Source organism: Carassius gibelio, chromosome A17, assembly GCF_023724105.1.
Source record: "Carassius gibelio isolate Cgi1373 ecotype wild population from Czech Republic chromosome A17, carGib1.2-hapl.c, whole genome shotgun sequence".
NCBI lineage: Eukaryota > Metazoa > Chordata > Actinopteri > Cypriniformes > Cyprinidae > Carassius > Carassius gibelio.
Window position 1 is genome coordinate 21,232,035 of NC_068387.1, and position 134,858 is coordinate 21,366,892.

The 134,858-nt window shown below is 34.8% G+C and overlaps 4 protein-coding genes and 3 long non-coding RNA genes across 22 annotated transcripts; 6 read left to right on the forward strand and 1 right to left on the reverse strand.

Moving 5' to 3' along the window:
• Positions 1-8,971: 8,971 nt before the first annotated feature.
• Positions 8,972-13,627, forward strand: LOC128031526 (collagen alpha-1(X) chain-like). Its single transcript, XM_052619819.1, has 3 exons — positions 8,972-9,105; positions 9,384-9,525; positions 11,250-13,627. The coding sequence occupies exons 2-3, from the start codon at positions 9,399-9,401 to the stop codon at positions 13,088-13,090; spliced, it is 1,968 nt and encodes a 655-aa protein (XP_052475779.1). The 5' UTR covers positions 8,972-9,105; positions 9,384-9,398; the 3' UTR covers positions 13,091-13,627.
• A 947-nt stretch (positions 13,628-14,574) lies between these two features.
• LOC127933617 (myristoylated alanine-rich C-kinase substrate-like) lies at positions 14,575-21,831 on the reverse strand. Its single transcript, XM_052530706.1, has 2 exons — positions 21,489-21,831; positions 14,575-16,148 (listed from the first exon to the last, which is right to left on the reverse strand). The coding sequence occupies exons 1-2, from the start codon at positions 21,573-21,575 to the stop codon at positions 15,534-15,536; spliced, it is 702 nt and encodes a 233-aa protein (XP_052386666.1). The 5' UTR covers positions 21,576-21,831; the 3' UTR covers positions 14,575-15,533.
• Positions 21,832-24,395: 2,564 nt separating this feature from the next.
• Positions 24,396-34,841, forward strand: LOC128031367 (tyrosine-protein kinase fyna-like). Its single transcript, XM_052619583.1, has 13 exons — positions 24,396-24,582; positions 25,729-25,816; positions 27,052-27,308; positions 27,836-27,932; positions 28,727-28,825; positions 29,010-29,113; positions 29,676-29,825; positions 29,914-30,078; positions 30,284-30,463; positions 30,801-30,877; positions 30,991-31,144; positions 31,825-31,956; positions 33,630-34,841. Exons 3-13 carry the CDS (start codon positions 27,062-27,064, stop codon positions 33,836-33,838), a joined length of 1,614 nt encoding a protein of 537 aa, XP_052475543.1. The 5' UTR covers positions 24,396-24,582; positions 25,729-25,816; positions 27,052-27,061; the 3' UTR covers positions 33,839-34,841.
• Positions 34,842-36,825: 1,984 nt separating this feature from the next.
• On the forward strand, positions 36,826-58,214 carry LOC128031351 (triadin-like). 16 transcript variants are annotated; one of them, XM_052619547.1, is made up of 54 exons: positions 36,826-37,153; positions 38,116-38,304; positions 38,410-38,514; positions 39,624-39,719; positions 39,823-39,927; positions 40,083-40,199; positions 40,325-40,420; positions 40,660-40,770; positions 41,450-41,569; positions 42,162-42,275; positions 42,366-42,395; positions 42,979-43,005; positions 46,091-46,156; positions 46,268-46,417; positions 46,494-46,577; positions 46,711-46,758; positions 46,893-46,940; positions 47,305-47,352; positions 47,450-47,497; positions 47,683-47,721; positions 48,121-48,168; positions 48,433-48,480; positions 48,630-48,677; positions 49,077-49,124; positions 49,242-49,289; positions 49,386-49,436; positions 49,585-49,623; positions 49,749-49,790; positions 50,013-50,060; positions 50,167-50,211; positions 50,350-50,397; positions 50,475-50,522; positions 50,648-50,689; positions 50,918-50,962; positions 51,056-51,094; positions 51,186-51,233; positions 51,584-51,631; positions 51,868-51,915; positions 52,012-52,071; positions 52,181-52,228; positions 52,322-52,369; positions 52,453-52,509; positions 52,643-52,681; positions 52,779-52,823; positions 53,279-53,443; positions 53,564-53,632; positions 53,776-53,817; positions 54,099-54,146; positions 54,409-54,456; positions 54,582-54,629; positions 55,058-55,081; positions 55,241-55,288; positions 55,629-55,670; positions 55,764-58,214. In XM_052619547.1, exons 1-54 carry the CDS (start codon positions 37,135-37,137, stop codon positions 55,847-55,849), a joined length of 3,408 nt encoding a protein of 1,135 aa, XP_052475507.1. In that variant the 5' UTR covers positions 36,826-37,134; the 3' UTR covers positions 55,850-58,214. The 16 variants fall into 16 exon arrangements, with proteins under 16 accessions (XP_052475507.1, XP_052475509.1, XP_052475512.1 ...); XM_052619549.1 differs by having other exon boundaries at positions 55,632-55,670; XM_052619552.1 differs by having other exon boundaries at positions 52,027-52,071.
• Positions 58,215-66,026: 7,812 nt separating this feature from the next.
• LOC127933365 (uncharacterized) lies at positions 66,027-77,432 on the forward strand. The gene is made up of 2 exons (XR_008147493.1): positions 66,027-67,179; positions 77,064-77,432. It is a non-coding gene; the product is annotated as an uncharacterized LOC127933365 (long non-coding RNA).
• A 9,354-nt stretch (positions 77,433-86,786) lies between these two features.
• On the forward strand, positions 86,787-97,930 carry LOC127933366 (uncharacterized). The gene is made up of 2 exons (XR_008147494.1): positions 86,787-87,004; positions 93,226-97,930. It is a non-coding gene; the product is annotated as an uncharacterized LOC127933366 (long non-coding RNA).
• Positions 97,931-98,568: 638 nt separating this feature from the next.
• Positions 98,569-109,981, forward strand: LOC127933364 (uncharacterized). The gene is made up of 2 exons (XR_008147492.1): positions 98,569-99,895; positions 109,049-109,981. It is a non-coding gene; the product is annotated as an uncharacterized LOC127933364 (long non-coding RNA).
• The last annotated feature ends 24,877 nt before the right edge of the window (positions 109,982-134,858 follow it).

Genomic DNA, 134,858 nt, shown 5'->3' on the forward strand with positions numbered 1-134,858 from the left:
AAGACACCTGTTGCACCCTGGCACAACATATCACATCGTGCACCCTCTATAGCTTTACATCTAAATGTAAAGAATGGCCATTTATTTTATGATATGGCTGATGAGAAAATCACAGGACTTTGCCATTTTAAATGATTTCACAATTCACATAATTTATTTATTTTTTTACTATTAAAAATAACTGCTAAAACTGCTTTTGTGTTTATGCAGAAGAAATTGTATCAATAGCTGTTCATACTGAATATTGTCCAAATCGTGGATCTCTTATAATAATTTTCCTCCTCATCTCAAATACATCAAGCTGGTTTTAAGTAAACACAGTGGGCAAGTGTGTTTAAAAACAACAACAACAACCTGCACTTCATTTTCCAAGCTAAGCATATACATTTTAGAATATGTTTTTGCAAGCATGCAAAGGTTTCAACCATTAGTAACCTGTCACAGTTAAGGAATATCAAAAATAGTTCTTGCATTTTCACAATAATGAGCACTTGGCGTGAAGTTGACTGTAAGCCGCTTATCTCACATTAAGATGGATGGAGATTGAGTAGGCGCTGCTTTAAAAAGCACACAGCTCATAATGTCGGGCTCTGGTGCGTTTCTGTCCTTTAATTTGGGAAGGGCGTTTCAGAAATGTCACGGAACTTAGAAAGATAATGGAGGCTAAATGTATAGATTACAGTGGATTTCCAAGGTCCAACGGTATAATTTGGCTAATTTCAATGGAACAAACCAACAACAGCCGGAAGCCTGTAAATGTAGTTTAACACTGACAAAAATCCTCAATTGACTTTAAATGTTCAAATTTGTGTGAAGAAAAAAAAAAAAAAATGAAAGGTACTTAACTCTGGGTCCAGATGAAAATACTTGGATCTTGGCTGTCCACTCTGGTTTGTGGATGAAGGAGCGGATATTTAAATGGAGAAACATGGGCAAATCTTTAAGGAATAGCTAATCAAACAGAGCAGGTTTGGCTCTAAACCCACATTTCTGGCAGGTTAAGCCTTGTGGTTTTAGCTGTTCTGTTTGTACACCATAAAACCACAAACTGCCCTCTCTGAATTTATTCATATATCACTACAAATAGCTCAGGTGTCCCCTTAAACCAACATGACCCCCTTAAAAGTGCTTCTTTTAAGAATGTGCCACTTCTTGCAAAGTACACTGCATTTCAAAGCTATAAGGAATGTCTTATCACACAAACCCAGGACTATAGCATATGGGAAAAACTTCACAAATAGGAATTTTGCTCATTCTGGAACACTGAACTCCACAGTGTTTGTTCACTTCTGTTTTGAGGACAGAATGAGGAAAAAACGATCATTATGTGAGGCAGAAAGACCATCTTACATGTGGTTCTTGAAAGTCAACAGGTCATCGGTTGTGGTTCCTGAAGAGCAACTTTGGCACATGTTGAAATTACAGAGATCACTGGAGCTCTCACAGTCACACTGAGGTTGTCTCACAGTTTGGTGCCAAGCTCCTATATTAGCCCAGACTGTCTGCTGAGGACCTGTCTACTCATCCGGACTCCAACTGTTTGTGACTGCAGTAGTTTATAAATGCATTAGCCCACAAATATATGTTACTAAAACTGTCTGGCACTGAAGTCTTGCTTCAGCATGATTATTTAAACAGAATCGACTGTTTACTCAAAGAGGAAATGCAAGGTGTAACACTACTCAAAGCACTTTTGTGTCTCAATCTGTAATGATGCTACTATCAAAAAGACAATTCCACATTACTGATGACGTTTGAAAAAATTGGCGCTTCAAATACAGGGTGAGGGGTGGTTGTCACATGAATAGCGGCGGTTTATAAGTGTAAAATATATTGTTTTTTAAAGAATATCATAAAACTAGTTATTCAAACTAACATCAAAATTTTTGCTTCAAGTTCTTTTTTTTTCAGAAACACGTTTATAAAGAATGTTTTGCGATTGATGATCAATCCAATTGATAACGCCATGTCTTTTTTTGTGTGTGCCTAATATATTATTTCACAATGCCTTGACTATTGTATTTCAGAACACTTTTCTAAACTCCAAATTATTCTTTAGGCTTTAAGATGTTTTATTCTAAAACTGCTTACATTTTTTCTTGCAGACAGAAAACCTGCAATTATCTTTGGAAGACACTCTTGGATCAGTTATTATCTTTAAATACAGGATTTAACCACCAAAAGTTATGTTCTGAAAAACCCATTAGGTAGCTTTATTTAACCAATTCCTTTAAGTGATTCTGATTCCCTGAAGTAAAGGATATATTTTTTCTCCTATGCTGTCATAAAAAAGTGAAAGGTGAGACATGTCTGCAAGGTAGAGGATCAGACATACCAACTCCAGAGAAAGAGTTGCCAATGCTTTTAGAAGACCCACCTACAGGCTGAGATGAAATGAGAATGAAGCCAGTAATGTGTTTAACTCAGAGCTGCGCGCTTGACACCTTGAATACACCTTTGACTTTCAAGTTCTTTAAATGTCTTCTGATCTTTACACTTACACTTTACACTCCACTTGGGACAAATAACAATGATGGTATCAGTGTTCCCTTGACGTTTCATGCTTGATGAATAATGTCCCAAAGACCAGTTTCAGAGTGCCTATTTCCAAGACCCTATAATTTCACTAACAATCTATTTGAGTATTTCCCATAAACCCTTTCATTCATAAAACTCTAAGTAGCTTTTAGTGGTTCAGTTAGTTTATTGAAATCTTACATTTGTGTCCTAATCCAGATGGGGTATCTTTAGCTCTCACTCAAAGGCAGATCCCTGTTACATCAACCAATGATTATTATATTGCATTTTCTTGTCCTGGGTGAGGAAGTGCTCTGGTCACTGGGAAGTGAGCCAGAAACATCTGCTCATCTTCAAATATCACATTGCTAAAGCTAATGAAGCTTGGAGGTTCAAACCTGCAATACTACCATTGTAGCCCTCAGTGAAACACTTGACCTCAAGTTGCTAAAACGTGACATCCGAAGTGTACTGTATAGTTCGCAATATCAGTGGTCCTGGCAGTGTTTTTTTTTCTTCTTCTTCTGTTGATTGGCAACGTATAGGCTACTATATTTTAACAAAACATTTGCAATTTATTTATCTTTTTTCAATGCACCTTAATTAGTAAGTAATTAAATATTTGTGATTTGTATTTTTGTAGGTCCTTTTTTCAAAACATCTATGTAATAAAATTCCTCTCTTTTTTTGTGAGAATACGCAGGTGCTTTTAAATGGCAAAACTATGGAGCCCTGCACATGACATGCAGGAAAAAATATTAGGCTAAATCGTGTGCACGATTTACTAATTTGTTCCCTCGATGTACTAAAACGTGCACAAGATTACTATTGCGTTCCCTTGATTTACTATTTTGTACATTCGATTTATAAATTGTGCGCATGATTTTCTAATTAGTTCCCTCAATTTGCTAAATTGCGTTCTCATTGCGATTTTTTAATTGATTTTTTAATTGCGTTTCCTCGATTTAGCAAATCGAGGGAACGCAAGAGTAAATCAAGGGAACGCAATAGCAATCGTGTGCACATTTTAGTACATTGAGGGAACGAATTAGTAAATCATGCGCACAATTTATTTATTTTTTCTTGCATGTCATGTGCGGGGCTCCGTAAAAAACATATATACTGTAATGAAATGTATTATATATATTATGTATTATTATAGATGCTTTGCCATTCAAAAGTATCTGTGTATTTTGATGAAAAAATCTGCATTGCATGATATGATTAGCTACCAATGTGATCTCTATATTATATAGCTACATTTTCAAAATAAGCTAAATTTTTGAATAGCAAAACACTTACTGTATTTAAATATTTGTGATTTCTGCCCTGGAAGCTATTTTTTTCGATCAAAACATATTTTGAATTACCAAATATCTGTAATAATATTATTATTATTTGTAGTTGTAGTAGTAGTAGTATTTTCTTTGATGCTGGCATTTTTTTAATGGTCAAAAAATGTTATGTTTTTGAATATTTTTGCCCCAGGAATGGTGTAGTTACAACATTCACCAGCAGGGACTCCGTGATAGAACAGAATTGTTTCCCCAATTCTTTCACCAATTTTGTTTTTAAACCTGTATTACTTTCTTTTGTGGCACACAAAAAATATATATTTTGAAAAATTATTATTATTTTGTCCAAAATCAATGTTGATTAATTCAACATTGATAATTAAAGAAAAAGTTTCTTGTGTTCTCTAGAAGAAAGTCTAAAATTACATGAGGGTGGTAAAATGGTGACATAAATTAAATTTTTGGGTCAACTGTACCTTTTAGAAATCATTATAGTAGAATGTTAGTGTTAATGGCACTGAATACACATAGTAGATTTCTGTAGGTAGACCATTAATTCAGAAGTACAGTATCTTGTTACTTTTGTGAATGCCTACAATTCAGGCCATAATGGTTATTATAAAGTAAGATGGTAACCACAACAAGAAGGTCAGAGAATGTAATTAATTTAACAGAGGCCTATTTGGCTGAAAGAAAGTTTTTTTTTCTTTCATTCTCCATCTTTTACTCTGTTATACTGCAAAGTGAAGTCACCATAACTTAAGTGCTGTGTCATTTTATGGCCCTATCACACAGCTCATAAAAAGAAAACTAAATCACTCACTTAACAACATGGACTTTTAATTACCTACACAGCAAACACAAGCATGATTTCATCAGGAGGACACATCTTGAGCTCTCTGGTTTTGAGATGAGGAATTAAAAACTCTCCATGCTGCTTGTTTTGACCATTTTTAAATGGAGGACATAAATTATCTGAACCTTGAAAATGTTACAAAAAGACAGAGTCCACCCATATTCGCTCTGTCATTAAACTAAATGTTAGTAGCATTTTGAGTCACTTGCCTCGTTAGTGGGTTGTAAACACAAACAAGGTTTGCAAAAAAAATCTGTTTGCTGGAGATTTCACTGCAGGAGGTGCGATGACACATTTAGAAAGACTATATGTTTTCAGCAGCAGAGCAGAAAGTGTTTATGGCATTAAAAAACATTTTCAGTTCACTCAAAAAAATTTATTTTCTCACTATTTCCTCATCCTCATGTCATTTCTAATCCATGTGAAGTTATTGTTGATCACAGAAAGAGAAATTTCTGATGTTTTTCACAGAGGCAGTGAGTTAAACTGAAGAACCAGATCAGTTCATTTACGAATAATTGTTTTACTTTTTTCATTTATTTATTTTGCTTTTTCCGTTATTTTAATGGACTTTGTCAATTTGTCAGTGACTCAACTCAACTAACACAACTGGTTCAACTCAATTAATTTAGTTCATAACACAAAGCCAGTGGCGTAGCGCAAACTGCGTTGACCCACCCGCAAGAGTGAAGGCGGGGCCCCTCACCGCATAGATGGGGGATTCACCTTTTCATTCAAAATCGTGAATTAGTACTGTGGAATTTAATAGTATGTAATTATTTCGTATTTATTTATTAAGAACTTTTCACACAAAAAAAAGAATAAAAGAAACACCAACAATAAAACAGCAATTACATTAACTTGTTAAAATGCAAGGGAGCACATGACTTCAAAATATTTTTTCTATCTGCAGTATACAACAAAGATTCATGACGATTAACATTCAATAAATGTAATATATATTACCTTTAAAATCCTCCAAGCGCCCCTTTCTCCTAGCATTTTTTTGCGCAAAGTCCTTGACAATGTCTGTTATGTCCATCTGACGCGTGTGCTGGCTTTCAATGCTGAGTATCGCAAGTTCAGAAAGTCTGTCCTGGCTCATTGTGCTTCTCATGCAGGTTTTTATTAGTTTTAGTTTAGAAAAAGATTTCCGTTGGTCCATTTTTGAGCTCCGCTGACATATTTTCTTTTACTCATTTTGCGCTCATAAGCTTCACTTTCTAAACAGTTGCGGAAATTCTTAATCGTGATTGGATAACAAGGACAACAGATATGGTCATAATCGCCAAACACGGTAGGGTGCAATTACTACCAAAATAAAAGTCCTATACGTTCACGTTATAAAAACGCTTTCATTATTTATTCGAGTCAATTTTTGGGGGGCCCTGCGGGCCCGTCCGCTACGCCACTGCACAAAGCTGAGCTATTAAGATTGATTTATACTTTATTTTATTCCGCAAGGATGAATGACATTAAATACTTTTACATTGTCACAAAAAATGTATATTTCAAATACTTGCTTTCTATTCATCAAAGAACCCGGAGAAATATTCATTAAGCAGTACAACCATTTTTAATAGTCATTATAATAGGACATCAGCATATATTGACTTCTGAAGGATTCTGTGTGTGCAACGGGGGTGACAGAGACTTGAGGTGAGTAGATCCACTTGCAAGGCATTATTCAATGACATTGTCAATACCGGCAAAAGTCAAACAATGACAAACAGATATATCAAGGGTGAGACTGAGAAGTAATCCTTGAAACAGGCGTGGGTCCAGAGGGCGAGGCAAACGGTTAATCCAATAACAGGCGATAATCCAGGCATGGCGTAAACAGAGTTTGAATGGTAGAACAAAAGGGGTAAACAAAATAAGAAGGCAAGAATCAAAACATGAGTAAACAAACAAGACAACATAATGAACTAAAAACTAGACAGGCTCCATATAGTAGCGATTGCTTGGAGAAAGATAAATGCATGCAATACTCGGCGACTAGAGCAGGATCAGAGTAAGTGTTATATAGGATGCAGGTGAGTGCACAATCAGTGTATTGGACCATGGGAGATGTAGTCCAGAGTGATGTGTGACGTGTGTAGTGTGAGTGTCGATATGGTGAGAGAGAGCGACCTCTTGTGATAACCGGATGAAAGTCCATGGAACGGATTAGTGACAATGTGATACTGAAGTCTGAAACACTGGCTACTACAAAATCCAGCCTTTTGTCTTTCTTTTTTCTTTTTATAATTGACATTATAAACATAATTCACAACATTATTTACTTTATTTTCGATCAAATAAATGCAGCCTGAGCATGTGACTTCTTTAATGTTTGAGCTGGTGTGCACATGGTCTAAATAATCATTGTAAGAAACCGTTTTCACAAAACAACATACCGGTTTGAAGCAACATGAGAGTGATTAAATTATCAGAATTAAAGGAAGAGGAAAAATCTGTCTTAGAATAAATGAAATAACTGAGTGTAGGTTGTAATTAAACATACTGCATGCTGCCAACAGCTGATATTGTGATCTGTCTTTTAGATGTCATGCCATGTCTATAAAACAGCATGTCTATTTTACCAGGTCAAAGTTGGTTTTCCAGAGCAAAACATGTTAAAACAATGATTGTCAAATGCAATTACTGTTCAAAACTATTTAGTATGTTAAGGCACCACTTTGGAAAATTATACATGATTGAGACTAATTCTGAAAATTGGAAACTAAGTTCATGTTCAAGTAGCACTTAATGATATGCTATGTGGCTAATATCTTCCATCAGGTGTGCAAAGGGATCTTACATTCAATCTAGTCTTTCTGCTTCAGTTAACAGTAGGGCTATATCATATATAAAATCATATATGAGCTAAACCATAGAGTTTCTGTTATTATGTAAAGATTTAGGAGCTGTTGACTGCCGCACATGGCTGATCGTGATAATACCGCAAGACTACTCTTGTGTAGTAGAGGGTATGATAAATTGGGCGTGCACGTTTCACATGCACCCAAAAATAAACTGGGAAAAAATCCAGCAGCAGCCTCGGAAAGTTAGGGATAGCTGTGTGAGAAGACGTAATTTATGGAAATTAAACGTGATGAAAGGACCATAATAGCAAGAAATGCTTAGTGATGAAGACGCTGACAAATCCAAAAACATACACAGACTTGCTCATAAAGGCTACTGTACAAAATGTGCGCCCCCTTCTGGACGCTTGGTGAAATTCTCATCATAACCCCGACACAAGAGGTTAAAAAAGTCAGTCAGATGTATTTTCCAGAACGTCTTTTTATATATTCTTTATTAGCTGTTTCTGGGTGAAGCACTTACAAAAATACACATGTAAAGAACCATAAACTTGGCCTGAAATAGTAGATTTTATGAAAGCCTCACACACTCTCCGAACAGACACTCTGAACAAACAGAGTCAAAGTGGCCTCTGTATGTGGATTTCTCAAGGAAAAGAGTTAAATATGTTCTCTAATGGTCAGGCACTTTTGGATCCATCATGTTTGTTGTTATGGACAGCAGGAGGTTTTTCGTTACCACACCAACCTGCTGAATCTGTCTTCCCCCAATGTTTTTGTATATATTTTTCTGGGAGAAATTCAAATGCACCAGACAGGCCAAAAAAGTGAGGAATTTGTAAAGACAACCAGACAAGGCTGAATTTGGAAGTGATTTTCAATAGTAGTTTTGAAATGATTATATTTAGAAATGTGCAATTAGACACTTTTAATCTGTTAATCTGAAGAAAAAAAATTCACATAGAAGTTAGCTTTTTTTAAAACTTTTTTTTATATTATTATTGTTTTTATCTATCTATCTATCTATCTATCTATCTATCTATCTATCTATCTATCTATCTATCTATCTATCTATCTATCTGTTTTTAATTTTAGATAGATAGATAGATAGATAGACAGATAGATATATAGATATTTAGATATATAGATAGATAGATAGATAGACAGACAGACAGACACTGAGAAACTGCTAAATTCTGTGTGAATTATTGTTTATATCATGTTTCTAAAGATAACGACATTACATAGGGAAGTCCACATCATACAGGCTGTCCGTACCCTAAAATGACATTTTTCCAGCCAAATTTAGGACTAAAATGCATCTTTTGCAGCTTTGAGGGGAGCTTAACAAGATCTAATCATGGGTCTAAACACTCAAAGGAAAAGCCATCCTGAAGTGACATGCCAACAGTAGGCAAATGTGCTTGGTAATTACAGCCTTGCGATGAGAGGGGAGGTACTAGTGTGGTAGGTGCTTTTTTAATGATGCAAGGGCCAGATATGGTATAAAAACCCTCATCATTGTGCTAGGCAGCAGCAGATCCTGTCTGTCTCCTACTACAGGGATATTCAGAAGTGGGAGCTGCGGCTGCGTTACATTTTTTTATTTATTTGGAACCCAAGTATGCCGGTAGGTGTCCATTTTTTTTCTTTGGTTTTGGGGAACTAGGCCCTGATATTAAATGACACCAATCAGCAGGTGCAGATGTCAGGGTGCTCTTATTACTACTTTGATTTATAGTTTATACAGATTAATAATTATTTATTGGAATGAAAGCTGAAATCATAGTTTATGATTGTTTACTTTAAAAATGGCTAAACCAATTGTTCCTTCAGAATGTTTTTCCCACCAACAGTGCTTTTTTTTTTTTTACGTCATCACATCTAACTCTTTTGATTCCATTGCAGATTTGACCTCAGACAATGGAACTAAGAGTAGCAAGCATTCTTCTTCTCCTGGTTGCCTTGACGGCTGCCCATGGTGACAGATATGTTGTCAAGAAGGTGGCGAAGGCCCCCAAGTACCAGCCTTACTCAGTGAAAAGCCATGGTATGTATAAAATTGAAAAATACTTGTTTTTGATTTCTTCAGGGTACTGAAGATCTTTTTCTGTCTGTCATGTTTGACCTAAAGATAAAAAAGATTAGCATGTGAATGCTACACTGAGTTTAAATGCAGGCAAAACAAATCTTAGGGAAATATTTGGTATGCACATAGCAAAGCTGTATGAGTAGAATCCAGCACACTGATTGGTTCCGGATACACTGTGTCCTCCAATAGTATAATGCAACTTGTCTAAGTTTAGAATATTCAAATTGTTGATTCATAGCAGGCAAAAACATGTCATGCCTTTACAGATGCATCATACTATAAAGTCAGTTCTTCTGTCTTTGATTATATATTGGAAGTGATTTTAAAAACTATTTTAGTTTAGGTAGCAAAAAGGGCATTTTACATAAAACAAATGTATGAAAGATTCAATGTGTTAAATCTGTTTTCTTTATATTGTGTTTAACTGCATGGTTTGATGAACTCCCCAAAGGTCAAATATAATCACTGAAGTCATCCTTAGATCGGTATAACTGTACCATGAAATACTGTACAGATTGTATGATTTGTTTGAGTAGAAGCTATTCAGTATTGTTTTGAAAGTATATGCACATAAGAAACAACCAACTTTCAAAGGTTATGAACAGCTATTTAAAATTAGCTTCTAAAGACATGTTGAAAAGTGATTTGTCTGGGTGTGCCACAGCAAATTTAAGACACATCTGTTTTGTTTCATGAAAGCTGTGCCTAGAATAATGACCTATGGTATGATGCAGTTTACAAACCAATAGATTTGACCACATGAAGGCAATCATAAAACTGGAGCCCTAGCCCCATTATATATATTAATGCAATACAGATAAATTATGGTTCTGATATTAGTATGAATGTATATATAAAAAAACTAAATGCAAAAAACAAAACATGAAATACTAAATTACTTTGTCTCGCAAGGTCTTTGGATAAATGTTCTGGTAGGCCTTTGTCCGGTCAAGTTTATTTATCAACAATATAGCAATAAAGCATGCAATTCCAGGAAGTGAAATGTTTTTGAAGATAAAGAACTGAATCACAGATATAAGATTTAACATTTTTACATTTCATTTGAAACAAGGCACTTTTTTCCCCACAATAATTACAAAAAAAGTATAATTATAATTTAACACACAACTGTTTGTGTAACTGTATATGTATAGATTTGTTGTGAATTAACAATATATCAGGTTTGAAATTTTTAAATGTGACACTAAAACTAAACTAAAGTTTTAAAATGTATTATTTCTGATGTACGAACACTGCTTTTATAAAAAGAGCTTGAATAAAAAAGGTATTTATAGTGAATCTGTAGAGCATACTGACTTCCTGCTTCTTAGGAAAACAGCTCTATTTCAAAAAGCCTGTAGTTATAGAATCAATATATAGTCAAACAATTCCCAATGAGGCAGACATGGGTTAAAAGGTACTATATGGTTATAGGACCACTTTTAGTCAGACATTTCTAAAATCTGTCCAAATGTTATCTGTCCAGATCTCTAGCAACACAATATATTATCAATTTTATACTGGTATATTGTACAACGTAGAATTGCATGAAAATAATAAAATTTCATTCATAAATTCAATTAGAATGTGCAATTCTACCAATAACTTGTTATTGCCACTGATACATAATGTACATAATGACTATGAATATTGCCACTGATATACTTCTTGTTTTATTCCAGTGGTATCTGTAGCAGGAGAACCAGGCATCCCTGGAGAGCCAGGCCAACCTGGACCTCCTGGCCCCCCTGGAGAGCGAGGAGAAGATGGTGAAGGACTGCCAGGGCCACAGGGACCCCCTGGACCACCTGGTCCTGCTGGTTACTCTGCACCTGGAAAACCTGGTACTCCAGGTGGACCCGGCAAACCTGGAGTCACAGGTGCACCTGGACATAAAGGAGACTCTGGTGCACCTGGTCCTCAAGGCCCCAGAGGCATGCCTGGTCCTGCTGGTAGCCCTGGACCAGCAGGCATTTCTGCAACTGGCAAAGCTGGACCAGCAGGCCTGCCAGGAGCAATGGGACCCCGCGGTGAGCCAGGTCTTAAAGGATATCCAGGCATTCCTGGTGCACCAGGACAAAAAGGAGAAAGGGGTTATGGGGTTCAGGGGGCACCAGGTGAGAGAGGTCCAGCAGGATCAGTGGGTGCTCCTGGAAAGCCTGGTGAGCCTGGTGTTGGAAGACCTGGCAGATCTGGACTTCCTGGTGAACCAGGTAAATCAGGCTCACCTGGCCGTGATGGGGAACCTGGACGCGTGGGTCCACAAGGTCCAAAAGGTCAAACGGGTGCTCCTGGAATTGGAATGCCCGGCAAGCCAGGCGAGAATGGTGCCCCAGGTATGCATGGCTCTGCTGGCCCCAAAGGATCACAAGGCCCAACTGGTGCTACTGGTGCTCCTGGCGTTCCAGGTTATGGCAAACCAGGTGAACCTGGTGCAAAAGGTGAGAGGGGAGTAGCTGGTAGCCCAGGTACAACAGGTCAGAAAGGTGAGCCAGGTGCTAAAGGGCAAACTGGATACACAGGTGCTACTGGTCCCATGGGTCCAGCTGGTCCTCAAGGGGCAAGAGGTTTCCCAGGTGAAAGGGGAGCAACAGGTGATAAGGGTGGTCAAGGTCCAATGGGACCTCAAGGGCTGAAGGGGCACAAGGGAGAGCAGGGACCCCAAGGCATTGAAGGCAAGCAGGGTTATACAGGGGCAACAGGCCAACCTGGTCCAAGGGGAGCTACAGGTGCTCCTGGTAACAAAGGAGATGCTGGCCAAACAGGCGCTCCTGGTACCCCAGGAACACCTGGACCTGCTGGATCAAAAGGTCTTCCAGGATATCCTGGAGCAGCAGGTGAAAAAGGAGAGGCAGGAGCTCCTGGAGCAAGAGGCCCTGTTGGTCCAGCAGGTCCTTCAGGCCCAAGTGGCCAAAAAGGTCACCCAGGTCTTCCTGGATCACCTGGCCCTGCTGGTTTGTCTGCCAAGGGAATTCCTGGGCCTCAGGGTCCACCTGGACTTCCTGGATCTGATGGACCTGCTGGACTTCCAGGTCCTGTTGGACCTCCTGGCCCTCCTGGTCCTCCTGGTGAGGTCATGTTTGAGAAGGCCCATAGTGAAACTACATTCCCACTTCTTGTCAAAAGTCCTGTGTCTGCATTCACTGTTGCAACTGTGACACCTTATCCCCCGACTGGTACCCCAATTAAGTTTGATCAGATTGTGTACAATGCAGAGCAGCATTATGATTCCGAGACAGGTCTGTTCACCTGCCAGATTCCAGGAATTTATTACTTCACCTATAGCATGCATGTGAATGGTGCTAATGCTTTAGTTGCACTTTATAAAAATGGTGATCCAATCATGTTCACCTATGATGAGTACAACAAGGGATTTGTGGACCAGATGTCTGGTAGTTCAGTCCTTCAGCTCAATGAGCAGGACACTGTTTATATCCAGATCCCTGATGATGAGGCTAATGGTGTTTTTGCCGCTGATAATGTCCATTGCTCTTTCTCTGGGTTCCTGATTGCCTCTACGTGATAAGGTTATTCAACCACATCACTTATGTAACTTCACTACTTCTCAAACAAAATATCCTGTTGTGCAAACCTTTATGCACAACAGACTGTGCTATTGTTCTGAGAAATTCAAGCATCTCAACGTGAAAACTCCAAGAAGTGGTGCCAAAAAGAAGGAAGTGTAACATGTAATCAGGGAAAGAAATACAGTTAAAACCTTTACAATAAATTTTTTGTGTGTGGATTGAGCATGTGAGGTTGTGTCCTGATAATTTCATGTCTTTTCCTTGTTTTTTTGTTTTGTATTTTTGTTTTTTGTTGCTGATGCCAGTGGCTAAATCAAATTCTTATTTTTACTGTTATTGTTGTCCTTATATCCTTGCTGATTAAACGGAAATGATCTTCCTGACATCCTTATATTTGACTTGAATATTGTGATATGGTGAAAATGAAAAACAAACCCACAAGCAAACAAATAAACATCTATAAATGTTATCCCATATGATACATTTTTCTCTGTAAATCATAATGCCTAAAATAAAATATTTCCTAAAGAGTTCCTTTCTGTGTTTTGTTATACAATGCTGAATAATTTCCTTTTTTTTGTTAAACAAGTTTCACTACAAGCTAGTATACAATGCAGCAGAATTACAACAGTACATGTTTGAATAGATATATTTCTTTTTTGTGTTGTCAGTTGCAGAAAAATTATAATGATAATACAACATTCTGTAGTTTCAAGAGTAGTGCCTTTAAAAACAGAAGGAAGTAGAGTATGCTTTGATGACTGTTAAATTCACTGTCAACCAAATGATGTGGGTTAGGTGGAGAACCAAGTAAAACAGGAGACACTGGGTGGAGGCAATCAGAAGCTGGGAGCCTCAAGCCACAGGCAGGCACTGCATTTGGAGGGTTTGAGGGAAGTGGTTGATTTTAAGAAAAGAGCACCTGGAGGGTGAAGTTGTTAGCATCTGTGAGAGCAGAGGTGGGAGCCACAAGTTTAACATTGCCATATACAAGATGAATATCCAGCATTTAAGCTAGGAACAGGAATTTTGGGTGAAAACACACCCATCTTGAGGTTGTTAGATTAGTGGCAGAGTTCATCTTGGAGTGCAGAAAATGCATGGTTCTAAATTATCTTTAGCTCCTGTGGTAGGCTAAAAACATCAGAGTAGTGGCTGTTAACATTCATTTTATACTTAGAAAGTATATGGCTTTTCTTGGAATTTAGAAGAATGGCAATTACCAGTGCTGAGGATAAAGACACAAACATAATAAAAAGTTGTGATTTGAGAACAAGCGCCTACAAACCATAATATAATCACATAATTAAATGTTTATCATGGTGCTGTTGTTCAATATATGTTGCCACAATGGGTTTGATGGTGATGGAAGAATAGACCTCAACCAACATGAAATGTTTCACATTATTCTATTGTAAAATTCTCAAAATCACACACACTATAAAGACATTGTTTCAAAATCAATACTCAAAACATATACTGTCTGTCGAAATCCTTTATTTTTGTTTTGAGTGCCCCTAAAATTAAGGGGTAAAAGAAGCATTGTGAACAATTTACACGCAATTACATTCCATTTAAAAATCAAGTAGAGTGGTGCTGACGTATTTACAGGAAAGGGGGAGAGAAAAAAAAAAATCTACCTGACGATTGCACTGGTAATTTTTCAAACATTTGTGGAACTCTGCTGGAATAAAAACCACTTGGACTGCATTACACAAGACAGGTCAAATGCTCTGATGTTAAACATTTCAAAAAAATCATTCTCATTGAAACAGGATTATAGAAAGAGAGGGAAAAAAAAAACTTCATACTTCAAACTTGATACCATAGATATTAAGAAAGAAAATATGATCAACACTGTAAAATCCAGCAAGACAAAAGCCAATACAAATACGTAATGCTGCAGTATTGCACAATGCATCTGCTGAGGTTTTGAGCACCTGTTTTGGTGATTCATGTAATGATGTCTGTAAAAATCAAATGAGAACTGACCAGTAACATCTGTAAGTTGTTCAATTACGTTTTTTCTGATAGCTCCTTTTTCCACACACTTGATTTACCAAATTGTATGGCACCAGTACCTTCAACTAACATTTCAACTCAATGTCCTTATGACACTAACATAGTTCACCTACAAAAGAAAATGAACAAAAACAGCAACAACAACAACAATTGAAACAAGCAATGCTCTATTAATCTCACTCATCCACACACAGCCACACAACTGCTACAAAAAAAGGGGGGAAATGTGCCTTTCACTTCAAATCATTCCATCCACCTTCCTTCCTTCAAAATGCCATATACAATGTAGTGGATGAAACAGGAATGGATAAAAGTATGGGAGAAAACTGACGGCTTGAAATGTCATTGGTTTTTGTACAAATTCTCCATGTTTGTGCTCCTCTGACGTCACTTAAAATGGGATTTTTACCCTCCATCTTACTCTGTGGCAGTGGCTGGGGCATCTGAGCTCTCTGCGGCTGCTGGTTCCTGAGGAGCAGCCTCGGCTTGCTTCTCCTCAGCTGGCTTCTCTTCGGCTACCTCACTGGATGGTTTTTCTTCTTTGTTTTCAGCTGGCTCCTCAGCTTTCGGTTCCTCAGCTGGAGCCTCCGTCTTGTTCTCGTCGCTGGAGGCCTCAGGCTTGGCCTCCTCAGATTCTGGTTCAGCATCCTTCTTCGGTTCACCATTCTCCACAGCTGCTGCTGCTGCTGCCGCCTCTCCACCTTCAGCATCCTTTTTAGCGCTCTTCTTAAAAGAGAAGCCACTAAGTTTGAATGGTTTCTTAAAGGAGAAGCGCTTTTTGGTTTTGACGGGCTCACTGCTCGCCGAAGCAGAACCGTTTTCTTCTGTTTTGGCTGTGTCTTCACCATTGCCGACGGTGGAACTTTCCACTTGGCCCTCAGGAGCAGCATTCTCTGCACCTCCTTCCTCGGCCTTTGCTTCCTCTGCTTTCACCTCCTCATCAGCAGAGTGCTTTCCATTGGCCTGCACATCCTCCGTGGCTGCTTCTGCACTTGGAGAGGCATTCCCATTGGTTTTAGCATGGCCATTCTCCTGTGGGAATAAGAAAATGCTTCATATAATCCGTTTTTGTGTAACAGGGTTTCTATACCACCTCATATTAAATTTAAGATCTAAACCTGTAATGGAAATACACATTACACACACACACATGTAATATTTAATGAGTTTAACGTAAAAACAAAACAAAATATAAATCACTGTAATAAATTATATTCAAGATATACAGTGAACTTTTCATGACAGAGGATAATATTCCATGCAAAATATCCCCACAAAAGCACAGCATTACTAAGATTTTTGGTGGTGCAAACAATTTATTCTGAAGCAATATTTTCTACCAGCTTTTACATACTGAAATCTGCTTATTTTTATTTACCGAAGGCCTATTTTTACAAATACATAAATAATGTTTTGATATTAATCAAAGCGTTAAATACTGATATTTGAATTTTAAATAAAAAGGTACTTTATATGTGAAATCAAAACCGCCAGTAGGTGGCAGCAAGTCTCTGTTAATAAGTGAGTCATGCCGATTGAACTGAATCATTTAAATTATTGATTCATTCAGGAACGGACCACCATCATGTTGCTCAGGGACACAAAACAGCGGTCAAAATAGTGCACAAACGGGCAATATGGTGTCTAAAACTGGTGTCTCTTAATTAAATTTAAGTTTATTGAACTGTTATCAATATCACTTTTGTAGTTACCGTATTTTTCGTATAAGTCGCATCAGTCCAAAAATACATCATGATGAGGAAAAAAAACATATAAGTCGCACTGGACTATAAATCGCATTTATTTAGAACCAAGAACTAAGAGAAAACATTATCGTTTCCAGCCGCGAGAGACGGTAATGTCTTCTCTTGGTTGATTACTCTTGGTTCATGGCAAATTAATTTGGATAAATAGGTCGCAGGACCAGCCAAACTATGAAAAAAAGTGCGACTTATAGTCCGGAAAATACGGTATGTGAAAACTGACTCTTCATGTGAAATTCATTAACAATATAAAGCGGAATAAATATAAATTTTCTGCCCCCATGTCTTGAATTTCTGATCACTGAATGTATTTTAATGGACTGTACTGCACTTTCGACATGCACAATGGCGCAGAAGTATATATTTAAAAAAAAACTGGCGCATAGATTGATGCGAAATAAAGCCAATAGTTCAAGATTGTTTTAAGTTTATATATAAAGAAATTATTAATTCATTGACTCATTCATCACAAGGAAAATTACTTCTCAAAGGTGATTCACGACAGTTTTAGAGGACAATTACTTCTCGTCGCCCCCTGTTGTTTCAAAGAATCGTACAACATTGAACGTAACAAGTATAAAAGCCTCGTCCATTTGGGAAGGTCCGTATAAAGTCAGTGGAGGCTCGCAAAGTGTAGCCAGGCGAAAGTAAAATCCTGCTTTATGGGGTAACTAGGGTAGCTGGCGTTTACTTTGAATGTAGGCTATTAAATTTAGAAGAATCATTCTCACGTTTCGATCCTTTGCTGGGAACTTTTACTCACTTATGATTTAATCACGCTATTTGTCCGGTCGGGCAAGTAAAAAAAAAAAAAAAAAAAAGAAAGAAAAAAAAGAAAGAAACTAGCTAGACGGTGATCAGCTGTAGCTCGCCCCATATTATTATTATTAGGGATGGGCATTCGATTAAATTGTCTTAGTCGATCGTCGGGAGAATTAACGATCGACTATCGATTAATCATTAATATTTTTATAATATAATTAATTATTTAATTTTTATAATAAAAAAAATGCAATGAATACAAAAATACAGCGTGTTTTTCCTCGGTGAGACCTTTATTACAAGATCAACTTGTGGCAGACAGTTAAACTACGTTCAGGCAAACCGAACATATATCCGCGTGCATATGCAGTGCTCTAAAGCAGCGGAACCTGCAGCTGCTAGCAGGCGTTCTTAACCCTTTCGAGTCGATTAACGCATATATGCGTTTTGAGTCTGAATAAAGTGCTTCATTCTTTTTTCTGAGGAAATCCATTTCTCAAATCATCAACCACATCACATCTTTTTGGGGTGAATTATGTTTTAGTCCTCTTATCGCGAAGCAAACAGTAAAATAAAATAAAAACTTGAAGAACAGTCTCGCTGCCTTTTCTTCTGTGTGGGCGTATTCAAGCCGCGCGTCAGTTTGAATCTGAATAGCGCGTTCAGCGCGGGGGCGTGGTCACATTAAATATAATGAAGGAAGATATGAAAAAAAGACATTGCGTTGTTTTCATATGGATTACTTTATCTCAGAATATTTGTTTTCGCCAACACATTCCAGGCTTTCTATAGATATCTCTCTCATGTCTCTTCGTTGAGTATTCACGGAGTTACGGTTCATTTTAATGAAATGTTTGTACATGACGATCAGCGGAGACAAAGACTGTAGACAGCGCACCTTGTTTGTTATCTTTATTTTATAAGTGCACAAAGGTTTTTTGTTATTATGTCTGTATCCAAAAAAAACTAGACCCTTTACAGATTCGATTGTATTGCTCTCGATTGTATTGATGTATTGCTCTTATCTGTACGATTAAAACTGAGAGTGTAATTTATCAGGGGTTATCAGGAGAAAATGACTCAAAACGCATATATGCGTTAATCGACTCGAAAGGGTTAAAGCCTCATGAAAATTTGCCGGGATGCATAGGTACATCATTTGAGTCGTGGCCGTGTTGTACTTAAACACGGCATCGCAATGTTTGCAGTTAACTAGTTCGCTTTTTAAATCAAAATGGTCCCACGCCACACTTCGCCGTGACATCTTCATGATTATTCTTTGAAATCAAAACGGAAGATCACAGATAACCGAGTAGGGTGTCAAATATTGCCCCATGGTGGTAAAATATTTAATTGCTGCCACACAGTGAAATTCATTTAATTGCTTGAAGACTCGCACTACGCAACGCAACCTGCATTAGATTAAAAAAAATGCTTTAGATTAATCGATAACAAATTAACATGATCGAGGAAAATCTTAACGATCAATTATCGATCGTCGATTAATCATGCCCATCCCTAATTATTATTATTATTATTATTATTATTATTATTGAGATCATTAAGAAGATATTTCAATCTGTATTCTGCTACTGCAATTCTCTCTGAATGCAGTAACTTACTGTGGGGGAGAAAAACAATTAAAAATAGACAATAATAATCTTTGTTCCGTCCAATGATTTTTACAGTCGTGGCCAAAAGCTTTGGAAGTGACACATTTTGTGTTTTGATTGCGAAGTTTGCTGCCTTAGTATTTGTAATTATTTTTCCACATATTTATATGGTATACTGAAAAACATTGATAAGCATATCCTAAGTTTTAAAGGCTTTTATTGGCAAAATAATTTGAGCCACTTCTTTATCATTCTTGTTTAGTGACATGGTGGTCCATCTTGCTGGAAAATGCATGGATCATCACCAGATTGCTCATGGATCATTGGAAGAAGTTGCTCCAACAGGATGTTTTGAAACCATTCTTTATTCATGGCAGTGTTTGGGGCAGAATTATGAGAGAGCCTTCTCCATTGGTTGAAAAGCAACCCCACACATGGATGGTCTCAGGACGCTTCACTGTTGACATGTCACAGGATAAATGGACATGGTAGCATTCAACTTTTCTTCTCTGAACAAATCGATTTCCCAGATGTCCCAAACAGTCAGAAGGGAGCTTCATCAGAGAAAATAACTTTGCACCAGTCTTCTGCTGTCCAGTCCTTGTACTTCCTCCAGAATTTCAGTCTGTCCATGACATTTTTCTTGGAGAGAAGTGGCTTCTTTTCTGCTCTTCTTAACACCAGGCCGTTGTCCAAAAGTCTTGGCCTCTGTGCGTGCAGATGCTCTCACACCAACCTGCTGCCATTCCTGAGCAAGTTCTGCACTGCTGATGACACGATTCAGTAGCTGACCCCTCAGGAGGAGACGGTCCTGGCACTTGCTGGACACTCTGGGATGTCCTGAAGACTTTCTCCTTATAGTTCTTGATGATCCGGTAAATGGTTCTTTCAGCAATTTTCTTTGTAGAAATGTCCTTGCATGTGAGGCCATTTTGATGCAAAGCCATGATGGCTGCAAGTGTTTCTTTGGAGGTAACCATTGCCAACAAGATCACAATTATTGGAAGTGGTTCTTCTCCCTTTTTAATATCAATCCGTCTGCTCTTACAATTAAATTAGTATGATAGTGATTTCACCAGTACTCATTCACATTTTCACATATGCAGCGGATATGATAAGTCAATTAATGTTGGTCATTTTCACTCAAAGCTGGTCATTTTGTGTCAGGATCAAACAGTGAAACTTTTTTTTTTTTGGCCTATGAAGCTTTTAACAATTTTTTAAAATGCATCTTATAACTCTTAAAATGAATCTAAAACAATGTGAAAGAAAACAACAACAGCTTAAGCAGCAAACTTTGCAAAACACAAAATGTATGTCACTGCCAAAACTTTTGGCCATGAAAACAGTCATTTGCTACGTCAGACTTAAAATATTTTAGCGGTAAAGGTAATCTGAATTGAAGACATTTTAAGAATTTTTAAGGCCTTTTATTGGGAAAGCGTTAAGATTTTTTAAGGACCCCCGGAAACCATGTGTAAAGATGATTAAAAACACATTTACAACCTACTAAATACAAAATTCTGTATGAAACACTAAGTTATCTGGAGTCTATAGGTTCGCCACGTGGGTAAGGTCTCATGCACTTTGTCTGGCTGATGCTGTTGCCATTTAAGTGAAAGCGTTGCAAGATGGACGAGTAGATCCAGCCGGTTCTGATCAAACCGAGGAGATCATCGTGTTGACTGCATACAATCTTACAAGCCCACTTCTCATATTAAAGCCATTCCTCATATATTAAATCCACGTAATGCTTCTCATGGCTTATTTGTGGTTCCATTTTATCAACAAGATGTGCGATAGGCATGGTGATTTAACCGAAATGGCTTTGCACGACGGGAAAGCTTGATAAAGCTACGAAGATGTTCCTGTTGAACTCATTTTTAGAAATCTGAATGGAATCACCGAATTTGACTGTAATCGTAATGATACGATTTTAAAAGAAAAAAAACTTGCCGTTTAAAAACACCGATTTCATTGGGAGTCTAACGTTATTCAAATCCATTTAAAAAAATAATAAAAACTGACGTTAAATGTAACAAATGTATGCTCTTCATTCAATTTTATAAAACAATAACGTCGATATTTAATACAAAATACTGGTTTTAAGTGGAAAGTGTAGAGACCCTTTGTTGATCGGCTCATTGTTCATTTGAACCGACTTGGTTTTTGGTAACTGCATACCCCCTCAAAACATCACACGCCTGCACATAGATAATAATTAAAGTTATTACCTGCCCGTTTGATTTATTCGCAGCCTCGGCTGGTTTTTCGGCAGCAGTCTCGTCTTTTGCTCCGTTTTTGGAGATTTGCGCTCCCATGGTTTCACACGCAACAAAGAATCGCAGATCAAATGAATGAACAAAGAGCGCGAGCTTCTCCCTCAGACGCGTCGCGTGCTCACTCTCAAGAGCGTCTGTTTTCAAATAAATCTGCGGAAAGGAGATGAAGAGAGGTGATGCTGTGATCAACTGATTGAGAAAAAATACAAATTACAGCACTCTCTCAAATATATTATTTTGGAATACGAGATGGAGATAATGAAATTGTTCTCTTTTGATAATGAGATGCTGGATACAACGCCCAAAATACCCCTGACGTCACAGAAGAGCGGCGAGAGCCAATCAAAGGCCTGCGTGAAGCCGGGGGGAGGGGTTACACTCACGCACTGGAGGGGAGGAAGGGCTCGCAACCAGCAACTGGTGATTCAGAACCAATGTATCCAGTCGCAAAGGTTTTGATTTTCTTTTTATTTCTGTTTTTATTTATTTATCTCATTTGGTCTTTGTTATTATTGTTTTTTCCTAAACCTGTCTCTTCAAAGATCTTTCTTTTGGTTTATTCAAAATATGAAGGGAGAACGTAAAAACCATAGATTTAAATGGCTGCATCTGCATTATGCCACTTTATCTATATAGACACATAAATATGTAAGCATTTCATTTCCAATGCTCCAAACTTGGGTTACAATTTTCTAATATAAACATTCAGTCACACACTGCATGCATGATGAATTCATTCTGAGGAATCCTGGTGACCTAGATTCAGTCAGTTTATTGTCAACCCAGACAGAGTTGTTTTGAATGCACTGAAATAGTCTAAAGTGCTCTTTCACATCACCATACTAACTCACGTCACCATGGAAACTGCTCAACATCACAGCATGATTGCTCATAAACAATAATAACATTGTAAATGTGCAATGGTGAACTATTTGGTTACATCTGAATGAGTGAATGATCTGCCTGAGTAATCCATAAGGGAAGATTTATATTGCGCACTTAGCTGATATACGTTTTGTTAAACAGAGAATCCCTAAAACATTAAAGCCTATTCACTAAACAAAACAGATTTGTGCAAATTGGATATTTATCTTAAAATAATATATTATAAAATTAAAATAACAGAATTTAAATGAACAGTATTAAAACAGATGTAATATTTTAGGGACATATGTTAATTGTGGCATTTGATCAACAATGATTTGAGGCATCACAAACATATTTTGAAAAGTCAGCTATAGCATAAACTGACTCAACAAAATCTTGATGAGTATATATATAAAAAATCTCACAACTGTTGGCTGGCACTACAGCAACAAATGTTGATTTAGAGTCCACTGCAGAGTTTCATTTTCTAAGATTAAAACATTGAATATGCTTGAAATTCATGCCAAACCTTGATCTGTTTTTGCTGATTACTGATTTATATATATTTACATCAGTAACATTGCACGTCATATACACGCATTGCCATTTTTTGGCAATGTGTATATGCATGTATGGCAGTACCATTGGTTACAATGGTCAAATGAGGGGATGTCAAATCTGCATCACTCCCTTTGGCCATTTTAATAGAAACACTCATACAGAGTGAGCTAGTTTAATTTAAAGAAAACAAAGTATAGTTTTAGAAATGTACATTAACATTTTTTTAAATAAAACTATAAGATTTATTATGTTAATAACCATAGAAACGCATCATCACAGTCTGTGAAAAGAGTCTGTAGTGGTACATATATGATCCTTTAGTAGGATGAAGAGACTCGGGCTAACTATCAAAAGTCAATTTTAGTACAGGCACAATCACATACCCATAAAATCCTAATTTAGTCACTCCCATGTTCTTCTGAACCTTTATGACTTTCTTTGTTCACCCAAAGAGGAGATGCTATGAGATTTTCAGAAGACAAAAGATGTTTGACAGAATGACATTCTGTCAAACATCTTTTGTTTTCCAGAAGAAAAAATGTCATACAGGTTTCAAACAGAATGTTCACAGAATTTAAGACCGAACAATCCTTTTAAGATTTTAATATTTCCAACATTACTGCCAGAGGAAAATATATAAAAAAATAACGTACAATTGAATGAACACACATTGTCCCAATATTTATCAGGGTATGTTATCATGATAGAACCTTTTTTTATTTATTTTTTTGGCCTTTTCAGCTAAAAAATAAAATAAATAAAAAATGTCAAAAAATGTCAAACGTAGGTATTATACCATTGCTTTGGTCACAATATTTAAAGTTATAAGCAAAAATGTGATAAATTACACCAATCTTGCCATCTATGAAAAGTTTCCTTCTTTAAACACAGACTAGTGCTACCTTTCAGTTAAAAGATTTGCGTAAAGGTGCATTTACATTGATGATAAAGAGATTTACTTTTGGCAGGCTAAACAAACTGAAAAGTTTCACACCCAAACCATTTAAAATGAAACGAAATTCTCAGAATTGTCTAAAAAAGCAGGTGTGCCTCACACAACTTGCACGGATTATGAAAATAGCTATATATATATATATATATATATATATATATATATATATATATATATATATATATATATATATATATATATATTATTTATTTATTTATTTTTATTTATTTATTTTTTTTCTAAACTCAGACAACACACTAAATTATTGGTGTCACAGGTTGTCGACTATTACAGAGAGATTTGTGGAGCATGACCAGACAGTCCTTGTTTTTCTATGGTAACCACAGCTGAACCCACGCTGCATAGTAGGAGCAAGAAAGGACCATCGAGGAGGCAAAACATGCGCGCGCACGCAGGCGTCCTCTGCCCCACCCGATTGGCTGAGTGTCCCGTCAATCACATCCTCGGTCCCCAGAGAATCCGCCTCAGCAACGCCATCATCTGTTACACTCGGCGACAGGAGCTGCCTGAGCCGTCAGGGCCAATGTCGTTATTTTCGTAATTCACCAATATTTTATTAATAGAAAAAGCTGTCTCCAAATGACCTATTTTCGATTGTCTCTTTGCGGTGAAATCCAAAACACTTCAGGCGACCCCTCTCTCTTGGTAAGCATTTTCTGATGGTCTGGCGTTTTTTGATACACTTGGTGCAGCCGATTTGTATCCAATGGATATTGTGGTTAATGGAAATGATGGGAGATGGAGGCGTTTATAACGCTAGTACCGACGGACTAACCATAACGCTTTCGCTTTATAAGCCTAATGATGTTTAGGAATATATAACATCGAGAACGAATGTATTTTCTTGTAGGGATGGTGTGATGCTTTTGCTCCTAAGCGCTCGTCTCTGGCAGCGGGATTGATGCGCAGCAGAAAAAGCCTTATATACACAACTGAATGGAAGAATAAGGCCTCTGTCACTGGACAGTAGTCATTGAAATCATACAATACCCTTTATCAGGGTTTACAATCTCAGCACGCAAGTATTTGTGTGACTTGACGGATTTTATGCTTTATTTTATTTATTTTTTAGTATAATCTGTTTATTGATTTATTTTTTGCTTGTTTTATATCTATTCAAATGAAGCCTATATATAGTGGCCCTTAGGCAGAAAAAACATTTTTCCCCTCTTATTGCTTGCTTTATGCATCCAGAATGATAAATGCAGGGTAAGCACGGTCATGGAAAACCTGGAAAAATCAGGGAATTTTTTAATACTCTTGGAAAGTAATAAAACATCAAAAGTCGTGGAAATGTTCCTATGCTTTGAGTCTCAGAAAGTCAAATGCTCCATTTAGCAGCATTCAAATCTTTTTGAGACTCATAAAATTATAGTTTAAATCTCTTAATTCAAAGGACTGGTTCCTGAAAATCTCTTGGCAATCTTTGTAAATATATTTACTCGTTATGAACTAGTTATGAACAAAAAGTCTCATTGATCAAAAGGATTGGTTATTTCGGACTTAATTAAAGGTTCTTATGTTATGATGGATATGAAATTATATACTTTTCATTTTCAGCAATATAGTTAAACAATTTCATATTTGATGTATTGTCTGTGGTTCTTGTACAACAAAAGCATGAATGGCTCTTCTGAATTCTTTGTTTTCTGCAGAATAATTAAAAGATGTTAAAATATGAAATGTTTAACCTATACAGACTTTATGTATTCTTCAACACAGTGTGTTATAGTTCCCCATACATTGTTTGCCAATAAAACAATGTTTCTGGCTTTTGTTTTGCCCACTCAGGCAAAGGAGCAAATTGTAGATGTTTTCACATCATCTTTAATTGAATGGAATGCAAATACTCCACTGTGGTAGCCCAGTGCCTGCCGTGGTATGTTTATTAACTATATGTTTTTGTTTACTTTCTGCATGTGTTACATTTCCATTCTTTTATAAACAGGCCACTTCTATAAACATTTATTAATATTAACATAATGTTCTGCAGAATAGAAAATGTGTTTTGGTTGGATAATAGTCACATTAAAGGAATAGTTCAACCAGATTTTTAAATTTGCTGAAAATGTACTCATTACATCACTTGCTCACCAATGGATGCTCTGCAGTGAATGGGTGCCATCAGAATGAGAGTTTAAAGAGCTGATAAAATCATCACAATAATCCACAAGTAATCCTTACGACTCTTAATGTCTTGTGAAGCGAAAAGCTGCATATTTGTAATAAACAAATCCATCATTAATACGTTTTTAACTTCAAAGCGCTGCTTTCATCTAAAATATGAGTCCCTTATCCATAATATTGCTTCCTCTAGTGAAAAAGTAATTTTGTCTGAATCAGGAGAGAAATATGCACAGATCAAAGCACTGTTTACAAGTGCAAACAGTCCAAAACAGTTGTGTGGATTTTGATTTGAGAGGACAAACGAGGATTCAGTTTTCACTGGAGGAAATGCTATTATGGATTATGTACTGGTATTTTCAGCAAAAAAAAATAAAAAAAATAAAAAAAAATAAAAGGTTTAAAAAAACATGTTTAAAGTTGATGGTTTTAATTCTTACACATAGCTTTTTTGCTGCACAAGACATTAATTTATCACGAGACATTAATTTTAAGTTTTTATCGGCACCCATTCACTGCAGAGCATCCATTGGTGAACAAGTGATGAAATACTAAATTTCTCCTAATGTGTTCAGATGAAAAAACAAACTCATCAAAATCTTGGAGGGCCTGAGGGTGAATATATTTTCAACAAATGTACATTTTTGTGTGAACTATTCCTTTAATTTATTCAATTATATTTATCATAATCCAATTATCATAATCCAAATCATGACATTTGCAATTAAGATTAAATAAATCACATATTTAGTTACACATCCATTTGTTTGCACTGTAATTACAGACTGTGTGCTTAAAGCCAAATGTCTCTCTGAGTCACTTGTTGAATTAATTATTGATTTATGTTTACTTCCAGTCAGTTGTTCTGAATATGAATCTTAAGCTCCTCTTTAATATGTCTAATTTGATTAGATTCAAACCAATAAAATGTCAACGCAGATATAAATATATATTAAGTCATCATCATTTTTTCCTTTCTTCACCCCAAAGAAAATAGATAATGGGCTGTGTGCAATGCAAGGACAAAGAGGCAACCAAACTTACAGACGACAGAGAAACTAGCGTCTCACAGCATGCAGGATATCGATATGGGGCTGATCCAACACCTCAGCACTACCCCAGCTTTGGAGTCACCACTATACCCAACTACAATAACTTCCATGCACCTGTCAGTCAAGGAGTGACAGTGTTTGGGGGAGTGAACTCTTCTTCACACTCAGGAACGCTACGATCCCGGGGTGGAACAGGTAGAACAAATGAGGGACTTTGCTGTTCTAGCACTCAATGAAATGAAATATCTTGAATGGTGAAGTCAGTGTGACATAAAAATCACCTTTATTAACTTCCACGGAAATCTTTCCTGTTTTCACTGAGCCTGATGGATCAGTCCACATAATTCCAAATTAAAAAAAATAATAAAAAAGTTTATTTTCCTTGTTAAATCTCTGAAAAAACTTTCATTTTTGGCTGACATCACCAAGGCCTCATTTTTCAGCCCCTTCCCTACTGGCTTCATTCTGGTATCATGATCTAATGGATAAAATCAAGTCCTGGCCTACATTTCTCTCATTTGATAACCTATTTTATTTGAAAATATTTAATAAAAGCCAAATGAGTTGTAAGTATATCTTTTAATGTCGACCTTTTAAAAAAAAAACATTTTCTCAATCTTTTTAAATAATTTCCACTTTTTATCACATTGCACATTGTTGAGCCATCATAATATTTCTTTTTGTTTTAGTAAGCCGATTTTATTTGTCATTTTCTTTTGCAGGAGTAACACTCTTTGTAGCACTTTATGATTATGAGGCAAGGTCAGAGGATGACCTCAGCTTCAGGAAAGGGGAAAAGTTCCAGATTCTAAATAGCACGTGAGTTCACAGAATATATTTAAAGAGACCATCAAAAACAATGTTTCATAATCCAATCCAAAAATGTTCTTTCTGAATATTTTTTTTTTAAAGTAAACTTTCCAGTAGGATGCTGTCTGAAACATAAAATAATGCTTTTAATATACTTACTTTTTTTTTTTTTTTTTTTACTATAGATTTTTTTTTAAATGTTTTTGAAGGAAGTCTCTAATGCTCAACAAAGCTGCATTTATCTGATCATCAGTAATACAGTAAAATCTGTAATATTGTGATTTCTTTTTTACAATTTTAAGTAACTTTCTTCTACTTTATTATATTGTAAAATATAATTAATTCCTGTGATGCAAAGCTGAATTTTCAGAATTCATTACTCCAGTTTTTAGTGTCACAATATTATTCAGAAATCAGTCTGATATACTAATATGGTGTTCAATAAACATTTATTATTATCAGTGTTGAATAAACCATTATGCTTCGTAAATGCTTTTTTTATTTTTATAATTTGATGAATAGAAAGTTCAAAAGAACAACATTTATTTGAAATATAATTTTTAAATGACATTATAAATTGATAAATTTAATGCATCCTTGCTGAATAAAAATATGAATTTAATTTCTTTAAAAAAAATCTTACTGACCCCAAACAGCAATTATGTATCTGTACTATACTTTTTGAGAGATTTCTATATTCAAATTTTTTTATATGTGCATTATAGTTTCCTTCTTAATAATTGAAACTTGACCCATTGGAAATGTACTCAATGTTAATTTGTTCTCTTGCTCCTGTATTTCAGGGAAGGAGACTGGTGGGAGGCGCGCTCTCTCACTACAGGTGGAACAGGATACATACCCAGTAATTATGTGGCTCCAGTAGACTCCATACAGGCAGAAGAGTAAGTTCTGTTTTAGTTTCGAAAATAGACAAAAGTGAAATAGAAATAGGAAGACTATCCAGAAGAACAGTGTCTGTTATTTGTGTTACTCCTAGTTGTATTTTCATAGGGACAAGGACATTAACATTACTTTGTCATGTGGTCATACTGTTAACCAAAACAAGCACTATGTATCCCTTTGTAGTTGGTATTTTGGAAAACTTGGCCGTAAAGATGCAGAACGGCAGCTGTTGTCAAATGGAAATCCCAGAGGCACTTTCCTTATAAGGGAGAGTGAGACCACCAAAGGTAATTTGCAGTAATGATACAATTCGCAAATATGGGGTGAGTAAATTTTTCCATTGCATTCAAAATAAGTCAAAATAAATGCTCACCAAGGCTGCATTTATTTGATCAAAAATACAGTAAAAACAGGAATACTGGGAAATATTAATACAATTTCAAATTATTTTAAAATAGTTTTATATGTTAATATATTATAAAATGTCACTTATTGCTGAATTTTCAAAATCATTCTAATATGCTGATTTGGTGCTCAAGAAATGTTATATTATCATCAATGTTGAAAACAGTCGTGCCGTTTAATTTTTTTTTGGCACCCGTTATCATTTTTTTCTTGAATAGAAAGTTTAAAATAGCAGCATTTGAAATAGGAATCTCTTGTTACATTGTAAATGTCATTACTGTAATGTTTTATCAATTTAATGCATCCTCGCCAGACAAAAGTAGTCATTTCTTCCAAAAAAAAACAAAAAAACGTTATGACTTAAAGTTCATCTTGGAATTTTTAACTGATATTTGAGAGTCCTGTCCTGTATCTAATTTTCAGTTCTCTCATGTTTTTTTCTAGGAGCATATTCATTGTCCATACAGGACTGGGATGAAAGTAAAGGCGACCATGTGAAACACTACAAGATCCGCAAACTGGACAATGGAGGATATTATATCACCACTAGAGCTCAATTCGAAACACTCCAGCAGCTTGTGCACCATTATTCTGGTAAATCTGCATCAAATGCATTATGCAAAAATGTATTAATCTTAAATGGTAAACTAACAGTATAACCTATTAAAATTTCTACATTCAGCCCGGGCTGCAGGACTTTGTTGCCGTTTAATAGTCCCATGCCATAAGGGCATGCCCCGCCTTGCTGACCTGTCTGTCAAAACCAAAGATGTATGGGAGATCCCACGAGAGTCACTTCAGCTCATCAAACGATTGGGGAATGGACAGTTCGGAGAGGTCTGGATGGGTAAGAGATTAGCTTAACCACATGGCCAATAAAAGAGTTTGATATTCATACATTACTTATAATTCCAGGGGTATAAATCTTGCCCTGTCAGTGAGGCAGAGAACATTTCCTCTCATCAAAAGAAAGCCAGCTGTCATGGAAGGTTTTATGTGGTTTCTTTCAAGGGCTGTGTGACTCACTATGAAATCTCATCTCTGAATGGCAGGCACTTGGAATGGCAATACTAAAGTGGCAGTGAAGACCTTGAAACCAGGCACAATGTCCCCCGAGTCGTTCCTGGAGGAGGCTCAGATAATGAAGAAACTGAGGCACGACAAGCTAGTGCAGCTTTATGCGGTCGTCTCTGAAGAACCCATCTACATTGTGACAGAATATATGAGCAAAGGTAAGAAAGGATTTTGCAAACAGAAGGGCTAGATAATTGCTGCTCTTCTGAACTTTCTGTTCATTAATGAATTCTGAAATAATGTGTCTCGGTTTCCACAAAAATATTAAGCAGCACAACTGTTTTAAACATTGATTTTAAGAAATGTGTCTTGAGCACCAAGTCAATGTATAAGAATGATTTCTGAAGAATCATGTGACACTGAAGACTTGAGTAATGATGCTGGAAATTTTAAATTTAAAAATGTTATTAAAAAAGAAAACAAGATTCCTGTTATACCTCCAAAGAAATCACACAGGTTTGTTCACATGTAACTGTAAATGTAATTGTCTTTCAGGAAGCCTGCTGGATTTCTTGAAGGATGGTGAAGGACGTGGGCTTAAATTGCCAAATTTAGTGGACATGGCCGCTCAGGTTAGTTAAAAATGCTTTGATACCAGTAATAGATCAAGGTATCTGGTTTCAGTAAGCACTTACTTGACCATGGGACATTTAAATATTCCATTGCTTGCACACTTATCTTTTAGGTTGCTGCGGGCATGGCTTACATTGAAAGGATGAACTACATCCACAGAGATCTCCGGTCTGCCAATATACTTGTTGATGACAGCTTAGTCTGCAAGATTGCAGATTTTGGACTGGCCAGACTAATAGAGGACAATGAATACACAGCACGACAAGGTGAGAGTTACACTCCCAAATCAGGCTTAGTAACTCTGTCTTCATAGGGTCAGTCAACCCTCTATTGTACAGTGTGGCCATATGTCAACAGCATTTTTCTTCACTTTACACATTTACACTGACAATTCAGAAAAAAGTACATTGCATTATTGGAGTTTAAAGATCAGAGTTTAAAAAATCCAATAATATGTTGTTTTTAAGTCAAATGATTTAAGTACTGCTAAAATTTCTGTACATTTCCTTTTGTGTCTGGATTTTTTGTTGGAGTATTTATTATTTAAATGTATTATTAAGATCACAGTATAACATAGTTCTACAGTAAATTACAGAAAATACTAATGTTAACATATGGCAATTGTTTACCACATTTGAATTGCAATAATGCATTTGTTCACTAGGCATTAACTTGTTTAAAAAATATCGGAATCACATGTATTACTGTGTTTCTATTTATTTTTTTGTAAGTGTTTATAGAACAATTTTTAGTTGCATATGGAAACTTTTCATGGCAACTTTTCAAATGGGGATGACGTGGCTATACAGGTCACACAACATATGACTGCAACTAATGTTTGTTTCCTTATGCACATATTCAACAGAGCTAAATCTGTAATTTCCCTGGGAACGTTGCCCAATTCACAAGTAGAGATCAGATCCATAAATCCAGTGTTCTGTTGTAGGTGCCAAGTTCCCAATCAAGTGGACGGCTCCAGAGGCAGCACTCTACGGAAGGTTTACCATCAAGTCAGACGTGTGGTCATTTGGAATACTACTCACAGAGCTGGTCACCAAAGGACGCGTGCCCTATCCAGGTGAGATCTGATGGTGGAAGGTACATTTTTAGACCATTAATGCTGACAGCAACTGACAAAAATTTAATCAGTTTAAATGACTGATGAACAAAAAAAAATTCAGAGATCAGAATTCTGTTATTGTTTGCTCACCCACATGTCACTCCAAACCTGTATGAAAAAAATGTCTCTTGTGTTTTTTGTCCCGACTGTGAAAGTCAGTGGGGTCCAGTGCTGTTTTGGACTCCATAGACTTCATTGTATGGACAAAAGCGGAAACATTCAAAATAGAAAGAAAGAAAATTGTGCAGACTTGGAACCTTTTTTGGGGTAAATTATATCTTTATAGGAATAGCTCACCACTAACTCTCTCATGTTGTTCCAAATCTATAAGACTTTGGTTAATCTTCGAAACACAAATTAAGATATTTTAATAAAACCTGAGAGGTTTCTGTTACCATTTAAAGTCCAGGCAACCAAAACGTAGCAGATCCAAAAATGTCATAAAGACATTGTAAAATAAATCCATACAAAAGCAATTTGAGACATTAGTCTTGTGAAGAGATATCTCTTTATATGATAATCATTGCTTTATATGAGGCTTTTATATGATTAACATAATTTTATATGAGGCTTTTATTTCTTTTTAAACAATGATTGGCACACACATCACAAATATGTGTATGTGATGCATAAGAACCAATAAGGTTTGTTGTAGCGTGTAACATATACATTACCAAATGTGATGAGCTCTTTGTATGTCTGTTTATATGTGAATAAAAGTTTACATGAAATCTGTTCATCACAAAAAGTGGTCATACCTTTTCACAAGACTTTAATTCAACCCCTCGATTCATATGAATTTCATTTTACGATGCCTTAATGGCCATTTTGGATCTAAATGTAATGTAAATGTTCCAGGTATTGGTTACATGGACTTTCAGTAGAGGGACAGAAACCTCTCAGGTTTATTAAAGGGGAGGTCTAATGCTATTTCATGCTTTCAGACTTATTTACACTGTTAAAGAGTTGAATTCTCATGCTAAACATGGCTGAAGTTTCAAAAAACAAGTTGGATTTATGACAGAGTATTTCTGTGTCAAATACGCTCCTTCAGGGTTCATAGAAGCAGCGCTGCACAGGACTTGCTTGAGACGGATTTGTCATTGTTTTTTAGACCACAAAATCAACGATGTCACCAAAGAAGTGTGTTTTTGCTACATGTCTTTTATAAATCTGATAAATCTAAAGATTCTTTAGTGATATGAAGAACACAAGGCTACTGTATAGGAACTCAGATTAACATGAGATTGACAGAAACTGTTTGCTATGTCTCCTTGAAAAATAATTAATTGGTGTTTTGAAGATTAGCCAATGTGTTAGGGGTTTGGAATGAGATGAGCATAAGAAACCCATTACAGACTTAAAGGCATAGTTCAGCCCAAACAATTCCAAACCTGTAAGTTTATCTTTCTTTTTATGAACACAAAAGAAGATACTTTGAATGTTGTCCATACAATGAAAGTCTATAGGGTCCAAAACAACACTTGACCACACAAACGTTTCACTTTCACTTTTTGGGTAAACTATGTTTTTACGAGGATGAATAAAGTACAACTCAGCATCATACAGGAATTTGAGGGCCCCACGGCTTTTTTCAGTTAAAGAGCACATGCTTTGCATTTGTCCCTCAGGCATGAACAACCGAGAAGTCTTGGAGCAAGTAGAGCGTGGTTACAGGATGCCCTGTCCCCAGGACTGTCCCAGTTCCCTGCACGAGCTCATGCTCCAATGCTGGAAGCGGGATCCCGAGGAGCGGCCCACCTTTGAGTATCTACAAGCCTTCCTGGAGGATTACTTCACTGCCACTGAACCACAGTACCAACCCGGAGACAACCTCTAAACACGGAGCTCCAGACTACAGAGTATGCCACAACAGACTGCCCTTCAAAAGACTGATCGAAAGAGCATTTGATGAGAAAAGCTTCCAAGTTTTGTGCCATCTCGACCCAATATCTGACACAATTCATCTTCCATTGAAAAAAGGATGTGCAGTCGCATTATATCTGTCAATAAAGCCAAAAATAGAGTTCTGGGGAGAGACATCAGTCACAATTAATAATAAGAATGGCTTGTTTGTATGTAGTGTAAATAGTGTGTTTAGTTTTCCCTTGTATTTGGCTTGTTTTATTACTTTTTATAATGCTGTTTTGCGTTCGTATCCAGGCCGAGAAAGTCGACGCTGTGAGGAAAGCATGATCAACAGAGGCGGCATCAACAGTTTTAAGATTTACAATGATTCTGGAAATCATTCCTAGACACTTCCAGTAGGATGCTGACCAGCCTCTTTTAAATATTAAAGGAAATCTGTCAGCTGTATATTAAATTAACTGTACGTGTCAAAACTGAGACATACAGCAGTGCATAGGTAGCATTTCTGACACATTATTGTGATTTTCACAGAAGGTAATGATGTCTGCACTGGTTTTAGTGATTTTGCTGGGCCTAATTATTTTGCAACTGCTTTTAGCAAGTGCTCAATGTCTATCTTTTGCCTTCTGCTTCTTAGAATGAGTGCATTTTCTATTTAGTCACTTTGGTTTAATGATAGAGCAGTGTATGTATCAGAATAGTACGAGACCAAGTGGGCATTATGCTTTACCATACTCGCATCTTTCCTGCAAATAAGATAAAATGACTGCTAACATCCTCACTGTTGTGAGAGAGAAAAAAACAAGTCCATTAAATATATCTCACAATATCATGCATTATAAAATAACACAACTAAATGCGTAGAGAAATATTATGAAATGGTAGAATTTCACTCAAGATAACTCATTGCTGGTCTGCCTTGTTTTTTAGCCCCTCATTTTGACCATTATGATAAAATGACGTCTGAATATTAATTTTTGGGTCATTCTTTACTTTTTTGTTGCATTTAAGGAGTGACGGACCTCTCTGTGAACATGCATGTGCATATTCTCACATATTCTGAGTGCGACAATCAGAGATGGGCATAAATACATGAAAATGTATTTAAAATACAAATGCAAAATACTTGGTTGAAAAAATGCATTTAAATACAAAATACTGTGTGGAAAAATGTACTTAAATGCAATTTACATTAAATTTTTTTCAAAGGCTTTAAAATACAAAAACTTATTTTGTATTTAAAATACTTATTTTAAATACATGTATCTGAAATACTGCCCATCCCTGGTGACAATATCGGCATGAGCCACATTCCAAGAGCAGTTACTCACTCTTCAAAACTATGATGTTGATTTCAGGCAATATTTTGTGGTTCATCTGAAGGCTTTCTGGGCATATAATTTAAATAATGTGCTGCATTTGTGTTCAAATCCAACCTCACAATTTTCACATTTATTTTTGTACCATCTATATTTGGATTAATTCATAAATGTTATGTTTATTTAATTGCTTTGTTTCATTTATGTATAAACATTTTTAGAATAAAGTGTCATTCAATTCCATTTCTTTCAAACTTTAGGTTTTTCAACTATCATCTAATTATAATTGAGTATCTTTTGTGTTAAGATCATTTTGCAGGTTCTTCAAGGTAAAAAAAAAAAGGATGCTTTCGGCCTCTAAAACATTAGTGGCAATTTTTATGGAATTATTTAATGCAATGGCCATTCAAAAGTTTGGGATTGGTAATATTTTGTAATGTATATTTTTTTTATTAGTCTTTTAAGCTCACTAATTAAGGCTGCATTTATTTAAAAAACAACAACAATGACAACAACAACAACAGTAAAGCAGCAATATTGTGCAATATTATTATATATATTAAAATGTAAATGATTTCATGTGATGGCAAAGCTGAATTTTCAGTATCATTACTCCAGTCTTCAGTATCACATGATCCTTCATAAATCATTCTTATATGCTGATTTGGTGCTCAAAAAGATTTCTTCTTATTATCAATGTTGAAAACAGTTCAGCAGCTTCATATTTAAGTGGACACGCTGATACTTTTTTTTTTTGCATTATATTTAAATAAATATTTTTAAATCTTTGCATATTAAAAATAATTTAATATTTTATATAATTCATTAAATTTTTTATTTTACATATTAATTTGATATTTTAAATATTTAATTTCTTTAAACTGTAAAAGTCTTTATTGTCATTCACGATCAAATTAATGCCTCCTTGCTGAATAAAAATATACAATTATTTAAAAATAAAAATAAATTACTGATCCCAACATTTTGGAATGGCAGTATTTTTGTAACATTTTAATCAATCAAACAATTTGCATGCAGCCAGCAAGGTCTGTGCTCACCCTCCGCTATATTTTTATTCCAGTAGTGCAGTTTTGTAATTCCCTGCATGTCCAGTGGAGGGCCAATGCATTCCAGCCAAAACATCTTGATCCAACCACACTAAAGTCCACATCTCACATCACTCCTCCCTAAGTTAAATATAGGATCCATGATTATATATTTCAGATCTGTTCTATAAAATCCCCAGGGAAGCCATATGCAGTTCGATTTGAGATAAAAAGTGCTAATTAAAAGCATGATTAACTTCAAATTGTGTAATAGACCCTAATGCAAATTATTAAATTAATTGAAATCATCAAAACACTTTATTTTGAAAAGCATGATTACTGTGGTGATGTGATATTACATAATATAATGCAATATCACTGATGGTACATACATTCAATTAACGATATGATCTGAAACATCAAAACCCAAAGACATTTGAGTCTGTGAACATGCAACTGTCTTCTTTTCTTTCGCTTACAGTAAGATCACACCCCCTATCATCTAAAAAGGCAAGAGTGCAACTGGTAAACACTACACTGTCTAAGAATAAACCAGGCTTGCAGTGGCTAAGATTACTTTGAAGCACCCCAGCATTTCTCCCCTGTCTCACGCCCATGTGAGGAACCAATAACATGGAATAAATTACCAGCACTGCAAAAGCCTGAACTCCCATGTTTACAGCCCTGGCCTAACACCCCATTCTCCCCCAGCCATGATCCCAAAGCCGGCACTTTGAAAAACCTAATCCTGCTTTTCTCACAAGATTGTGAGGACTCATCTGTGGATTGGATGGAGACAGCAAAGAACTTCTTTTTCTTGAGTGGGAATTAACATCAACCGGGTGAAACAGTCCAAATAAGATTACACAAGCAAAATAAAAGGACACTCGGCTAGTACCACCATGGCTCCGGCTACTAAAGGTACTGCAGGTTTTTTACTCATGATCTCCTGCGTTTGACATTTGAAATAATTAAGGATAAAAAATAAATAAATAGATATTATGATATTTTATAATAATGTCTGGAAAATAAAAGTTCACCATAGTTGTGGTACCATGAATGAAATAACAGCTCAGTTGATCATGTTTTTGTCAAAAACAGATTTTGATCTGCTGAAACAAGTAATATGCTGAAATAAGATCATGTTTTCTATATTAAGAAGTCCATCATTAAAATATTCATATTCATTTCCATAAAAATATTACAGCACTGTTTTCAATATAGTTAATAAGAAGAAATGTTATTTGAGCACAAATCAACATATTATTGATATATGATGACGATATATAATTTCTGAAGGATCATGTGACATTGAGGACTGGAATAATGGATAATGAAAATTCAGCTTTGCCAACATGTGAATATATTAAGTTATAAAACAGTTGTTTAAAATTAGAATAATATTTTACAATATTACTGTTTTACTGTAATTTTGATCAAATAAATGCATAATTGGTGAGCAAAAGAAACTTCTTCCAAAAACATTATAAAATACAGTCCCCAAAATTATAAATTGGTGAATCTAGAAAACATGATACCTTTTTGGAATGACAAGTAAAATATTTCTGATGTTCATGATGTCAATAAACTCAAGCAGCAGGGAGAAAATAACACAAGATTTAACACAAGTTTATTCTTGCAAGGGTGAAGTCAGTCATGCATCTTGCTCTTAGAGAACAGCTGCAACAAATATTAGGTTGTTATGGTGCTGTATTTACTGTATTTAGAAATTTAAAAAACAATGTAGAAAAATATGGAAAGTATTTAGAAAATATTCACACAATAAAAAAGAGCAATATATTTCAGCGTGAATGTATTTTCCATTTTCTGTGACATTTAAGAGAAAGGTTTGCTATAGACCATCTATGTATAAATGTCTCCAGGTCCCGTAGTGAAGTCCATCCCTCCCACTGCTGGGACAGCACACTCAGACTCACTTACTGCCCAGAGCCATGGAATTTTACGAATCATGAATCGTCCGGCACAATGGGTGGTCATCATCACACTTCTGATTTCTTGGTCAATAGCAGGTGTTATCATGTTTGATTTTATCAGTGACAATCAGATTGCAAGTAAGTTTTAAATAGGCCTAATTAATTTTCACAGTACCTATTTTATTTACTTTTGTGCTGTTGTTTGTATGTTTGTTGGGTTCACTCTGAACGGTTTTCATGTAGGCATCCAGGATTTTGGCTCTGATCCAGTGCTAGCAGTGAGCAAGGCCATTGAAGGCATTGAAAAAAGGATAAACCATATGAACGACATGCTTTATGATGCTATCGGTATGCTTTCATAACACAAAAATAGCTCATTTTAGTAGTTGAAAGTAATTAGCAAAAAATTATGTGAAAATTAATTCATTGCTTTCAGTGCAATTACAATGACAGAAACTTTCAGTCCTCAAAAAAGGTTGCAAAAGCATCACACAAATGGTCCAAACGAATAACTTGGCATTCTTAAGCCATACAATAGCTTTGTGTAAAAAAAAAAAAAGACAAAAAACAAACAAAAAAAACACGTAATTATTCACACTTATCATCCACCCGGCGCAATGTGATGCAAGGCGCAGCGCAAGTGTGTTTGCTAGTTTCAGTCCGGCGCTGTTGGCATTTTCCACATCGTTTAATTAGCAAATACATTTGCACCCATTTGCGTGCATGGGCGTGCTGGTCTAAAAATAAGAGGTGTATTCAGGTGCATTGCTATTTTAAGGAGCTGAAAATAGACTGCGCCATAGACCAACTCAAACCTGGTCTAAAGTCTAAAGCGCAATATATATTTTTTTTATTTAAAGAGCGCTTTGGTAGAAAATGTGCCTCTGGGCGGGTCCACAGTGCGCATTGACTTTGCTTATTACACACAGGGATGTGCATCACACAAACATGCCAAATATTAAAAACCGCCCCGGATGCACGGACCGTTCGTTAAAATAGCCATTGCCGACAGGAGGCAGCAGTGCCAGCTTGAGGCCACATGTGGGCCAAGTCCGTTTGCTAGTCATTAAGTTGATGGATTCGATTCGCTCAATAGATTCAACCAGAATGATTTATTCATGAATCGGCTGTCACTTGTTCCTCACATGAACATGCCGGGAGGTGGAAGTCAGTAGCTAAATAAAGAGTTTGATTTTGATGTTTTTCTCACATAAATCATTCTTGTGGGTTGGTATATAGCGCAGGACTAATATGGACCACTTTTATATACTTTTATGATGCTTTTGTGTGTTTTTTTGAATGCAAAGTTCATTGCATGCAAAACATGAGCTGAATAACTTCAATGACAGAATGTTCATTTTTGACTAAAGTTAAGCCAATCCTTTAAGAAGTATTATATTTTGTTGATGAATTCCATGACTTATGCAATTGTTTCTGACTTTTTTATTTGGAAACAGAGTATGCCACTGAAATAATATTTAATCCGAGGGACGCTATTAGTTTAGCAGCCGACTCTTCTGTGTCTTATCTGTCAGGAAAATTTAGTGCCGATGGTATGTATATATAATCATTTGGAGCATTTAAACATAATTCATATGCAGTTTAAAACACAATTTAGTTTTGACTTGCTTTATATTATGTTGTTTTTCCATACAGGAGATTCAGGAGTCACTGAAACAGTCAAATATGCTGGCACTGTATTGGATGAAGCTACAGAATGGATCAGAACTCCAGTGAGCTACTTTTTCCACTTGTTTGAAGGTACCTGATTTTCTGATCATGCTGAAATATTTGGCTGTTTTGGAAGTTGACATGCAATCAGAGACATGTTTATGGGCAATAATTCAAGAACTTGGTAAAAAGAATTTATTAGTCAAATTTGCTCTAATTTCTGTTTAATGCTTTCTATTTTACAGACATATTGGCTATAGCGATTACTCCAGTGGACATGATCACAGAAGTTGCTGTGCAAATTTTAAGTGGGATCAAGACCATTATACAATACATTTCAGCCATGTTTGGGGGCATTGAAGGTACTGAAATTTTTTCTAATAATTTTATGAATGCATAATATTTTATATATATATATGTGAATGATTCCCCAAATAAGCAATTGGTCAGAATTTTTTTATGTATTTATTTTTAAACGGGATTACAGGCATCACTGAAACAGTGAAACTTGGTGGCACTGTATTGGATGAAGTTACTGAATGGATTAGATTCCCAGTGGGCTACTTATTCCGCTTATTTGAAGGTACGGTACCTGCAAATATCTGAAATATTTGGCCGTTGTTGTTCTGAGAGCTGACATGCAATCAGAGACTCATCATGTGCTCTGCTGATGAACACATTTCAGTCTACATTTGAAATTGCCAATGATTCCTTTGCATACAGAAATAATTTTTCTCATATTTGAGCATATCGATGAAAAATTATTTCAGCTGCTCATGTCAGACTCACTGATTTCTGTTTTATGCTTTCCATGCTACATAGACATCTTGGATGTAGCAATCATTTATCCAGGGGACATTGCCACTGAAGCAGTTCTGCAAATTTTAAGCAGGATCAAGACCATTTCTTCAGCCATATTTGGGTACATTGAAGGTATAGATTTCTTACATTATTTTAGACATTCAGTGATATCGTTAGGATAACGCTGAATGTCTATGATATCACATGTAACAGTTGGATGTCCAGTACAGAACACATTTAAGGCTTTTCAGAGATTGGTAATTTCATCATGACCACTCCATCTCCTTGGTATTTAAAAATGGCTGACATTAATTTAGTGATCAAATTGAACAACTTTAAGGGAACAATTATATTTATTATGATTATATTTTGTAATGATAATTTAAATCTAACCATTTTCAAATTGTATGTCATGAATCAAATTCTCAGAAAGATGTTGTGGGGTTTCAAATCAAAAAATGACTTTTCTGTTACGAAACAGGATATTGATTTGATGTCCACTCTAGAGTACACCAAGACTTAAAAATAAACAACTGGTGAATTGGGAAAGAAATTATATAACAATATTCCTATGAAATATTTAATATTATTATGAAAATCTTGCCAATTATTACTCCCATTATTACACTTCTTTTTTCATTGCATGTTGCCCCAAACAAACTTGAATATGCTAATTAGAAAAAGTGTATAGATACATTGAATATAATGGGAAAACCTTCTCAGTGATTCTTTTTTTTTTTCTGACATGTTGAATGTTATAAGTTGCACTGCAAAAGAGGTCAAAATAAGATGCACTTCATCAATATTTCAGCTTGGTTTCCCAAAATGAGCACGGATCCTGAAGGACTGGCTGCAATTGTTGTAGAGGAGGCCACAGACATAAAGACCACTGTCTCTAATTACCTAACCAGTCTGATTGCAGTGGATGAAGGTATTGTTCATTTTTCAGCTTGAAACATTGTGTTTAGAGCTGCAGTAGGTAACTTTTGTAAAAATATATATTTTTTACATATTTATTAAACCTGTCATTATGTCCTGACAGTAGAATATGAGACAGATAATCTGTGAAAAAAATCAAGCTCCTCTGGCTCCTCCCAGTGGTCCTATTGCCGTTTGCAGAAATGCATCTGCTCCCGGCAAGAAACAACCAATCAGAGCTGCGGTCCGTAACTTTGTTTGTGTTCAAAATGTAGAAAAATGTATATAATAAGAATCCATTTTCCAAACCATGTTTTTAGCTTGTCCTGAATCACTAGGGTGCACCTATAATAAGTGTTTATATTCGGACTATTTTAGATTGCTTCGGGGGTACCGCGGCGGAGTAACCCAGTACCTTTGTGATTCTTCATAGACATAAACAGAGAGAAGTAGTTCCGGCTACGATGTTCTTCCGCAAGACGCAAGCAGTTCTGTTTATTAACCGCTAGAGCGTCAAAAGTTACCAACTGCAGCTTTAATTTGTATTCAATATTTGATTTGTAAAAGAGTGTTCGGTTGCATAATATTATTTCATTTTTTCTCAGGGGGTATTCCTGACATTAGCTTTGATCCCATGAAAGTTGTCACAGACACTGTTGAGGAGTTTGCTGACAGGAGAGATATATTCATGGCCTATCTCTTCAACATGGAAGACAAAGGTATTCATCATATAAAGTATATCACAAATGTATGCTTGTATATTAAAATACAATTATCCTTTTAATTATCCCTGCCATTCTCTGTTTCAGGTGACACACCGCAAGTTATAAGACGAAAAGGTTTGTGTCAATATTCATTCACTCTCTACTTAAAGGTGCTGTAGGGAACTTTTGTAAAAAAATATTTTTTACATATTTATTAAACCTGTCATTATGTCCTGACAGTAGAATATGAGACAGATAATCTGTGAAAAAATCAAGCTCCTCTGGCTCCTCCCAGTGGTCCTATTGCCATTTGCAGAAATACATCGCTCCCGGTAAAAAACAACCAATCAGAGCTGCGGTCCGTAACTTTGTTTGTGTTCAAAATGTAGAAAAATGTATATAATAAGCGAGTACACCATGAATCCATTTTCCAAACCATGTTTTTGGCTTGTCCTGAATCACTAGGGTGCACCTATAATAAGTGTTTATATTCGGACTATTTTAGATTGTTTCGGGGATAAAGCGGCGGAGTAACCCAGTACCTTTGTGATTCTTCATAGACATAAACAGAGAGAAGTAGTTCCGGCTACGATGTTCTTCCGCAAGACGCAAGCAATTCTGTTTATGAACCGCTAGAGCGTCAAAAGTTACCTACCGCAGCTTTAATAACTCATAATATAAATATGTTCATTTAACAATATTCCTAAATCTTTTCCAGGAGAATTTCTGCCACCTATGGAAAAAGGTTAGTAATGCACATTCTTTATTTTACTTAAAAAGCTTTACATTAACACAAAACTAACACTACTCAAACCTCAAACATATGTAATGTAAGATCTCGAATTGATTAAAATTATATCGTTTTCTGCCTCATTGTCGTCCCATATCCATTCATATTTATGCACAGTTATGTTGTGTCTCAACCTGTTTCGATCCATTTGGTAATTAGAAAATGTAGAAAACAGTGTTACAGGTTATGTAATATGGTGCATGAAAGGCCCTGGAGAGAAGAAGAAGATGTGGCAATGGCTGATGTTGCATGAAAAGGCTCTGCATGACTGCATACTGGGATGATTGTCATCTATATTTTCTGAGGAGATGAGGAGGAGAAGGAAGATGTGGCAATTGCTGATGCTGAAAAGGGCACAAAGAACCTGGAGAAAAGGGTGAATGAAGATGAGGTTGAGGTAGAGTTGTTCCGATTCCGATACTAGTATCGGAAATATCTCCGATACCACAACAAATTCTGGCATCGGCATCGGCGAGTACATGAACCCATATACCGATCCGATACCATTTTCTTAAAAAATACCTAGTTATGACCGCAAGCTTTGCCTAACTGCTGCAAGGTTCTTCTTCGCTGCTCAAAATGCATTGAAAACACAGGAAGTTGTGCTGTGTTGCCACAAGCAACCCCTGTTTAGAGCAGCGAAGAAGAAATGAAAACGCGTTAGCAGCCCTGATCTATATATGACTGGATCACTCATCACATTCTAAACTGCCAAAAGACAGTGAAGCCGCTTCTATATTATAGATCAGTGGTTAGCAGTATGTCTCTGTAGTACCGGTAGTTACAGACTCTCAAGTATATTCAGTACCGGCAGCTGCGTTCAGTCGCTTCCGTGTAAGTCAAAGCGCAGGGCTCCAGACAGTAGCCGAATATATACTAGTGTCTGTGAATATTAAACTGCAAAATACTATTTAAATATTACTCCCGCAAAATCTACATCTCTGTGGGTGACTGGCACAGATGCGCGAGAGCTCGCTGTTTTGTAGTCTCTGCTGTGTGTCATGAGGACACGAACGCATAAACCGTCACTTCATGAGAATTTACCGTTTCATTTGAGAATACTGTCATATCATAAACACAGACACTCAAAGATCTTCATGGCAGCCCATTAAAATAAATGTTTGGTTTACATGAGTAAATTGACAATATATAAAGCTACTGTTGTAGCCTACAGTAATAATAATACGTCTCTATAATAATAATAATTATGCCTAGATGGTTGCTTGTTTTTTACTTGTTTTGTTGTAAAGAGATTATCTGATTAATAGATCTTTTTTTATATTCCTAGACTTATTTGTTGCAGTTTTTTTATACAGTTATATTGTAAAACTTAAATACCTTTTTTAGTTTGCGGTGTTAGATTTTTGGCTGCATTTGAAGTTCTTTTTTGCATATGAAAATAAATAATACTGTCAAATTCATGTTAGATAATAAAAATACTGTAATAAATACAGTAGTTCACCATGTATTTGTTCATGTTTTATTGAGGGATCTGTCTGAAGCACACCATAAAAAGAATTCTAGCAATTTACACAGGGCTAGTAGTATATACAGCTGTATATACAGATACACACCCAGGTATCGGATCAGTACTCGGTATCGGCCGATACCCTGAGCCCAGGTATCGGAATCGGTATCGGGAAGAGAAAAAGGGTATCGGAACATCTCTAGGTTGAGGTGGAGACTAAAGATCGAACTATCTTGGGAACAACTGCTGGTGAAGATGAACATGATGAGGAAGAGGAGCTGGTCCTTTCTCCTGTCCAGCATGACCTCACAAACAGAGATGATGAAAATAACAATAATAATGACAGGAAGAGAGATGCCATAAATACAGGCCTGAGCAGGAGAAAAACATCAAAGAGCCATTCCATTGGCACAGACGACCAAGAAGCACACAAGGATCTTCATGAAGAGTCTTGACAGAGGTATAGAAAAATGTTATATGCTTCACAAATAGGGAAAAGAGATAGTTCAGTCGAAATGTAAATAGGTGACCTTAATAATGAAGTAGAATTCACTTACCATGGGAAAATTAGTAATTAAATTAAAACTTTATTATTTTATTTAAATTAATAATTTAATAAAAGTTGATCTTAACATAGCTAAATCACCTCTAAATTGGCATATTGCCCTCTTAATTGCACCTGATAGAATAAGTAATTTATTCATTGTTGTTATAAATATATTACATAATATTTCATTTGATTTGCAATGTATTATTAGCAGCAACTATATATATATATATATAAACAATAACCAATGATTTGATTGGCCAAACAATGTTCAAATTCTTGTTTGAATTCTATGGTTTACAACACGGTAGCTAAACTATTTCTGTGGGCCAAGTATAAATGAGCTAATTTGGTGGCCATGACATCTGAAATGTCAGTTATTTTGTTTATAAAACTTTACATAGTTGTGAGCTATCAATCAATATAGTTATATATATATATACATCACAATGATATTTCATCAGTTCTGAAGAACAGTGTGTTACCACTCGTCTCTTACAATTTGGACCGGAAAAGAAGAACAAATTGATGGACGAAGATCGCTTCAATCACTGTTGCTTCTTCCCTTCTGCTTCTGGAAAGATGCTTAAAAGAGGAGCGAAAACAGCTGGAGGATTCTCTAAAGGACTCCGTTGCTGTGCAAGTTTTAAATACAACTAGAGAGATATAGTTGATGTTAGTAATCAATTAGACATTGCTCAATGTAAGACTTTTAGCATCTTTTGTCAAGTGTTTTTTCTTTAAATATATAGGCTAAATTAAGATGCAATGCAAAGCTGTTGATGTTGCTTAACTGAATAATTCCATTAAGAGAATGAATGATTTCATTGATCCATTACTAATTTCATTTTGCCATCTAATGCAATGACATGGCTGACCACCACGTTGCTGCTTTACAAGTACTATTCATGATAAATTCATAACAAGCTAATAGTGCGTTAATTCATGCACTAATTCTTAATGTTCATTAAACAAATGGATGTTAAAACATGTAACTCTCATTTAACATTTACTCATGATTTCAGTTCTTGAACAAGTGAAAGAAGCCAAAGAGAAAAAAGCTAGAGAAGAGATTTACAAAATCATTCAAGGTGAATGATTTATTTTCTTTAGTGCTTGCACCTTAAAATGAAGTGCTTGTGCAGAATGAAAACGGCAATTTAAGAGAAAAAGGATCGAACTGTGACACTGTATCTTTTCAGATATGAGGGAAAAGGAGGCTGAAGGTAAAGAGGAAGAGATAACACTTCAACAAATAAATATAACAGTAGAAAAAGTCAAGAAGGAAAAGAAGATAGAAAAGGCTAAAAGAAAAGAAAAATCCAAAGAGGACGAGACTCGAGAACCAGCAGGTAAACCATACTGACCTTATCTACTTAATGTATCTAATTTTAATTACTTGTACTATGAATATTAAATGTTTTCTAGAAAAGGACACCAAGAAAACAACTGAGAAAAAGGTCAAGGTGACTAAAGTGGACCAGGAAGCCCCTATAAAAAAGAAGAAATCTGGTACATTCAGTATATGATGTATTAACACCAGTAAGATAGATAAATAAAGCTTTGCTTCCTCATTACACAGGGTTAATGTACAGTTTTAAATTGAAACACTATATATTTTATTGGAAATTTGCTTATTTTTCAGAACTTAAAATGGCCAAAAAAGAGACCAAACCAGCACAATCTAAGAAAGGTATTGTGTTTTGTACACATGATGAAGCAAATTCATAATTTAAGTACATTATGTACACTAAGTTTGGCATTAGATAACTTTTTATAACAAAAGGGACTGTAAAGACTTTTATATTGTCTTAATTTTTCTTGCAGAGCCTCGAGTTACAAAAGAAAAGGCTAAACCAGCTCGTTCAAAGAAAGGTATCGCAATGCATATTTAAAGTTTCAATCATTGTAATACGTTGAATTTTAAAAGCTAAACCTATGAAGAAAGGTATTTTTTTCATTAAGTATTTTCTTGAAATCAGTTTTATTGTATGATTTAATGCATGCCATGCAGTGCTGCAACCTGAAGTTGCAAAAACAAAACTGTTAAAGAAAAAAGAGTTATTATATTTATTAAGATGGTAACCCCTGTGCTTTGAATTTTTTTTTTTTTTTTTTTTTTTTTTTACAAAATATGCATTGAAAGTACATAAATGTGTGTTTTTGTTTGCTTTGTTTTTTATGTAAAAAACTGCTTGATGTATATTTGATTATATATAATAATTTTATTTTCACTTAGAATCTGCAGTTGCTGTTGAAAAACCAAAACTTGCTCCTGGAAAGAAAGGTATGACATTTCACAGACAATAAATGTCATTTTAAACTAAATGCAGGGTTTTTTCTATGTGTCATAAACAAACAACATGATGTTGATGAAACTACAGAGCCTAAGGTTTCTAAAGAGAAGGCCAAGCTGAAACCCTCAAAGAAAGGTAAAAGAGAAGGCAAAACAAGCTCTTTTGACATTCCAAAACCTGAACTATAAAATTGCAGAAATTTTCATTTTCATGCATTGAATTCTTGCTCTTATGTCTATCTATGATATGGTTTTATATACTGTTTTAGCTAACATTTAATTTGAAAGAAAACAAGAACTTAATATATGTATGCCTTTTAGCAGCTGAAGAGAAACAAAGACCTGTTCCTGTGAAGAAAAGTATACTCCTGCTATTAAAGTCATATTAATAATATGTCTTTTATGGTATTATGTGTTGTTTGAAATAGTTTTACAGCCTTGCTCTTACATACAGTATATAGATAGCTGTGACACTCATATATCATACCGTATATATATATATATATATATATATATATATATATATATATATATATATATATATATATATATATATATATATATATATATATATATATATATATATATATATATAAATGTATACAGTATAAGAAATATATCAAGGTTTGAACACTAAATTATGTATTTAATTAAAAAATATTTTCTTTTATAAAATATTTTCACAGTTTTAAATAATTATTTCAACAAAAAGTAGAAATCAGCAAGTTGAAACACTTTTCTCTTTTCTCATTTATTCAGAGGCTTTAGCACCCAAGGACAAAATTAAACCGGCCCTTTTGAAAAAAGGTTGGATACACTTTAAGTAACAGCAATTCATTAAAAGTCATTTTTATGCATGACATTAGCTGAGCCTGCTGACTCATTTTCAGAGCCAGAAAGGTAATATGGAAATATTTGTCCTTGATGAATTTTTGTCAGTCTCATATATAATTTATTAAATATATACTTCCATCATCCTTCAGAAGAAAAGCCAACAACCGCCACTGTTAAAAAAAATTAATGGATGAGTGCATTGGTCCACTCTTACATCTACTTTTCCTTGAATTGCAGAGCCTGCAGTTGCAAAAGAGAAAGTCAAACCAGTGCCTTCAAAGAAAGGTAAAAAAAAAAAAAAACTTTATATTTGGTATATATATTTTATATTTATAGTCAAAATGATAATCTATAGGTAGGATATCAATACCTATAAAATGATAGGTTTTGAATATTACTTCACTTTCTAATGCATGCATTTATGGTCATTTCAGATACTGAAGCTACTAAGGATAAAGTGAAACCAGCCCCAGTTAAGAAAGGTACAGTTTGATTGTTATTGGAAATTTTCGGAATATTTTACATTACTTAAGCACGTACATTAACACTAAATATTTTACCCAGCAGTTTGATTTTTAGAGCCTGAAATTATTATTAAAGAAAAGTAGAAACCTCCAAAGAAAAGTAATAATTTTCAAATGTGAAAATGGCACAAAATACAACTGTGTGATATTTAATTTAGAAATAAATGTTGATGTAAAGAAAGGTATTAATACTTCTTAACAAGTGTTTATTTCTGTCCAGTAACAAATTACAATTTTATCTGTTGATATTAAGTCAAAGAAGTGATCTTTAATTAGTTTTTTCTTAACATGAGCACATATTGAACATGAAACATAACATAACACTGAATATGCTGTTAATTTTCCATTCTTTCACAGAACCTGCAGTTTCAAAAGGGAAAGCAAAAGCCAAAAGTTCCAAAAAAGGTTAATTGTCTGCATAGTTTATCATGTTTTTGAAGTGGTTAAGTGTTTTGTGCATTTTTTTTTCTTTCTGTGTGTTTGTGTGTAGAAATGCATTCTGTATAATATTATATATTTCAGAGGCAGAAGTTGCCAAAGACAAGCATAAACCTGTCGCTGTGAAGAAAGGTATGGATAAGTCTGTGATTATGGTATATTCCCTTTATAACAATTAGATATTCAAGCAAACATAATCACATGAAATGATATCTGAATGTTTTGCAGAAACTGCTGTTGCAGTTAAAAAAGCAAAACCAAAAGCTGCACCAAAGAAAAGTACAAATATTTACCAGTTTTTAAGGCCAATGCAAAAATTCAAATAAAAATTTCCAAGCATAGCTTCAGAGCCTGAAGCTGCTGTAAAGACGTGTCTTTGCTGAACTGTTTTAAAACTGAAATATCATTATGTTTGTATAACCCGAAGTTACCAAAGAGAAAGCTAAAGCAGAACCTGCAAAGAAAGGTATCACATTAGGACGCTGTATATGCAATGTTTGTTTGAAATGTTTGCAAAATTGACTATCAGGCAAGACTAATGTGTGTCATATTCCAAGCTTTTTTATGTTTCATAAATTACATGTTTTACAGAACCTGAGATAACCAAAGGAAAACTGAGGGCACCAAAGAAAGGTATATAACATTATTTGTTAGAACAATAATACAAGCTAATGTTTTCTCCAATCAGGTTTTAATACAGTGATAGTGTTTTTTGCTTGCTTTGTTTTCATCATCACAATGTAAGAGACTGAAGTCATCCAGCAGAAATCACATATTCTACAAACATATTTAAAAAATGATGTTAAAGAAAAGAATATACAGTATCAAAATATTTACTTATCATTGACATTTTAGAGGCTAAAGTCATCAAGGTGGAAACCAAACCAGCTCCTGCAAAGAAAGGTATTGTTGTTAAGCAAAATTAAGAGTCAAATGAACATTTCTCTTGAACAAAATAAAGAACAAATTTGCTTAAAAGCCATTTTGTTTCTGGTTTTTATCATTACAGAGGCTAAAGTCATCAAAGGTGTTAAACCAGCTCCTAAGAAGAAAGGTTTGAGCTACTATTATTGTAGCTTGATGTGGACTTTCATTCTGTGTTAAATACCAATTAAAAAATAAGCCAAGGAAATTTAAACATTGTTAAAGAAAACCTTAATCTCTAAATATTTTCACACAATTGCCTTTTCAGAGCCTGAAGTAATCAAGAAGAAAGTTAAACTGGCTCCTGTAAAGAAAAGTATGAATATCAATGAAATCATGATGAATATGCTGTTGTTGTTCCACTTTATAATGATCATTTATTACATTTTACAGAGCATGAAGTTGCTAAAAAACAGGCACAGGTACTAAAACCCAAAAAAGGTTAGTTCTTGAACCTTTAAAAACATTTACTGAATTTACATTTACCGTCAGTTATCTTTATCCAACCATTTCAGAAGCTCTTAAAGTTAAGATTATAGAAAGTGAATTATCCATTTATTTTATAGAGCCTGAAGTTATCAAAAAGAAACCAGCACCTCCAAAAAAAGGTAATAAGATACAGTATATGCTTTATCAATATTTACAACAATGAATACATGATTAGACAAAATCTCATACATTTAAAAGTTTTCCTTAACAACTTGTCATCATTTACCTTACAGTTGAGGTTACAATGGATTTTTATTTAATTTGTGACACGGTATCACTGACCAGTTTACACATTTGCAAATGTAAGAACTCAGTTGTGACTGTTCTTTACTGATTTTGTTTTCCAGCACCTGAAATAACCAAAGAAAAACCAAAGCCAGCACCAAAGAAAGGTGTCTGAGTTCATCTGTAAGATTAATGTCAAAACCTCTAGTCTGGCCAAGACAATACTAATGCTTTCCTTTTTATTTTATTTTTTCATCAAGTCATCAAACAGAAAGTAAAACCAGCTCCTAAGACGAAAGGTTTGATTTATTGTGTTTATTCAGTTAACATGAATTTTAATACGATTTTTTTAAGTCCCCACTAAATCTTTCTACACTTTTCTTTTTTTAGAGGCTAGAGTCATCAAGGAAAAGGTTAAATCAGCTCCTGTGAAGAAAGGTATGTGTGTTTGTAAAATCAGTGTTGCTGTTACACAACTGTATAGTGCTAAAAATTATCACATAAAAAAATACTGCATTATAGAGCCTGAAGTTTCTAAACAAACTGCACCTGAACCAAAACCAAGTTATAAGGTTATTTTTTTTTAAAAGCCAATAATTTGTGCTTTTATTGTAAACTATTTGGCCAGTTTTGAGGAGTGCATTAATTTAGAACTCTCTTATAGGCTATGCTTTTTGTCTTTTCTGAATATGTTTTTTTTTCTGAAAAACTATTTGTTTAACTTTCTATCTTTGCCAGTTTTAAGATAATGCTAACGCTTTAAATATTTTACATTATCACCATTTTAGAATCCGAAGTCATCAAGGAGAAACATAAACCTGCTCCTGAGAAGAAAGGTTCGATTTACTTTATAATATAACAAAAAATAACCAAAGAAAATTTAAGATCATGCTAAAAATGTAAATATTATCAACAATTTAAAGGCTGATGTCATCAAGGAGCAAACCTAAACCAGCTCCTTAAAAGAAAAGAATTAGTTAATTATTGCAGCCTGATGTTTGCTGTCAAGTTAAAGATCAAGCTCAAATTTACTCAAAAGTTTTCCTTATTCGACTAATTATGCTTATTTCAGAAGCTGAAATCATCAAGAAGAAAGTTAAACTGGCTCCTGTAAAGAAAGGTATGGATGACAGTGAAATCACCCTGCATATGCTGTTGTTGTTGTTGTTTTTTTTTTGCTATATAATGACTGAAAAATCAGCCTGATTTGCATCAGCCCCATATTTTGCAGCACCTAAGATAAACAAAGAAAAGCCAAAGCCAGCACCAAAGAAAGGTATACTGTCATTTATTCTTGAAAGACAATGTCAAAAATGATTTTAATATTTTGGCCAGTTTTAAAAGAATGGTTATGATTGAAATATTTTATATTATCATGATTTTAGAGACTGAAGTCATTAAAGAAAAAGCTAAACCAACTCCTGGAAAGAAAGGTTTGATTTACTCTATCAAATTAACATCATCCTTTGGCCAAATTAAGAAAATGTCTGCTTTCTCTAAACATTCTTAAATTTTCATAAATGCAGAGGCCAAAGTCATTAAGGAGAAAGTTAAACCAACCTCTGTAGAGAAAGGTATTGATGTGAATAAAATCATCCTGGAATGATGTTGTTTTCTAATGTATGATCATTCATCACTTGAAATTGCTTTTTTATAGAGCATGAACTTCATAAAGAAAAGGAACCTGGACATATGCCAGAACCTAAAAAGAAAGGTATTTATATATGGAGCGTAATCAATTTTATCTTTTAACATTTGCACATTTGAATAGGTATCTGAATACTGTAAGCATTTCAGGATTTTCTCAGAAACAAATCCTGTTATGTTTTGCCCCTTTTCATTTGAAGGTCCAAAGGAAAAGGCAAAACCAGTCCTTGAAGAAAAGGGTACTCACATGGTTGATATTTTAATTCAAAATTCATGTAACACAAAATTTGCTATTTGTCATTTGCTATTGTAAAGTTCTGCTGCCATGTTTTACAGAACCCATAATGAGTAAAGAAAAGCCAAAGCCAGCAACAAAGAAAGGTACTTTTTGTGATATTAATGCCATTCAATATCTGGTAGAATGATGTTTAAGGTATATTAATAAACTATTTAATAATGTTAAATGAACAGTTTTCCTTATCTGTGTGTTTTAAATGTTTAAATGTTATACATTTCTTCCATCGTAACTAATTCAGAAGATGTAGTCATCAAAGATGAAGCTAAACCAGTATCTGTGAAGGAAGTTATACGTTTATTTGCTTCTATTTTTAAATAAATAATATCATATGAAATATTATTTTCATTATTCGCTAAAGAAAATTGATTAGAACCAGCTCCAAAAAAGTATTTTATAAAATGTACTAAAAATAGTTGTTGTTGTTTTTTTTTATGGTGCTGATGAATAATTAAAGCTTATGTTTTTGTGATTGAATCTCATGTAACATCTGTGCATTTGATAAGAGTCTGAATGGTCTTTTACACTTCTGAATACACAGATGATGTTGGTCTTATTGGTTTGGACTCGGAGCTCCTGAACTCTATCAACCAAAAACTGTCTGTTCTGGATTCACTGAGGAAGGACATAGGTGAAATGAAGAGTGATCTGGAGTCCACTCAAAATCAAATTACACTTTTACGAATGGACAACAGAACAATCAAAGGTATATTGACCGTATAAGAAAAATGGTGGATTTTGACATTACCAGGCTGAAAATTAGCAGAAATTATTTGTACAAATAAATGTTTGCTTTACGTTAAACCACATGCTGCTTGTGTCTTAGATCCAAAGACTGTTGGTGTAAAAGCAAAACCAGCAGTCTCCAAGGAAAAGTTCAAAACAGCAAAAAAAGGTATTAAAACTTCGCAATTACACAAGCGGGTTATGAATTACAGACATAACGAACATCAAAAAAAAAAACAGGAACCAGACTGTAAAATTGTAATTTCCACTGTAGTGTTCACATGCGAGTGAGTGAAATCTTTTCTTTTCTAGACCATGATGCTCTGATGAACGTTACAGCACATATTAAAGCAGGTAATTCTCATATATAACCTATTATTTTCAGGAAGTTTTCTTCTTTTTTTTTTTTTTTTGGAATTTGCTAGAGACCATTTATTAATGAAATCGAACTTCTTAAGTGCAATGTTAGAATATTCTACACGATGCACTTTCAGTCAGAATGCCTCTTCTGCTTGTGTATAATTTATTTTTATGTATTACCCATATTGTCTTTTATTAGCTCTCTACTTTGCATATATACAGTAAAAGATGAATGTAAATTATATCCAGCTCTCTTTGTCTTCTTTATAACACAGAACGTGATGCACTGAAAAACATCACTAAACCAGCACCTGCAAAGAAAGGTATATCGGAAAGCTATGTAATAGCTTTATTATACAAATATCCATCTGTTAATTGACAGAAATTCTTTAAGTGATTTTATTAATTCTGTTATTTTTATGGGCAATTACAGTAAGACCATAAAAACCTAAATCAGATTTTTTAATATTAGTTTTATTTTTATTTCTTTGTAAATCACTTTGAACTATTATTTACAATAAAGGTTATCAAAACAAATTATTTATATCCATTATGTCCAAGAAATGATTCACTTTTCTGTTCCAGATAAAGAGGCTCCAAAAGCTAAGATCAGACCAGAGCCCAAAAAGAAAAGTAAGATATATCTACCGTCAACAATTGAAATCATTTTCTTCTAGTTTTCTAAGCGAGTGCTAAGTAAAAAGATAAATTGTTCTTGTTGTTGTATCAGTGACTAAAAACATCTCTCCTGATGCTAGAAATCACACATGAGAAGGTCAAACAAGTAAAGGAACCTTTACAGAAAGGTACTATGGCTGATTTACTAACAAAGACTTTTAATATCATTCTTCATTTCAGCAAAAGTTCTATATTTGTTTATTCCAAGAATACTGATTATTTTGTATATTCATCAACAGGCTTGACATTATGGTTGATCATATGATGTCTGACTAGTATATAATAGTTGACTCATAATAGTATAGAAATCTTTTCATCTACAGATAGCACTTGCTAAAAATGCATGTGTAGACATGATCTGTAATCTGATATGCCTTAAGAAGAAATATTAAAAATATTAATCACACTATATGAGTGAGAAAATCAGAGCAATCCAGCACATAACTAACAGGAATCTATTTGCCAGCCCTTCACGGTAAAAACAAAAGCATGAGCGTGCTTCAGGATGTTTTTAAGATTCTTTTAATACAGCTACAGCTATTTGTTTTGGTTTTAGAACCTGAGCAAGTCAAACAAAAAGGTAAAATTTACTTATTTGATTTTATTCTTATAAATGTAATAGTTATAAATTTGTGAAAACTGTTTAGGTATTAAGTGCATCCCATTTATTCTGATTGTGGGGAACATACACTAAATACATAACATGTAAACTGATGTTTTGTGAATGTTCTGTTATCAGTAGTCGAGCCAGCTGAGAAGGAGGCTGTTGTGGGCAAGGAAGTAAAAGGTAAGATATTTATGTGTGTGTGTGTGTGTGTGTATGTGTATGCATGTGTATATGTATATTTATATGTATATGTATATGTATATGTATATGTATATAAAATATATGAACACTGAAATAAAACGTATATTTATAAATATGTATTTCAGTTTTAGTTATTTTCGGGTTTTATCTTGAAATGAAAATGAATGCAGTTTTTTAAATTTGATTACACCTGGTTTCTTTTATTTCAACTAAAATGTTTTTAATGGTTTAGTTGTCATTTCAGTTTTCTCATAGTGTACTGTAAAATAATTTGATTAAGATTTGATTAAAGAAATATGTATTTCCCTTTTTTTTTAAGAAGAACCTCATGTCTCCAAAGATATTCCAGCGATGGGGGAGGGTGAGTTTTTGTCCAATGTGGGATTTATATCATGATGAATCTTGATCTGACCTCTAATGTCTCTAATGATCTCTAATGTCTTTTCCCCTACAGAGGACGTTCCCTACTTCCAGTGTTTCTTTGTGGATGAGGATGATACTCAGTATCCTTTCATCCCCTTTTCACCACCGCTGGGGTGAGTCCATATTAAACATCATGGCAAAGCCAGTGAAGACGGACCTCTGAACGCTGAGGAATCTGCTGCTTTGATGCAGTGGAGCGCTTCCCAGATTGCTTACAGCATTACACCTGCAATGACCAAGAAATGTGAAAGAGATTGAAGTTACTTTGAAAAACCTTTTCAGATTCTTTGTCATTTTTAACAACAGAGTTTGCCTATATTGCACTGTTTATTATATTATCTTAAGGCTATCCATCTTGGATTTTTTTCAGAATGACTACTATATATTTATGATCAATATATATGTCCAAGAAGGAATGTGAGTGTAGTTTGTCTAGACAACACTGACAGGAAGTAATGAAAGAACTAACTTCCTTTCTGAACATCCAGTGGGGTTCAGGATTGTTAGGTTATATAGTCTTTTATATATATATATATATGTATATATATATATGTATATATATATATATATATATATATATATATGTGACCTCATTTTGATGGGGTGCTAATTCTAAGCATTCCACTGTGTTTTCTGTCAGAATGCGGTTTGAAAGTTGTTCACTGTTTGTACAACTGGAAGGGAGGATAAAATGGAGCAAGAATTATGTAAACTATTTCATATATCCTTTCTTAGTGATAGCGTTTACTAAACTGTTTACAGAAGTAACAACTGCACTGAGAAACAAGGGCTTTGGACAGTAAGCTCAGTTCCTCTGAATGTATACTTCATTTTATTTATTTCTTATTTTTATTTTATTTGCTTTGTTTTGTTTTATTCCTCTCTCTTTTTTAGTTTTCCATACACTTTATCTAATAAAACTTGCCAAACGTTTTAGAAATCTATACTTCACAGACGAAACAAATATGTTTTGTTCAGTGCTCTCTATAAATGAACACACTGGATATTGCATAACAAAATTAAGATAAACTGTTGTGCTTAATCCAGGAAAAAGCAGTAAACATCAAGGCAACTACGTTGTTCTAGTATATCACATTGCAAACACTACTTTTCTCTGCATAACATTAAGAGTTTATTTAATGTTTGTAAAAATGTGGATGTGTTTTTGCAATATGACATGGATAGACCTTCCTAATAGAGAAGAGCCAATTAAATGGCATTCTGAATTGTGTAACAAAAAATGTCTATTGGATATTATACTCATCCAGAATATATATATATATATATATATATATATATATTCATTATGGGATGAAATTGTGTGCCAGATGAAATGGATTGCATGCAACCATATTGTTTTTTCAACACTGCCCCTGGTGGCTCCCTGGCTCATTACTCCATTACTTGATTTAATGATATTGAGTGTTTAATGGTGTGTACTACTAGTGAGACACACTATTAAACGAATGTGCCAGTGGGCCGCGCTGGAGACATTTCTTTTCAGAGTTCAGGTGGCTCCATAGAGCATAAACTCATGTCTGTACAAAGAGCTTTTTACCTCTAATGTTAAGTAACTTACTTACTTAATCCTGGCCAGGATTTCTAAATTGCCTAAAATGTCTGGGTTTTGACTATCTTTTTGGACTAGCTGAAAGTAATGACTGTAAAATAGTTTTACCAGTGTGCAGGCATTGTGCTTAATCGACCGACTGTGGACTACAAGAAGGTGGGATCTAGAGAGAACAGTGAAAGTAATGCAAATACATGTACACATAACGTCTAAGGACTCTAGAGGGCAAAAGCCAAAACCTGGACATTTTAAGAAATGTAGATATCCGGATCAGGGTATGTCTTGGAATAAGAGGATGTAAAGTCAACTGTACAAATGCATATTGTATCAATGCTCACTTGTAACAGAAATAAGTCTTTTTTGGTCTTAAAACAACAACAACAACAACACAATTACTGTAACCATTGAGCTTGTTGGTGTGTTCTCATGCAAACTGTGAAGCAATGAATAACAGCAATTTTCAATAGCTCATATAGTTCTTTGAGATATGTATTGTTATTTTAAATCTAATTCATATTCATATACAGTTCATATTTGAAAAATTGTCCTCAAAAATAATAGTTTTGCATGATGTTTGCATGTTTGTGTGTGTGTGTGTGTGTGTGTATCTAAACCAGACCATATATATAATATCTAATATAATATCTTATAAAATATCTGTAAGGTATTTTTTTTTTTTTTTTTTTTTTTTTTTTTTTTTCATGGTTTGTGGTCAGATGTTGAAAACATTTTCTTTACAATTTATATTTATAGCCATAAACTGAAATCATATTAATAAAGCTCTCAACAGAATCAGCAATATGGTCTCCTGTCGAAAAAAAAAAGGCTGTATGCAACTGTACATGCTATTGTAACTGTAATACAGACTAGAAGGTCTGATTTGAGTTTTAGAATAAAAAATGTTTGCAATAATCACAGTTGTTTGAGGGCTCTTTTATTACTTTTTTTTCCCAATATTTTTATTATTATTTTTTTTTTTTTCTTTGGTCAGGTCTTTTTGAAGAAATATATCATTATTCAATATCACTCAGGCATTATGTCAACATCCACTGTCACCAGTAGGTGGCATTACCGCAATATGCTCTCGTGTAACATTTCTGGTGTAATTTTTGTGAAAAAGCAAGTTAACATGTTTTGTTAGATAAATTAATCGAATAACATTCTAAAAGTGTGTTCATATAAAACTATCTTTAACAATATTACTAGAAAGTTTTGTCAAAAACTACATTTAAATTAATTCAATGTAAAATTAAACAAATACATCTAAATACCAAAGATTAGAAATAAAGAAAGATTATGGACTTTTTTTTATTTATTTAATCTATCACTCTTACAATACTACAAAAAGTTGCCATAGTGCTGAGTGTTAACTGCATTGGTATGCAGACCCTTGCTTTGTGCTGTTCAAGGTTTCTGCCAGAATGCTATTCAAGCATCCCAAAAAACTCGTGCCAACAGAGACTATTCCTAACTGAGCCTACTCTAAATTACCCTTATTGCATGTTAGATATTTTTTAACAGAAGTTTACATATATATTGTAGTGTGTGTATATATTGAATTATTAATTGTTTTAAAACATTTTGATAACACTTTAGAATAGGTAACACCTATTAGTTACTTATTAGCATCCATATTACTGTAATATTAGCCAGGTATTAATGCTAATTAGGAAAATATTAATGCCTTATTCTACATCCCTAATCTTACCCAATACCTAAACCTAACAACTACTTACTATTAATAAGCAAATAAAGAATTTATTGAGAGAAATGTCATAGTTAACAGTTAACAAGTGTTACCTATTCTAAAGTGTTACCAATATTTTCATATAGCATTGATTTTAGGCAGAAATTGGGAATTAATACTGAAAGAAAAACAATACGACTATAATACAGCTGTTGATTTTCAGTCATGAAATGATGTTTGAGCTTAGTTTACACAGACATCTCTCCATGACTGAAAATGTGAAACTGACACCAATTGAAGACACATTAGTTTGAATCACTCTATCGCACTAAACATAACTAGCTATTATGCAACAAAACTGGCCTAAAATTTAAAGCAGTCCCAGAGTGAACCGTGGTCCGGTCCTGGAACGGTGCCTGATTACGATCAGTGCATTGTCAACTGAAATATTTCTCTTCTGTGTTCCCATGGGAGGCAAAGAGGAGTGTCAGGGTTTCCCAGAGGCTGTTTGCCTCTTTTCTTTTCATTGGGGAACAACGGGGAGAGTTTCTTTCATGACACTTGGCAAGAGCATAATCTGGCGGTGATGTCACTCCTAAACTTAAAGGCTATTGGCCCACGGAAGAACAGACTACTCCTGGCCCACAAAGAAGAGAAGCAAAATCAGCTTAAAGCTGAAATGTGGTTGGCCTAAAGAAGAAAAAAAAGGGAGAAGATGAAGGCAAGCATTCATGCTTCCTGACAAATGGTTACAGAGACTTGACATAGACTGAGGGGCTGAATAGACCCCCCATATCCTCTCTCTTTTTTTTTTCTCTCTTGCCGAGTCATTTTTTACACTAAATTAGTCTGCACGGTAGTCTTGGCACTTTTGGAAACACCTGTGGTGATCTAAAAGAAGAAATGAAAGCTTTCCTTACAGGTTTTAGAATTCTGTTCCTGAACTAAGTAACTAACTGTCTTCCAAAATCTAAATGCAGAGGAATCACTGACTAAACTGAATACAGTGCTTTCGTGAGTAAATGCTAAAGTTTCTTGGAGAATGCAATATTTTAGTAACATTTCTGAAAGGCCTATATCAGCTTTATATATTTATATATAAAGAAGGCAATATATACAGGCAATTCATTTTCAAGTTTTGCAAACGAATGTGCATCTCAGCTAAAAGAGAATGTTCACAGAACTTTGGCTAATGTGATGGCAAGGTTCTTGACAAAAGTTATGAGCAAATGTCCTTCAAGAAACATTAACAGAATATTAATTCATAGTCATATGGTCTTTAATAATGTTCTCAAAAATTTCTTAGAATTGTTTTTTTAGCTAGGACAACATCGTATTGCGAGAAACAACAAGTGATTTCTTATGTTTTGATGCTTTGGATGAATGAATGATTCAACGATTCATTCATTTTAGATGCACTATAAATGTTTTTTTTTTTGAATGAATGAATGAATGCATGAATGAATGAATCAGAGTTTTTGAATGAATTGTTTGATGACTAACTCATAAAGACTTAACTCACTTACCGCCACCTACTGGTAGGTGACTAACCTGCAGAAAGAGTCACTGAATCCAACACTAAATATAGCTGCAAGCAGCGATGGCGGGCTCAAGCCACCAATGCCATCGCCACCCCGGTGGCATCAGGTAAACTGTGCCCAGCGGGCACATGCATTCACAATATCCCTCTGGCAGTGAGGTTTTAAAGGATACGGCAGTTAAAGGGTTAATCCGAATCATCTAGACTTTAAAATCACATTCACAGAACAATATATATATTAGTAACACTGTACAATAAGATTTCATTTATAAACATTATGTTAACATGAACAATATTTATATAGCATTCATTCATGTCAGTTAATATTCCAAACTTAAACATGAAAACATTGTTTTATTGTGATTTTTTTCCAAGTACATTTTACCAATTCCAAACCATATAAATCTTAATAACTACCATTATTTTTTATTTAATCATTTATGAGTGCTATACAATAGTCCAGGAAAGCTGGAAGAGAAAAACTCCTTATATTCATGTGTGCAGAATTATTAGGCATGTTTTCTTTTACAGATGAAATGCGCTAAAATAGACTTTTAACTCAAACTGTAAGGTCGAAAATTATGAAATACCCATGAGAAATATCAAACACAAATGCAATACAGAAATGGATAAGTTAAGACTTGACCATTGTACAAAAAATACTGACTGGGTCATGAGGTCAGAAAAGAAGAAGAAAAAAGCAGGTCAAGAAGAACTGACAAAAAGAATTGCAAAATAATTAGTAATTAATGTGAAGATTAATTTTTAGTCAATTCTGCAAGACAGACTTTTCAGGAAAGGAGGTGGAATAAAAATGAGCTCCTAAATCTTAATCCTGGATTCTGGAAGATATATTCCTCAAACCATCGAACAAGAGGAGGTGGTGCTGGTCCTTCACGAGTCACTCTAATCTGTGCATAAAGCCTATATATAAAGACTTAATATATAGTATTTCACAATACTTCATGGTATTCTAATTAAATCATTTTTTGGAATCTTAAGTCTCTCAGAGTCCGACACCGAGTAATTCTGGAGACTCCAGGAAAGTGGCAGTTCTGTAAAATGTTGGCGCTGGAGACTAAATGCACGCTGATAGTTTCACACCTAATTCACTTAACACACACACACACACACATTACCCACAGTGACAGTGGGACTGAGTGACATCAGATGTATGATAGTTTTTTTTAAATTTTCTATCATCCATATTGTGTTGTATAGTCATGAAACTATGGTCATGAGACCAGTCATTCTGAGGAAATATGCCTCAGAATGACTGGTCTTCTATGTGTACATTTTTTTTTTTTTAAAGTGTTTAGAAGCTGCACTTTAAAAAAATAAAAAGTAATTTACTGGTTCCTTTTTTACTATTATTTCAAAAAACATCACGGCAAAACCATTCAAGCTATCCAAAATTCATTCACACCTATTCTGTAAGATTAATTCTTTAAACAGTGGTAAAAGAGGATGTGGTGCTGATCCTTCAAGAGTCACTCAAAACGTATCTGTCCATAAAGCCTATAAAGAATTATTCTTAATATACAGTTCAAAATACTTCAGCTTGTTATTCTAATTAAGTGAGGGTCATTTTATCAGTAAAATATATACAATTCATTTTTTTTTTGAAAGATTTCTATAAATGATTTAAATCATACTCGTTTCTACAATAATTATTTAAAAGTAATCCTATAGCTCCCTCTGGTGGCCATTATAGGTACTAAGAATTGCAAGCTTGATTTATAAGTTATGATAGTTTAAATTTTATGCTGGCTCTTGAAAGTGATAAAGCTATGAAACTTACTGTGCTTCCTTCAAATGAGGACTTCTACTTATATAAAAAATTATGAAGATTTAGAATGAAAAATTGTAAAGATATAGTAAAATAACTATTGTATTTTTTTATGTTACTTTAATAAATCTCTATGGCAACACCATTTAAGCTATCCTAAACCCATTCACAATTTAACATCTCAGTATATTGGCATCATGTTGAAAAAGGAGTATGGAGTAGTATGAGTAGGAGTATGAATTCATTTGCAGGCTTTATCATAAATCCACAGTAAAATTTCTGAGTTCTGTATCAATCTGTGTTGTTGTTTGTTTATTTTTATCTTTTATTTTTCATAGGAAGATAACTTACTCTCATTTTTAATAAATGTGCTTATAAACCAAGGACAAGCTATTTATAGCTGTATTTATAAACTGCTTACTACTGACTATTAATATTGGGACAAGGCTTTATAAAGCATGAACTGACTATTTAATAATGAGTGCAGTTATTATAAAGTGTTATCAATGAATTTGCTAATGTTAACAAATTAGACATTATTTTACAGTGTTATCAAATCCTTAAATGACTCATAAGCATTTGTGAAAGTTCTGCTTGTATTACAGCTTAGTATTGATCTGTGAGCTGAACAGATTTACTGTTACATCCATGAGATTATGTAAATTAAAATAAATATAATGTCACAGGATGTCATAGGTCAGTATCAAATGAGTTTGAAATTATTATTTGCAGCGCAAATAAGTTTTTTTTAGGATTTTTAAACATCCCTAAAACTGTCAGAAAAAGGTTAAGGCCTAAGCTATTTCTATGTGAGTGGCTAATTTTATTTTTGTTTTTATAATTGTAATACACAAACTATGAAATTATACAAAATGTATAAAAAGATAAATAAATAAATACGCACACATTAAAAAAGCAGCCAAGTCGAATGAGTTTCCTTTTTTATATAGATTAAAATTGAAGACAGAAGCAAGTGGTAAATGTGGTCACTTTAATATTCAAATCCAGTAGATCCAGTTTATGTTCACGTGGCTGTTTTCGTTTATAGTCGCCAAGCTATTATGTGTTTTGAAATAATCTTGTCCGTTATGTGTTCGTTCGTACGTCGAAAGCCAGAATCCTGCAGCTCGAGAGATACATGTTATTCTGCCAGTCGCGCTTTCAAATAGTCTTGCACACTTAAACAGGTCACAAACACCTGCATTTAGCTCTTGTTGTGTTACAATGGGTTTATTGTGTGCATTTGTGGTAATATTTTATTTAAAAAAGCTCTTAAACAAGAATAAATTCGTTTGTTTTGAGCTGGACACTGTACGCGCTGATCGGAGGCGGTGATTTCAGATAGGCAGCCACAAATATTTCATTTTCACACAAACAGTTCAAAAACATCTTAATTTAGCTCTTGGTGTGTTCTAATTGGTTGATTGTGTGATATCGCTGTAATAATTTATTTTTAAAAGCTTTAAAACAGGAATAAATTCGTTTTCTCTGAGCTCTTTACTCCAGACGCTTGTGATCACAGCGGTGATTCATCTCTCCTATTTCTCACATATCTCTGGCCAGAAATAATTTATCCATGAGCCCTGAACCGGTAATAATCAGATATGTTGGTTTAGCTTGTCAGTGTGAATTAAATCTAAGTATTTGTTTGTATTTTTAACCGATTTAAAAGTGAAAGTAAAAGTCCGGGAATTGAACCTGTAGGGGCGCTATTTCTCTCAGACAATGGAAGTCTGAAGCACATATACTCAAACAGAGCGACAAAGTGAGATGAGATGTCTGACAGTTTTTTTAATTTTCTGTTATCCATACAGTGTTGTAAAGTCGTGAAACTATGCATATTTCCTCAGAATGACTTTTTCATCTGTATGAAAAAATTCTTTGACGTGTTTGGAAGCTGCAATTTAAAAATACAATAATGATTCCCTTTGTAAGGTCATTTAAAAAAATCACCACGGCAAAACCATTCAAGCTATCCAAAATCCATTCACAATTTAAGTTCCTATCAGAAATACTGATGTGTATTCAGAGTTTTGTGAAATTCTAAGTATGTTATTTGCCTCAAAATCACCTGAGAAGTATTCCAGTTTGACATGTTGCCACGCCAACAATTTTTTAGATATCAATATCCCCCTTGCAGATTTATATCGGCTGTGTTTTACCATTATTCTGATGAAGTTTGAAGCAAATCGAGTAATAATAAGATGCTGAATTCAAATCATTTTGAAAATGACACACTTCCTTCTGCCAGTTGGTGGCGCTATAACTTTGACTCCTAATAGTCACATATATGCGATCGACATCATACAACGAATAATCTGATGAAGTTTGATTAAAATCAGGAAATGTATGTGGACGGTATTAGACACTTCCTGTTTCTCATTTCTCGCCATAATTTCAACGCCTCGCCACGAGCAAACCGTTCGAGATATCAAAAATCCCCTGGCAATTTTTCATCCCCAGTGTCTTGAGATCATGTTGACCGAGTTTGGCGACAATCGAGAAAAAAACCTATGACAAGTATTTCAAATTCCAGAGCATGCGCTTTTTACATAACTCTAAATAGCTGACTTCCTGTTGGGTGGAGCCTATGACATGCAATACGAAAGTTGTTCGGCACGATGAGATCTATATGTGTACTGAGTTTCATATGAATATGTGCAAGTATGTGTGAGCTATACATCAACATTTCTGACTGTGTTCCAGGGGGCGCCGTAGAGCCCCTGTGCCACGCCCGGGTCCCAGCCTCTGCAGGCTCCTAAAGGCCACAGATTCCAAAGTGTGCGCAAATTTTCAAGAGTTTTTGAGTATGTTAAGGACCCCAAAAGCCCCCACAACTTTGACGAAAAATTTGAATACTAAACCCTAAATAGCCAACTTCCTGTTGGGCGGAGCCTATGATATGCAATACAAAAGTTGTTTGGATTGATGAGATTTATATGTGTACCGAGTTTCATACGTCTACGAGCAAGAATGTATGATATATGGCCCTCCATATTCCAGGGGGCGCTGTAGAGCCCCTGTGCCACGCCCGTGTATCAGTCTCTGCCCGGCCCTAATGGCCGCAGGTTCCAATCTGTGTGCCAATTTTCAAGACTTTTTAAGCACGTTAAGGGCCCCAAAAGCCCCCGAGACGTTGGAAAAAAAAAATAATAATAATAATAATAATAATAAATATAGCTGCAAGCAGCGATGGCGGGCTCAAGCCACCAATGCCATCGCCACCCCGGTGGCATCAGGTAAACTGTGCCCAGCGGGCACATGCATTCACAATATCCCTCTGGCAGTGAGGTTTTAAAGGATACGGCAGTTAAAGGGTTAATCCGAATCATCTAGACTTTAAAATCACATTCACAGAACAATATATATATTAGTAACACTGTACAATAAGATTTCATTTATAAACATTATGTTAACATGAACAATATTTATATAGCATTCATTCATGTCAGTTAATATTCCAAACTTAAACATGAAAACATTGTTTTATTGTGATTTTTTTCCAAGTACATTTTACCAATTCCAAACCATATAAATCTTAATAACTACCATTATTTTTTATTTAATCATTTATGAGTGCTATACAATAGTCCAGGAAAGCTGGAAGAGAAAAACTCCTTATATTCATGTGTGCAGAATTATTAGGCATGTTTTCTTTTACAGATGAAATGCGCTAAAATAGACTTTTAACTCAAACTGTAAGGTCGAAAATTATGAAATACCCATGAGAAATATCAAACACAAATGCAATACAGAAATGGATAAGTTAAGACTTGACCATTGTACAAAAAATACTGACTGGGTCATGAGGTCAGAAAAGAAGAAGAAAAAAGCAGGTCAAGAAGAACTGACAAAAAGAATTGCAAAATAATTAGTAATTAATGTGAAGATTAATTTTTAGTCAATTCTGCAAGACAGACTTTTCAGGAAAGGAGGTGGAATAAAAATGAGCTCCTAAATCTTAATCCTGGATTCTGGAAGATATATTCCTCAAACCATCGAACAAGAGGAGGTGGTGCTGGTCCTTCACGAGTCACTCTAATCTGTGCATAAAGCCTATATATAAAGACTTAATATATAGTATTTCACAATACTTCATGGTATTCTAATTAAATCATTTTTTGGAATCTTAAGTCTCTCAGAGTCCGACACCGAGTAATTCTGGAGACTCCAGGAAAGTGGCAGTTCTGTAAAATGTTGGCGCTGGAGACTAAATGCACCCTGATAGTTTCACACCTAATTCACTTAACACACACACACACACACACACACACACACACATTACCCACAGTGACAGTGGGACTGAGTGACATTAGATGTATGATAGTTTTTTTTTAATTTTCTATCATCCATATAGTGTTGTATAGTCATGAAACTATGGTCATGAGACCAGTCATTCTGAGGAAATATGCCTCAGAATGACTGGTCTTCTATGTGTACATTTTTTTTTTTTTTTTAAAGTGTTTAGAAGCTGCACTTTAAAAAAATAAAAAGACATTTACTGGTTCCTTTTTTACTATTATTTCAAAAAACATCACGGCAAAACCATTCAAGCTATCCAAAATTCATTCACACCTATTCTGTAAGATTAATTCTTTAAACAGTGGTAAAAGAGGATGTGGTGCTGATCCTTCAAGAGTCACTCAAAACGTATCTGTCCATAAAGCCTATAAAGAATTATTCTTAATATACAGTTCAAAATACTTCAGCTTGTTATTCTAATTAAGTGAGGGTCATTTTATCAGTAAAATATATACAATTCATTTTTTTTGAAAGATTTCTATAAATGATTTAAATCATACTCGTTTCTACAATAATTATTTAAAAGTAATCCTATAGCTCCCTCTGGTGGCCATTATAGGTATTAAGAATTGCAAGCTTGATTTATAAGTTATGATAGTTTAAATTTTATGCTGGCTCTTGAAAGTGATAAAGCTATTAAACTTACTGTGCTTCCTTCAAATGAGGACTTCTACTTATATAAAAAATTATGAAGATTTAGAATGAAAAATTGTAAAGATATAGTAAAATAACTATTGTATTTTTTTTATGTTACTTTAATAAATCTCTATGGCAACACCATTTAAGCTATCCTAAACCCATTCACAATTTAACATCTCAGTATATTGGCATCATGTTGAAAAAGGAGTATGGAGTAGTATGAGTAGGAGTATGAATTCATTTGCAGGCTTTATCATAAATCCACAATAAAATTTCTGAGTTCTGTATCAATCTGTGTTGTTGTTTGTTTATTTTTATCTTTTATTTTTCATAGGAAGATAACTTACTCTCATTTTTAATAAATGTGCTTATAAACCAAGGACAAGCTATTTATAGCTGTATTTATAAACTGCTTACTACTGACTATTAATATTGGGACAAGGCTTTATAAAGCATGAACTGACTATTTAATAATGAGTGCAGTTATTATAAAGTGTTATCAATGAATTTGCTAATGTTAACAAATTAGACATTATTTTACAGTGTTATCAAATCCTTAAATGACTCATAAGCATTTGTGAAAGTTCTGCTTGTATTACAGCTTAGTATTGATCTGTGAGCTGAACAGATTTACTGTTACATCCATGAGATTATGTAAATTAAAATAAATATAATGTCACAGGATGTCATAGGTCAGTATCAAATGAGTTTGAAATTATTATTTGCAGCACAAATAAGGTTTTTTTAGGATTTTTAAAAATCCCTAAAACTGTCAGAAAAAGGTTAAGGCCTAAGCTATTTCTATGTGAGTGGCTAATTTTATTTTTGTTTTTATAATTGTAATACACAAACTATGAAATTATACAAAATGTATAAAAAGATAAATAAATAAATACGCACACATTAAAAAAGCAGCCAAGTCGAATGAGTTTCCTTTTTTATATAGATTAAAATTGAAGACAGAAGCAAGTGGTAAATGTGGTCACTTTAATATTCAAATCCAGTAGGTCCAGTTTATGTTCACGTGGCTGTTTTCGTTTATAGTCGCCAAGCTATTATGTGTTTTGAAATAATCTTGTCCGTTATGTGTTCGTTCGTACGACGAAAGGCAGAATCCTGCAGCTCCAGAGATATGTTATTCTGCCAGTCGCGCTTTCAAATAGTCTTGCACACTTAAACAGGTCACAAACACCTGCATTTAGCTCTTGTTGTGTTACAATGGGTTTATTGTGTGCATTTGTGGTAATATTTTATTTAAAAAAGCTCTTAAACAAGAATAAATTCGTTTGTTTTGAGCTGGACACTGTACGCGCTGATCGGAGGCGGTGATTTCAGATAGGCAGCTGCAAATATTTCATTTTCACACAAACAGTTCAAAAACATCTTAATTTAGCTCTTGGTGTGTTCTAATTGGTTGATTGTGTGATATCGCTGTAATAATTTATTTTTAAAAGCTTTAAAACAGGAATAAATTCGTTTTCTCTGAGCTCTTTACTCCAGACGCTCGTGATCACAGCGGTGATTCATCTCTCCTATTTCTCACGCATCTCTGGCCAGAAATAATTTATCCATGAGCCCTGAACCGGTAATAATCAGATATGTTGGTTTAGCTTGTCAGTGTGAATTAAATCTAAGTATTTGTTTGTATTTTTAACCGATTTAAAAGTGAAAGTAAAAGTCCGGGAATTGAACCTGTAGGGGCGCTATTTCTCTCAGACAATGGAAGTCTGAAGCACATATACTCAAACAGAGGGACAGAGTGAGATGAGATGTCTGACAGTTTTTTTAATTTTCTGTTATCCATACAGTGTTGTAAAGTTGTGAAACTATGCATATTTCCTCAGAATGACTTTTTCATCTGTATGAAAAAATTATTTGACGTGTTTGGAAGCTGCAATTTAAAAATACAATAATGATTCCCTTTGTAAGGTCATTTAAAAAAATCACCACGGCAAAACCATTCAAGCTATCCAAAATCCATTCACAATTTAAGTTCCTATCAGAAATACTGATGTGTGTTCAGAGTTTTGTGAAATTCTAAGTATGTTATTTGCCTCAAAATCACCTGAGAAGTATTCCAGTTTGACATGTTGCCACGGCAACAATTTTTTAGATATCAATATCCCCCTTGCAGATTTATATCGGCTGTGTTTTAACATTATTCTGATGAAGTTTGAAGCAAATCGAGTAATAATAAGATGCTGAATTCAAATCATTTTGAAAATGACACACTTCCTTCTGCCAGTTGGTGGCGCTATAACTTTGACTCCTAATAGTCACATATATGCGATCGACATCATACAACGAATAATCTGATGAAGTTTGATTAAAATCAGGAAATGTATGTGGATGGTATTAGACACTTCCTGTTTCTCATTTCTCGCCATAATTTCAACGCCTCGCCACGAGCAAACCGTTCGAGATATCAAAAATCCCCTGGCAATTTTTCATCCCCAGTGTCTTGAGATCATGTTGACCGAGTTTGGCGGCAATCGAGAAAAAAACCTATGACAAGTATTTCAAATTCCAGAGCATGCGCTTTTTACATAACTCTAAATAGCTGACTTCCTGTTGGGTGGAGCCTATGACATGCAATACGAAAGTTGTTCGGCACGATGAGATCTATATGTGTACTGAGTTTCATATGAATATGTGCAAGTATGTGTGAGCTATACATCAACATTTCTGACTGTGTTCCAGGGGGCGCCGTAGAGCCCCTGTGCCACGCCCGGGTCCCAGCCTCTGCAGGCTCCTAAAGGCCACAGATTCCAAAGTGTGCGCAAATTTTCAAGAGTTTTTGAGTATGTTAAGGACCCCAAAAGCCCCCACAACTTTGACGAAAAATTTGAATACTAAACCCTAAATAGCCAACTTCCTGTTGGGCGGAGCCCATGATATGCAATACAAAAGTTGTTTGGATTGATGAGATTTATATGTGTACCGAGTTTCATACGTCTACGAGCAAGAATGTATGATATATGGCCCTCCATATTCCAGGGGGCGCTGTAGAGCCCCTGTGCCACGCCCGTGTATCAGTCTCTGCCCGGCCCTAATGGCCGCAGGTTCCAATCTGTGTGCCAATTTTCAAGACTTTTTAAGCACGTTAAGGGCCCCAAAAGCCCCCGAGACGTTGGAAAAAAATAATAATAATAATAATAATAATAATAATAATAATAAAAAATAATCCTAAGGAAAACAATAGGCCTCTCGCCCTTTGGGCTTGAGCCCTAAATATAGCTGCAAGCAGCGATGGCGGGCTCAAGCCACCAATGCCATCGCCACCCCGGTGGCATCAGGTAAACTGTGCCCAGCGGGCACATGCATTCACAATATCCCTCTGGCAGTGAGGTTTTAAAGGATACGGCAGTTAAAGGGTTAATCCGAATCATCTAGACATTAAAATCACATTTATATATATATATATATATATATATATATCCCATATATATATATATATATATATATATATATATATATATATATATATATATATATTAATCCCGGATTCTGGAAGATATATTCCTTAAACCATCGGACAAGAGGAGGTGGTGCTGGTCCTTCACGAGTCACTCTAATCTGTTCATAAAGCCTATATATAAAGTCTTAATATATAGTATTTCACAATACTTCATGATATTCTAATTAAATATTTTTTTTGGAATCTTAGATCTCTCAGAACCTGACAAATTGTAATTCTGAGACTCCAGGAAAGTGGCAGTTCTGTAAAATGTTGGCGCTGGAGACTAAATGCTCCCTGATAGTTTCACACCTAATTCAGTTAACACACACACACACACATTACCCACAGTGAGAGAGGGACAGAGTGACATCAGATATATGATAGTTTTTTAATTTTCTATCATCAATATAGTGTTGTATAGTCATGAAACTATGCATATTTCCTCAGAATGAGTGGTCTTCCATGTGTAAATTTTTGTAAAGTGTTTAGAAGCTGCACTTTAAAAAAATAAAAAGACATTTACTGGTTCCTTTTTTACTATTATTTCAAAAAATCACCACGACAAAACCATTCAAGCTATCCAAAATTCATTCGCACCTGTTCTGTAAGATTAATTCTTTAAACAGTGGTAAAAGAGGATGTGGTGGTGAACCTTCAAGAGTCACTCAAAACGTATCTGTCCATAAAGCCTATAAAGAATTATTCTTAATATACAGTTCACAATACTTTAGCTTGTTATTCTAATTAAGTGAGGGTCATTTTATCAGTAAAATACATAAAATTCATATTATTTTTCTCTGAAAGATTTCTATAAATGATTTAAATCATACTTGTTTCTAACAATAATTATTTAAAAGTAATCCTATTGCTCCATCTGGTGGCCATTATTGGTACTAAGAATTGCAAGCTTGATTTATAAGTTATGATAGTTTTAATTTTATGCTGGCTCTTGAAAATGATAAAGCTATGAAACTTACTGTGCTTCCTTCAAATGATGACTTCTACTTATATAAACAAAAATTATGAAGAGTAAGAATGAAAAATTTTAAAGATATAGTAAAATAACTATTGCATTTTTTTATGTTACTTTAATAAATCTCTATGGCAACACCATTTAAGCTATCCTAAACCCATTCACAATTTAACATGTCAGTATATTGGCATCATGTTGAAAAAGGAGTATGGAGCAGTATGAGGAGGAGTATGAATTCATTTACAGGCTGATTTTATCATAAATCCACAATAAAATTTCTGAGTTCTGTATCAATCTGTGTGGTTGTTTGTTTATTTTTATCTTTTATTTTTCATAGGAAGATAACTGACCCTTTACTCTCCTTTTTAATAAATGTGCTTATAAACCAAGAACAAGCTATTTATAGCTGTATTTATAAACTGCTTACTACTGACTATTAATATTGGGACAAGGCTTTATAAAGCACTACGTTTTGAGTTTTAAATTATTATTTGCAGCACAAATAAGGTTTTTTAGGATTTTTTAAAATCCCTAAAACTGTCAGAAAAGGATAAGGCCTAAAATTACTATGTTAGTGGAAAAATGTATTATAACTATAATGCATAAACTATGAAATTATACAAAATGTATAAAAAAGTACAACAGTTATTGTTTTCAAATGTTTTTTATTTATTGGAAAACAATAACAATAATTTTTAGGGGGGATTTACATTTAAAAAAATTAGCCTACTGCAATCATTCTAAACAGCTTGAATAAAACCTGTTAATATTTTTTATAGACCACTGTGTATAATCTAACAAACAAGTTTATTATGAAAATGGAAGTGTGTACACCAAATAAATTGGACGATAAAGAAAATATAATAGTCAATAGTATAGTAGAGCATGTTTTAGGTTTTTTTTATGCGTTTAGATGCAGAAATGGACAAATCAAATGTAAAATAAAATTGAATTGATTTAATTAAATATAGATTAATTCTTGATAGAGCAAAATAATAAATAAATAAATAAATAAATAAATAAATAAATAAATAAATAAATACTTACATTAAAAAAAGCAGCCAAGATGAATGAGCTTTATTTTTTATATAGATTAAAATTGAAGACAGAAGCAGCTGGTATATGCGGTCACTTAATATTAAAATCCGATCCACTTCAGATTCATTTCTCAACAGTTTATGTTCACGTGGCTGTTTTCGTTTATATTAGCCAAGCAATTATGTATTTTGAAATAATCTTGTCCGTGATGTGTCCGTTCTTACGACGAAAGGCAAAATCCTGCAGCTCGAGAGATATATGTTATTCTGCCAGTCGCGCTTTCAAACAGTCTTGCGCACATAAACGGGTCACAAACACCTGTATTTAGCTCGTGTTGTGTTATAATGGGTGTATTGTGTGCATTTGTGGCAATAATTTATTTTAAAAAGCTCTTAAACAAGAATAAATTCGTTTGTTTTGAACTTGTGACACTGTGCGCGCTGATCGGAGGCAATGATTTCAGATAGACAGCCGCGAATATTTCATTTTCACACAAAAAGTTCAAAAACATCTTAATTTAGCTCTTGGTGTGTTCTAATTGGTGTATTGTGTGATATTGCTGCAATACTTTATTTTTAATAGCTATAAAACAAGAATAAACTCGTTTTTTTTCTGAGCTCATCATTCCACACGCTCCTGCTCAGAGCAGTGATTCATCTCTCGTGTTTCTCACGTATCACTGACCACACATCAATTATTAATGAGCCCTGACCTGATAATAATCATATATGTTGGTTTAGCTTGTCAGTGTGAATTAAATCCAAGTATTTATTTGTATTTTAACCGATTTAAAAGTGAAACCAAAAGAGAGTCTCCTCCCTTTTTTAGTCCGGTAACTGCACCTGTAGGGGCGCATTTTCTCTGAGACAATGGAAGTCTAAGCACACACACTCAAACAGAGGGACAGAGTGAGATGAGATGTCTGACAGTTTTTTAACTTTCTTTTAATCATACAGTGTTGTAAAGTCATGAAACTATGAATATTTACTCAGAATAACTTTTTTTCTGTATGAAAAAAGGTTTTGAAGTGTTTGGAATTTAAAAATGAAGGAAAATTAATAATTCCATTTTTACTGTCATTTAAAAAAATCACCACAACAAAACCATCCAAGCTATCCAAAACCCATTCACAATTTAAGTTCCTCAATGTTTTTTCAACAAGTAGACCAAGTTTGGTGTGTATAGTGTTACTCACCTCTGAGCAGTATGCATTAATTCACGGCTAAATGTAAAAAACAATCCACATTCAAATCAAAATAGCCGACTTCCTGTTGGTTGTAGCTGATGACTGTGAATTAGAAAGTTGTCCGTCTTGATAAGAACAATTTTTGTACTGAGTTTGGTGTCTGTAGCTAAAACTAACCCCCCCACTTTTGACAAAAGGTGGCGCTATAGAGTGCCTCTTCCACGCCCTCTTATGAACTTTTGTCAGTGTCTAGCTGTCACTAATACTGATATGTGTTCTGAGTTTGATGAAATTCTAAGCATGTTATATGCCTCAAAATCACCTGAGAAGTATTCCAGTTTCACATGTTGCCACGGCAACAATATTTTTAGATATCAATATCCCCCCAGCAGATTTATATCGGCTGTGTTTTAACATTATTCTGATGAAGTTTGAAGCAAATCGAGTAAAAATAAGATGCTGAATTTAAAGCATTTTGAAAATGACACACTTCCTGCTGCCAGTTGGTGGCGCTATAACTTTGACTCCTAATAGTCACATATATGCGATCGACATCATACAATGAATAATCTGATGAAGTTTGATTAAAATTAGGAAATGTATGTGGATGGTATTAGACACTTCCTGTTTCTCATTTCTCGCCATAATTTCAAAGCCTCGCCACGAGCAAACCGTTTGAGATATCAAAAATCCCCTGGCAATTTTTCATCCCCAATGTCTTGAGATCATGTTGACCGAGTTTGGCGGCAATCGAGTAAAAAACCTATGACAAGTATTTCAAATTCCAGAGCATGTGCTTTTTACATAACTCTAAATAGCTGACTTCCTGTTGGGCGGAGCCTATGATATTCAATATGAAAGTTGTTCGGCACAATGAGATCTATATGTGTACTGAGTTTCATATGAATATTGGCAAGTATGTGTGAGCTATACATCAACATTTCTGACTGTGATCCAGGGGGCGCCGTAGAGCCCCTGTGCCACGCCCGGGTCCCAGCTTCTGCAGGCTCCTAAAGGCCACAGATTCCAAAGTGTGTGCAAATTTTCAAGAGTTTTTGAGTATGTTAAGGACCCCAAAAGCCCCCACAACTTTGACGAAAAATATGACTACTAAACCCAAAATAGCCAACTTCCTGTTGGGCGGAGCCTATGACATGCAGTACGAAAGTTGTTTGGTTTGATGAGATCTACATGTGTACCGAGTTTCGTGTGTCTACGTGCAAGTATGTATGATATATGGCCCTCAGTATTCCAGGGGGCGCTGTAGAGCCCCTGTGCCACGCCCGTATATCAGTCTCTGCCCGGCCGTAATGGCCGCAGGTTCCAATGTGTGTGCCAATTTTCAAGACTTTTTAAGCATGTTAAGGACCCCAAAAGCCCCCGAAACCTTGGAAAAAAATTAGAAGAATAAATAATAAATATAGCTGCAAGCAGCGATGGCGGGCTCAAGCCACCAATGCCATCACCACCCCGGTGGCATCAGGTAAACTGTGCCCAGCGGGCACATGCATTCACAATATCCCTCTGGCAGTGAGGTTTTAAAGGATAGAGGGGAGCGTAGAGGGGAGCGTGCATTTGCAGTGGCTGGGCCACGACTCTGGAATACCCTGCCTTTAGAGATCAGACTGGCCCCTTCCTTGTCTATTTTTAAATCTTTGCTAAAAACTTTTTTATTTTCCTTAGTGTACTGACTACTGTGTTATGCTACATTTTGAAATGGGTGGTTTTAAATTTTTTGTCTGGTCTATTTTTATGTATGTGTAATATTCTTGCTCTTATGTTAAAGCACTTTGGTCAGCCAGGAGGCTGTTGTAAATGCGCTATACAAATAAATTGAACTTGAACTTGAACTTGAACTTGATATGGCAGTTAAAGGGTTAATCCGAATCATCTAGACTTTAAAATCACATTCACAGAACAATATATATATATATATATATAACTTTAGTAACACTTTACAATAAGATTTCATTTATAAACATTATGTTAACATGAACAATATTTATATAGCATTCATTCATGTCAGTTAATATTCCAAACTTAAACATTAAAACATTGTTTTATTGTGATTTTTTTCCAAGCACATTTTACCAATTCCAAACCATATCAATCTTAATAACTACCATTATTTTTTATTTAATCATTTATGAGTGCTATACAATAGTCCAGGAAAGCTGGAAGAGAAAAACAGGTCAAGAAGAACTGACAAAAGAATTGCAAAAGAATTAGGAATTAATGTGAAGATTAAATTTTAGTCAATTCTGCAAGACAGACTTTCAGGAAAGGAGGTGGAATAAAAATGAGCTCCTAAATCTTAATCCCGGATTCTGGAAGATATATTCCTCAAACCATCAAACAAGAGGAGGTGGTGCTGGTCCTTCACGAGTCAGTCTAATCTGTTCATTAAGCCTATATATAAAGTCTTAATATATAGTATTTCACAATACTTCATGGTATTCTAATTAAATATTTTTTTGGAATCTTAGATCTCTCAGAACCTGACACATTGTAATTCTGAGACTCCAGGAAAGTGGCAGTTCTGTAAAATGTTGGCGCTGGAGACTAAATGCTCACTGATAGTTTCACACCTAATTCACTTAAAACACACACAAACACACACACACAGTGACAGAGGGACAGAGTGACATCAGATGTATGTTTTTTAATTTTCTGTCATCCATATAATGTTGTATAGTCATGAAACTATGCATATTTCCTCAGAATGACTTGTCTTCTATGTGTACATTTTTTTGAAGTGTTTAGAAGCTGCACTTTTTTTTACTGGTTCCTTTTTTACTATTATTTCAAAAAATCACCACGACAAAACCATTCAAGCTATCCAAAATTCATTCACACCTGTTCTGTAAGATTAATTCTTTAAACAGTGGTAAAAGATGATGTGGTGCTGAACCTTCAAGAGTCACTTAAAACGTATCTGTCCATAAAGCCTATTAAGAATTATTCTTAATATACAGTTCACAATACTTCAGCTTGTTATTCTAATTAAGTGAGGGTCATTTTATCAGTAAAATTCCTAAAATACATATTATTTTATTTGAAAGATTTCTATAAATTATTTAAATCATACTCGTTTCTCCAATAATTATTTAAAAGTAATCCTATAGCTCCCTCTGGTGGCCATTATAGGTACTAAGAATTGCAAGCTTGATTTATAAGTTATGATAGTTTTAATTTTATGCTGGCTCTTGAAAATGATAAAGCTATGAAACTTACTGTGCTTCCTTCAAATGAGGACTTCTACTTATATAAAAAATTATGAAGAGTTAGCATGAAAAATTTTAAAGATATAGTAAAATAACTATTGTATTTTTTATGTTACTTTAATAAATCTCTATGGCAACACCATTTAAGCTATCCTAAACCCATTCACAATTTAACATCTCAGTATATAGGCATAATGTTGAAAAAGGAGTATGGAGTAGTATGAGTAGGAGTATGAATTCATTTGCAGGCTTTATCATAAATCCACAATAAAATTTCTGAGTTCTGTATCAATCTGTGTTGTTGTTTGTTTATTTTTATCTTTTATTTTTCATAGGAAGATAACTTACTCTCATTTTTAATAAATGTGCTTATAAACCAAGGACAAGCTATTTATAGCTGTATTTATAAACTGCTTACTACTGACTATTAATATTGGGACAAGGCTTTATAAAGCATGAACTGACTATTTAATAATGAGTGCAGTTATTATAAAGTGTTATCAATGAATTTGCTAATGTTAACACATTAGACATTATTTTACAGTGTTATCAAATCCTTAAATGACTCATAAGCATTTGTGAAAGTTCTGCTTGCATTACAGCTTAGTATTGATCTGTGAGCTGAACAGATTTACTGTTACATCCATGAGATTATGTAAATTAAAATAAATATAATGTCACAGGATGTCATAGGTCAGTATCAAATGAGTTTGAAATTATTATTTGCAGCACAAATAAGGTTTTTTTAGGATTTTTAAAAATTTTTGTTTTTATAATTGTAATACACAAACTATGAAATTATACAAAATGTATAAAAAGATAAATAAATAAATACGCACACATTAAAAAAGCAGCCAAGTCGAATGAGTTTCCTTTTTTATATAGATTAAAATTGAAGACAGAAGCAAGTGGTAAATGTGGTCACTTTAATATTCAAATCCAGTAGATCCAGTTTATGTTCACGTGGCTGTTTTCGTTTATAGTCGCCAAGCTATTATGTGTTTTGAAATAATCTTGTCCGTGATGTGTTCGTTCGTACGACGAAAGGCAGAATCCTGCAGCTCCAGAGATACATGTTATTCTGCCAGTCGCGCTTTCAAATAGTCTTGCACACTTAAACAGGTCACAAACACCTGCATTTAGCTCTTGTTGTGTTACAATGGGTTTATTGTGTGCATTTGTGGTAATATTTTATTTAAAAAAGCTCTTAAACAAGAATAAATTCGTTTGTTTTGAGCTGGACACTGTACGCGCTGATCGGAGGCGGTGATTTCAGATAGGCAGCCACAAATATTTCATTTTCACACAAACAGTTCAAAAACATCTTAATTTAGCTCTTGGTGTGTTCTAATTGGTTGATTGTGTGATATCGCTGTAATAATTTATTTTTAAAAGCTTTAAAACAGGAATAAATTCGTTTTCTCTGAGCTCTTTACTCCAGACGCTCGTGATCACAGCGGTGATTCATCTCTCCTATTTCTCACGTATCTCTGGCCAGAAATAATTTATCCATGAGCCCTGAACCGGTAATAATCAGATATGTTGGTTTAGCTTGTCAGTGTGAATTAAATCTAAGTATTTGTTTGTATTTTTAACCGATTTAAAAGTGAAAGTAAAAGTTCGGGAATTGAACCTGTAGGGGCGAAATTTCTCTCAGACAATGGAAGTCTGAAGCACATATACTCAAACAGAGGGACAGAGTGAGATGAGATGTCTGACAGTTTTTTAATTTTCTGTTATCCATACAGTGTTGTAAAGTCGTGAAACTATGCATATTTCCTCAGAATGACTTTTTCATCTGTATGAAAAAATTATTTGACGTGTTTGGAAGCTGCAATTTAAAAATACAATAATGATTCCCTTTGTAAGGTCATTTAAAAAAATCACCACGGCAAAACCATTCAAGCTATCCAAAATCCATTCACAATTTAAGTTCCTATCAGAAATACTGATGTGTGTTCAGAGTTTTGTGAAATTCTAAGTATGTTATTTGCCTCAAAATCACCTGAGAAGTATTCCAGTTTGACATGTTGCCACGCCAACAATTTTTTAGATATCAATATCCCCCTTGCAGATTTATATCGGCTGTGTTTTAACATTATTCTGATGAAGTTTGAAGCAAATCGAGTAATAATAAGATGCTGAATTCAAATCATTTTGAAAATGACACACTTCCTTCTGCCAGTTGGTGGCGCTATAACTTTGACTCCTAATAGTCACATATATGCGATCGACATCATACAACGAATAATCTGATGAAGTTTGATTAAAATCAGGAAATGTATGTGGACGATATTAGACACTTCCTGTTTCTCATTTCTCGCCATAATTTCAACGCCTCGCCACGAGCAAACCGTTTGAGATATCAAAAATCCCCTGGCAATTTTTCATCCCCAGTGTCTTGAGATCATGTTGACCGAGTTTGGCGGCAATCGAGAAAAAAACCTATGACAAGTATTTCAAATTCCAGAGCATGCGCTTTTTACATAACTCTAAATAGCTGACTTCCTGTTGGGTGGAGCCTATGACATGCAATACGCAAGTTTTTCGGCACGATGAGATCTATATGTGTACTGAGTTTCATATTAATATGTGCAAGTATGTGTGAGCTATACATCAACATTTCTGACTGTGTTCCAGGGGGCGCCGTAGAGCCCCTGTGCCACGCCCGGGTCCCAGCCTCTGCAGGCTCCTAAAGGCCACAGATTCCAAAGTGTGCGCAAATTTTCAAGAGTTTTTGAGTATGTTAAGGACCCCAAAAGCACCCACAACTTTGACGAAAAATGTGAATACTAAACCCTAAATAGCCAACTTCCTGTTGGGCGGAGCCTATGATATGCAATACAAAAGTTGTTTGGATTGATGAGATTTATATGTGTACCGAGTTTCATACGTCTACGAGCAAGAGTGTATGATATATGGCCCTCCATATTCCAGGGGGCGCTGTAGAGCCCCTGTGCCACGCCCGTGTATCAGTCTCTGCCCGGCCCTAATGGCCGCAGGTTCCAATCTGTGTGCCAATTTTCAAGACTTTTTAAGCACGTTAAGGGCCCCAAAAGCCCCCGAGACGTTGGAAAAAAATAATAATAATAATAATAATAATAAAAAATAATCCTAAGGAAAACAATAGGCCTCTCGCCCTTTGGGCTTGAGCCCTAAATATAGCTGCAAGCAGCGATGGCGGGCTCAAGCCACCAATGCCATCGCCACCCCGGTGGCATCAGGTAAACAGTGTCCAGCGGGCACATGCATTCACAATATCCCTCTGGCAGTGAGGTTTTAAAGGATATGGCGGTTAAAGGGTTAATCCAAATCATCTAGACTTTAAAATCACATTCACAGAACAATATATATATTTATATATATATATATATATATATATATATATATATATATATATATATATATATATATATAGTAACACTTTACAATAAGATTTCATTTATAAACATTATGTTAACAAGAACAATATTTATATAGCATTCATTCATGTCAGTTAATATTCCAAACTTAAACATTAAAACATTGTTTTATTGTGATTTTTTTTCCAAGCACATTTTACCAATTCCAAACCATATCAATCTTAATAACTACCATTATTTTTTATTTAATCATTTATGAGTGCTATACAATATTCCAGGAAAGCTGGAAGAGAAAAACTCCTTATATTCATGTGCAGAATTATTAGGCATGTTTTCTTTTACAGATGAAATGCGCTAAAAAAGAGTTTTAACTCAAACTGTTTTAACTCAAAGTCGAAAATTATGAAATACCCATGAGAAGTATCAAACACAAATGCAATACAGAAATAGATAAGTTAAGACGTGACCATTGTACAAAAATGCTCACTGGGTCATGAGGTCAGAAAAGAAGAAGAAAAAAAAACAGGTCAAGAAGAACTGACCGAAATAATTGCAAAATAATTAGGAATTAATGTGAAGATAAATTTTTAGTCAATTCTGCAAGACAGACTTTCAGGAAAGGAGGTGGAATAAAAATGAGCTCCTAAATCTTAATCCCGGATTCTGGAAGATATATTCCTCATACCATCGGACAAGAGGAGGTGGTGCTGGTCCTTAACAAGTCACTCTAATCTGTTCATAAAGCCTATATATAAAGTCTTAATATATAGTATTTCACAATACTTCATGGTATTCTAATTAAATAATTTTTTGGAATCTTTGATTTTTCAGAACCTGACACATTGTAATTCTGAGACTCCAGGAAAGTGGCAGTTCTGTAAAATGTTGGCACTGGAGACTAAATGCTCCCTGATAGTTTCACACCTAATTAACTTAACACACACACAAACACACATTACCCACAGTGACAGAGGGACAGAGTGACATCAGATGTATTATAGTTTTTTAATTTTCTATCATCCATATAGTGTTGTATAGTCATGAAACCATGCATATTTCCTCAGAATGACTTGTCTTCTATGTGTAAATTTTTTTGAAGCGTTTAGAAGCTGCACTTAAAAAAATAAAAGACATTTACTGGTTACTTTTTTACTGTTATTTCAAAAAATCACCACGACAAAACCATTCAAGCTATTCAAATTTCATCCGCACCTGTTCTGTAAGATTAATTCTTTAAACAGTGGTAAAAGAGGATGTGGTGCTGATCCTTCAAGAGTCACTCCAAACTTATCTGTCTATAAAGCCTATAAAGAATTATTCTTAATATACAGTTCACAAAACTTCAGCTTGTTATTCTAATTAAGTGAGGGTCATTTTATCAGTAAAATACATAAAATTCATATTATTTTTCTTTGAAAGATTTCTATAAATGATTTAAATCATACTAGTTTCTACAATAATTATTTAAAAGTAATCCTATAGCTCCATCTGGTGGCCATTATTGGTACTAAGAATTGCAAGCTTGATTTATATGTTATGATAGTTTTAATTTTATGCTGGCTCTTGAAAATGATAAAGCTATGAAACTTACTGTGCTTCCTTCAAATGATGACTTCTACGTATATAAAAAATTAAACCCAATTAAACCCATTCATAATTTAACATCTTCAGTATATTGGCTTCATGTTAAAATATTTGGTGTGAACTACTTGTGTCTTCTTGGAGGAGAATGAATTCATTTACAGGCTGAGTTTATCATAAATCCACAATAACATTTCTGAGTTCTGTATCAATCTGTGTTGTTGTTTGTTTATTTTCATTTTTTTTTTCATAGGAAGATAACTGACCCTTTACTCTCCTTTTTAATAAATGTGCTTATAAACCAAGAACAAGCTATTTATAGCTGTATTTATAAACTGCTTACTACTGACTATTAATATTGGGACAAGGCTTTATGAAGCATGAACTGACTATTTACAAATGAGTGAAGTTATTATAAAGTGTTATCAATGCATTTGCTAATGTTAACAAATTAAATATTATTTTACAGTGTTATCAAATCCCTTAAATGATTTGTAAGTGTTTTGTAATGATTTTATTGGCCTACAAGCATTTGTGAAAGTTCTGCTTGCATTACAGCTTAGTCTTGATCTGTGAGCTGAACAGATTTACTGTTACATCCATGAGATTATGTAAATTCAAATAAATATCATGTCACAGGATGTCAGTATCAAATTAGTTTGAAATTATTATTTGCAGCACAAATAAGGTTTTTTAGGCGTTTAGATGCAGAAACGGAAAAATCAAATGTAAAATGAAATGTAATTTATTTAATTAAATATAGATTAAGTCTTGTTAGAGCAAAATAATAAATAAATACGTACACACATTAAAAAAGCAGCCAAGATGAATGAGTTTAATTTTTTATATAGATTAAAATTGAAGACAGAAGCAGCTGGTATATGCGGTCACTTAATATTAAAATCCAGTAGATCCACTTCAGATTTATTTCTCAACAGTTTATGTTCACGTGGCTGTTTTCGTTTATATTAGCCAAGCTATTATGTATTTTGAAATAATCTTGTCCGTGATGTGTTCGTTCTTACGACGAAAGGCAGAATCCTGCAGCTCGAGAGATATATGTTATTCTGCCAGTCGCGCTTTCAAACAGTCTTGCGCACATAAACGGGTCACAACCACCTGCATTTAGCTCGTGTTGTGTTATAATGGATGTATTGTGTGCATTTATGGCAATAATTTATTTTAAAAAGCTCTTAAACAAGAATAAATTCGTTAGTTTTGAACTTGTGACACTGTGCGCGCTGATCGGAGGCAGTGATTTCATATAGGCAGCCGCAAATATTTCATTTTCACACAAACAGTTCAAAAACATCTTAATTTAGCTCTTGGTGTGCTCTAATTGGTGAATTGTGTGATATCGCTGCAATACTTTATTTTTAATAGCTATAAAACAAGAATAAACTCGTTTTTTCTGAGCTCGCCATTCCACACGCTGGTGCTCAGAGCGGTGATTCATCTCTCGTGTTTCTCACATATCACTGACCACACATCAATTATTAATGAGCCCTGACCTGATAATAATCATATATGTTGGTTTAGCTTGTCAGTGTGAATTAAATCCAAGTATTTATTTGTATTTTAACCGATTTAAAAGTGAAACCAAAAGACAGTCTCCTCCCTTTTTTAGCTGCACCAGTAGGGGCGCTATTTCTCTCAGACAATGGAAGTCTAAGCACACACACTCAAACAGAGGGACAGAGTGATATGAGATGTCTGACAGTTTTTTAATTTTCTGTTATCCATACAGTGTTGTAAAGTCATGAAACTATGCATATTTACTCAGAATAACTTTTTTTCTGTATGAAAAAAGGTTTTGAAGTGTTTGGAATTATAAAAATGCAGGAAAATTAATAATTCCATCTTTACTGTCATTTAAAAAAATCACCACGACAAAACCATCCAAGCTATCCAAAACCCATTCACAATTTAAGTTCCTCAATGTTTTTTCAACATGTAGACAAAGTTTGGTGTGTATAGTGTTACTCTCCTCTGAGCAGTATGCATTAATTCACAGCTAAATGTAAAAAACAATCCACATTCAAATCAAAATAGCCAACTTCCTGTTGGTCGTAGCTGATGACTGTGAATTAGAAAGTTGTCCGTCTTGATAAGAACAATTTTTGTACTGAGTTTGGTGTCTGTAGCTAAAACTAACCCCCCCACTTTTGACAAAAGGTGGCGCTATAGAGTGCCTCTTCCACGCCCTCTTATGAAATTGTGCCAGTGTCTAGCTGTCACTAATACTGATATGTGTTCTGAGTTTGATGAAATTCTAAGCATGTTATATGCCTCAAAATCACATGAGAAGTATTCCAGTTTGACATGTTGCCACGGCAACAATATTTTTAGATATCAATATCCCCCTTGCAGATTTATATTGGCTGTGTTTTAACATTATTCTGATGAAGTTTGAAGCAAATCGAGTAAAAATAAGATGCTGAATTCAAAGCATTTTGAAAATGACACACTTCCTGCTGCCAGTTGGTGGCGCTATAACTTTGACTCCTAATAGTCACATATATGCGATCGACATCATACAATGAATAATCTGATGAAGTTTGATTAAAATTAGGAAATGTATGTGGATAGTATTAGACACTTCCTGTTTCTCATTTCTCGCCATAATTTCAAAGCCTCGCCACGAGCAAACCGTTCGAGATATCAAAAATCCCCTGGCAATTTTTCATCCCCAATGTCTTGAGATCATGTTGTCCGAGTTTGGCGGCAATCGAGTAAAAAACCTATGACAAGTATTTCAAATTCCAGAGCATGCGCTTTTTACATAACTCTAAATAGCTGACTTCCTGTTGGGCGGAGCCTATGATATTCAATACGAAAGTTGTTCGGCACGATGAGATCTATATGTGTACTGAGTTTCATATGAATATTGGCAAGTATGTGTGAGGTATACATCAACATTTCTGACTGTGATCCAGGGGGCGCTGTAGAGCCCCTGTGCCGCGCCCGGGTCCCAGCTTTTGCAGGCTCCTAAAGGCCACAGATTCCAAAGTGTGCGCAAATTTTCAAGAGTTTTTGAGTATATTAAGGACCCCAAAAGCCCCCACAACTTTGACGAAAAATATGAATACTAAACTGTAAATAGCCAACTTCCTGTTGGGCGGAGCCTATGACATGCAGTACGAAAGTTGTTTGGTTTGATGAGATCTACATGTGTACCGAGTTTCGTGTGTCTACGTGCAAGTATGTATGATATATGGCCCTCAGTATTCCAGGGGGCGCTGTAGAGCCCCTGTGCCACGCCCGTGTATCAGTCTCTGCCCGGCCCTAATGGCCGCAGGTGCCAATGTGTGTGCCAATTTTCAAGACTTTTTAAGCATGTTAAGGACCCCAAAAGCCCCCGAAACCTTGGAAAAAAATTAGAAGAATAAATAATAATAATAATAACAAATAATCCTAAGGAAAACAATAGGGCTCTCGCCCTACAGGCTTGAGCCCTAAATATAGCTGCAAGCAGCGATGTCGGGCTCAAGCCACCAATGCCATCGCCACCCCGGTGGCATCAGGTAAACTGTGCCCAGCGGGCACATGCATTCACAATATCCCTCTGGCAGTGAGGTTTTAAAGGATATGGCAGTTAAAGGGTTAATCCGAATCATCTAGACTTTAAAATCACATTCACAGAACAATATATATGTATAACTTTAGTAACACTTTACAATAAGATTCCATTCATAAACATTATGTTAACATGAACAATATTTATATAGCATTCATTCACGTCAGTTAATATTCCAAACTTAAACATTAAAACATTGTTTTATTGTGATTTTTTTCCAAGCACATTTTACCAATTCCTAACCATATCAATCTTAATAACTACCATTATTTTTTTATTTAATCATTTATGAGTGCTATACAATAGTCCAGGAAAGCTGGAAGAGAAAAACAGGTCAAGAAGAACTGACAAAAAGAATTGCAAAATAATTAGGAAATAATGTGAAGATTAATTTTTAGTCAATTCTGCAAGACAGACTTTCAGGAAAGGAGGTGGAATAAAAATGAGCTCCTAAATCTTAATCCCAGATTCTGGAAGATATACTCCTCAAACCATCGAACAAGAGGAGGTGGTGCTGGTCCTTCACGAGTCACTCTAATCTGTTCATAAAGCCTATATATAAAGTCTTAATATATAGTATTTCACAATACTTCATGGTATTCTAATTAAATCATTTTTTGGAATCTTAGATCTCTCAGAACCTGACACCGAGTAATTCTGGAGACTCCAGGAAAGTGGCAGTTCTGTAAAATGTTGGCGCTGGAGACTAAATGCTACCTGATAGTTTCACACCTAATTCACTTAACACACACACACACACACACACATTACCCACAGTGACAGTGGGACTGAGTGACATCAGATGTATGATAGTTTTTTAATTTTCTATCATCCATATAGTGTTGTATAGTCATGAAACTATTGTCATGAGACCAGTCATTCTGAGGAAATATGCCTCAGAATGACTTGTCTTTTATGTGTACATTTTTTTTTTTAAGTGTTTAGAAGCTGCACTTTAAAAAAATAAAAATACATTTACTGGTTCCTTTTTTACTATTATTTAAAAAAATCACCACGACAAAACCCTTCAAGCTATCCAAAATTCATTCACACCTGTTCTGTAAGATTAATTCTTTAAACAGTGGTAAAAGAGGATGTGGGGCTGAACCTTCAAGAGTCACTCAAAACGTATCTGTCCATAAAGCCTATAAAGAATTATTCTTAATATACAGTTCACAATACTTCAGCTTGTTATTCTAATTAAGTGAGGGTCATTTTATCAGTAAAATACATAAAATACATATTATTTTATTTGAAAGATTTCTATAAATTATTTAAATCATACTCGTTTCTCCAATAATTATTTAAAAGTAATCCTATAGCTCCCTCTGGTGGCCATTATAGGTACTAAGAATTGCAAGCTTGATTTATAAGTTATGATAGTTAAAATTTTATGCTGGCTCTTGAAAATGATAAAGCTATGAAACTTACTGTGCTTCCTTCAAATGAGGACTTCTACTTATATAAAAAATTATGAAGAGTTAGAATGAAAAATTGTAAAGATATAGTAAAATAACTATTGTATTTTTTATGTTACTTTAATAAATCTCTGTGGCAACACCCTTTAAGCTATCCTAAACCCATTCACAATTTAACATCTCAGTATTTTGGCATAATGTTGAAAAAGGAGTATGGAGTAGTATGAGGAGGAGTATGAATTCATTTACAGGCTGATTTTATCATAAATCCACAATAAAATTTCTGAGTTCTGTATCAATCTGTGTTGTTGTTTGTTTATTTTTATCTTTTATTTTTCATAGGAAGATAACTTACTCTCCTTTTTAATAAATGTGCTTATAAACCAAGGACAAGCTATTTATAGCTGTATTTATAAACTGCTTACTACTGACTATTGATATTGGGACAAGGCTTTATAAAGCATGAACTGACTATTTACTAATGAGTGCAGTTATTATAAAGTGTTATCAATGCATTTGCTAATGTTAACAAATTAGACATTATTTTACAGTGTTATCAAATCCTTAAATGACTCATAAGCATTTGTGAAAGTTATGCTTGCATTACAGCTTATTATTGATCTGTGAGCTGAACAGATTTACTGTTACATCCATGAGATTATGTAAGTTAAAATAAATATAATGTCACAGGATGTCATAGGTCAGTATCAAATGAGTTTGAAATTATTATTTGCAGCACAAATAAGGTTTTTTTAGGATTTTTAAAAATCCCTAAAACTGTCAGAAAAAGGTTAAGGCCTAAGCTATTTCTATGTGAGTGGCTAAATTTATTTTTGTTTTTATAATTGTAATACACAAACTATGAAATTATACAAAATGTATAAAAAGGTAAATAAATAAATACGCACACATTAAAAAAGCAGCCAAGTCGAATGAGTTTCCTTTTTTATATAGATTAAAATTGAAGACAGAAGCAAGTGGTAAATGTGGTCACTTTAATATTCAAATCCAGTAGATCCAGTTTATGTTCACGTGGCTGTTTTCGTTTATATTCGCCAAGCTATTATGTGTTTTGAAATAATCTTGTCCGTGATGTGTTCGTTCGTACGACGAAAGACAGAATCCTGCAGCTCGAGAGATATGTTATTCTGCCAGTCGCGCTTTCAAATAGTCTTGCACACTTAAACTGGTCACAAACACCTGCATTTACCTCTTGTTGTGTTACAGTGGGTTTATTGTGTGCATTTGTGGTAATATTTTATTTAAAAAAGCTCTTAAACAAGAATAAATTCGTTTGTTTTGAGCTCGACACTGTACGCGCTGATCGGAGGCGGTGATTTCAGATAGGCAGCCACAAATATTTCATTTTCACACAAACAGTTCAAAAACATCTTAATTTAGCTCTTGGTGTGTTCTAATTGGTTGATAGTGTGATATCGCTGTAATAATTTATTTTTAAAAGCTTTAAAACAGGAATAAATTCGTTTTCTCTGAGCTCTTTACTCCAGACGCTTGTGATCACAACGGTGATTCATCTCTCCTATTTCTCACGTATCTCTGGCCAGAAATAATTTATCCATGAGCCCTGAACCGGTAATAATCAGATATGTTGGTTTAGCTTGTCAGTGTGAATTAAATCTAAGTATCTATTTGTATTTTTAACGGATTTAAAAGTGAAAGTAAAAGTTCGGGAATTGAACCTGTAGGGGCGCAATTTCTCTCAGACAATGGAAGTCTAAGCACACACACTCAAACAGAGGGACAAAGTGAGATGAGATTTCTGACAGTTTTTTAATTTTCTGTTATCCATACAGTGTTGTAAAGTCGTGAAACTATGCATATTTCCTCAGAATGACTTTTTCATCTGTATGAAAAAATTATTTGACGTCTTTGGAAGCTGCAACTTAAAAATACAATAATGATTCCCTTTGTAAGGTCATTTAAAAAAATCACCACGGCAAAACCATTCAAGCTATCCAAAATCCATTCACAATTTAAGTTCCTATCAGAAATACTGATGTGTGTTCAGAGTTTTGTGAAATTCTAAGTATGTTATTTGCCTCAAAATCACCTGAGAAGTATTCCAGTTTGACATGTTGCCACGGCAACAATTTTTTAGATATCAATATCCCCCTTGCAGATTTATATCGGCTGTGTTTTAACATTATTCTGATGAAGTTTGAAGCAAATCGAGTAATAATAAGATGCTGAATTCAAATCATTTTGAAAATGACACACTTCCTTCTGCCAGTTGGTGGCGCTATAACTTTGACTCCTAATAGTCACATATATGCGATCGACATCATACAACGAATAATCTGATGAAGTTTGATTAAAATCAGGAAATGTATGTGGACGATATTAGACACTTCCTGTTTCTCATTTCTCGCCATAATTTCAACGCCTCGCCACGAGCAAACCGTTCGAGATATCAAAAATCCCCTGGCAATTTTTCATCCCCAGTGTCTTGAGATCATGTTGACCGAGTTTGGCGGCAATCGAGAAAAAAACCTATGACAAGTATTTCAAATTCCAGAGCATGCGCTTTTTACATAACTCTAAATAGCTGACTTCCTGTTGGGTGGAGCCTATGACATGCAATACGCAAGTTTTTCGGCACAATGAGATCTATATGTGTACTGAGTTTCTTATGAATATGTGCAAGTATGTGTGAGCTATACATCAACATTTCTGACTGTGTTCCAGGGGGCGCCGTAGAGCCCCTGTGCCACGCCCGGGTCCCAGCCTCTGCAGGCTCCTAAAGGCCACAGATTCCAAAGTGTGCGCAAATTTTCAAGAGTTTTTGAGTATGTTAAGGACCCCAAAAGCACCCACAACTTTGACGAAAAATTTGAATACTAAACCCTAAATAGCCAACTTCCTGTTGGGCGGAGCCTATGATATGCAATACAAAAGTTGTTTGGATTGATGAGATTTATATGTGTACCGAGTTTCATTCGTCTACGAGCAAGAGTGTATGATATATGGCCCTCCATATTCCAGGGGGCGCTGTAGAGCCCCTGTGCCACGCCCGTGTATCAGTCTCTGCCCGGCCCTAATGGCCGCAGGTTCCAATCTGTGTGCCAATTTTCAAGACTTTTTAAGCACGTTAAGGGCCCCAAAAGCCCCCGAGACGTTGGAAAAAAATAATAATAATAATAATAATAATAATAATAATAAAAAATAATCCTAAGGAAAACAATAGGCCTCTCGCCCTTTGGGCTTGAGCCCTAAATATAGCTGCAAGCAGCGATGGCGGGCTCAAGCCACCAATGCCATCACCACCCCGGTGGCATCAGGTAAACTGTGCCCAGCGGGCACATGCATTCACAATATCCCTCTGGCAGTGAGGTTTTAAAGGATAGAGGGGAGCGTAGAGGGGAGCGTGCATTTGCAGTGGCTGGGCCACGACTCTGGAATACCCTGCCTTTAGAGATCAGACTGGCCCCTTCCTTGTCTATTTTTAAATCTTTGCTAAAAACTTTTTTATTTTCCTTAGTGTACTGACTACTGTGTTATGCTACATTTTGAAATGGGTGGTTTTAAATTTTTTGTCTGGTCTATTTTTATGTATGTGTAATATTCTTGCTCTTATGTTAAAGCACTTTGGTCAGCCAGGAGGCTGTTGTAAATGCGCTATACAAATAAATTGAACTTGAACTAGAACTTGAACTTGATATGGCAGTTAAAGGGTTAATCCGAATCATCTAGACTTTAAAATCACATTCACAGAACAATATATATATATATATATATATATATTAGGGGTGTAACGGTTCACAAAATTCACGGTTCGGTTCGATACGATACACTGATGTCACGGTTCGGTTCGGTTCGGTTCGATACGTTTTAGATACAGCAAAATGTAAAAACATCTCAACTTTTCAGAATGCCGCAAGCGCACCGCGGGTCATGTGACAAGAACCAACCAATCAGCTTCATCCTTTCCCGTAACAACGTTGAGAGCTCAGCCAAGATGAAGGAACAGCTGATCATAGTTGTATATGGATTGCAATTTTGAAATAAATTCAGTAGCAGAGCTACTGCAAGCGATTTTTAGAGCTGCAAATCCATTTATCCTTCGCTGAAATTTCCGCGTCTCATGGAGAGAGCACGTCATTGTTGCTTAGCAAAGACAGACGCCTCAGGAGAAAGACGCGCTTAGCGTTTTCCATGCGTTTTTAGGCACGATATGTGAACGGCCCCTAAGGCGCTCGCTCACTCAGCACGCGCTGAAGGCTCGTTGCAAAATGTCTAATGCATTTAACAGACCAGAAATATAAGATCCTAAAATAACCAACAGGTCTGGTGTTTGGGTTGGATTCCCTGTAAGCTATAGTTTCTAAATGCTGCAGGGATAGTTTGCTGCGTGCATGTTTCTCCTTTTTTTCGTCTTTTCCCAGATAGTACTGACGCATATATCCCAGATATTCCCGCTGTTTTTTTTTTTGTTTTTGTTTTTTTGTAATCCCGCTGGTGTACCCTGTCATGTTGCAGATGCGACATACCGTTGTTTATTTATCCACCACTCTCTTGCCATCACCATTATAGCTTAAAGGGAATCCAAAGTGCACCCAAACACCAGACCTGTTGGTTATTGGAGGATCTTCTCATTTCTAGTCTGTTAAACGCATTGGCTACTTTGCAACGAGCCTTCAGCGCGTACTGAGTGAGCGAGCGCCTGCTGAGTAGCCTAACATAAACATATAAGATGGTGTTTTTTTCTTCTTCGGGAGTGTCAGGGGCGTTGCCTGTTACGTTGTTTGGGTTATTGGGCTACCTTGTTGAACGCATATCATTATATTTCTTTCTCTCTCTTTTTTTTTTTTTTTCAAATATAATTAATTACTCCAACGAACCGTTCGGTATACATAATGCGTACCGCGTACCGAACCGAAAGCGTCGTACCGAACGGTTCAATACGAATACGCGTATCGTTACACCCCTAATATATATAACTTTAGTAACACTTTACAATAAGATTTCATTTATAAACATTATGTTAACATGAACAATATTTATATAGCATTCATTCATGTCAGTTAATATTCCAAACTTAAACATTAAAACATTGTTTTATTGTGATTTTTTTCCAAGCACATTTTACCAATTCCAAACCATATCAATCTTAATAACTACCATTATTTTTCATTTAATCATTTATGAGTGCTATACAATAGTCCAGGAAAGCTGGAAGAGAAAAACAGGTCAAGAAGAACTGACAAAAGAATTGCAAAAGAATTAGGAATTTTTAGTCAATTCTGCAAGACAGACTTTCAGGAAAGGAGGTGGAATAAAAATGAGCTCCTAAATCTTAATCCCGGATTCTGGAAGATATATTCCTCAAACCATCAAACAAGAGAAGGTGGTGCTGGTCCTTCACGAGTCACTCTAATCTGTTCATTAAGCCTATATATAAAGTCTTAATATATAGTATTTCACAATACTTCATGGTATTCTAATTAAATAATTTTTTGGAATCTTAGATCTCTCAGAACCTGACACATTGTAATTCTGAGACTCCAGGAAAGTGGCAGTTCTGTAAAATGTTGGCGCTGGAGACTAAATGCTCACTGATAGTTTCACACCTAATTCACTTAAAACACACACAAACACACACACACAGTGACAGAGGGACAGAGTGACATCAGATGTATGTTTTTTAATTTTCTGTCATCCATATAATGTTGTATAGTCATGAAACTATGCATATTTCCTCAGAATGACTTGTCTTCTATGTGTACATTTTTTTGAAGTGTTTAGAAGCTGCACTTTTTTTTACTGGTTCCTTTTTTACTATTATTTCAAAAAATCACCACGACAAAACCATTCAAGCTATCCAAAATTCATTCACACCTGTTCTGTAAGATTAATTCTTTAAACAGTGGTAAAAGAGGATGTGGTGCTGAACCTTCAAGAGTCACTTAAAACGTATCTGTCCATAAAGCCTATTAAGAATTATTCTTAATATACAGTTCACAATACTTCAGCTTGTTATTCTAATTAAGTGAGGGTCATTTTATCAGTAAAATTCCTAAAATACATATTATTTTATTTGAAAGATTTCTATAAATTATTTAAATCATACTCGTTTCTCCAATAATTATTTAAAAGTAATCATATAGCTCCCTCTGGTGGCCATTATAGGTACTAAGAATTGCAAGCTTGATTTATAAGTTATGATAGTTTTAATTTTATGCTGGCTCTTGAAAATGATAAAGCTATGAAACTTACTGTGCTTCCTTCAAATGAGGACTTCTACTTATATAAAAAATTATGAAGAGTTAGAATGAAAAATTTTAAAGATATAGTAAAATAACTATTGTATTTTTTTATGTTACTTTAATAAATCTCTATGGCAACACCATTTAAGCTATCCTAAACCCATTCACAATTTAACATCTCAGTATATTGGCATCATGTTGAAAAAGGAGTATGGAGTAGTATGAGGAGGAGTATGAATTCATTTACAGGCTGATTTTATCATAAATCCACAATAAAATTTCTGAGTTCTGTATCAATCTGTGTTGTTGTTTGTTTATTTTTATCTTTTATTTTTCATAGGAAGATAACTGACCCTTTACTCTCCTTTTTAATAAATGTGCTTATAAACCAAGGACAAGCTATTTATAGCTGTATTTATAAACTGCTTACTACTGACTATTAATATTGGGACAAGGCTTTATAAAGCATGAACTGACTATTTACTAATGAGTGCAGTTATTATAAAGTGTTATCAATGAATTTGCTAATGTTAACAAATTAGACATTATTTTACAGTGTTATCAAATCCTTAAATGACTCATAAGCATTTGTGAAAGTTCTGCTTGCATTACAGCTTAGTCTTGATCTGTGAGCTGAACAGATTTACTGTTACATCTATGAGATTATGTAAATTCAAATAAATATAATGTCACAGGATGTCATAGGTCAGTATCAAATGAGTTTGAAATTATTATTTGCAGCACAAATAAGGTTTTTTTTAGGATTTTTAAAAATCCCTAAAACTGACAGAAAAAGGTTAAGGCCTAAGCTATTTCTATGTGAGTGGCTAAATTTATTTTTGTTTTTATAATTGTAATACACAAACTATGAAATTATACAAAATGTATAAAAAGGTAAATAAATAAATACGCACACATTAAAAAAGCAGCCAAGTCGAATGAGTTTCCTTTTTTATATAGATTAAAATTGAAGACAGAAGCAAGTGGTAAATGTGGTCACTTTAATATTCAAATCCAGTAGATCCAGTTTATGTTCACGTGGCTGTTTTCGTTTATATTCGCCAAGCTATTATGTGTTTTGAAATAATCTTGTCCGTGATGTGTTCGTTCGTACGTCGAAAGGCAGAATCCTGCAGCTCGAGAGATATATGTTATTCTGCCAGTCGCGCTTTCAAATAGTCTTGCACACTTAAACAGGTCACAAACACCTGCATTTAGCTCTTGTAGTGTTACAATGGGTTTATTGTGTGCATTTGTGGTAATATTTTATTTAAAAAAGCTCTTAAACAAGAATAAATTCGTTTGTTTTGAGCTGGACACTGTACGCGCTGATCGGAGGCGGTGATTTCAGATAGGCAGCTGCAAATATTTCATTTTCACACAAACAGTTCAAAAACATCTGAATTTAGCTCTTGGTGTGTTCTAATTGGTTGATTGTGTGATATCGCTGTAATAATTTATTTTTAAAAGCTTTAAAACAGGAATAAATTCGTTTTTTCTGAGCTCTTTACTCCAGACGCTCGTGGTCACAGCGGTGATTCATCTCTCCTATTTCTCACATATCTCTGGCCAGAAATAATTTATCCATGAGCCCTGAACCGGTAATAATCAGATATGTTGGTTTAGCTTGTCAGTGTGAATTAAATCTAAGTATTTATTTGTATTTTTAACCGATTTAAAAGTGAAAGTAAAAGTTCGGGAATTGAACCTGTAGGGGCGCAATTTCTCTCAGACAATGGAAGTCTAAGCACATATACTCAAACAGAGGGACAGAGTGAGATGAGATGTCTGACAGTTTTTTAATTTTCTGTTATCCATACAGTGTTGTAAAGTCGTTAAACTATGCATATTTCCTCAGAATGACTTTTTCATCTGTATGAAAAAATTCTTTGACGTGTTTGGAAGCTGCAATTTAAAAATACAATAATTATTCCCTTTGTAAGGTCATTTAAAAAAATCACCACGGCAAAACCATTCAAGCTATCCAAAATCCATTCACAATTTAAGTTCCTATCAGAAATACTGATGTGTGTTCAGAGTTTTGTGAAATTCTAAGTATGTTATTTGCCTCAAAATCACCTGAGAAGTATTCCAGTTTGACATGTTGCCACGCCAACAATTTTTTAGATATCAATATCCCCCTTGCAGATTTATATCGGCTGTGTTTTAACATTATTCTGATGAAGTTTGAAGCAAATCGAGTAATAATAAGATGCTGAATTCAAATCATTTTGAAAATGACACACTTCCTTCTGCCAGTTGGTGGCGCTATAACTTTGACTCCTAATAGTCACATATATGCGATCGACATCATACAACGAATAATCTGATGAAGTTTGATTAAAATCAGGAAATGTATGTGGACGGTATTAGACACTTCCTGTTTCTCATTTCTCGCCATAATTTCAACGCCTCGCCACGAGCAAACCGTTCGAGATATCAAAAATCCCCTGGCAATTTTTCATCCCCAGTGTCTTGAGATCATGTTGACCAAGTTTGGCGGCAATCGAGAAAAAAACCTATGACAAGTATTTCAAATTCCAGAGCATGCGCTTTTTACATAACTCTAAATAGCTGACTTCCTGTTGGGTGGAGCCTATGACATGCAATACGAAAGTTGTTCGGCACGATGAGATCTATATGTGTACTGAGTTTCATATGAATATGTGCAAGTATGTGTGAGCTATACATCAACATTTCTGACTGTGTTCCAGGGGGCGCCGTAGAGCCCCTGTGCCACGCCCGGGTCCCAGCCTCTGCAGGCTCCTAAAGGCCACAGATTCCAAAGTGTGCGCAAATTTTCAAGAGTTTTTGAGTATGTTAAGGACCCCAAAAGCCCCCACAACTTTGACGAAAAATTTGAATACTAAACCCTAAATAGCCAACTTCCTGTTGGGCGGAGCCTATGATATGCAATACAAAAGTTGTTTGGATTGATGAGATTTATATGTGTACCGAGTTTCATACGTCTACGAGCAAGAATGTATGATATATGGCCCTCCATATTCCAGGGGGCGCTGTAGAGCCCCTGTGCCACGCCCGTGTATCAGTCTCTGCCCGGCCCTAATGGCCGCAGGTTCCAATCTGTGTGCCAATTTTCAAGACTTTTTAAGCACGTTAAGGGCCCCAAAAGCCCCCGAGACGTTGGAAAAAAATAATAATAATAATAATAATAATAATAATAAAAAATAATCCTAAGGAAAACAATAGGCCTCTCGCCCTTTGGGCTTGAGCCCTAAATATAGCTGCAAGCAGCGATGGCGGGCTCAAGCCGTCAGTGCAACACCACCCCGGTGGCATCGGGAAAACTGTGCCCAGCGGGCATAAGCATTTACAGTAACCCTCTGGCAATCAAATTTTAAGGGATATGGCAGTTAAAGGGTTAATCCGGTTATGCCTGTTTTTGTTTTGTTTTTTACTTTATTTTTCTTTTCTCTGTGCCGGATTGCTGATGTCTTTTACCCGGGCATAGATGTCCATCCATCAATTACGAACATGCATCCGCAAATGTCAGAGCGGTCGCAAGCGCGGATGGGAGAATGGCGCATGTTTTATTTTTTTTGAGCTACTGGGATGGTGCCCCCTCTGGGAGTTGGTGCCCTACGAAGACTGCGTATTCTGCATATAGGGAGCGGCGGTACTATCTGGAAAATATATTCCTCAAACCATCATACAAGAGGAGGTGATGCTAGTACTTCAAGAATCTGTTCATAAAGCCTATATATAAAGTCTTAATATAGTATTCCACAATATGTTGTGCTATTCTAATATTATTGTGTTTTTTTACTGACATTGTTATTTGCTGTTATTTTTTGTTTTAATATTGTTACTGTTGTTACTTGTTGTACGGTGACCTTGAGTGGTTTGAAAGGCGCCTTAAATAAAATGCATTATTATTATTATTATTATTATTAGCTGTACACTTGATAAAAAAAATTAAATATAAACTTATGCAATTGTATATATATATATATATATATATATAGTGTACAGTTTTCTTTTATTGCATCTTGAAATAAATGTTTCTGAGTTCTGTGTTTGTTTATTTTTTTTATTTTTATTTTTTTAACAATTTTTTTAGGAAGATTACAGCCTTTAATCTCCTCAAAATAAATGTGCATATAAACCATGAACAATTTAATTATAGCTGTATTTATAAAATGCTTACTAATGACTATTAATTTTGGGAGTAGGCTAGCAACAGTTGATGTTGAGGCCTAAGATATTTTTTAAGCTGTAATGATGAAAAAACAACAACAACACAAAATTGCTTTTTTTTCTGCTGGTGATTAAAGAGATGATTAAGTCTCCCTCCCTCTCTCTCTCTCTCTCTCTCTCTCTCTCTCTGACACCAAGCCCATCCCCTCTCCCACACATTCACACAAACTCAGCACACACACTTAACACACACACACTTAACACACAAACACACACACACACATACACATTACCCAGAGGGACAGAGTGACATCAGATGTATGGTAGTTTTTTAATTTTCTATCATCCATATAGTGTTGTATAGTCATGAAACTATGCATATTTCCTCAGCATGACTTGTCTTCTATGTGTACATTTTGTTGAATTGTTTAGAACTTGCACTTAAAAAAATAAAAGACATTTACTGGTTCCTTTTTTACTGTTATTTCAAAAAATCACCATGACAAAACCATTCAAGCTATCCAAAATTAATTCGCACCTGTTCTGTAAGATAAATTCTTTAAACAGTGGTAAAAGAGGATGTGGTGCTGATCCTTCAAGAGTCACTCCAAACTTATCTGTCCATAAAGCCTATAAAGAATTATTCTTAATACACAGTATTTCACAATACTTCAGCATATTATTCTAATTAAGTGAGGGTCATTTTATCAGTAAAATACATATTATTTTTATTTGAAAGATTTCTATAAATGATTTAAATCATACTTGTTTCTACAATAATTATTAAAAAGTAATCATATAGCGCCATCTGGTGGCCATTATTGGTACTAAGAATTGCAAGCTTGATTTATATGTTATGATAGTTTTAATTTTAAGCTGGCTCTTGAAAATGATAAAGCTATGAAACTTGCTGTGCTTCTTTCAAATGATGACTTCTACGTATATAAAAAATTATGAAGAGTTGGAATGAAGAATGTTAAAGATATAGTAAAATAACTATTGTATTTTTTTATGTTACTTTAATAAATCGGTATGGCCACACCATTTAAGGTATCCTAAACCCATTCGCAATTTAACATCTTCAGTATATTGGCATCATGTTGAAAAAGTTTGGTGTGAACTACTTGTGTCTTCTTGGAGGAGTATGATTCATTTACAGGCTGATTTGATCATAAATCCACAATAAAATTTCTGAGTTCTGTATCAATCTGTGTTGTTGTTTGTTTATTTTCATTTTTTTATTTTTCATAGGAAGATAACTGACCCTTTACTCTCCTTTTTAATAAATGTGCTTATAAACCAAGATCAAGCTATTTATAGCTGTATTTATAAGCTGCTTATTAATGACTATTTAAGTTGGGACAAGACTTTATAAAGCATGAACTGACTATTTACTAATGAGTGCAGTTATTATAAAGTGTTACCAATGCATTTACTAATGTTAACAAATTAGACATTATTTTACAGTGTTATAAAATCCTTTAATGACTTATAAGCATTTGTTAAAGTTCTGCTTGCATTACAGCTTAGTCTTGATCTGTGAACTGAACAGTTTTACTGTTACATCCATGAGATTATGTAAATTAAGATAAATGTCATGTCACAGGATGGAATAGGTCAGTATCAAATGAGATTGAAATTATTATTTGCAGCACAAATAAGTATTTTTAGAATTTTGTTTTTAATTCCTGAAACTGTCAGAAAAGGATAAGGCCAAAGAGATTTCTTAAGCTGTAATGAAAACAGCAATGTTAGCAAAAGCAACAAAAAATAACAATTTAAAATACATTTTTTTTTCTGGTGATTAAAGAGATGATTAAGTCTCTCTCTCTCTCTCTCTCTCTCTTTCTCTCTCTCATTGTGTCTGCCACTCAGCTCATGCCCATCCCCCACTCACACCCACACACTCACACACACACATGCACTCAGTCAGCACACATACATTGCTCAAACAGAGGGACAGAGTGAGTTGAGATGTCTGACAGTTTTTTTATTTTCTTTTAGTCATACAGTGTTGTAAAGTCATGAAACTATGCATATGTCCTCAGAATGATTTGATCTCTGTATGATTTTTTTTTTTAAGTGTTTGGAAGCTGCAATTTAAAAATACAAGACAATTAATGATTCCCTTTTTACTGTCATTTCAAAAAATCACCACGACAAAACCGTTCAAGCTAACCAAAATCCGTTCGCAATTTAAGTTCCTCAATGTTTTTTCAACCTGTAGACAAAGTTTGGTGAGTATAGTGAACATTTCCTGTGAGGAGTATGCATTAAATCAGAGCTCAATTTAAATATTCAAATCAAAATAGCCGACTTCCTGTTGGTCGTAGCTGATGACTGTGAATTAGAAAGTTGTCCGTCTTGAAAAGAACAATTTATGTACCAAGTTTGGTGTCTGTAGCTAAAACTAACCCCCCCACTTTTGACAAAAGGTGGCGCTATAGAGTGCCTCCTTCACGCCCTTTTAAAAGCTTTTGCCATTGTCTAGCTATCACTAATACTGATATGTGTTTTGAGTTTCATGTAAATCTGAGCTTGTTGTTTGCCTCAAACTCACCATAACAGAACATTCAAGTTTGACACGTTGCCATGGCAACACTATATCAGATATCAATATCCCCACAACAGATTTACATCGGCCGTGTTTTGTCATTATTCTGATGAAGTTTTAAGTAAATAGAGTAAAAATAAGATGCTGAATTCAAAGCATTTGGAAAATGACACACTTCCTGCTGCCAGTTGGTGGCGCTATAATGTTGACTCTTAATAGTCACATATATACGATCAGTATCATACAACGAACAAACCAATGAAGTTTGATCAAATTCAGGAAATGTATGCGGATGTTATTAGACATTTCCTGTTTCTCATTTCTCGCCATAATTTCAACGCCTCGCCACGGGCAAACCGTTCGAGATATCAAAAATCCCCTCGCAATTTTCCATCCCCAATGTCTTGAGATCATGTTGACCGAGTTTGGTGGCAATCAAGTAAAAGACCTATGACAAGTATATCAAATTCCAGAGCATGCTTTTTATAAACAGCCCTAAATAGCTGACTTCCTGTTGGGCGGAGCCTATGACATAGAGTGTGAAAGTTGTTCGGCTCAATGAGATCTATAAGTGTACTGAGTTTCATATAAATACATGAAAGTGTGTGTGAGCTATGGTTCAAGATTTCTGACTGTGTTCCAGGGGGCGCTGTAGAGCCCCTGTGCCACGCCCGGGTCCCAGTCTCTGTGGCGTCCTGATGGCCGCAGATTCCAATGTGTGTGCCAATTTTCAAGAGTTTTTGAGCATGTTAAGGCCTCCAAAAACCCCCGGAAGGTTTAATAAAAAATAAAAAAAATAATAATAAGAAGAAGAATAATCCTTAGAAGAACAATAGGGCTCTTCGCCCCTTCGGGCTTGAGCCCTAATAATAAATATAGCTGCAAGCAGCGATGGCGGGCTCAAGCCACCAGTGCCATCGCCACCCCGGTGGCATCAGGTAAACTGTGCCCAGCGGGCACATGCATTCACAATATCCCTCTGGCAGTGAGGTTTTAAAGGATATGGCAGTTAAAGGGTTAATCCGAATCATCTAGACTTTAAAATCACATTCACAGAACAATATATATATATATAACTTTAGTAACACTTTACAATAAGATTCCATTCATAAACATTATGTTAACATGAACAATGTTTATATAGCATTCATTCACGTCAGTTAATATTCCAAACTTAAACATTAAAACATTGTTTTATTGTGATTTTTTTCCAAGCATTTTTTACCAATTCCAAACCATATCAATCTTAATAACTACCATTATTTTTTATTTAATCATTTATGAGTGCTATACAATAGTCCAGGAAAGCTGGAAGAGAAAAACAGGTCAAGAAGAACTGACAAAAAGAATTGCAAAATAATTAGGAAATAATGTGAAGATTAATTTTTAGTCAATTCTGCAAGACAGACTTTCAGGAAAGGAGGTGGAATAAAAATGAGCTCTTAAATCTTAATCCTGGATTCTGGAAGATATACTCCTCAAACCATCGAACAAGAGGAGGTGGTGCTGGTCCTTCACGAGTCACTCTAATCTGTTCATAAAGCCTATATATAAAGCCTTAATATATAGTATTTCACAATACTTCATGGTATTCTAATTAAATCATTTTTTGGGATCTTAAGTCTCTCAGAGCCGGACACCGAGTAATTCTGGAGACTCCAGGAAAGTGGCAGTTCTGTAAAATGTTGGCGCTGGAGACTAAATGCTCCCTGATAGTTTCACACCTAATTCACTTAACACACACACAAACACACACACACACACACACTACCCACAGTGACAGTGGGACTGAGTGACATTAGATGTATGATAGTTTTTTTATTTTCTATCATCCATATAGTGTTGTATAGTCATGAAACTATTGTCATGAGACCAGTCATTCTGAGGAAATATGCCTCAGAATGACTTGTCTTTTATGTGTACATTTTTTTTAAGTGTTTAGAAGCTGCACTTTAAAAATAATAATAAGACATTTACTGGTTCCTTTTTTACTATTATTTCAAAAAATCACCACGACAAAACCATTCAAGCTATCCAAAATTCATTCACACCTGTTCTGTAAGATTAGTTCTTTAAACAGTGGTAAAAGAGGATGTGGTGCTGAACCTTCAAGAGTCACTCAAAACGTATCTGTCCATAAAGCCTATAAAGAATTATTCTTAATATACAGTTCACAATACTTCAGCTTGTTATTCTAATTAAGTGAGGGTCATTTTTATCAGTAAAATTCCTAAAATACATATTATTTTATTTGAAAGATTTCTATAAATTATTTAAATCATACTCGTTTCTACAATAATTATTTAAAAGTAATCCTATAGCTCCCTCTGGTGACCATTATTGGTACTAAGAATTGCAAGCTTGATTTATAAGTTATGATAGTTTTAATTTTAGGCTGGCTCTTGAAAATGAAAAAGCTATGAAACTTACTGTGCTTCCTTCAAATGAGGACTTCTACTTATATAAAAAATTATGAAGAGTTAGAATGAAAAATTTTAAAGATATAGTAAAATAACTATTGTATTTTTTTTATGTTACATTAATAAATCTCTATGGCAACACCATTTAAGCTATCCTAAACCCATTCACAATTTAACATCTCAGTATATTGGCATCATGTTGAAAAAGGAGTATGGAGTAGTATGAGGAGGAGTATGAATTCATTTACAGGCTGATTTTATCATAAATCCACAATAAAATTTATTTTTCTGTTCTGTATCAATCTGTGTTGTTGTTTGTTTATTTTTATCTTTTATTTTTCATAGGAAGATAACTGATCCTTTACTCTCCTTTTTAATAAATGTGCTTATAAACCAAAAACAAGCTATTTATAGCTGTATTTATAAACTGCTTACTACTGACTATTAATATTGGGACAAGGCTTTATAAAGCATGAACTGACTATTTACTTTTTGAGTTTGAAATTATTATTTGCAGCACAAATTAGGGTTTTTTAGGATTTTTAAAAATCCCTAAAACTGTCAGAAAAGGATAAGGCCTAAGATTTCTATGTGAGTGGCTACATTTATTTGTTTTATAACTATAATGCATAAACTATGAAATTATACAAAATGTATAAAAAAGTACAACAGTCATTGTTTTCCAATGTTTTTTTTTTGTTTTGTTTTTTTTGTTTTTGTTTTTTGGATTTACATTAAAAAAAATTAGCCTACTGCAATCATTCTAAACAGCTTGAATAAAACCTGTCAATATTTATTATAGACCACTGTAACTGTGTATAATCTAACAAACAAGTTTATTATGAAAATAAAAGCGTGTACACCAGATAAATTGGACGATAAAGAAATTGCTAACAATAGTATAATAGAGCATGTTTTAGGTTTTTAGGCGTTTAGATGCAGATATGGACAAATCAAATGTAAAATAAAATGTAATTGATTTAATTAAATATAGATTAATTCTTGTTAGAGCAAAATAATAAATAAATAAATAAATACGTACACACATTAAAAAAGCAGCCAAGATGAATGAATTTCATTTTTTATATAGATTAAAATTGAAGACAGAAGCAGCTGGTATATGCGGTCACTTAATATTAAAATCCAGTAGATCCACTTCAGATATATTTCTCAACAGTTTATGTTCACGTGGCTGTTTTCGTTTATAGTCGCCAAGCTATTATGTGTTTTGAAATAATCTTGTCTGTGATGTGTTCGTTTGTACGACGAAAGCCAGAATCCTGCAGCTCGAGAGATATATGTTATTCTGCCAGTCTCACTTTCAAATAGTCTTGCGCACTTAAACGGGTCACAAACACCTGCATTTACCTCTTGATGTGTTACAATGGGTTTATTGTGTGCATTTGTGGTAATGTTTTATTTAAAAAAGCTCTTAAACAAGAATAAATTCGTTTGTTTTGAGCTCGACACTGTAAGCGCTGATCGGAGGCGTGATTTCATATAGGCAGCCACAAATATTTCATTTTCACACAAACAGTTCAAAAACATCTTAATTTAGCTCTTGGTGTGTTCTAATTGGTTGATTGTGTGATATCGCTGTAATAATTTATTTTTAAAAGCTTTAAAACAGGAATAAATTCGTTTTCTCTGAGCTCTTTACTCCAGACGCTCGTGATCACAGCAGTGATTCATCTCTCCTATTTCTCACGTATCTCTGGCCAGAAATAATTTATCCATGAGTCCTGAACCGGTAATAATCAGATATGTTGGTTTAGCTTGTCAGTGTGAATTAAATCTAAGTATTTGTTTGTATTTTTAACCGATTTAAAAGTGAAAGTAAAAGTCCGGGAATTGAACCTGTAGGGGCGCTATTTCTCTCAGACAATGGAAGTCTAAGCACACACACTCAAACAGAGGGACAGAGTGAGATGAGATGTCTGACAGTTTTTTAATTTTCTGTTATCCATACAGTGTTGTAAAGTCGTGAAACTATGCATATTTCCTCAGAATGACTTTTTCATCTGTATGAAAAAATTCTTTGACGTGTTTGGAAGCTGCAATTTAAAAATACAATAATGATTCCCTTTGTAAGGTCATTTAAAAAAATCACCACGGCAAAACCATTCAAGCTATCCAAAATCCATTCACAATTTAAGTTCCTATCAGAAATACTGATGTGTGTTCAGAGTTTTGTGAAATTCTAAGTATGTTATTTGCCTCAAAATCACCTGAGAAGTATTCCAGTTTGACATGTTGCCACGGCAACAATTTTTTAGATATCAATATCCCCCTTGCAGATTTATATCAGCTGTGTTTTAACATTATTCTGATGAAGTTTGAAGCAAATCGAGTAATAATAAGATGCTGAATTCAAATCATTTTGAAAATGACACACTTCCTTCTGCCAGTTGGTGGCGCTATAACTTTGACTCCTAATAGTCACATATATGCGATCGACATCATACAACGAATAATCTGATGAAGTTTGATTAAAATCAGGAAATGTATGTGGATGGTATTAGACACTTCCTGTTTCTAATTTCTCGCCATAATTTCAACGCCTCGCCACGAGCAAACCGTTCGAGATATCAAAAATCCCCTGGCAATTTTTCATCCCCAGTGTCTTGAGATCATGTTGACCGAGTTTGGCGGCAATCGAGAAAAAAACCTATGACAAGTATTTCAAATTCCAGAGCATGCGCTTTTTACATAACTCTAAATAGCTGACTTCCTGTTGGGTGGAGCCTATGACATGCAATACGAAAGTTGTTCGGCACGATGAGATCTATATGTGTACTGAGTTTCATATGAATATGTGCAAGTATGTGTGAGCTATACATCAACATTTCTGACTGTGTTCCAGGGGGCGCCGTAGAGCCCCTGTGCCCCGCCCGGGTCCCAGCCTCTGCAGGCTCCTAAAGGCCACAGATTCCAAAGTGTGCGCAAATTTTCAAGAGTTTTTGAGTATGTTAAGGACCCCAAAAGCCCCCACAACTTTGACGAAAAATTTGAATACTAAACCCTAAATAGCCAACTTCCTGTTGGGCGGAGCCCATGATATGCAATACAAAAGTTGTTTGGATTGATGAGATTTATATGTGTACCGAGTTTCATACGTCTACGAGCAAGAATGTATGATATATGGCCCTCCATATTCCAGGGGGCGCTGTAGAGCCCCTGTGCCACGCCCGTGTATCAGTCTCTGCCCGGCCCTAATGGCCGCAGGTTCCAATCTGTGTGCCAATTTTCAAGACTTTTTAAGCACGTTAAGGGCCCCAAAAGCCCCCGAGACGTTGGAAAAAAATAATAATAATAATAATAATAATAATAAATATAGCTGCAAGCAGCGATGTCGGGCTCAAGCCATCAGTGCAACGCCACCCTGGTGGCATCGGGAAAACTGTGCCCAGCGGGCATAAGCATTTACAGTAACCCTCTGACAATCAAGTTTTAAGGGATGTGGCAGTTAAAGGGTTAATCCGACCAATCTAGACTTTGAAATCACATACACAGAACAATATATATAACTTTAGTAACACTTTATTTTAAAATGTATAAAAAATGTATAAGGTGTGCATTGTAGCTGACACCTATATGAACACATTACAATTGTTTTGTGACTACAAGTCTTTCTTCTCAAATGCTATTGAGTGGTCGCGAACGCGGATGGGAGAATGGCGCATATTTTTTTTTTTTTTTTTTGAGCAACTGGTGCCCCCTCTGGGAGTTGGTGCTCTACGAAGACTGCATACTCTGCATATAGGGAGCGGCGGTACTATCTGGAAGATATATTCCTCAAACCATCGTACAAGTGAAGGTGATGCTAGTCCTTCAAGAATCGCTCAAAACCTTTTCAAGTGTACAGTTTCCTTTTATTGCATCTTGAAATAAATATTTCTGAATTCTGAATCAAACTGGGTTGTGTTTATTGATTTATTTTATAAGACAACTGAAACTTTAATCTCCTTTGTAATATATGTGCTTTTAAACCAAGAACAATGTAATTAGAGATGTATTCCTGCTTAATAATGACTATTATTAAGGGAAAAGGCTTTATAATCATGAACTATTTACTAATGCTTAGCTAATGAGTGCAGTTATTATAAAGTGTTACCAATGCATTTACTAATGTTAACAAATTAGACATTATTATACAGTGTTACCAAACCCTTTAATAATTTATTAGTGTTTTGTAATGATTTTAATGACCTATAAGCATTTGTGAAATAGTTTTGCTTGCATTGCAGCTTAATCTGTCAGTTGAAGAGTTTTACTGTTACATCCATGAGATTAATAAATGTCATGTCACAGGTTGTCATAGGTCAGTATCAAATGAGTTTGAAATTATTATTTGCAGCACAAATAAGGATTCTTAGGATGTTTTTAAATCCCTAAAACTGTCAGAAAAGGATAAGGCCTAAGAGATTTCTTAACCTGTAATGAAAGGAAAAAAACACCACCATTATCAACAACAAAAACAATAACAATTTAAAATATAGATTTTTTTTCCTGATTATTAAAGGAATGATTAGGTCTCTCTCTCTCTCTCTCTCTCTCTCTCTCTCTCTCTCTGCCAGACAGCCCCTCCCTACAATCCACACACACTGTCAGTCACCAAAGATTCACAGTCACCAACCCCCTCACACTCACACTCTCCCTCCCTCTCCCCCTCCCTTTCCTCACACAGACGGAGTGGCCAGAGTGAGATCATGTCAGTTGAGAAGTCTGACAGTTTTTTCTTTTCTTTTATCCATACAGTGTTGTAAAGTCATGAAACTATGCATATTTCCTCATAATGATTTGATCTCTGAAAACATGCCTTGAAGTGTTTGGAAGCTGCAATTTAGACATACAATACAATTAATGTTTCCCTTCTTACTGTCATTTCAAAAAATCACCACGTCAAAACCGTTCAAGCTAACCAAAATCCGTTCGCAATTTAAGTTCCTCGATGTTGTTTCTTCATGTAGTCAAAGTTTGGTGTGTATAGTGTACTTCCCATGTGAGGAGTATGCATTAATTCACAACTGTAAAATCTCAAAAATACACATTCAAATCAAAATAGCTGACTTCCTGTTGATCGTAGCTTATGACTGTGAATTAGAAAGTTGTCCGTCTTGATAAGAACAATTTAAGTACCGAGTTTGGTGTCTGTAGCTAAAACTAAATAAAATGCATTATTATTATTATTAGCTGTACACTTGCTAAACATTTTTAAATATAAACTTATGCAATTGTGTGTGTGTGTATATATATATATATATATATATATATATATATATATATATATATATATATATATATATATATATATAAATTCAAGTGTACAGTTTTCTTTTATTGCATCTTGAAATAAATATTTATGAGTTCTGTGTTTGTTTATTTTATTTATTTTATTTTTTATTTTACATTTTTTTTAGGGAGATTACAGCCTTTAATCTCCTCAAAATAAATGTGCATATAAACCATGAACAATTTAATTATAGCTGTATTTATAAAATGCTTACTAAAATATTAATTTTGGGAGAAGGCTATATAAAGCATGAACTGACTATTTACTAATGCTTAGCTAAGAATTGCAGCTATTATGAAGTGTTACCAATGCATTTACTAATGTTAACAATTGAGACATTATTTTAAAGTGTTACCAAATCCTTAAATAATTTAAAAGTGTTTTGTTATGATTTCATTAACCTATAAGCATTTGTGAAATAGTTCTGCTTGCATTAAAGCTTAGTCTTCATCTGTGAGCTGAACAGTTTTACTGTTACATCCTTGAGATTATGTAAATTCAAATAAATGTCATGTCACAGGGTGACAGAGGTCAGTATCAAATGAGTTTGAAATTATTATTTGCAGCACAAATAAGGTTTTTTAGGATTTTTTTTAATCCCTGAAACTGTCAGAAAAGGATAAGGCCTAAGATATTTCTTAAGATGTAATGATAACAGCACAATTAGCAACAACAACAAAAAAATAACTATTTAAAATACAGTTTTTTTTCTGGTGATTAAAGAGATGTTTAAGTCTCTCTCTCTCTCTCTCTCTCTCTGTCTGTCTGCCACTCAGCTCACACCCCTCCCCCACTCACACTCACACACACACACAGAGTCAGCACACAGAGTGACAGAGTGAGATCAGATGTCTGACAGTTTTTTAATTTTCTTTTAATCATACAGTGCTGTAAAGTCATGAAACTATGCATATTTCCTCAGAATCACTGGTTTTCTAAATGAAAAATGTTTTTTAAAGGTTTGGAAGCTGCAATTTAAAAATAGAAGACGATTAATGTTTCACTTTTTACTGTCATTTCAAAAAATCACCACGACAAAACCGTTCAAGCTAACCAAAATCTGTTCGCAATTTAAGTTCCTCGATGTTTTTTCTTCATGTAGACAAAGTTTTGTGTGTATAGTGTACTTCCCCTGTGAGGAGTATTCATTAATTTTACAACTGTAAAATCTCAAAAATACACATTCAAATCAAAATAGCCGACTTCCTGTTGATCGTAGCTTATGACTGTGAATTAGAAAGTTGTCCGTCTTGATAAGAACAATTTATGTACCAAGTTTGGTGTCTGTAGCTAAAACGAACCCCCCCACTTTTGACAAAAGGTGGCGCTATAGAGTGCCTCTTCCACGCCCTTTTCAAAGCTTTTGCCATGGTTTAGCTATCTTTAATACTGATATCTGTTTCGAGTTTCATGTAAATCTGAGCTTGTTGTCTGCCTAAAAATCACCAGAACAGAACATTCAAGTTTGACACGTTGCCATGGCAACACTATATTAGATATCAATATCCCCACAACAGATTTTCTTCGGCCGTGTTTTGTCATTATTCTGATGAAGTTTGAAGCAAATCAAGTAAAAATAAGATGCTGAATTCAAAGCGTTTTGAAAATGATTCACTTCCTGCTGCCAGTTGGTGGCGCTATAACTTTGACTCCTAATAGTCACATATATACGATCGGTATCATACAACGAACAAACAAATTAAGTTTGATCAAATTCAGGAAATGTATGTGAATGTTATTAGACATTTCCTGTTTCTCATTTCTCGCCATAATTTCAACGCCTCGCCACGGGCAAACCGTTCGAGATATCAAAAATCTCTTCGCAATTTAGCATCCCCAATGTCTTGAGATCGTGTTCACCGAGTTTTGTGGTGAACGGGTGGAGTTCCTCAGAGGAGTATATCAAATTCCAGAGCATGTGTTTTTCATGAAACCCTAAATAGCCAACTTCCTGTTGGGCGGAGCTTATGACATGCAGTGTGAAAGTTGTTTGGTTTGATGAGTTATATATATGTACCAAGTTTCATATGTATACGTGCAAGTATGCATGATATATGGCCCTCAGTACTACAGGGGGCGCTGTAGAGCCCCTGTGCCCCGCCCGTGTATCATACTCTGCCCGGCCCTAATGGCCGCAGGTTCCAAGGTGTGTGCCAATTTTCAAGAGTTTTTGAGTATGTTAAGGACCCCAAAAGCCCCCGAAACCTTGGAAAAAAATTAGAAGAATAAAGAAAAAAAAAAAAAAAAAAAAAAATAATCCTAAGGAAAACAATAGGGCTCTCGCCCTCCAGGCTTGAGCCCTAAATATAGCTGCAAGCAGCGATGTCGGGCTCAAGCCACCAATGCCATCGCCACCCCGGTGGCATCAGGTAAACTGTGCCCAGCGGGCACATGCATTCACAATATCCCTCTGGCAGTGAGGTTTTAAAGGATATGGCAATTAAAGGGTTAATCCGAATCATCTAGACTTTAAAATCACATTCACAGAACAATATATATGTATAACTTTAGTAACACTTTACAATAAGATTCCATTCATAAACATTATGTTAACATGAACAATATTTATATAGCATTCATTCACGTCAGTTAATATTCCAAACTTAAACATTAAAACATTGTTTTATTGTGATTTTTTTCCAAGCACATTTTACCAATTCCTAACCATATCAATCTTAATAACTACCATTATTTTTTTATTTAATCATTTATGAGTGCTATACAATAGTCCAGGAAAGCTGGAAGAGAAAAACAGGTCAAGAAGAACTGACAAAAAGAATTGCAAAATAATTAGGAAATAATGTGAAGATTAATGTTTAGTCAATTCTGCAAGACAGACTTTCAGGAAAGGAGGTGGAATAAAAATGAGCTCCTAAATCTTAATCCTGGATTCTGGAAGATATACTCCTCAAACCATCGAACAAGAGGAGGTGGTGCTGGTCCTTCACGAGTCACTCTAATCTGTTCATAAAGCATATATATAAAGACTTAATATATAGTATTTCACAATACTTCATGGTATTCTAATTAAATCATTTTTTGGAATCTTAAGTCTCTGAGAGCCTGACACCGAGTAATTCTGGAGACTCCAGGAAAGTGGCAGTTCTGTAAAATGTTGGCGCTGGAGACTAAATGCTCTCTGATAGTTTCACACCTAATTCACTTAACACACACACACACACACACACACACACATTACCCACAGTGACAGTGGGACTGAGTGACATCAGATGTATGATAGTTTTTTAATTTTCTATCATCCATATAGTGTTGTATAGTCATGAAACTATTGTCATGAGACCAGTCATTCTGAGGAAATATGCCTCAGAATGACTTGTCTTTTATGTGTACATTTTTTTTTAAGTGTTTAGAAGCTGCACTTTAAAAAAATAAAAATACATTTACTGGTTCCTTTTTTACTATTATTTAAAAAAATCACCACGACAAAACCCTTCAAGCTATCCAAAATTCATTCACACCTGTTCTGTAAGATTAATTCTTTAAACAGTGGTAAAAGAGGATGTGGGGCTGAACCTTCAAGAGTCACTCCAAACGTATCTGTCCATAAAGCCTATAAAGAATTATTCTTAATATACAGTTCACAATACTTCAGCTTGTTATTCTAATTATGTGAGGGTCATTTTATCAGTAAAATACATAAAATACATATTATTTTATTTGAAAGATTTCTATAAATTATTTAAATCATACTCGTTTCTCCAATAATTATTTAAAAGTAATCCTATAGCTCCCTCAGGTGGCCATTATAGGTACTAAGAATTGCAAGCTTGATTTATAAGTTATGATAGTTTAAATTTTATGCTGGCTCTTGAAAATGATAAAGCTATGAAACTTACTGTGCTTCCTTCAAATGAGGACTTCTACTTATATAAAAAATTATGAAGAGTTAGAATGAAAAATTGTAAAGATATAGTAAAATAACTATTGTATTTTTTTATGTTACTTTAATAAATCTCTGTGGCAACACCATTTAAGCTATCCTAAACCCATTCACAATTTAACATCTCAGTATTTTGGCATAATGTTGAAAAAGGAGTATGGAGTAGTATGAGGAGGAGTATGAATTCATTTACAGGCTGATTTTATCATAAATCCACAATAAAATTTCTGAGTTCTGTATCAATCTGTGTTGTTGTTAGTTTATTTTTATCTTTTATTTTTCATAGGAAGATAACTTACTCTCCTTTTTAATAAATGTGCTTATAAACCAAGGACAAGCTATTTATAGCTGTATTTATAAACTGCTTACTACTGACTATTCATATTGGGACAAGGCTTTATAAAGCATGAACTGACTATTTACTAATGAGTGCAGTTATTATAAAGTGTTATCAATGCATTTGCTAATGTTAACAAATTAGACATTATTTTACAGTGTTATCAAATCCTTAAATTACTCATAAGCATTTGTGAAAGTTCTGCTTGCATTACAGCTTAGTATTTGATCTGTGAGCTGAACAGATTTACTGTTACATCCATGAGATTATGTAAGTTAAAATAAATATAATGTCACAGGATGTCATAGGTCAGTATCAAATGAGTTTGAAATTATTATTTGCAGCACAAATAAGGTTTTTTTAGGATTTTTAAAAATCCCTAAAACTGTCAGAAAAAGGTTAAGGCCTAAGCTATTTCTATGTGAGTGGCTAAATTTATTTTTGTTTTTATAATTGTAATACACAAACTATGAAATTATACAAAATGTATAAAAAGGTAAATAAATAAATACGCACACATTAAAAAAGCAGCCAAGTCGAATGAGTTTCCTTTTTTATATAGATTAAAATTGAAGACAGAAGCAAGTGGTAAATGTGGTCACTTTAATATTCAAATCCAGTAGATCCAGTTTATGTTCACGTGGCTGTTTTCGTTTATATTAGCCAAGCTATTATGTGTTTTGAAATAATCTTGTCCGTTATGTGTTCGTTCGTACGACGAAAGGCAGAATCCTGCAGCTCGAGAGATACGTTATTCTGCCAGTCGCGCTTTCAAATAGTCTTGCACACTTAAACAGGTCACAAACACCTGCATTTACCTCTTGTTGTGTTACAGTGGGTTTATTGTGTGCATTTGTGGTAATATTTTATTTAAAAAAGCTCTTAAACAAGAATAAATTCGTTTGTTTTGAGCTCGACACTGTACGCGCTGATCGGAGGCGGTGATTTCAGTTAGGCAGCCACAAATATTTCATTTTCACACAAACAGTTCAAAAACATCTTAATTTAGCTCTTGGTGTGTTCTAATTGGTTGATAGTGTGATATCGCTGTAATAATTTATTTTTAAAAGCTTTAAAACAGGAATAAATTCGTTTTCTCTGAGCTCTTTACTCCAGACGCTCGTGATCACAGCGGTGATTCATCTCACCTATTTCTCACATATCTCTGGCCAGAAATAATTTATCCATGAGCCCTGAACCGGTAATAATCAGATATGTTGGTTTAGCTTGTCAGTGTGAATTAAATCTAAGTATTTATTTGTATTTTTAACGGATTTAAAAGTGAAAGTAAAAGTTCGGGAATTGAACCTGTAGGGGCGCTATTTCTCTCAGACAATGGAAGTCTGAAGCACATATACTCAAACAGAGGGACAGAGTGAGATGAGATGTCTGACAGTTTTTTAATTTTCTGTTATCCATACAGTGTTGTAAAGTCGTGAAACTATGCATATTTCCTCAGAATGACTTTTTCATCTGTATGAAAAAATTATTTGACGTCTTTGGAAGCTGCAACTTAAAAATACAATAATGATTCCCTTTGTAAGGTCATTTAAAAAAATCACCACGGCAAAACCATTCAAGCTATCCAAAATCCATTCACAATTTAAGTTCCTATCAGAAATACTGATGTGTGTTCAGAGTTTTGTGAAATTCTAAGTATGTTATTTGCCTCAAAATCACCTGAGAAGTATTCCAGTTTGACATGTTGCCACGGCAACAATTTTTTAGATATCAATATCCCCCTTGCAGATTTATATCGGCTGTGTTTTAACATTATTCTGATGAAGTTTGAAGCAAATCGAGTAATAATAAGATGCTGAATTCAAATCATTTTGAAAATGACACACTTCCTTCTGCCAGTTGGTGGCGCTATAACTTTGACTCCTAATAGTCACATATATGCGATCGACATCATACAACGAATAATCTGATGAAGTTTGATTAAAATCAGGAAATGTATGTGGACGGTATTAGACACTTCCTGTTTCTCATTTCTCGCCATAATTTCAACGCCTCGCCACGAGCAAACCGTTCGAGATATCAAAAATCCCCTGGCAATTTTTCATCCCCAGTGTCTTGAGATCATGTTGACCGAGTTTGGCGACAATCGAGAAAAAAACCTATGACAAGTATTTCAAATTCCAGAGCATGCGCTTTTTACATAACTCTAAATAGCTGACTTCCTGTTGGGTGGAGCCTATGACATGCAATACGAAAGTTGTTCGGCACGATGAGATCTATATGTGTACTGAGTTTCTTATGAATATGTGCATGTATGTGTGAGCTATACATCAACATTTCTGACTGTGTTCCAGGGGGCGCCGTAGAGCCCCTGTGCCACGCCCGGGTCCCAGCCTCTGCAGGCTCCTAAAGGCCACCAATTCCAAAGTGTGCGCAAATTTTCAAGAGTTTTTGAGTATGTTAAGGACCCCAAAAGCCCCCACAACTTTGACGAAAAATTTGAATACTAAACCCTAAATAGCCAACTTCCTGTTGGGCGGAGCCTATGATATGCAATACAAAAGTTGTTTGGATTGATGAGATTTATATGTGTACCGAGTTTCATACGTCTATGAGCAAGAATGTATGATATATGGCCCTCCATATTCCAGGGGGCGCTGTAGAGCCCCTGTGCCACGCCCGTGTATCAGTCTCTGCCCGGCCCTAATGGCCGCAGGTTCCAATCTGTGTGCCAATTTTCAAGACTTTTTAAGCACGTTAAGGGCCCCAAAAGCCCCCGAGACGTTGGAAAAAAATAATAATAATAATAAATATAGCTGCAAGCAGCGATGGCGGGCTCAAGCCACCAATGCCATCACCACCCCGGTGGCATCAGGTAAACTGTGCCCAGCGGGCACATGCATTCACAATATCCCTCTGGCAGTGAGGTTTTAAAGGATAGAGGGGAGCGTAGAGGGGAGCGTGCATTTGCAGTGGCTGGGCCACGACTCTGGAATACCCTGCCTTTAGAGATCAGACTGGCCCCTTCCTTGTCTATTTTTAAATCTTTGCTAAAAACTTTTTTATTTTCCTTAGTGTACTGACTACTGTGTTATGCTACATTTTGAAATGGGTGGTTTTAAATTTTTTGTCTGGTCTATTTTTATGTATGTGTAATATTCTTGCTCTTATGTTAAAGCACTTTGGTCAGCCAGGAGGCTGTTGTAAATGCGCTATACAAATAAATTGAACTTGAACTAGAACTTGAACTTGATATGGCAGTTAAAGGGTTAATCCGAATCATCTAGACTTTAAAATCACATTCATAGAACAATATATATATATATATATATATATATAACTTTAGTAACACTTTACAATAAGATTTCATTTATAAACATTATGTTAACATGAACAATATTTATATAGCATTCATTCATGTCACTAACTTAAACATTAAAACATTGTTTTATTGTGATTTTTTTCCAAGCACATTTTACCAATTCCAAACCATATCAATCTTAATAACTACCATTATTTTTTATTTAATCATTTATGAGTGCTATACAATAGTCCAGGAAAGCTGGAAGAGAAAAACAGGTCAAGAAGAACTGACAAAAGAATTGCAAAAGAATTAGGAATTAATGTGAAGATTAATTTTTAGTCAATTCTGCAAGACAGACTTTCAGGAAAGGAGGTGGAATAAAAATGAGCTCCTAAATCTTAATCCCAGATTCTGGAAGATATATTCCTCAAACCATCGGACAAGAGAAGGTGGTGCTGGTCCTTCACGAGTCACTCTAATTTGTTCATTAAGCCTATATATAAAGTCTTAATATATAGTATTTCACAATACTTCATGGTATTCTAATTAAATAATTTTTTGGAATCTTAGATCTCTCAGAACCTGACACATTGTAATTCTGAGACTCCAGGAAAGTGGCAGTTCTGTAAAATGTTGGCGCTGGAGACTAAATGCTCACTGATAGTTTCACACCTAATTCACTTAACACACACACACACACACACACACACACACACACACATTACCCACTGTGACAGAGGGACAGAGTGACATCAGATGTATGATAGTTTTTTAATTTTCTATCATCCATATAGTGTTGTATAGTCATGAAACTATGCATATTTCCTCAGAATGACTTGTCTTCTATGTGTACATTTTTTTGAAGTGTTTAGAAGCTGCACTTTTTTTTACTGGTTCCTTTTTTACTATTATTTCAAAAAATCACCACGACAAAACCATTCAAGCTATCCAAAATTCATTCACACCTGTTCTGTAAGATTAATTCTTTAAACAGTGGTAAAAGAGGATGTGGTGCTGAACCTTCAAGAGTCACTTAAAACGTATCTGTCCATAAAGCCTATTAAGAATTATTCTTAATATACAGTTCACAATACTTCAGCTGGTTATTTTAATTAAGTGAGGGTCATTTTATCAGTAAAATTCCTAAAATACATATTATTTTATTTGAAAGATTTCTATAAATTATTTAAATCATACTCGTTTCTCCAATAATTATTTAAAAGTAATCCTATAGCTCCCTCTGGTGGCCATTATAGGTACTAAGAATTGCAAGCTTGATTTATAAGTTATGATAGTTTTAATTTTATGCTGGCTCTTGAAAATGATAAAGCTATGAAACTTACTGTGCTTCCTTCAAATGAGGACTTCTACTTATATAAAAAATTATGAAGAGTTAGAATGAAAAATTTTAAAGATATAGTAAAATAACTATTGTATTTTTTATGTTACTTTAATAAATCTCTATGGCAACACCATTTAAGCTATCCTAAACCCATTCACAATTTAACATCTCAGTATATTGGCATCATGTTGAAAAAGGAGTATGGAGTAGTATGAGGAGGAGTATGAATTCATTTACAGGCTGATTTTATCATAAATCCACAATAAAATTTCTGAGTTCTGTATCAATCTGTGTTGTTGTTTGTTTATTTTTATCTTTTATTTTTCATAGGAAGATAACTGACCCTTTACTCTCCTTTTTAATAAATGTGCTTATAAACCAAGGACAAGCTATTTATAGCTGTATTTATAAACTGCTTACTACTGACTATTAATATTGGGACAAGGCTTTATAAAGCATGAACTGACTATTTACTAATGAGTGCAGTTATTATAAAGTGTTATCAATGAATTTGCTAATGTTAACAAATTAGACATTATTTTACAGTGTTATCAAATCCTTAAATGACTTATAAGCATTTGTGAAAGTTCTGCTTGCATTACAGCTTAGTATTGATCTGTGAGCTGAACAGATTTACTGTTACATCTATGAGATTATGTAAATTCAAATAAATATAATGTCACAGGATGTCATAGGTCAGTATCAAATGAGTTTGAAATTATTATTTGCAGCACAAATAAGTTTTTTTTAGGATTTTTAAAAATCCCTAAAACTGACAGAAAAAGGTTAAGGCCTAAGCTATTTCTATGTGAGTGGCTAAATTTATTTTTGTTTTCATAATTGTAATACACAAACTATGAAATTATACAAAATGTATAAAAAGGTAAATAAATAAATACGCACACATTAAAAAAGCAGCCAAGTCGATTGAGTTTCCTTTTTTATATAGATTAAAATTGAAGACAGAAGGAAGTGGTAAATGTGGTCACTTTAATATTCAAATCCAGTAGATCCAGTTTATGTTCACGTGGCTGTTTTCGTTTATATTCGCCAAGCTATTATGTATTTTGAAATAATCTTGTCCGTGATGTGTTCGTTCGTACGACGAAAGCCAGAATCCTGCAGCTCGAGAGATATGTTATTCTGCCAGTCGCGCTTTCAAATAGTCTTGCACACTTAAACAGGTCACAAACACCTGCATTTAGCTCTTGTAGTGTTACAATGGGTTTATTGTGTGCATTTGTGGTAATATTTTATTTAAAAAAGCTCTTAAACGAGAATAAATTCGTTTGTTTTGAGCTCGACACTGTACGCGCTGATCGGAGGCGTGATTTCAGATAGGCAGCCACAAATATTTCATTTTCACACAAACAGTTCAAAAACATCTTAATTTAGCTCTTGGTGTGTTCTAATTGGTTGATTGTGTGATATCGCTGTAATAATTTATTTTTAAAAGCTTTAAAACAGGAATAAATTCGTTTTTTCTGAGCTCTTTACTCCAGACGCTCGTGGTCACAGCAGTGATTCATCTCTCCTATTTCTCACGTATCTCTGGCCAGAAATAATTTATCCATGAGCCCTGAACCGGTAATAATCAGATATGTTGGTTTAGCTTGTCAGTGTGAATTAAATCTAAGTATTTGTTTGTATTTTTAACCGATTTAAAAGTGAAAGTAAAAGTTCGGGAATTGAACCTGTAGGGGCGCAATTTCTCTCAGACAATGGAAGTCTAAGTACACATACTCAAACAGAGGGACAAAGTGAGATGAGATGTCTGAGAGTTTTTTAATTTTCTGTTATCCATACAGTGTTGTAAAGTCGTTAAACTATGCATATTTCCTCAGAATGACTTTTTCATCTGTATGAAAAAATTCTTTGACGTGTTTGGAAGCTGCAATTTAAAAATACAATAATGATTCCCTTTGTAAGGTCATTTAAAAAAATCACCACGGCAAAACCATTCAAGCTATCCAAAATCCATTCACAATTTAAGTTCCTATCAGAAATACTGATGTGTGTTCAGAGTTTTGTGAAATTCTAAGTATGTTATTTGCCTCAAAATCACCTGAGAAGTATTCCAGTTTGACATGTTGCCACGCCAACAATTTTTTAGATATCAATATCCCCCTTGCAGATTTATATCGGCTGTGTTTTAACATTATTCTGATGAAGTTTGAAGCAAATCGAGTAATAATAAGATGCTGAATTCAAATCATTTTGAAAATGACACACTTCCTTCTGCCAGTTGGTGGCGCTATAACTTTGACTCCTAATAGTCACATATATGCGATCAACATCATACAACGAATAATCTGATGCAGTTTGATTAAAATCAGGAAATGTATGTGGACGGTATTAGACACTTCCTGTTTCTCATTTCTCGCCATAATTTCAACGCCTCGCCACGAGCAAACCGTTCGAGATATCAAAAATCCCCTGGCAATTTTTCATCCCCAGTGTCTTGAGATCATGTTGACCAAGTTTGGCGGCAATCGAGAAAAAAACCTATGACAAGTATTTCAAATTCCAGAGCATGCGCTTTTTACATAACTCTAAATAGCTGACTTCCTGTTGGGTGGAGCCTATGACATGCAATACGAAAGTTGTTCGGCACGATGAGATCTATATGTGTACTGAGTTTCATATGAATATGTGCAAGTATGTGTGAGCTATACATCAACATTTCTGACTGTGTTCCAGGGGGCGCCGTAGAGCCCCTGTGCCACGCCCGGGTCCCAGCCTCTGCAGGCTCCTAAAGGGCACAGATTCCAAAGTGTGCGCAAATTTTCAAGAGTTTTTGAGTATGTTAAGGACCCCAAAAGCCCCCACAACTTTGCTGAAAAATTTGAATACTAAACCCTAAATAGCCAACTTCCTGTTGGGCGGAGCCTATGATATGCAATACAAAAGTTGTTTGGATTGATGAGATTTATATGTGTACCGAGTTTCATTCGTCTACGAGCAAGAATGTATGATATATGGCCCTCCATATTCCAGGGGGCGCTGTAGAGCCCCTGTGCCACGCCCGTGTATCAGTCTCTGCCCGGCCCTAATGGCCGCAGGTTCCAATCTGTGTGCCAATTTTCAAGACTTTTTAAGCACGTTAAGGGCCCCAAAAGCCCCCGAGACGTTGGAAAAAAATAATAATAATAATAATAATAATAATAATAATAATAATAATAATAATAAAAAATAATCCTAAGGAAAACAATAGGCCTCTCGCCCTTTGGGCTTGAGCCCTAATAATAATAATAATAATAATAATAAAAAATAATCCTAAGGAAAACAATAGGCCTCTCGCCCTTTGGGCTTGAGCCCTAAATATAGCTGCAAGCAGCGATGTCGAGCTCAAGCCATCAGTGCAACGCCACCCTGGTGGCATCGGGAAAACTGTGCCCAGCGGGCATAAGCATTTACAGTAACCCTCTGACAATCAAGTTTTAAGGGATGTGGCAGTTAAAGGGTTAATCCGACCAATCTAGACTTTGAAATCACATACACAGAACAATATATATAACTTTAGTAACACTTTATTTTAAAATGTATAAAAAATGTATAAGGTGTGCATTGTAGCTGACACCTATATGAACACATTACAATTGTTTTGTGACTACAAGTCTTTCTTCTCAAATGCTATTGAGTGGTCGCGAACGCGGATGGGAGAATGGCGCATATTTGTTTTGTTTTTTTTGAGCAACTGGTGCCCCCTCTGGGAGTTGGTGCTCTACGAAGACTGCATACTCTGCATATAGGGAGCGGCGGTACTATCTGGAAGATATATTCCTCAAACCATCGTACAAGTGAAGGTGATGCTAGTCCTTCAAGAATCGATCAAAACCTTTTCAAGTGTACAGTTTCCTTTTATTGCATCTTGAAATAAATATTTCTGAATTCTGAATCAAACTGGGTTGTGTTTATTGATTTATTTTATAAGACAACTGAAACTTTAATCTCCTTTGTAATATATGTGCTTTTAAACCAAGAACAATGTAATTAGAGATGTATTCCTGCTTAATAATGACTATTATTAAGGGAAAAGGCTTTATAATCATGAACTATTTACTAATGCTTAGCTAATGAGTGCAGTTATTATAAAGTGTTACCAATGCATTTACTAATGTTAACAAATTAGACATTATTGTACAGTGTTACCAAATCCTTAAATAATTTATTAGTGTTTTGTAATGATTTTAATGACATATAAGCATTTGTGAAATAGTTTTGCTTGCATTGCAGCTTAATCTGTCAGTTGAAGAGTTTTACTGTTACATCCATGAGATTAATAAATGTCATGTCACGTCACAGGTTGTCATAGGTCAGTATCAAATGAGTTTGAAATTATAATTTGCAGCACAAATAAGGCTTCTTAGGATGTTTTTAAATCCCAAAAACTGTCAGAAAAGGATAAGGCCTAAGAGATTTCTTAACCTGTAATGAAAGGAAAAAAACACCACCATTAGCAACAACAAAAACAATAACAATTTAAAATATAGATTTTTTTCCTGATTATTAAAGGAATGATTAGGTCTCTCTCTCTCTCTCTCTCTCTCTCTCTCTCTCTCTGCCAGACAGCCCCTCCCTACAATCCACACACACTGTCAGTCACCAAAGATTCACAGTCACCAACCCCCTCACACTCACACTCCCCCTCCCTCTCCCCCTCCCTTTCCTCACACAGACGGAGTGGCCAGAGTGAGATCATGTCAGTTGAGAAGTCTGACAGTTTTTTCTTTTCTTTTATCCATACAGTGTTGTAAAGTCATGAAACTATGCATATTTCCTCATAATGATTTGATCTCTGTATGAAAACATGCCTTGAAGTGTTTGGAAGCTGCAATTTAGACATACAATACAATTAATGTTTCCCTTCTTACTGTCATTTAAAAAAATCACCACGTCAAAACCGTTCAAGCTAACCAAAATCCGTTCGCAATTTAAGTTCCTCGATGTTGTTTCTTCATGTAGTCAAAGTTTGGTGTGTATAGTGTACTTCCCATGTGAGGAGTATGCATTAATTCACAACTGTAAAATCTCAAAAATACACATTCAAATCAAAATAGCTGACTTCCTGTTGATCGTAGCTTATGACTGTGAATTAGAAAGTTGTCCGTCTTGATAAGAACAATTTAAGTACCGAGTTTGGTGTCTGTAGCTAAAACTAAATAAAATGCATTATTATTATTATTAGCTGTACACTTGCTAAACATTTTTAAATATAAATTTATGCAATTGTGTGTGTATATATATATATATATATATATATATATATATATATATATATATATATATATATATATATATATATAAATTCAAGTGTACAGTTTTCTTTTATTGCATCTTGAAATAAATATTTATGAGTTCTGTGTTTGTTTATTTTATTTATTTTATTTTTTTATTTTACATTTTTTTTAGGGAGATTACAGCCTTTAATCTCCTCAAAATAAATGTGCATATAAACCATGAACAATTTAATTATAGCTGTATTTATAAAATGCTTACTATAATATTAATTTTGGGAGAAGGCTATATAAAGCATGAACTGACTATTTACTAATGCTTAGCTAAGAATTGCAGCTATTATGAAGTGTTACCAATGCATTTACTAATGTTAACAATTGAGACATTATTTTAAAGTGTTACCAAATCCTTAAATAATTTAAAAGTGTTTTGTTATGATTTCATTAACCTATAAGCATTTGTGAAATAGTTCTGCTTGCATTAAAGCTTAGTCTTCATCTGTGAGCTGAACAGTTTTACTGTTACATCCTTGAGATTATGTAAATTCAAATAAATGTCATGTCACAGGGTGACAGAGGTCAGTATCAAATGAGTTTGAAATTATTATTTGCAGCACACATAAGGTTTTTTAGGATTTTTTTTAATCCCTGAAACTGTCAGAAAAGGATAAGGCCTAAGATATTTCTTAAGATGTAATGATAAGAGCACAATTAGCAACAACAACAAAAAAATAACTATTTAAAATACAGTTTTTTTTTCTGGTGATTAAAGAGATGTTTAAGTCTCTCTCTCTCTCTCTCTCTCTCTCTCTCTCTCTGTCTGTCTGCCACTCAGCTCACACCCCTCCCCCACTCACACTCACACACACACACAGAGTCAGCACACAGAGTGACAGAGTGAGATCAGATGTCTGACAGTTTTTTAATTTTCTTTTAATCATACAGTGCTGTAAAGTCATGAAACTATGCATATTTCCTCAGAATCACTGGTTTTCTAAATGAAAAATGTTTTTTAAAGGTTTGGAAGCTGCAATTTAAAAATAGAAGACGATTAATGTTTCACTTTTTACTGTCATTTCAAAAAATCACCACGACAAAACCGTTCAAGCTAACCAAAATCTGTTCGCAATTTAAGTTCCTCGATGTTTTTTCTTCATGTAGACAAAGTTTTGTGTGTATAGTGTACTTCCCCTGTGAGGAGTATTCATTAATTTTACAACTGTAAAATCTCAAAAATACACATTCAAATCAAAATAGCTGACTTCCTGTTGATCGTAGCTTATAACTATGAATTAGAAAGTTGTCCGTCTTGATAAGAACAATTTATGTACCAAGTTTGGTGTCTGTAGCTAAAACTAACCCCCCCACTTTTGACAAAAGGTGGCGCTATAGAGTGCCTCTTCCACGCCCTTTTCAAAGCTTTTGCCATGGTTTAGCTATCTTTAATACTGATATCTGTTTCGAGTTTCATGTAAATCTGAGCTTGTTGTCTGCCTAAAAATCACCAGAACAGAACATTCAAGTTTGACACGTTGCCATGGCAACACTATATTAGATATCAATATCCCCACAACAGATTTTCTTCGGCCGTGTTTTGTCATTATTCTGATGAAGTTTGAAGCAAATCAAGTAAAAATAAGATGCTGAATTCAAAGCGTTTTGAAAATGATTCACTTCCTGCTGCCAGTTGGTGGCGCTATAACTTTGACTCCTAATAGTCACATATATACGATCGGTATCATACAACGAACAAACCAATGAAGTTTGATCAAATTCAGGAAATGTATGTGGATGTTATTAGACATTTCCTGTTTCTCATTTCTCGCCATAATTTCAACGCCTCGCCACGGGCAAACCGTTCGAGATATCAAAAATCTCTTCGCAATTTAGCATCCCCAATGTCTTGAGATCGTGTTCACCGAGTTTTGTGGTGAACGGGTGGAGTTCCTCAGAGGAGTATATCAAATTCCAGAGCATGTGTTTTTCATAAAACCCTAAATAGCCAACTTCCTGTTGGGCGGAGCTTATGACATGCAGTGTGAAAGTTGTTTGGTTTGATGAGTTATATATATGTTCCAAGTTTCATATGTATACGTGCAAGTATGCATGATATATGGCCCTCAGTACTACAGGGGGCGCTGTAGAGCCCCTGTGCCACGCCCGTGTATCAGACTCTGCCCGGCCCTAATGGCCGCAGGTTCCAAGGTGTGTGCCAATTTTCAAGAGTTTTTGAGTATGTTAAGGACCCCAAAAGCCCCCGAAACCTTGGAAAAAAATTAGAAGAATAAATAATAATAATAATAACAAATAATCCTAAGGAAAACAATAGGGCTCTCGCCCTCCAGGCTTGAGCCCTAATAATAACAAATAATCCTAAGGAAAACAATAGGGCTCTCGCCCTCCAGGCTTGAGCCCTAAATATAGCTGCAAGCAGCGATGGCGGGCTCAAGCCACCAATGCCATCACCACCCCGGTGGCATCAGGTAAACTGTGCACAGCGGGCACATGCATTCACAATATCCCTCTGGCAGTGAGGTTTTAAAGGATAGAGGGGAGTGTAGAGGGGAGCGTGCATTTGCAGTGGCTGGGCCACGACTCTGGAATACCCTGCCTTTAGAGATCAGACTGGCCCCTTCCTTGTCTATTTTTAAATCTTTGCTAAAAACTTTTTTATTTTCCTTAGTGTACTGACTACTGTGTTATGCTACATTTTGAAATGGGTGGTTTTAAATTTTTTGTCTGGTCTATTTTTATGTATGTGTGATATTCTTGCTCTTATGTTAAAGCACTTTGGTCAGCCAGGAGGCTGTTGTAAATGCGCTATACAAATAAATTGAACTTGAACTAGAACTTGAACTTGATATGGCAGTTAAAGGGTTAATCCGAATCATCTAGACTTTAAAATCACATTCACAGAACAATATATATATATATATATATATATATATAACTTTAGTAACACTTTACAATAAGATTTCATTTATAAACATTATGTTAACATGAACAATATTTATATAGCATTCATTCATGTCAGTTAATATTCCAAACTTAAACATTAAAACATTGTTTTATTGTGATTTTTTTCCAAGCACATTTTACCAATTCCAAACCATATCAATCTTAATAACTACCATTATTTTTTATTTAATCATTTATGAGTGCTATACAATAGTCCAGGAAAGCTGGAAGAGAAAAACAGGTCAAGAAGAACTGACAAAAGAATTGCAAAAGAATTAGGAATTAATGTGAAGATTAATTTTTAGTCAATTCTGCAAGACAGACTTTCAGGAAAGGAGGTGGAATAAAAATGAGCTCCTAAATCTTAATCCCAGATTCTGGAAGATATATTCCTCAAACCATCGGACAAGAGGAGGTGGTGCTGGTCCTTCACGAGTCACTCTAATCTGTTCATAAAGCCTATATATTAAGTCTTAATATATAGTATTTCACAATACTTCATGGTATTCTAATTAAATAATTTTTTGGAATCTTAGATCTCTCAGAACCTGACACATTGTAATTCTGAGACTCCAGGAAAGTGGCAGTTTTGTAAAATGTTGGCGCTGGAGACTAAATGCTCACTGATAGTTTCACACCTAATTCACTTAAAACACACACAAACACACACACACAGTGACAGAGGGACAGAGTGACATCAGATGTATGTTTTTTAATTTTCTGTCATCCATATAATGTTGTATAGTCATGAAACTATGCATATTTCCTCAGAATGACTTGTCTTCTATGTGTACATTTTTTTGAAGTGTTTAGAAGCTGCACTTTTTTTTACTGGTTCCTTTTTTACTATTATTTCAAAAAATCACCACGACAAAACCATTCAAGCTATCCAAAATTCATTCACACCTGTTCTGTAAGATTAATTCTTTAAACAGTGGTAAAAGAGGATGTGGTGCTGAACCTTCAAGAGTCACTTAAAACGTATCTGTCCATAAAGCCTATTAAGAATTATTCTTAATATACAGTTCACAATACTTCAGCTTGTTATTCTAATTAAGTGAGGGTCATTTTATCAGTAAAATTCCTAAAATACATATTATTTTATTTGAAAGATTTCTATAAATTATTTAAATCATACTCGTTTCTCCAATAATTATTTAAAAGTAATCCTATAGCTCCCTCTGGTGGCCATTATAGGTACTAAGAATTGCAAGCTTGATTTATAAGTTATGATAGTTTTAATTTTATGCTGGCTCTTGAAAATGATAAAGCTATGAAACTTACTGTGCTTCCTTCAAATGAGGACTTCTACTTATATAAAAAATTATGAAGAGTTAGAATGAAAAATTTTAAAGATATAGTAAAATAACTATTGTATTTTTTATGTTACTTTAATAAATCTCTATGGCAACACCATTTAAGCTATCCTAAACCCATTCACAATTTAACATCTCAGTATATTGGCATCATGTTGAAAAAGGAGTATGGAGTAGTATGAGGAGGAGTATGAATTCATTTACAGGCTGATTTTATCATAAATCCACAATAAAATTTCTGAGTTCTGTATCAATCTGTGTTGTTGTTTGTTTATTTTTATCTTTTATTTTTCATAGGAAGATAACTGACCCTTTACTCTCCTTTTTAATAAATGTGCTTATAAACCAAGGACAAGCTATTTATAGCTGTATTTATAAACTGCTTACTACTGACTATTAATATTGGGACAAGGCTTTATAAAGCATGAACTGACTATTTACTAATGAGTGCAGTTATTATAAAGTGTTATCAATGAATTTGCTAATGTTAACAAATTAGACATTATTTTACAGTGTTATCAAATCCTTAAATGACTCATAAGCATTTGTGAAAGTTCTGCTTGCATTACAGCTTAGTATTGATCTGTGAGCTGAACAGATTTACTGTTACATCTATGAGATTATGTAAATTCAAATAAATATAATGTCACAGGATGTCATAGGTCAGTATCAAATGAGTTTGAAATTATTATTTGCAGCACAAATAAGTTTTTTTAGGATTTTTAAAAATCCCTAAAACTGACAGAAAAAGGTTAAGGCCTAAGCTATTTCTATGTGAGTGGCTAAATTTATTTTTGTTTTCATAATTGTAATACACAAACTATGAAATTATACAAAATGTATAAAAAGGTAAATAAATAAATACGCACACATTAAAAAAGCAGCCAAGTCGAATGAGTTTCCTTTTTTATATAGATTAAAATTGAAGACAGAAGCAAGTGGTAAATGTGGTCACTTTAATATTCAAATCCAGTAGATCCAGTTTATGTTCACGTGGCTGTTTTCGTTTATATTCGCCAAGCTATTATGTATTTTGAAATAATCTTGTCCGTTATGTGTTCGTTCGTACGACGAAAGACAGAAACCTGCAGCTCGAGAGATATGTTATTCTGCCAGTCGCGCTTTCAAATAGTCTTGCACACTTAAACAGGTCACAACACCTGCATTTAGCTCTTGTAGTGTTACAATGGGTTTATTGTGTGCATTTGTTGTAATATTTTATTTAAAAAAGCTCTTAAACAAGAATAAATTCGTTTGTTTTGAGCTCGACACTGTACGCGCTGATCGGAGGCGTGATTTCAGATAGGCAGCCACAAATATTTCATTTTCACACAAACAGTTCAAAAACATCTGAATTTAGCTCTTGGTGTGTTCTAATTGGTTGATTGTGTGATATCGCTGTAATAATTTATTTTTAAAAGCTTTAAAACAGGAATAAATTCGTTTTTTCTGAGCTCTTTACTCCAGACGCTCGTGGTCACAGCGGTGATTCATCTCTCCTATTTCTCACGTATCTCTGGCCAGAAATAATTTATCCATGAGCCCTGAACCGGTAATAATCAGATATGTTGGTTTAGCTTGTCAGTGTGAATTAAATCTAAGTATTTATTTGTATTTTTAACCGATTTAAAAGTGAAAGTAAAAGTTCGGGAATTGAACCTGTAGGGGCGCAATTTCTCTCAGACAATGGAAGTCTGAAGCACATATACTAAAACAGAGGGACAGAGTGAGATGAGATGTCTGACAGTTTTTTAATTTTCTGTTATCCATACAGTGTTGTAAAGTCGTTAAACTATGCATATTTCCTCAGAATGACTTTTTCATCTGTATGAAAAAATTCTTTGACGTGTTTGGAAGCTGCAATTTAAAAATACAATAATGATTCCCTTTGTAAGGTCATTTAAAAAAATCACCACGGCAAAACCATTCAAGCTATCCAAAATCCATTCACAATTTAAGTTCCTATCAGAAATACTGATGTGTGTTCAGAGTTTTGTGAAATTCTAAGTATGTTATTTGCCTCAAAATCACCTGAGAAGTATTCCAGTTTGACATGTTGCCACGCCAACAATTTTTTAGATATCAATATCCCCCTTGCAGATTTATATCGGCTGTGTTTTAACATTATTCTGATGAAGTTTGAAGCAAATCGAGTAATAATAAGATGCTGAATTCAAATCATTTTGAAAATGACACACTTCCTTCTGCCAGTTGGTGGCGCTATAACTTTGACTCCTAATAGTCACATATATGCGATCGACATCATACAACGAATAATCTGATGAAGTTTGATTAAAATCAGGAAATGTATGTGGACGGTATTAGACACTTCCTGTTTCTCATTTCTCGCCATAATTTCAACGCCTCGCCACGAGCAAACCGTTCGAGATATCAAAAATCCCCTGGCAATTTTTCATCCCCAGTGTCTTGAGATCATGTTGACCAAGTTTGGCGGCAATCGAGAAAAAAACCTATGACAAGTATTTCAAATTCCAGAGCATGCGCTTTTTACATAACTCTAAATAGCTGACTTCCTGTTGGGTGGAGCCTATGACATGCAATACGAAAGTTGTTCGGCACGATGAGATCTATATGTGTACTGAGTTTCATATGAATATGTGCAAGTATGTGTGAGCTATACATCAACATTTCTGACTGTGTTCCAGGGGGCGCCGTAGAGCCCCTGTGCCACGCCCGGGTCCCAGCCTCTGCAGGCTCCTAAAGGCCACAGATTCCAAAGTGTGCGCAAATTTTCAAGAGTTTTTGAGTATGTTAAGGACCCCAAAAGCCCCCACAACTTTGACGAAAAATTTGAATACTAAACCCTAAATAGCCAACTTCCTGTTGGGCGGAGCCTATGATATGCAATACAAAAGTTGTTTGGATTGATGAGATTTATATGTGTACCGAGTTTCATTCGTCTACGAGCAAGAATGTATGATATATGGCCCTCCATATTCCAGGGGGCGCTGTAGAGCCCCTGTGCCACGCCCGTGTATCAGTCTCTGCCCGGCCCTAATGGCCGCAGGTTCCAATCTGTGTGCCAATTTTCAAGACTTTTTAAGCACGTTAAGGGCCCCAAAAGCCCCCGAGACGTTGGAAAAAAATAATAATAATAATAATAATAATAATAAATATAGCTGCAAGCAGCGATGGCGGGCTCAAGCCACCAATGCCATCACCACCCCGGTGGCATCAGGTAAACTGTGCCCAGCGGGCACATGCATTCACAATATCCCTCTGGCAGTGAGGTTTTAAAGGATAGAGGGGAGCGTAGAGGGGAGCGTGCTTTTGCAGTGGCTGGGCCACGACTCTGGAATACCCTGCCTTTAGAGATCAGACTGGCCCCTTCCTTGTCTATTTTTAAATCTTTGCTAAAAACTTTTTTATTTTCCTTAGTGTACTGACTACTGTGTTATGCTACATTTTGAAATGGGTGGTTTTAAATTTTTTGTCTGGTCTATTTTTATGTATGTGTAATATTCTTGCTCTTATGTTAAAGCACTTTGGTCAGCCAGGAGGCTGTTGTAAATGCGCTATACAAATAAATTGAACTTGAACTTGAACTTGATATGGCAGTTAAAGGGTTAATCCGAATCATCTAGACTTTAAAATCACATTCACAGAACAATATATATATATATATATAACTTTAGTAACACTTTACAATAAGATTTCATTTATAAACATTATGTTAACATGAACAATATTTATATAGCATTCATTCATGTCAGTTAATATTCCAAACTTAAACATTAAAACATTGTTTTATTGTGATTTTTTCCAAGCACATTTTACCAATTCCAAACCATATCAATCTTAATAACTACCATTATTTTTTATTTAATCATTTATGAGTGCTATACAATAGTCCAGGAAAGCTGGAAGAGAAAAACAGGTCAAGAAGAACTGACAAAAGAATTGCAAAAGAATTAGGAATTAATGTGAAGATTAATTTTTAGTCAATTCTGCAAGACAGACTTTCAGGAAAGGAGGTGGAATAAAAATGAGCTCCTAAATCTTAATCCCAGATTCTGGAAGATATATTCCTCAAACCATCAAACAAGAGGAGGTGGTGCTGGTCCTTCACGAGTCAGTCTAATCTGTTCATTAAGCCTATATATAAAGTCTTATTATATAGTATTTCACAATACTTCATGGTATTCTAATTAAATATTTTTTTGGAATCTTAGATCTCTCAGAACCTGACACATTGTAATTCTGAGACTCCAGGAAAGTGGCAGTTCTGTAAAATGTTGGCGCTGGAGACTAAATGCTCACTGATAGTTTCACACCTAATTCACTTAAAACACACACAAACACACACACACAGTGACAGAGAGACAGAGTGACATCAGATGTATGTTTTTTAATTTTCTGTCATCCATATAATGTTGTATAGTCATGAAACTATGCATATTTCCTCAGAATGACTTGTCTTCTATGTGTACATTTTTTTGAAGTGTTTAGAAGCTGCACTTTTTTTTACTGGTTCCTTTTTTACTATTATTTCAAAAAAATCACCACGACAAAACCATTCAAGCTATCCAAAATTCATTCACACCTGTTCTGTAAGATTAATTCTTTAAACAGTGGTAAAAGAGGATGTGGTGCTGAACCTTCAAGAGTCACTTAAAACGTATCTGTCCATAAAGCCTATTAAGAATTATTCTTAATATACAGTTCACAATACTTCAGCTTGTTATTCTAATTAAGTGAGGGTCATTTTATCAGTAAAATTCCTAAAATACATATTATTTTATTTGAAAGATTTCTATAAATTATTTAAATCATACTCGTTTCTCCAATAATTATTTAAAAGTAATCCTATAGCTCCCTCTGGTGGCCATTGTAGGTACTAAGAATTGCAAGCTTGATTTATAAGTTATGATAGTTTTAATTTTATGCTGGCTCTTGAAAATGATAAAGCTATGAAACTTACTGTGCTTCCTTCAAATGAGGACTTCTACTTATATAAAAAATTATGAAGAGTTAGAATGAAAATTTTTAAAGATATAGTAAAATAACTATTGTATTTTTTATGTTACTTTAATAAATCTCTATGGCAACACCATTTAAGCTATCCTAAACCCATTCACAATTTAACATCTCAGTATATTGGCATCATGTTGAAAAAGGAGTATGGAGTAGTATGAGGAGGAGTATGAATTCATTTACAGGCTGATTTTATCATAAATCCACAATAAAATTTCTGAGTTCTGTATCAATCTGTGTTGTTGTTTGTTTATTTTTATCTTTTATTTTTCATAGGAAGATAACTGACCCTTTACTCTCCTTTTTAATAAATGTGCTTATAAACCAAGGACAAGCTATTTATAGCTGTATTTATAAACTGCTTACTACTGACTATTAATATTGGGACAAGGCTTTATAAAGCATGAACTGACTATTTACTAATGAGTGCAGTTATTATAAAGTGTTATCAATGAATTTGCTAATGTTAACAAATTAGACATTATTTTACAGTGTTATCAAATCCTTAAATGACTCATAAGCATTTGTGAAAGTTCTGCTTGCATTACAGCTTAGTATTGATCTGTGAGCTGAACAGATTTACTGTTACATCTATGAGATTATGTAAATTCAAATAAATATAATGTCACAGGATGTCATAGGTCAGTATCAAATGAGTTTGAAATTATTATTTGCAGCACAAATAAGTTTTTTTTAGGATTTTTAAAAATCCCTAAAACTGACAGAAAAAGGTTAAGGCCTAAGCTATTTCTATGTGAGTGGCTAAATTTATTTTTGTTTTCATAATTGTAATACACAAACTATGAAATTATACAAAATGTATAAAAAGGTAAATAAATAAATACGCACACATTAAAAAAGCAGCCAAGTCGAATGAGTTTCCTTTTTTATATAGATTAAAATTGAAGACAGAAGCAAGTGGTAAATGTGGTCACTTTAATATTCAAATCCAGTAGATCCAGTTTATGTTACGTGGCTGTTTTCGTTTATATTCGCCAAGCTATTATGTATTTTGAAATAATCTTGTCCATGATGTGTTCGTTCGTACGACGAAAGGCAGAATCCTGCAGCTCGAGAGATGTGTTATTCTGCCAGTCGCGCTTTCAAATAGTCTTGCACACTTAAACGGGTCACAAACACCTGCATTTAGCTCTTGTAGTGTTACAATGGGTTTATTGTGTGCATTTGTGGTAATATTTTATTTAAAAAAGCTCTTAAACAAGAATAAATTCGTTTGTTTTGAGCTCGACACTGTACGCGCTGATCGGAGGCGGTGATTTCAGGTAGGCAGCCACAAATATTTCATTTTCACACAAACAGTTCAAAAACATCTGAATTTAGCTCTTGGTGTGTTCTAATTGGTTGATTGTGTGATATCGCTGTAATAATTTATTTTTAAAAGCTTTAAAACAGGAATAAATTCGTTTTCTCTGAGCTCTTTACTCCAGACGCTCGTGGTCACAGCAGTGATTCATCTCTCCTATTTCTCACATATCTCTGGCCAGAAATAATTTATCCATGAGCCCTGAACCGGTAATAATCAGATATGTTGGTTTAGCTTGTCAGTGTGAATTAAATCTAAGTATTTGTTTGTATTTTTAACCGATTTAAAAGTGAAAGTAAAAGTTCGGGAATTGAACCTGTAGGGGCGCTATTTCTCTCAGACAGTGGAAGTCTGAAGCACATATACTCAAACAGAGGGACAGCGTGAGATGAGATGTCTGACAGTTTTTTAATTTTCTGTTATCCATACAGTGTTGTAAAGTTGTGAAACTATACATATTTCCTCAGAATGACTTTTTCATCTGTATGAAAAAATTCTTTGACGTGTTTGGAAGCTGCAATTTAAAAATACAATAATGATTCCCTTTGTAAGGTCATTTAAAAAAATCACCACGGCAAAACCATTCAAGCTATCCAAAATCCATTCACAATTTAAGTTCCTATCAGAAATACTGATGTGTGTTCAGAGTTTTGTGAAATTCTAAGTATGTTATATGCCTCAAAATCACCTGAGAAGTATTCCAGTTTGACATGTTGCCACGCCAACAATTTTTTAGATATCAATATCCCCCTTGCAGATTTATATCGGCTGTGTTTTAACATTATTCTGATGAAGTTTGAAGCAAATCGAGTAATAATAAGATGCTGAATTCAAATCATTTTGAAAATGACACACTTCCTTCTGCCAGTTGGTGGCGCTATAACTTTGACTCCTAATAGTCACATATATGCGATCGACATCATACAACGAATAATCTGATGAAGTTTGATTAAAATCAGGAAATGTATGTGGACGGTATTAGACACTTCCTGTTTCTCATTTCTCGCCATAATTTCAACGCCTCGCCACGAGCAAACCGTTCGAGATATCAAAAATCCCCTGGCAATTTTTCATCCCCAATGTCTTGAGATCATGTTGACCAAGTTTGGCGGCAATCGAGAAAAAAACCTATGACAAGTATTTCAAATTCCAGAGCATGCGCTTTTTACATAACTCTAAATAGCTGACTTCCTGTTGGGCGGAGCCTATGACATGCAATACGAAAGTTGTTCGGCACGATGAGATCTATATGTGTACTGAGTTTCATATGAATATGTGCAAGTATGTGTGAGCTATACATCAACATTTCTGACTGTGTTCCAGGGGGCGCCGTAGAGCCCCTGTGCCACGCCCGGGTCCCAGCCTCTGCAGGCTCCTAAAGGCCACAGATTCCAAAGTGTGCGCAAATTTTCAAGAGTTTTTGAGTATGTTAAGGACCCCAAAAGCCCCCACAACTTTGACGAAAAATTTGAATACTAAACCCTAAATAGCCAACTTCCTGTTGGGCGGAGCCTATGATATGCAATACAAAAGTTGTTTGGATTGATGAGATTTATATGTGTACCGAGTTTCATTCGTCTACGAGCAAGAATGTATGATATATGGCCCTCCATATTCCAGGGGGCGCTGTAGAGCCCCTGTGCCACGCCCGTGTATCAGTCTCTGCCCGGCCCTAATGGCCGCAGGTTCCAATCTGTGTGCCAATTTTCAAGACTTTTTAAGCACGTTAAGGGCCCCAAAAGCCCCCGAGACGTTGGAAAAAAATAATAATAATAATAATAATAATAATAAAAAATAATCCTAAGGAAAACAATAGGCCTCTCGCCCTTTGGGCTTGAGCCCTAATAAAAAATAATCCTAAGGAAAACAATAGGCCTCTCGCCCTTTGGGCTTGAGGGCTTGAGCCCTAATAATAATAATAATAAAAAAATATAGCTGCAAGCAGCGATGGCGGGCTCAAGCCGTCAGTGCAACGCCACCCCGGTGGCATCGGGAAAACTGTGCCCAGCGGGCATAAGCATTTACAGTAACCCTCTGGCAATCAAGTTTTAAGGGATACGGCAGTTAAAGGGTTAATCCGACCCATCTAGACTTTGAAATCACATACACAGAACAATATATATAACTTTAGTAACACTTTATTTTAATATATACAAAAAATGCATAAGGTGTGCATTGTAGCTGACACCTAAATTAACACATTAAAATTGTTTTATGACTGCAAGTCTTTCTCCTCAAATGCTATTGAGCTTCAAATTTGCTTTTGAGTCCATGTGAAAAAGTAGCATAATTTACATATGACTTACAGTTTGTTTTAATAAACATCAAACATTTAATTTTATTGTGCATTATAGCTGTCACGTAGATGAACAATTACAGTTGTTTTTATGACTGTAAGTCATACTCTTCAAATGCTACTGATGTTAGAAAAGTGTATAACAAGATCACATATAACT

Bases quoted from the DNA above. Each gene is read 5' to 3' on its own strand.
- LOC128031526 (XM_052619819.1), top strand. From the start codon at position 9,399: ATGGAACTAAGAGTAGCAAGCATTCTTCTTCTCCTGGTTGCCTTGACG. The intron at 9,526-11,249 runs GTATGTATAAAA...GTTTTATTCCAG, and splicing joins TTACTCAGTGAAAAGCCATG to TGGTATCTGTAGCAGGAGAA.
- LOC127933617 (XM_052530706.1), bottom strand. From the start codon at position 21,575: ATGGGAGCGCAAATCTCCAAAAACGGAGCAAAAGACGAGACTGCTGCC. The intron at 16,149-21,488 runs GTAATAACTTTA...TTATTCCCACAG, and splicing joins CGAATAAATCAAACGGGCAG to GAGAATGGCCATGCTAAAAC.
- LOC128031367 (XM_052619583.1), top strand. From the start codon at position 27,062: ATGGGCTGTGTGCAATGCAAGGACAAAGAGGCAACCAAACTTACAGAC. The intron at 29,826-29,913 runs GTAAATCTGCAT...TTCTACATTCAG, and splicing joins GCTTGTGCACCATTATTCTG to CCCGGGCTGCAGGACTTTGT. The intron at 30,464-30,800 runs GTAAGAAAGGAT...ATTGTCTTTCAG, and splicing joins GACAGAATATATGAGCAAAG to GAAGCCTGCTGGATTTCTTG.
- LOC128031351 (XM_052619547.1), top strand. The intron at 39,720-39,822 runs GTATGTATATAT...TTTTCCATACAG, and splicing joins AGGAAAATTTAGTGCCGATG to GAGATTCAGGAGTCACTGAA. The intron at 50,061-50,166 runs GTATTGTTGTTA...TTATCATTACAG, and splicing joins ACCAGCTCCTGCAAAGAAAG to AGGCTAAAGTCATCAAAGGT.